The 133861-nt window shown below is 42.1% G+C and overlaps 13 protein-coding genes across 18 annotated transcripts in view; 5 read left to right on the top strand and 8 right to left on the bottom strand.

Moving 5' to 3' along the window:
• Nucleotides 1-615, top strand: part of vps13b (vacuolar protein sorting 13 homolog B) — a 267108-nt gene extending 266493 nt beyond the window's left edge. For all 3 annotated transcript variants that reach the window (XM_076148413.1, XM_076148410.1, XM_076148411.1), the window contains exon 68: nucleotides 272-615. In XM_076148413.1, coding sequence (XP_076004528.1) covers nucleotides 272-547 — 276 coding nt within the window. In that variant the 3' untranslated portion in view covers nucleotides 548-615. The remainder of the gene's footprint in view (nucleotides 1-271) is intronic.
• Nucleotides 616-1894: 1279 nt separating this feature from the next.
• Nucleotides 1895-13763, bottom strand: rgs22 (regulator of G protein signaling 22). The gene is made up of 18 exons (XM_076148440.1): nucleotides 13714-13763; nucleotides 12383-12567; nucleotides 11561-12299; nucleotides 11068-11229; nucleotides 10729-10915; nucleotides 10443-10550; nucleotides 10091-10192; nucleotides 9629-9823; nucleotides 8276-8368; nucleotides 7685-7854; nucleotides 7216-7378; nucleotides 5581-5748; nucleotides 3984-4142; nucleotides 3687-3866; nucleotides 3440-3616; nucleotides 3041-3184; nucleotides 2614-2713; nucleotides 1895-2007 (listed from the first exon to the last, which is right to left on the bottom strand). Exons 1-18 carry the CDS (start codon nucleotides 13761-13763, stop codon nucleotides 1895-1897), a joined length of 3195 nt encoding a protein of 1064 aa, XP_076004555.1.
• Nucleotides 13764-16261: 2498 nt separating this feature from the next.
• Nucleotides 16262-20752, bottom strand: fbxo43 (F-box protein 43). The gene is made up of 6 exons (XM_076148514.1): nucleotides 20626-20752; nucleotides 18619-19472; nucleotides 17782-18495; nucleotides 17476-17578; nucleotides 17058-17237; nucleotides 16262-16908 (listed from the first exon to the last, which is right to left on the bottom strand). The coding sequence occupies exons 2-6, from the start codon at nucleotides 19413-19415 to the stop codon at nucleotides 16657-16659; spliced, it is 2046 nt and encodes a 681-aa protein (XP_076004629.1). The 5' UTR covers nucleotides 19416-19472; nucleotides 20626-20752; the 3' UTR covers nucleotides 16262-16656.
• Nucleotides 20753-22126: 1374 nt separating this feature from the next.
• On the top strand, nucleotides 22127-33401 carry spag1b (sperm associated antigen 1b). The gene is made up of 16 exons (XM_076148439.1): nucleotides 22127-22190; nucleotides 22353-22465; nucleotides 22564-22669; nucleotides 23054-23184; nucleotides 23426-23532; nucleotides 23943-24066; nucleotides 24378-24405; nucleotides 24517-25112; nucleotides 28643-28742; nucleotides 29232-29384; nucleotides 29875-30032; nucleotides 30471-30612; nucleotides 30858-30984; nucleotides 31119-31280; nucleotides 31441-31764; nucleotides 31897-33401. The coding sequence occupies exons 2-16, from the start codon at nucleotides 22381-22383 to the stop codon at nucleotides 32023-32025; spliced, it is 2472 nt and encodes an 823-aa protein (XP_076004554.1). The 5' UTR covers nucleotides 22127-22190; nucleotides 22353-22380; the 3' UTR covers nucleotides 32026-33401.
• Nucleotides 33402-35411: 2010 nt separating this feature from the next.
• enpp2 (ectonucleotide pyrophosphatase/phosphodiesterase 2) lies at nucleotides 35412-57016 on the bottom strand. Its single transcript, XM_076148405.1, has 25 exons — nucleotides 56636-57016; nucleotides 55747-55849; nucleotides 53074-53229; nucleotides 51417-51542; nucleotides 51175-51235; nucleotides 50874-50971; nucleotides 50628-50707; nucleotides 50056-50175; nucleotides 49762-49817; nucleotides 46250-46315; nucleotides 45899-45971; nucleotides 45151-45259; nucleotides 44464-44589; nucleotides 43157-43188; nucleotides 42535-42662; nucleotides 41917-41992; nucleotides 41632-41719; nucleotides 41316-41485; nucleotides 40226-40361; nucleotides 39725-39864; nucleotides 38790-38925; nucleotides 38358-38435; nucleotides 37832-37964; nucleotides 36604-36757; nucleotides 35412-36209 (listed from the first exon to the last, which is right to left on the bottom strand). Exons 1-25 carry the CDS (start codon nucleotides 56657-56659, stop codon nucleotides 36039-36041), a joined length of 2640 nt encoding a protein of 879 aa, XP_076004520.1. The 5' UTR covers nucleotides 56660-57016; the 3' UTR covers nucleotides 35412-36038.
• A 477-nt stretch (nucleotides 57017-57493) lies between these two features.
• Nucleotides 57494-76523, bottom strand: taf2 (TAF2 RNA polymerase II, TATA box binding protein (TBP)-associated factor). Its single transcript, XM_076148535.1, has 27 exons — nucleotides 75948-76523; nucleotides 75681-75735; nucleotides 73066-73226; nucleotides 72491-72609; nucleotides 72185-72326; nucleotides 71627-71858; nucleotides 69537-69721; nucleotides 69162-69275; nucleotides 67613-67712; nucleotides 67285-67370; nucleotides 66626-66761; nucleotides 66179-66333; nucleotides 65303-65417; nucleotides 64852-64961; nucleotides 64225-64290; nucleotides 63898-64024; nucleotides 63645-63770; nucleotides 61710-61850; nucleotides 61447-61557; nucleotides 61153-61346; nucleotides 60671-60810; nucleotides 60276-60345; nucleotides 59698-59807; nucleotides 59128-59360; nucleotides 58732-58896; nucleotides 58475-58577; nucleotides 57494-58391 (listed from the first exon to the last, which is right to left on the bottom strand). The coding sequence occupies exons 1-27, from the start codon at nucleotides 75995-75997 to the stop codon at nucleotides 58084-58086; spliced, it is 3654 nt and encodes a 1217-aa protein (XP_076004650.1). The 5' UTR covers nucleotides 75998-76523; the 3' UTR covers nucleotides 57494-58083.
• Nucleotides 76524-77182: 659 nt separating this feature from the next.
• Nucleotides 77183-84976, top strand: tcaim (T cell activation inhibitor, mitochondrial). The gene is made up of 11 exons (XM_076148493.1): nucleotides 77183-77303; nucleotides 78470-78554; nucleotides 78896-79028; nucleotides 79146-79296; nucleotides 79376-79631; nucleotides 81018-81140; nucleotides 81939-82036; nucleotides 83003-83094; nucleotides 83181-83413; nucleotides 83507-83638; nucleotides 83804-84976. Exons 2-11 carry the CDS (start codon nucleotides 78520-78522, stop codon nucleotides 84027-84029), a joined length of 1479 nt encoding a protein of 492 aa, XP_076004608.1. The 5' UTR covers nucleotides 77183-77303; nucleotides 78470-78519; the 3' UTR covers nucleotides 84030-84976.
• A 102-nt stretch (nucleotides 84977-85078) lies between these two features.
• LOC142999084 (dysbindin-A-like) lies at nucleotides 85079-89923 on the bottom strand. Of its 2 annotated transcripts, none has more exons than XM_076148494.1 (10): nucleotides 89768-89923; nucleotides 89235-89288; nucleotides 89045-89095; nucleotides 88874-88934; nucleotides 88282-88414; nucleotides 87906-88038; nucleotides 87581-87603; nucleotides 86547-86693; nucleotides 86076-86207; nucleotides 85079-85852 (listed from the first exon to the last, which is right to left on the bottom strand). In XM_076148494.1, the coding sequence occupies exons 1-10, from the start codon at nucleotides 89824-89826 to the stop codon at nucleotides 85620-85622; spliced, it is 1026 nt and encodes a 341-aa protein (XP_076004609.1). In that variant the 5' UTR covers nucleotides 89827-89923; the 3' UTR covers nucleotides 85079-85619. The 2 variants fall into 2 exon arrangements, with proteins under 2 accessions (XP_076004609.1, XP_076004610.1); XM_076148495.1 differs by having other exon boundaries at nucleotides 87906-88029.
• A 3758-nt stretch (nucleotides 89924-93681) lies between these two features.
• On the bottom strand, nucleotides 93682-97665 carry LOC142999048 (uncharacterized). Its single transcript, XM_076148438.1, has 3 exons — nucleotides 97659-97665; nucleotides 96643-96830; nucleotides 93682-95677 (listed from the first exon to the last, which is right to left on the bottom strand). The coding sequence occupies exons 1-3, from the start codon at nucleotides 97663-97665 to the stop codon at nucleotides 94511-94513; spliced, it is 1362 nt and encodes a 453-aa protein (XP_076004553.1). The 3' UTR covers nucleotides 93682-94510.
• A 6591-nt stretch (nucleotides 97666-104256) lies between these two features.
• Nucleotides 104257-115344, bottom strand: cnot10 (CCR4-NOT transcription complex, subunit 10). Of its 3 annotated transcripts, none has more exons than XM_076148538.1 (19): nucleotides 115116-115344; nucleotides 113426-113526; nucleotides 112957-113118; nucleotides 112196-112346; nucleotides 111503-111639; nucleotides 111336-111416; nucleotides 111158-111241; nucleotides 110947-111064; nucleotides 110462-110611; nucleotides 109696-109898; nucleotides 108808-108929; nucleotides 108484-108663; nucleotides 108021-108101; nucleotides 107823-107936; nucleotides 106997-107127; nucleotides 106868-106900; nucleotides 105777-105901; nucleotides 105561-105636; nucleotides 104257-105105 (listed from the first exon to the last, which is right to left on the bottom strand). In XM_076148538.1, the coding sequence occupies exons 1-19, from the start codon at nucleotides 115129-115131 to the stop codon at nucleotides 104945-104947; spliced, it is 2226 nt and encodes a 741-aa protein (XP_076004653.1). In that variant the 5' UTR covers nucleotides 115132-115344; the 3' UTR covers nucleotides 104257-104944. The 3 variants fall into 3 exon arrangements, with proteins under 3 accessions (XP_076004653.1, XP_076004652.1, XP_076004654.1); XM_076148537.1 differs by having other exon boundaries at nucleotides 105777-105904; nucleotides 115116-115343; XM_076148539.1 differs by having other exon boundaries at nucleotides 105777-105904; nucleotides 115120-115343.
• An 891-nt stretch (nucleotides 115345-116235) lies between these two features.
• calhm6 (calcium homeostasis modulator family member 6) lies at nucleotides 116236-117731 on the top strand. Its single transcript, XM_076148446.1, has 2 exons — nucleotides 116236-116832; nucleotides 117149-117731. Exons 1-2 carry the CDS (start codon nucleotides 116287-116289, stop codon nucleotides 117578-117580), a joined length of 978 nt encoding a protein of 325 aa, XP_076004561.1. The 5' UTR covers nucleotides 116236-116286; the 3' UTR covers nucleotides 117581-117731.
• Nucleotides 117732-118050: 319 nt separating this feature from the next.
• On the top strand, nucleotides 118051-120799 carry LOC142999059 (calcium homeostasis modulator protein 5-like). Its single transcript, XM_076148447.1, has 2 exons — nucleotides 118051-119475; nucleotides 120208-120799. The coding sequence occupies exons 1-2, from the start codon at nucleotides 118933-118935 to the stop codon at nucleotides 120595-120597; spliced, it is 933 nt and encodes a 310-aa protein (XP_076004562.1). The 5' UTR covers nucleotides 118051-118932; the 3' UTR covers nucleotides 120598-120799.
• A 2005-nt stretch (nucleotides 120800-122804) lies between these two features.
• Nucleotides 122805-132340, bottom strand: cyb5r4 (cytochrome b5 reductase 4). The gene is made up of 15 exons (XM_076148445.1): nucleotides 131921-132340; nucleotides 130895-131048; nucleotides 130539-130639; nucleotides 129739-129817; nucleotides 129288-129366; nucleotides 129129-129186; nucleotides 128533-128626; nucleotides 127750-127782; nucleotides 127549-127671; nucleotides 127044-127184; nucleotides 126712-126858; nucleotides 126159-126309; nucleotides 125188-125274; nucleotides 124562-124723; nucleotides 122805-124416 (listed from the first exon to the last, which is right to left on the bottom strand). Exons 1-15 carry the CDS (start codon nucleotides 132002-132004, stop codon nucleotides 124362-124364), a joined length of 1548 nt encoding a protein of 515 aa, XP_076004560.1. The 5' UTR covers nucleotides 132005-132340; the 3' UTR covers nucleotides 122805-124361.
• Nucleotides 132341-133861: the final 1521 nt, after the last annotated feature.

The following is a 133861-nucleotide window of genomic DNA, read 5'->3' as shown; positions in this document are numbered from 1 at the left end:
TTAACTGCATGCAGAGGACAAAAAATCCTACAAATAATCCAACTCAGACCCACAAAGTGCTCCTTTACACACTGAAACCTAAATGTATCCACTATGGAGAGGAACAAGTCTACGATCAAATAAAGCTCCCCCTTTCAAATTCTAACAACTGAATTTGTGCACTGGCTGCGGAACAATATACAATTGAATCAGACTTCCCAGGTCTCTGCTGTATGGGTGTTGATTCAAAGTGTTCAGTAAGGTGATCTGTGTGTCCCTGCCCTCTCCCCAGGGTGACGGTGTGCGTGAGCGTCTGTCAGAGCAGCAGTATCGGCGGCTGGTAGATTACGTGATGCGATCCTCCCAGTTTCTTTCCCCCTCCACTGCCTCTCTTCAGCTGCAGCCTCCGGTGATGCTGGCAGAGCCGCCGCCCTCTGTCGCCAAGTCTTACCGCTACCTGGTCCAGCCTGCCTACGCCAAGGTGTTTGTCAGCAAGTTCATCATGGTTAAGAACAAAGCCTTGCGCATCGGATTCCACTGGTCCACTTTAACACACAGCTCTGTCTGATTCACACTCAGAATAACCGTCTGTGGTACAATGACTTTAAACGTCTGACCTTTCAACCCTGTCATCACCCCATTTATGCAAAAGACACATTGGGGTAAAAGAACCTAATCATTTATTGCAATAGTCCTTCCTGAACATCCACACTACTGACTAATAAACAACTTTCAGCCACCGAGCAGAGCAACTAGTATGTAAAGATAGAAACACATGTCAATTTAGTTTGTAATTTCATGAGCTGGAGCATTTGAGCTGGACACGATCATGGAACAAACAAAGGTGTGATTGGAGTAAAAAACAAGACATCATTGTGTGAGTCAGAATGCCAAGATTGAGGAAGAGATGAGGCCTAATTGGATCGGAGATTAACAGATTACACACATGTACTTTTGTCCAATATATGTGACATGTCAACAAAATGCTGGAATTGGATTCACTCAGCCCCCACTTGTATGGTTGTTTACACGCTCAGTCAGGTTTAGGCATGAATATGATCTATACTGGATGGACTGAATGGGATTCTGTGGCCTTCTGAATATAAAGCAATGAGATGAGAAATGTGGATGTGGCTGACTTCCTGTGACTGTAGGGTAGATTTTGAGTCAAACTAGGCGTGTTTGGCAAGAGAAACAATGAATTGCTTCATTTGAAGTGTTAATGTGTGTGTAAATGAACGGAGTGATATAAAACACTATTGACTTCATGTGACTATAAGAAGGGCAGGGGTGTGTAATGTTCGGTAGGAAGGAAATTAGTGCTGATTCAGTTCATGTGGAACATGAGCGGTAAGATAGATGTGATGTATTTCTATCTAATCAGCTCTTTTGTTTACATTCTACATGTATTGAGTGTTTGCTTCATGCAAGTGCAATATTGGACTATCAACCAAAATGTTTCATGGATAACACTTATTTAACACTGTGTGATGATGTAGATGCCAATGTGTGATTATTCATGTTGCCTTTTTGAGTGAAGCGTACTGTAAATAAGTCTAAAGCCTTGAGTCAAAACACTTTAATAATAAAATCTATATTATCTGAAGTATTGTTTTTTTGTTTTTTAATGACAAACAGATGATTGGAACACAAGATTTAAGAAGATTTGTACATCCTGTGTAAACTCAGTCAACCTGAGCAGACAGATCAGTAGCAGCTCTCAGTTTTCACGTATGGTCGGAGAGCTGACACCGTCTGTCGGCCTCATTTATCAGTCAGAGTGAAGCATGTTGTTGGTTTTCATTTGATGCTGCAGGTTCTCAGGCCCCCTGCGGTAAAGCCATATTTGGAATGTTAACCAGCTAAGAAATGAGCATTCTTACTAAATGTATTCATCCTGCCATTTGATCCCTGTTCACCTACTGTTGTACTGTTTCCTGTTAACTCTGGAGGAGCGGCGGGGGAGCTGAGGCTGGCTGACTGATGCAGCACTGCCTGTTGATCTGACACTGCAGGTAGAGGAGGAGTCTGGAACAGAAATTGAATGACAAAGTAATGAGCATTTACAAAGGCACCAACATCCACAGCCCTGGAATTCAGGAATGTTGTCGCCAAATAAATTCCGGGAATTTTCCATCGTCAAGTCAAGCGCATTTTATTTGTGTAGCCCAATATCACAAACGATACACATACCATAACTAAATACATGGTGGGGAGGAAGTAAAGTTAGTGAAATGCATTAATGATGTCATGATGTGGACATGCACAGATAGAGAGGGGAGGGGGAGAGAGGAGCTCAGTGGATTTCCCCCAGCAGCCATAAGTCATAAGAAATGATTGCGATGCTGCTGAGATGCTGCTGCCCCAGCAGACCACTCCAAAAGAAATCCCATTGAGGTTTATACTCCCTCACACTTCTCCGTTCAGCAAACGAACGCTGCCTGGAGCTACCTCTACAACAAGGCCCTTAATTCCAAATCAGACACTTCTACAAGTGTCCAAACTGGTAAAATGGTAAAGTGTCCAACTTTACCAGACCTCATGCTACAGGGCTTTTCCTGCATTCAGCCTGACCAAAGGTAACACTGAGCAGCACTGGATATGGTGGTATGGTATGGAGGTGTGTGTGCGTACCTGAGGTCGTAGAGAATGAAGCCTCCAGCTGAGTCTGCCTCCTCAGCAGCACCTCCTCTCTCTTCAAAGCTGCCATGTACTTGGAGTAGGACCACGACATCTGAGCCAACATTCAGAAACAACGTCAGATAGAATGGGATTTAAAAATGATGACACCTGTTCGGATTTGTTGTTGTTATTGAGTTGTAATTGAGTTTCATCATCAACCTCAAACCCTTAAAATGGCTGCTGAGACCGCAGACTTGTTGAGATTCTACAAAATAATTCCACTAAGTCCCCCCCATATTTCATTATTCATTATTATTTAATGTCAATTGTGATGTCTTTGATAGCCAAACTGATCTAAATAACCTGTTGTTCCTAAACTGCAGTCTTCATTATGAAATGTCCTGGTACGGGTTCCTTGGTGTGACAGTGAGCTCCTTACCGACTGCGGTGAACACGGCAGACTGCTGTTTCTGCTGGTCAATTCTTTGTCTCCACTTTCATCTGCTTCTTCTTCCACCTGACTTTCATTGTCCTCTTTCTCTTCCTCCTCTGTAATACACGCATCTATCCTCCTCATCTCTTCCTGTACAAAGGGTTTGGAGTTTTATTTCTCTTTAGTGTGACGTCCCAGGGAGCAGAGATGCAATCACAAATTACTTGTAATTGCACTTTGCTCTCAGTTACATCTAGTTTTTCATCAATTTCTATTGTTTTTCTTTCATAGCAGAAAACCACCCTCCTGTTCTGTATGTACAGTACTTTAGCCAACGTTTGTTGTGATTTGGCACCATATTAATAAAGTTGAATTGAAACACATTTGTCTGTCCCCTTTTTTCACCTGAATCCTCCTCTCTTCCTCCTCCTCCTCTTCCTCTTTCCTTCTCTGCCTCTGTAATCTGGCCCTCTGTTTGAATCGTTTCTGCTCCAGTAGTGGCAAAAATTGCTCCTCTTTGACGGTGCTCCTCAAAGCCTGAAACTCGGGCCACAGCTTCAGCAATGCACTGAACACAGAGAACTACACACACACACACACACTATAGAATTGGAACATCACCGTCTTATTACTGTGAACACACACTCAGTACCTGTGCCTCTCTGAAGATGTAGGGGCCGAGCTCGTGCCGTTTGTCCAGAATGTGCTGGGCCTGTTCAGAGGGGATGTCTATCTGCAGGGCGGGGGGCATGGAGGAGTTGACGAAGCAGCCGATGATGGTAGAGATCTTCTCCTGGATGGTGTCCTCATCACTGTGGGAATGACAGAGGTCCTACATACAGAAAGAGAGAGTAAAGGGTTTAGATCTATTAGTGTTACCATGTTCCTCTTGATTGATTCATATGAGTCAACCTAATGCTATCAGCTGCCACATGTTAATTTCTTGTACCTTGTATCTCTGAACCTCCAGCCAGAAGAGCACATTGTTCTCCAGCAAGTCCCCCTTCAGGGAGACAAAGTGCTGGAACTGCAGGCAAGTGACGGGGTTAAGCAGGATCCGTCGAAACAGCAATATCTCTTTGGAGGAACTCATCCACAACCCGTCAGCCTGCAGCCAGATGAGAGGTGATTGGTTTAGATGTTTAAACTTCCCATGTATAAACAATATAAAGCATACATTTGTACAGTGTTATAATAAAGATGACCTGTGACCTCTGAGCTCACAGAAAATTACACTGTGTTTAGAAAACCTCTTTGTTGCCAAAGATCAGATAAAGATCTGTAAAGTGCATGATCTGTCATGTAGACTAACTGCTTCCTGTAATCATCCTGCCGGAAGTCTGAAATGTTCATGTTTTATATTTACATTCTGCTTTGGTGTCGAGATGGGAACAGTGTGAGATGAACAGAATCCAAAGCCTATTAAGGACGTTTAGTAATGCTGATGCTTTAATGTTATTTATCCTGGATTCAATTGAGGAAAATGGAGCACAGGACCAAAATGGTATTAGACAAAGCCAATGCTGGAAGCCAAGTCGTGAAGTAAATTACACATGCTTTTTGGCCAGGAAATGCCTTAATCATTCTTTCAAAATATCAACAGTCCCCTGTGAATTCCAGCTTACCTTCCAGCTTTCTCTCTTCCTTGACTTCCTCCTATGTTGATGGTGGACTTGCTGCAAGATCCCGACATACACATGCACACATGCAGAAAGGTCAAAAGTCAGAAACCCAGTAAACTAGGATCAGCAGGTAGAGTAGACAGCTCTCAGGTCTTGCTGCCTCACAGTTTCCTACTCTGACTCAGGCAGTAACTGAAGCATTTTCTTCCATTCTTAATTTCCTCTGATCTCTTCCCACCAGTCTCCACTCATAAGTACATACCTCTCTGATGTAATCCGTCTCCCAACTCTAACCTCCACTGTCCTCCTGTTTCCATCCCTCCACTCTTGTCCTACTCCAGTGTGTAATGCTAAACTATGTCTACCTCTCATTACTTAATGAGAGGATCGGTGTGGCCAAACAAGGTAAACTTGATAACATAATGAGGCTGCGCGGTGGAATGTGTGGTTTATGGGTTACCGCAATGAGGCAACCTGAGCAAATGACATGACACCTAAAATTGCTTCATGGGTTCTCACATAGACTAATGACTTCCTCTCTGTCATTTGTTACAGCAAGAATCAGGATAGGTAATGATGTCAACAATCCTGCCTGCAGTAAACTGAGTAGGAATTATCAGATTTCAATATTTTGTGATTTTCAATGGTTTCAATGAGCATTTTGCATTCTGTTTTGAAGCCTTTTCAATAATTACACATTGATCCAATTCTACTCATTGACATTGACATTACATGACATGACATTACGATCATTTGGCAGACGCTTTTATCCAAAGCGACTTACATTACATTACCACCCTTGAAACATTCTATTCAGTTGTTGTGAAATGTGCTTTTTGTGAGCATTATACCAGCTAATAACTGGTATAATGCAGACGTAAAAAATAGAGCAGAAAACAGGAAGTATCATCCTGCAGTACTGACCTTGTTGAGTTGCTTTGTGTGTCTCTCTGAAAACTCTGCTGTGGACAGAAACAGAGGCAACCACGTTTTCTCAATGTGACTCCTGACGACGTTCTGGATCTCCAAACATAACGGGTTGGAGAGAAACCCGACGTTCATCTGCTCCGGTCCACCTGCCATGTGCATTATCTGCACACACACACACACACACACACACACACACACACACACACACACACACACACACACACACACACACACACACACACACACGCACGCACACACGCACACACACACACACACACACACACACACACACACACACACACACGCAGAGAAAGTCTGTGGCAGTAGTTTCAGATGTGGATCAAACTTGTTTGCATGTGTGTTGGTGCTGAGAGATCACGTCTGTAGATTCCCATGAAGCCACATGAAGAACATATGAGATATAACAAAAGTGCCTGGGAAGCCCAGCTGAAAGCCCCTTGAAAGAGCTAAGGGCCAAAGCAGTAAAGCTGTCAGTCTAAGAGCCAATACAGACTCAGAGCAGCCAGAGGGAACCATGCACAGTTACTATCGCCATAACTGGCATTTTCATTTAAACACACAGCTGTAACACACACATCGTTGCCATTTATCAGATGACAAATGACAACGGTCATATGCTAGAATCAAATAACTGAAAGTCTTCCCTTGTCTTCTCTTCTCTTCTCAACAATCCTCTTTACATCTGTGAAGGTTCTCAGTCATCCAGGTCATGGTATCCCAGGAAAGTTGATTCTCAGGCAACTGGACTTGGTAGAAAGGACTTGAAGACATTTTGCCTCTAATCCGAGGGGCAGTTCTGACAGTTCTCAGATTCCCAGGATTTAATGGAGTCATTGTCAGGGTCATTAGTATTCCTGAGTAGTCATAATCAGGATCTTACTGTACAATACAATACTGTTCTATCATTCCTCCCGAGGGGAACAACCATTCAGCTTCTAACAAATCGTTACAGCAGAAAGGAGAACCCCAACGACTGTCTTCACCGTCCACAGCTGGCCACAGGGAACTCCAACGACTCTAACGATGATCATTACAGCAGCTTGGAGGACTAATCAGGAGTATCAACCAACAATGACCCTTACAACCACTCCAGGAAGGGAACCGTCTTCAAGTCTTTACTAAAAAGTCAAGTTGTCTGAGAATTCCTTGAATCATCTATGTCTCTCCTATGTAAACAAGCCACAACAACACCCTGAAATCAGAGCGCTTCAATAACCATTACCTCAGTTTGTCCTACAACACACAACTATGGCCTCTTAGAATCCAGATCCACAGAAATGTGAGGATAGATTTCATGCCAGTGTTACTGTGAGTGGATCCAAACAACACTGCTCTTCCTCTCTAAGCATGTCCTCTCATCCTCCTGACACCCTGCCGTCACAGCTGTGTGCATAATTTCTGCAGGATGCCAGAGATCAACAGCAGCCCAGTCAATTTATCAAATGAGAATTTCGAGTGTCCACTGGAACTCACATCCCATTTTGGTGTTAGGATGTCAGTGTGTTTTTCCCAGTGTCCCACAATACTGAAAACAATTCAAGCTTGTGTGGATTTATAATTTTATTTAATGAATTAATAAAGCTGAACAATCAATCAATCCTTTCTTACCTTACTTTGTTGTTGTGCTGAGGCGGGGCTGTCTGGGCCAAAGAGGTACTCCCCACTGAGGTATTTTGTGGTGATGTGAGATGACCTCTCATGTTTGAGGGCTGCGTCCTTCTTAGGGGTCCTCCTGTACTCCTCCAGATCCAGCCAGCACAACAGGTGGATACTGGACAGAAAGTCATGTCAAGTCCCAAGTATGCTTCCACTTACAGGACAAAAAGGCTGCAAGCTCATTACGCAATGATTAACGCTCTTTCTGTTCTTTGTGCAAGACCCCCCAAGAAGAACATTGGCCTAATTACAGTCAGGAGAAGGTATCAGTTTTAGGTAAGACCATCTACATTACACATCGTTCCAGGATGTGTTTAAAAAAGCTTTAGTGTTGTCTTATCATGTCATTTTGAGTACACTGGTGCTTTCACTGGTGTAAACATGTTTATACTGCTGATATAAAAACTGCTGAATCGTTCACCTGGCACCCCGACTTTGCAGGAATGACTGGAAGTGCTGGACCTCATCACGGTGCCGAAGTATGGAACCTAGACAGTAACCATGGTAACGTGGTGGGACATCAGACCAGGGGTCAGGCTCCTGAAGAGCCTTTAAGAAAGGAGGAAGAGGCGAAGGCAAGGACTGCTCCACCTGTAAGAAAGAAAGATTTTTACACATTGCATCATCTTATCTGAATCTGTTACCTCACCTTTACTACTATAAATAATGAGCATGTGTGTGCAGGGGGTGAAATGTCAGGGGGAGAATGTTATGGGAGGGTCGGCAAGAAAAGGAGGAGTAGGGGAGGCTGGGGTTAAGGGTCATGGGTAGGGGGAGCAAATTATAGGAAAGCACCCTAAGAGCCAGAAGGGTGCTTTGCTCTAGTTCTTTTTAATTCCTCACAATAAGGCAAATAACATTAATAACAACAATATCTGTAATATACATTGCAGATAAATGACATTGTTACTCAGCAAAAGTAGAGACACAGAGGTCATTTTCACATGTATACTTACATCAGCTCTTTTACACTTGTGTGTGTATTTATTGTGTGTTTAATAAATGGGTGAACCTGTTTCAGTTGGTGTTCCGACTCTTCATACAGGTTCTGCAACTCTCTGTATTCCTGACTGTCCACCTGTCGCACCTGCTCCTGCACACACACCTACAAAACAAAAACCAAACACAATCAACCACATTTGGTAAACATTTCATATTTAAGATAAGCTTAAAGGATACTGGTAAATTGCAGCAAATACAACTATTTATGTAAAATTCCAAACTATCAATTCAAGGGATTGACACTTAAAGACACTTCATCAGGGTGGAAGCTTGTTTATGCATTTGTACCTGAGGCCCCATGGACACCATGGACATGCAATCTTTATCCAGATAAATTGTCTTGATAGTGAAAAATGCATATTAATGCAGGTTGTAAATTCTCAATGCAGTTTGCTGCCAAAAAATATTAAAGGGAAATTTGAAGAGTAGTGTGGAGATGTAGGGAGGGTCTTCTTATAAAGTTTAACAACAACAATAGTGTAACGGATCCCCTTAATGCGTGATGGCAATGATCTTTGACTGCTGGTGAAGTTCAATGTTTATTTTCTTTCACAAGATACTACGACCACCGTAAGAGCTTGTGCCTCATTTTCGGGTCCATTCATTGTTCTTATCCTTGCGCATGGGCTCAAGTGCTCTGTCGACCTAATCAGTGCACACAGGTGGGTACCGGAACATAAACCAACTGTGCTTGACCTTTACCAAAATAAAAGCATACCTAACAACATTAATTATTAATTATTGTTAACTGCAAAGAAACCTTCAAGCAAATATCAAAACACTCACATCAGAAATATTTCAACAGAGATACAACAATTAACTAATAAACCTTTTGGGGGTTATTTACAAATAGTAATAATACAACCTTCCTTCTTATCTCTGTCTCTCTCTCTCCTTTTCTCAGTCTTTCTGTATAAAAAACTATCTCCAAAATATCCTACAATTGTAACCGCGATGTCATGTAAAATGTTTGCTTCAATAAAAACAAATGTAAATGAGGAAATGTAGTGAGGATAAAACTATAATGTGCTGTGAGAATTCAAAGGAAATAGTGCAAAGTCCCTTCATAATACCTATAGTTATCTGATGTTAAGTATTACTAAAGTATACTTTTACCACAGCCTCCATCCATATCTTTCATGTTGATACACAGACTGACAGACTACTCCCTCTGGTGAACTCATACACCCGGAATTCACATCCAATTAACGTTTGGACTTGTTCTCTTAACATCTTAACTATATTCTCAAGCTACTACATAACTATATTCCTGTCTTTCCATCAGCGGCCCTAGCACTGTATACATATGGATTTGGGCTGGGCCTAATTGTGATCAAAGCTCTGTCAGGGAACTGATGCTTACCTGCTTAAAGCGCTCTCTATCCCTGCAGAGCAGCAGTGCCCATGGCTCCAGCAGGGTGTTCAGGGTGTGTTCCGCCACCGCATCAAACAGTTCCTCATAGGCGGGCATCAATTGGCTGTACACCTCCCCTCTGATCTCCTCATCTATACCAATGCTCCTTCTGGCAGAGCTGCACAGATAGATGGAGTAAAGGAGCTGTAGAGATGAGAAGACGGTACAAACATTTGTCACCAGAATTCATGCTCTGATTATTATCCAGTTCACACAAAGCCCACTCTATCTCTCTCTCTCTCTCTCTGGTTGTTTTTATACTTTTTTAGATATTCATTCTGTGTAATTTATGATATGTTACCTTCTCCAGGAACTTCACAGTTGTGTTTGCGACAGAATTCTCCAACGGAAAACACTTGTGCAGGCATGCTTACATGTACAGCGTATGTTAAATATGTAAAGTGTGCTGACCTGAGCCTCTCTCTGTATTCTGTAAGGGTCCAGTCCATCCTGATAGAACAGCTCATGGTAATGCTGCAGGTCTGTCCAGAAGTTTATTGTATTTTCCCATAGCTGAGACAGGATAAAAAGCCTTTTTACAAAACCTTTTAGATCACATGTACTTGTACCGAAGTACCACAGCACTACATATTCTCCCTGATTAAATCAGGTGTATTCAGCAAAACAAAATCTGGGAGTGCTGTAGCTCCACTGCATCACATGTTACTGCCCCTCTCACACCAACTTAGTTTTTGATGCCGACCACAACAATAGATGGACTACGCAGAGTAGAGCAAACATTACCTCCTAGTCCTTCCTTTACCTGGTTTCCAGATTGTTCACAGAACTGTGTAAAGTACAAGCCAGCATGGGCGTCAAAATAGAGAGCATGAACCATCTTATCCATTCTGGTGCTGGTGCTGGAGAATAACTGATGAAACACGCACACACGCACACACATGCACACGCACACGCACACACACACACACACACACACACACACACACACACACACACACACACACACACACACACACAGTAGTGTATCAGGGGTCCACATTTGTTTTCTGGCACATTTTTCTGCACACTCCTCCCCATATTCTTCCTACCTGTGTCTGCGCTGTGTGGGGGTCAAGTGGCAGACAAGTGTCGGGATGGATTGGGGCCAAGGTTATAGAGCGAGGGTGGGAGTGTATGCTCGCTGGAGGCCTCAGGAGCTTTTCTGTCCACAACCCCTCGTGAAGGGATTCATCAAAGTCTTCCTGGACATAGGGGGATGTCCTGAACCTTGGAGCCCTGTGGGGGTAGAAGACAGAGAATGACCAATTATTATTATTCTACTGCTAAGAGTTATAAACTGAGACCAATACATAATACAGTCTGTGAAATACAGCTTAAAGTGTAATCATTGCCACTATTATATCAAATTAGCATCCTGTACATCTCACCAGTAAAGGAGCAAAGCCTCTGTGATTGAGGGCTGCACTGAGCGCAGTTTCTCCTCAATCCAGCAGGGAGAGGTGGTCAGGCCCAGCGTGGACAGCAGCTCCACATTCAGACAGCTATGGCTACTGCCCAGTAGGTACCGGCCTCTCATCAGGACCAAATATCTGAGCCACATATGATAAAAGTGCATGACAAGCATGTTTCATTTCTAAATCCATCACAAAAACATCATCATTTTTATTTGAATAACATTAAATAGTTAATGGAAACCAGAATGAGAGAAGAGAAAGCAAACCTACAAACAATTTAAGCATAAACGTTGAAGAGACACCGTCAATAAATTAAAAAGTATGATACCATTGTTTCAAGTTGAAGAAAAGAAGCCATTATGGAGCATTTAGCGTCGCAGCAAGCCAGTTGAAACAATCTGACAGTATCAAATGGGAATTCATGTTCTGTATCATCAAGTCAGGGAAGGTCTTCATACATTTTTACCTGTTCTTCCATTCTCTGCGTTGGGTCGTCTTCAGTCTCTCTATATCCATCCAGAGACTGAGTAGCTTCTCTCCTGCCGTTCCTTGCAAAAACTCTTTAAACTCATCTAAGCCTAGTCTACTGCCGTAGCAACAGGCACCATGGTAACAAATATCAAGGACACTTTCTTGGTCTGTGCCCCTGCTCCCCAACTCTTCATTCTTCTTATACTCATCTGTTTTCCCTTCCTCCTCACTCCCAATCTCGTCTTCTGGAACGTTTTCTTTCTTCTCCTCGATGCTTTCTGTGTTCTCACCAACTGAACCATGGCTAACTTTACTTTCAGGGAAGCTTCTTGTGTGTGTCCAACAATTTGTCTGGTCTCCCAACTCTCTGAAACTGTCACCAGTGTTTGCTTTGTTGAATTCATCCATCAGTTTCACTGCATTTCCAATCGCCAGTTTAACCACCCTGGCAGCCACGTTCTCTAACGGTTGATTGGAAGAATCAAAATTCTGTCTACTGCACTCTTTGAGGACTCTTTGCTCCCCCATTAAATCATGGCTCAATCCTGTTAGTGGGCTCTGTAGTTTGGGGGTTTTCTCACATTTAAGGTTAAAGAAGGAGGTGGGAAAGGAGGAGGAGGACATGGGAAAGGGACATGGGTCCACTCGTGAGTCACAGAAGTTTGTACAGATATGTTTCAAATGTTGTTTCTGGCCAGAGGGGGGACGTGCCAGGACCGGAATCCTCAGTGACCCTGTATGAGGGATGAGACAAGATCAAAGTCTTTCACCCTGCACACATGTACAAAATAGGCTGGCGGTATACACGGGCATCTACCTTGGTCTCCTGAAATGTTCTCTTGCGTGGGTGAGCAGATGAGGGTGTGAAGTGCGTTTTCACTTTCTTTGTCAAACTGAGTGGCAAAACAAAGTGGTGACGCTGAGAGAGCAATTTGACGCCAGCTGCTTTGCCTCCTCTGGACGCTCATGTTTGAGTCCCACTGAGACAGCAACGTGGCTAGTCTGGAAAAAAACAAAAAGAGCTTTTACACCTGACAGTGGGAGTTTATAGATGCAGGTATATCACAAAGTGTACAATACGTGGTAATTGTTATTTCTGTTCCCATGCTTTTTGGTGCAGATGGAATGAGATCTGATCTGACATTCTACACAAGATGCACAAGGCACTGAAGGCATTAAAGGCATTAAAACAAGACATAAAGCTACTTTTTTTCTGTAATGCAATCAAGAAAGCTTCCAAACAAGAATTAAAGATAGTTTTGACAGTGAAACAAGTTCACAACCACTGCAGAATATAAAGGTAGATAGAATGTGTGTATGTAGTAGTAGGATCACCTCATCCAGCCAAGATACCCATACACTTGAAATACCTGTATTCATAGTAGCAATCACTTTGAAGAAAAAGGGGCAATCTTTCTTTCATCATCCATTGCATTCCCTGCTCTCTGTTCAGGTACTGCAAAGTCATGAGACAGATTCCTTAAATCAAGCTTATAAATCAACTGTGCAAAGACTTCCTCTTATCTCCTCATTCTACTGATTCCCAGGTAAAGACCTGACACATTACTTACACAGACAGTGTAATGGTTGTCTACTGGAGGGCTTCTTGCTAGTGCTGTGGGGTCATCATTAAGGAGTTGTGTCTTGCTGTGGCGTAACATTGATCTGATCCTGCTGGAGACGAACTCAGCTGCCTCGCTTACAACCTCAAAGAGCCCAGTCTCCTGGTTGTACAGTAAAGCCGTCGGGAAAGACTGAGGTTGAAAAGAAATGAAAACTTGTTAGCTGAGTATAGGACACATTTTTAAGTTTAGGCCTGTATATGCTGCTTGTATTTTAGGCCTACTTACTGGCAGACTTAAGAAATCATTGAAGTAGTATGCCAGTATGTCATCAGAGGCCAAGTGGTGCTCCTGTATGCACAAACAAAGTCTGATTTGTTTTAGAGTTGTCCACTAAAAGAGGCCAAGTATGAAGGAAGCAAGTATATCAATGTGTCATTAAAACTGCAGTGGATATGAAATTACAAAAATGTGTACTCACAAAATCTCCTGCTGTAAGGTGAGGGAAATCTAAAGTATAGGAAGGAAAACAGTTACAGCATTTTCAATTGGCTTCAGAGTTAGAGGTTATAAGTTCTGATCTTACCTGTTGAAATGACTCCACACATTCTTCACCTCAGGCAGAGTACGGTCCATACAGCAAATCAAACTAAGAGTGTGCCAGGTCAGAGGGAAAGCTGAGCCAAGCGAGCACAGTTGGACACATTCAGCCAGCTACAGCAGCCACCAAACCAAACCCTCTGTATAATTACAGACACACTGCAGGTTGCTATGGAAGTGGACTCATGTTCAAAACACAGGGGGCGGTAAAAGTTTAACTAGAGAGGGTAACAGAAACAAATACAAGGTTCTGTTTCCCCCTGCTAGAGAGACGTGGGGCCTGTGAGATCAGTGGGATAGACTGACAGCTTTTGCTTTCATCGAGGACTACCATGGTGATCTATGCTGTATGCTTAACCTCCTCAGGAGCAGTTTTAGTTAGCAACATTATATTTGCATGTCTTGCTTCCTCTTGTGGGAAACAGCATTTCTCACACGCACAAGTCTAGGTAGCTTACAGTTGAATTCAATAATATGAAATTACAAAGTCGCTGCAATGTGCAGCCAAAAAACTGTGTTGCTTCCAATGTGGCAGTATCAGACCCTAGAGATGCTTAAATAAATGAAAGTGATGCCATCGAACTTGAAGTGATTAAGTGATGTCAGAGTCGTACATTATGTTATACCAATGGCTCAGTTCATCTCTGGCTCTCACAGACACAAGTTAACTAAGGGACACAAGTACTGCATTTCAAACTGGACACTAGAGGGCAAACTTCTACCAATGCAACAGTCCTCCAATTTTTTCTCAATGATGACAGTATAGCAAGGATTTGTTTTGCATTTTTAATAAAAGTGTAAAAAAACAAACACATAAAACCGTTCATGGAGGGGGAATCTCTCTTGGAATTGCCTCTCCTGAGGTTTCGTCCTTTTTCCTTATACATTAAGGTTTTCTCCGGAGTTTTTCCTCATCGTCTTGGAGATCTTTCCCGGTGTCTGGAATTCTCCTGAAGTTGTGGTTCTGCAAAGCGCTTTGAAACATGTGATATTGGGTTATACCAGCTTTCAACTTAAATGTAAATAGGTCAAGTTAGAGAACATTTCTTAAAGCAAAGGTCTGGAAGATCATAATGTCTAACTACTTGTGTGATATATGTTGTATCAACGTCGGCATTTAGTCGATACCTGACTGTCAAATCAAATGAATTCAGTACGATTCAAAAAAGTTTTGACAATATTTATTGTCATGTAACATAGAACATACACTGTATGTTCCAAGTAAAGGTAGGGCTGCATTTCAAAATAAGTGTACATATAAAATAAATAATGTGTGAAAATTGTGCATGTTCAAATAAAGTGCTTAACTTAAATAAACTTAAAATTAAATAAAATAAAGGGAGCCGAAGCTTGAAATTCCCATTTCTTCACATCTTGACTCAACATGAAGCATCTGTCAAGAACAATTCAAAGTTTCAAAAACGGCTCATCAACTGACAACATTGACAGACCTTTTGCTCAGTGCGACATGTCTACTGAGCAATTTGAGCTTAGAAATAGCAGCTATTCAGAACAGGTAATTCAAACATGCACAAGGAATCACATACAAGCACAGTATTCTTTTTTTGGCAACTTTTTTATTTTCATTTGTTGGGTACGAAATCATGGGAAACATCTACGAGTGCATCTTGGGAAAAAAAACAAAATCTCCAGCTGTATTACAACCAAGCAGGAAAATTTCGGCCGCGCATACGCAGTTATACATTTTTCTTCTTCTACTGCGCATGCTCGGGAAACATTGCTAAGCGATTTTCCCAAATTAAAAAATGTAATTAATTTTTTTATCAAATTAATAAGTGCGATCCCAAAATGCACAAACCTGATTGGCTGAGTAGTATCACGCGGGATGGCTTAACTCGCAATTGGTCCCTGCGTTTTCCTCACTAAACCATTACCGTAAAAACTACAAAATCGGCGCCGATCATAATAGATGAGCTCCGTCTTTTTAACCATGGCCTTCTGTTTTGGCTGTAGATCCGGGTCTGTATGGGACGCCTGTTGGTGACCTAGGGGTCATACAAATAAGGTTGACTTTACTTGGAAAGTGGGAATGACAGTTCCACCTTCAGCCAAAAGTTTAACCCAGGATCATTTCCTTTAATAAATAAAACTAAATATTTTTTAAAAAAATTGCAAGATTTATTATTTTTTTAATTATAATTTTAGTTATATATATATATATATATAAACACATATATATATAAACACACACATATATATATACACACACACACACACACACACACACTGGATACAGTAATTTACTTTCGCTTCACCTAACTGGATGGACAATAAAGGTTAATGATAGCTCAGACTCAGGCTTCCCGTACAAGCCACAACAATTAGTATTGACAATTTGATCATTTTCAGTTGGGCTTAACTTCAGCCCAACTGAAAATGATCAAATTGTCAATACTAAAGTCTACTAAAGTCACATTGACAACACACAAAAAGATAACACTAGATGGCGCCAAACACCAGAAAGTCGTTTTCAGTGACGCTCCAGTCCACAAATGACAAAGGCTGATAAGACACATATTAAAATGCAATTTTATTTTAAAACGGTGTAAAAAATACTGTAGTCATGCATAAACAAAATAATTAAGACATTGGTAAAACTCGAGTCACGGAGGAATATCAAAAACATGCTGCACAGTACATCAGAACTGAGGTTCAGTCAATATGATGAACTGTGTTCCTCCCACAATCATGAAAAAACACACAAATTGTTGAAAAATTAAAAAGGGGGGGTAATATACCGTACACAGATAGACACAAAGACGCATTCATCCACACAGAACATCACAAAATATTTGCAACAGGATCAGTAACCTTGTTGCCAAGCCTTACATTCACATTTAGTTGGGGGGGGGGGGGAAGAGGGTAAAAGTGACTTTGGCATAGCGTATAGAATGCAATTCATTCTCATTCAGAGTCGCCTTAGATTCCGTTTGCTTTGAGCACTTCCTGGTAGAAGAATGTCTTTGTTGCTGCGACGGCCTACAGACTGGCTGCCACACTCTCTGGAACCATGGAAAGCACACAAGCAGGCTGTGCAAAACTGGAAAGCACAGTCAGCTCGGCTACACACACCCTCCCCCTTCACTGAGTGGTACCTTGCAGGATGCTGGCACCGTGGACAAGGCTTGAGGCACTCATCATTAAAGAGGGTTTTGGCAACCTGGAAGGAGAGCAAGACATTTTAACATCTCGACCAAAAGACTAAATATACACGCTTTAAGATTCAGTTTCCTTTAATTTGTGAATAAAACAAGCAAGCAACATCTTCAACTTGTATTTAAGGAAATATCTTCCGACATTGAAACTCACTTCAAGGAACTTCTCTCGTTTGCTACTGCTGCTGGGTTTTAATGGGGTAAAATTGCTTCTTCCTAACTGTGGGGTGCAAAAACTGGATGTCCTGGACTGGGCTTGGACTGACTTGAGTGCCGACCTCTTCACCAGAGTCAGTCTCGTCTGTGCATCAGGAACGTGGATCACATCACCAAGCTGTAACATAACAGTATTAAATTGGAAATATCAGCCATTTCTATCTAGACTGTAATGTATTGACAGGGTTGATGCAAAGTTCATTCACACTGAGCCATGTAAGAAAAAAGAATTTCTAGCCAAATCCCAAGCTTTGAGGCAGACAGCAAAAGCATGAGGCGAAACACCCAAATATTGGCAAACTCATTTGACACGTAGCCGCTGCTTTTAGGAACACTGATGAAGGTGGATGCCCTACCTCAGGAGCAGCAACCACTTCCCTTTGGCGAAGTCTTCTCCTACAGCTGGCCTCCTTGTCTTGTAGGATGATTTTATTCCAGCTCTTACAAACTCGACCAAATCTGTCAAATATGAACATGTGCATCAATAAACATCTATAATCATTCTGGCACCTTTAAATCTGCCTCTTTTCTTTAGGACTCTTTGACTCATCAGCCTGAACTATCTGATCTCTGTTGATTAATGATCAGTCTGTACATGACACTTACCTTCCCAGAAGATAAGATCTCATAGGACCTGTTTGGTGAAACCATTAAATCCTCACCTATAGATTTCCTCAGAGGACAGGTGGCTAATAATGAGAGCCAGGATGTGTCTAAGGTTCCTCTTCTTCAATTCAGTGAGTACATCCACATTCCCCAGGCCAATCTTCCTGCCTATCAGCCCTGACAAAGGCATAGTGGTCCTAAACATCACCCGGGTTTTAGACCAAGCTGTTGCTGAATTCAGCCGCTCCTCCGTGCTTGGGCTCTGGTTGGCAAATATCTGAGCCTTCTGCTGGCACATAGCATGAACAAACTGCAAAGCTGGTGTTAGAGACAGATCAGCTGTGGTTGTCCTCAAGGGGGTGATGTCTTGGTCAGCAGGGGCTATGTTAAGTGGCGTTATGTTTTCTGGTTTGGCTTTGGTCGCTCGATGTGGGGTAAAATTGTCTTGAGTGGCAAAGGACAAACTGTCATCAAAAACGTCATCATCCTTAGAGTGGCTGTGACATTGATGAAGATGCTGATGGTTACGGTCCATCAGGCCACTATCTTTACAAGCCTGGTTAAGATTTCTGTTGTCCTCCTCAGACTGAGAGCCACCTTCTTTAAGTGTAGAGAGCCTGTGCTGACACTGCAGACGTGACCGCCTTTTCACCTCACTTCTAGTGGAGGCAGAGAGCAGCAGCTCCTGGAATGAGCCATCGTGGTCCACTGATGAGTCCTGGGATTTGTCTAGGGTGAGGGAACTGAAACCACTGTCTTCACAGACAGACCTGCGTAAAGTTTAGGAGCAAGTGTTAATAGAAGACACTTTTTTTAATCAGTGTATGAAAAGACTATACAGATTGTTTTCTGAGTTTTAAACATTTTACAAAAATTCTTATACCTGCACTCACCTGTTGTGTTTGGGGGTATGTATGGATGATGGTGTGTCCAACACACTTGTGCTCCCAAAGAGATTATTTGTCCCGTTGTTGTGTGTTTTGGAGTTTTCATTAGATTGAGCAGCTGAGACATTACTCAGGAATGGGGCCTCAGTGGTAAGGTCATCAGAGACAGCAGTGATTTCATTGAGGTCTGTGTCTGAGGCAGTAATCTTACTCTCAAAACAAGGCAGGATGCCATGGTTGTGTTTGCCATCTTCAAGAGTAGAGGTTCTGACCTGAGAGAATAAGAAGCGACGTTTCCTTCCGGACAATGGCACATCGTGCTCAAGTTTTAGAGCCCCCAACATTAGAGTGTGTGGAGAGTCAAATGATTGGTTGAGCCAGTGCTCAGACCCAATCCTGGAGGATTCCGTTTTACTGCTGCATGGTGATGTTTTGCTGACAGTTTTGACATCTTCAGTGGATTTACACAAAAGAAGTCTGCGTCGTAATGAAGCTTCTTTTTTGTGTATTTTAGGAGTTTCACACCAACCAACTGTTGTCTTTGGCCCTCTGACATATTTGTCTGAAAGTCTGGCTGATTCTTTGGTCCTCTCATTCTTGGGGGTCACGGATAACCGGAGGTTCTCCTTAGGCGTTTCCTTTAATTCTTCTAAAGACAATGACTCACGTGGCTCACACTTAATGCCACTGGCCTTCTGTGGGCTATGAAATAAACTTGAGTAGCCACTGTCAGACAATACTCCATAGCAGTGCTGAGCTCTGCAGCTCTTTTGATAGGCATCTGAAGTTGGAGTGCACTGCATTGTCGTGCCCCTGTGTATGGCCACTCGTCTCTGCCCAGGTGTTGGTGGATGATAGACCTACAGGACAACAGAAGTAAAAGAGTGTGAAGTTTAGTTTCAGTGTCTAGTAACTACCTCAGTCTATTTAAAAAAAAAAAAAAAAAAAAAAAAAAAAAAGTTCCCCTTACACATTCCTCCAAAATGCAGACACAGTATATACCATTCAAAGCTTTGGGATCTCCAATGGAGTTTTTAAGACATAATTCAGTGGGTTTGTGTGGAGCAGTATGAGCAGGAGGTCTTTCAAAACGATAACAAGTGACGTACTTGATTATATGGTATTAAAAATTGATGAGAAATTCTGGCTGAACTCGGAATTCTTGCTGTCCGCTCAACATTTGACGTTGTAAATGTTGTATTTTTCAAGGACAGCAACAAAAATAAGTTATTGTTACACAGTTGTCATACAGATAAAATACCTGAAAAGCCTCGTGTCAAATGACAAAGTCTTTCACTATTTTCCGGGTTTGCTTGGTGTAACTACGGCCTCCCCTGCTTCCATCGGGGTTGCTATGAGAGCGCGTGCTGTCACTTTTAATCCCCCCGTCGCACGCCCTCTTTGCTGCCGCTTCTAAGTGAGTTCGGGCCGCCAAAACCTGCAAGCTAACCTGGTGTGCAACCGGTCAACAACACTCTTTAAAACTGACATTTCAAGTGGAAACGGCAACTGGAAAGACATTACACACGATTAAGTCACAGTGCTCCAGATTCTGAATATTATAATTAGCTGCATTCAAGGGTGAAAGGTTGAAAGTGTAAATATTCTCTTGGTCACACAGATATCTTTGTTTGCCAAATGTTACAGTTGGCCTTCACACAAACCTCCAGAATAAATAACAATTATAGATAAATGTGACTCTTTATTTAGTTTTGGAGAGTGGCGTCTAGCTGTTTAAAAGCACGTTTGTTAAATCAGTCCGTATATTACCGCCTATCCAAGTCAAGAAAGTAGCGGGCAGCTAGCTAACGCGGTACAAAAGACAAATTCGGTTCAGTTGTATGCTCCGTTTTTCCATTTTCAAAGGGTAATACAGGAGTATAGTACTGAGTGACTTAAACAAAATTATTAAAACAAGTTGTTGTTGTTTTTTAGATTAAGTATAATACAGCCACTGTTTTTTATAAATTGCAAAAAAAATCAAATCGAAAGTCTAACAGTGAAGACACTCACAAATGAGACTGTGGGCGCTGGCAATGCTGTTTCGTCGAGCCAAAACTCTCGGCTTGCAACCCGGGGTACTATTTCTGTTGTAGGTCCATCTTCGCCAACAGAAGCCTCTCAAACCACGTTTTCAAATTTAGAGCCCGCTGTGATTGCAATGACGCCTTTCCGGCTCGTCACGCGGAAACTTCCGTGTCACGTGTAGTTACCATAGTAACAGGCCAAGCTTTGAGGCGAAAAGCAGCACAGCTATCTTCATTTATCTTTTCTAATTTTGTTGCACAATTTCATGTAAGAAAGGGGCTGTCTGATGTGCTAACTATAGTTACTTTTTTGTTTATTTTTCATAAAACGAACAAAGAACCAGAGCTACGACGCAGTTAGCTGAAGTTCGCTAACAAACGTTAACAGTAACATCAAAGCTGTCTGTTGTGCTGAGTCATCTGAGTATCTTCACAGCCATGCCTACAGAATCAGCTTCTGTTCTGAACCAGCCCACCACCATTGACTACACTGGGACGGTTCCTGTGGAACATCTGGACTATGGCTACATTGAAAAATGTCAAGATGTGAAATACCTGGAGAGGCTCTTGAGTGTACTGAGGTAAATGCTGTGTTTGTGCAGGCAGAACTGTACTTTTCCCCTATGTGATGATTAATCCATGCACCATGGGAAAATGTAAGTACAATAATGATTGTTAAATCAATACATAATGCAAGATAAAACAACATATAAAGTCTAGGCAATCAATCAGTAGTGTCATCAAATCAATCATGCCTGGCATTTATCTGATATGTATAAGACTCATTCAGCTATCAAGAAGCCGGTGTTTTTTTGTTTGATGGTGTGTTAGCAAGATTTGTCAAACAATGTTTAGATCAGTATGAATTTAGAAACCAACTACTGTTTCTTATGAAAACTAAAGCAATCAAATCCTAGTATAATTCTAGTCACTTTTTTCTTTTGTCCACTAAATGATTAAATTCAGATAAGTTTTGTCTTGACCTGAGTTCTCTGCTATTTTATTGTATAATAATGGTCATTTATATTGAAGGTCCGGTGAGGAGGGCATTTTTCCTCACCTAATCCAGTGCTGTGAGAGTCACCTAGAAAAGATGGACCCGAGGAGTCGTGCACTCAGAAAGGAAAACCCAGTGGCCACAGCAGCTAGCCTGCCAAAAGATGAGTGGAGCCAAATTGACCATGAGCTTAGGGTATGCCACACACTATGATATCTCTCTTTCTCTCATGGTTCATCTCACTCTCACTCTTAATGTAGTTGTGACTCTTAAACTGCTTTTTCTTTGTAGAGATGGCAAGAAGAATCCAAAAAGACTGAAACTTCAATAAAACACTCATTGTTTGATGATATGATGAATGAAAATATGCCACCTGTAAGAGGCTCAGATGTCTCTGCTTTACTGCATCAGGTAAAGCTTGAAATTAAGCATAATCTTGTTGTAAAAAAAAAGATTGTGACATCAAGTGTTATTTCATCACAGAATTCAGGTCCAAACAAAAAGACAAATCCCTTAAAGCAAGCTCTCCCAAGGGATTATAAAGAATGGACCAAGTGAGTCATTTTGTGTCTTATTTGATTCAAAACAATCACATCATATCACAAGGACATTATTTTGTATACATCCTTAATTAAATTAATCCACAGTGTTGTTGATGCGGTTCTAGAGCACCTAGTTTTAGAGCTACTGTATCTCATTTTTTCCGGAATTTACAGAATTAATGTGGACAAAGAATGTGAAAGAATGGATGGGAATGGAGCTAAAAGGGATTCATCCACTGCTATAAACACTGGACATGCCAAACTCAAGACTAAAGTGGAAGCATCATGTAATGTATATTCTGCATGGTATCTTGTATTTTCTCCATAATGCCAAGCTTTTGAAATATGACATCATAGTGTGTGTGTGCGTCTGTGTTGCATCCAGTGCTGACGCAGCAGGAAAAGCTCCTTCTGGCAAATCGTGAAAAGGACAAAGGCAACGAAGCTTTCAGAGCAAAGGACTATGAGGAGGCAGTTATGTACTTTTCTAGGTCAGACTATTTATTTAACACATTTATTATATTTTACACCACTGGGGGAAACTGCCATCATCCTGTGTTGAAATGTCTTTTAATGTGTTCATTTTCTGTTTTAGTTTGTATTATCACCTGCTCTTGTTTCCTGTGCTTTACTTTCTGCTTTTGCATTTCCTGTCTTGTGTTTGTTTGACTACATTGACCTGTTTGTGTCTGCACCTGTTTCCCCTTGTCATCAGCGCTGTGTGTGTGTGCGTCCGTGAGTCCGTGCGGCGTGTGTGTCATGTCATTGCTGTAATTGCCAAAGGCTATCTTAATAATTTATATGTACCTCAAAGTATTTGCACATTCAATTGGTTGTAAATAATGTCCTGTTTCATTTTTGGCTTTCCATTATAGGAGCATTTCTGTTATACCAACTGTGGCTGCATACAACAACAGAGCCCAAGCACAGATCCATCTCAGGCACTGGCACAAGGCCATGAAAGACTGTCAGACGGTACTTGAGCTGGAACCAGGCAACATGAAAGGTGCTTTGCTTGCTTGTTTCTTAAATGAAATAATAGAATGCTTTTTGATAGAAACGTGATTGTAATATTGGCCTCATTTCAAATTGCTACCTTAACTCTCACTGCTTAACCCACACCCACCATTTGTTTGTGATCAAGTGTTGCTGCCTCCTAGATCTTGATTGCCTATTAACGCATTGATGTGAGCTATAATTAAAATTGCAGCTGGACAATAAAGTATTTTTTAAATTCTCATTATCAGCCCTACTTCGTCATGCCAATGTGCTCAAGAACATGGGGAATTACCAAATGGCTGCTGAGGACCTGAGGATTGTTCTCAGTAAGGAGCAACAGAACTCTGCAGCCCGTGTAAGTGACCCTAGTGCTTAGGCATGACAGGCAACTGCAATTCTATTCAACTTTATTTATATTGTGCCAAATCACAACAAAAGTGATCTCACGGCACTTTTCACATTCCCCCAAGAGAAAGCACTTTCGTTTTACGGGAAGAAATCTCAAGCAGAACTGGGCTCTAGGTGGGCGGCCATCTGCCGGGAGAGTAAGACACATAGAGATGAACGTGGGAACATATTTAGAGGGGAATCTGAGGATGCATTTTATTTTTAATGGCCATTTTCAGCACCATTTTTACTTCAGTGTCATTTTTAATGTAAGTCTGCAACAGGAAGATGTTTCTTTTAACTGCATGACAATAACAATGATAATGGTTTGTGTTCCTAATTATTTAAAATCATTTTGTGATTAACTTTGTGGTTTAGAAACTTCTGGTTGAAATTGAGATGAAGATGAGGGAGTGCCACCCGCAGCAGCAAAGCAAAGGCAAGAAAATCCTGATCCAAGAAGAAGAAGATGATGGTGATGAGCCTAACACAGAACACACTGGTGAGATTATATGAATACATCCACAATTGACACCCATTCCGCACACACTCAAACCTGCATATAATGATAAAACAAGCCTGTGACATTCATTAATCATTGAATCAATCCTATTGATCTATCTTAATGAGACAGGTTCTGTGTGTAGATACTGTGTATATATTTCAGTGCAGTTCCCTCTGTAGCTGTCTGGGGGAAAGGATTTGCTCTCTAATCCACTCAGTGTAGGTTTAAAATATCTGAGAAAGCTTTTAAGTTTTGGAAATGTAGGGAAGTCATTTTCCTCGCAAGCTGTTGCGTCATCCCCACTGTAGACACAGGAAACCCCCTCTATGCTGCCCAGTGACATTCTACAGGAGTGTGTCTGTGTTTGTCATCCGTCCCACCCCCACCCGCAGTGCTTTCGTAATTCACCACTTAAAACGGCTGCTTCCTGGAACTCCCCCTTTTAAGTTGCTGTGTTGTGCATGTTTTCCAACCCTCCCCCACTACAATGTACGACTGGCTGCTTCCTGTTTCTCTCTCTCGCTCTCTCTCTCTCTCGCTCGCTACCTCGCTCTCTGGCTCTCTACCTCGCTCTCTCGCTCTCTCCCTCTCTCTCGCCCTTCTAGCTCATCCGGTTCAACCCAGCCAGCCTGTGGGAGGGGAGGAGAGCTCGACTGCTCCTGTTGAAAGGAGAGACATGGGTAACGCACAAAAAAAGCCCCACAGCAGAGGGGATGGGAGCCCACACAGTGAGACCAGCAGCAACTCCCACCACAGACATTGGATGAGTAAGGGGGATAAGTACAAAGTCACTCAGGAGTCTCAGGATAAGGTGGTCAATGGAACAGGAAAGAGAGACTCAACTGCTTCGGTTCCGGCTGATCAGAGCAGCACCAGTAAGGGAACTCCAGCTGGTGGAAATGTCAACCTTGATGCCCCCTGTGGAGCCCTGCCGCCTCCTCTGGCCCGGCTAAAGAATGAGGGGAACCTGCTCTTTAAAAATGGACAGTTTGCTGATGCAATGGAGAAATACTCACAAGCCATTGAAGGCTTTACAGACTCAGGTAGGGTTGGACAGTCCTCCTGGTTGATGTAGTTTTCTGCTCTGTTTGGCCGATGGTCATTTATCTGTGTACCCAAAACAAATAGCCTGATATTTCACCAACAGATTGAAAATGAGTGTTTACTATCTCTGTTCAATGAAATGGTGCATCAGAGGTCGTGTTGAGGTCACAATCAGTAATAATGTCAGTAGCGCCTTTTCTGAAACACCGTAGAGTTATATTATATCTGCAACAACAGAAAAAAAAACACAGAAAAATCTCCAATCTGCAAAGAAATCTATCCTGCCGGTAAAACGTTTGGGCTTTGATGCATTTGCTAATCTAACCTCTTGTGTAATGCATCAGAGTGTGGCCGTGGTAGCGTGCATGGGCAGTGTTTCTGTTTTAGCCTCAGCCTGGCTCTAAGCCTCTCAGCTCAGATCTGTCCAGGTCACATGGCTGCTAACCACTCACTGTGAAATTAAATCTGTAGGACTAGGGCTATAAATCTCAAAGGGAGAGAGAGAGAGATGGAGGTGAGCCCCTTGCCAGGCTCACCAATACAAACACACACACACACACAGACCCTCGACAGCACTTGAAAGTGTCGTAAATCATCCAATGTCCATCATTTGATTAATGTAATGGAACCATGTATGCAGCTCTGGCCTCGTCTGACCTTCTTAAATATGAAGTAATAATATCATAATAGCAGTAATAATATTATTTAGGTAGTAAATAATAACACAATAGTAATATTATCATTTAAGTAATACAAATATTTCCCAAAGCAGAATGCTCACTTTAAATCCCCATAATATAAATGGACACACTCATTAAACATTTCCCCAAGCCAGAACATCGTTTACTCTAAAGCACTGGTCTAAAGTGTGTGGCTCACTGGGAATAAGACAAACACTTTTGTCACTGTATGTTTGGATCTGATGAGGTGTGTATGAGGTACAGTCAGGTCCATAAATTGAAGTTTAGTTTAAGAAGAAGTAGAAACTTTATTGGGTCAAATCACACATGCTAACATGAAATTTGTCTTGTGTGCCCCTCTTACACACACACGCTTTTGCAGAGGGGTCATGATATGATCTGGCGCCCCTGGAGCAGCTTTGGGGGTTTGGTGTCTTGCTCAAGGGCACCTCGGCAGTGCCCAAGTCGCCAAGCTGAGTTCCTATGCAGTGGCTCAGTCTGGAGGGTCACTTGGCTGGTAGCCGAAGGGTTGCTGGTTCCAAGTAAGCACACTGGTAGCTGGTGAGTTGCCAGTTTGCCTCCAGAGTAACTGCCGAGATGCACATGAGCAAGGCACCGAACGCACAAACTGCTCCCCCCCTCTGTAATGGGGGGTAATGTAATGTCAGGCGCTTTGGATAAAAGCGTCTGCTAAATGACCGTAATGTAATTTCTATGGTCTGAGCTACTGAGCTACTGCCATAGGGTCTGAGCTACTGATGGGACTCGAACCCACAATCCCTGGCCAGTGCCTTATCCATTAGGCCACTGGGGCTTGATATGGACATTGACACAATTTTCAACATTTTGGTCCACCACAATTTTTTGTAATGAAACAGTCTAGACGTGTGTTCAGCCTGATGATGGCTTGCTTCACTGATAGTGACTCCAGGGACCTCCCATTGAGAGTTGACACCAACAGATTCCAAATGCAAATACCACACTTGAAATGAACTGGAACTAGACCTTTTATCTGCTCCTTCTGAATGAAATAATGAGGCAATAACACCAACCTGGCCATGGAACAGCTGAACAGCCAATTGTCCAATTACTTTTGGTCCCTTAAAAAGGGGGAGGCACATATAGAAATGGTTGTAACTCCTACACCGTTCACCTGATTTGGATGTAAATACCCTTAAATTAAAGCTGATGCACTTAAAGTACATCTATCTATTGTTTCATTTCAAGTCCATTGTGGTGGTGCACAAAGCTTAAATCTTGTCAATGTCCAAATATGTATGGACCCGGAGTGTATATCAAACATATACTGTATGTAATACACATAATAACTAAGCCCATAATAACTTAATAGTAATGAAAAGCTGAGTGAAGCTCCTGTTGGACAAGAGGAGAGAATGGCAAATACAACATGCATGTGAGCAAATATTGAAATGTCTTAAATGTGGGTTGACGAGGTTGCCTTTGATCTTAATCTACTTTCAGTTTTCTGTCCTGGAACCAAATAAGTAATGAAGCATCAAAACAAAGCGAGTGACACATCCACATACGTAGATATACTGTGTGTCTTTTTAGAGACAACAAAGTAGAAATTCTGCCCACTTTGGGTCCCAAATGAGAGGCCATAGTCTGCTGGTTGTTATTTCCCTCATTGTATAGGGTTGTATGTATTGGGTAGAGTTATACAGTTTGTAGACTGTTGAACACTGGTTGTGTTGAACAATGTCAGGAGGAGGAGGAGATTGATCAACTCCTTTCCACAATTCTGCCCACTCCACATTCTTACAGGCTGCTGCTTTAAGACTCTTTCACACATTGCATAAGAATTCTGATCTTTATCTGGATCCATTATCTGGGTGTGTCAAAAGAACATCAGTGTTCCCTCAGGGAGCAATCTAAACCTAAATCTAAACTGTTGTGTCCACACTGCCATTTCTAAGTTCAATGAAATATGTTTTGGTCTTTCTTTTGTTGTCCTGCTCTGTGTCAGGTCAGAGTATAAAATGCCAAATGAAGCCAGATGTAGCCAGCGTCATCTACAACATAGAGGACTTTTTGAAGTCCCTCTTCCTGCCAAGTTCCTCAAATCCTGGTGGACATGCCCACATGTGCAGTTATCCTGACAACAGCTACGCAGACCGATAGTTTCCAATGCATAATGTGTCTATTGATGATTTCGACAGAGTGTCCTCTGTGTGTTCGTTGATTTGGCGAGAAATGAGGAAAAGCCGGGCTGGATCTTCAGATGGGTTTTACTGGAATAAGACTTTTGGACAACACTGGTTCTGACTTTCTCATGCGTCAAAGAAGGACAATCAAATATTCCTGTGCATCCCTATTTATCCCGCTAATACAAGACGTTCCATAGTATTCTAATTCACTGATGACAATGCGTTTTAACTGTTATTTATTGGTCAGCCAGCTTCAAGAGAGGCAGCGCTGAGATTTGAATCTGAAGAATGAACAGTTGTCTGGGGGAGAGTGGAATACTCTTTGTGTGTAAATTAAAGAACAACACTACAGTGTGATTAATCCTTCGGTAACCTCCTTTTGATCTGTCGAAGACCCCCAAACCGAGAGGCTCTTTCCTCCCTTCTGCTGGCCCACAAATGCTGAGGCTTTGATTAGGTGATACAGTGACTCTTCACCTAGTGGCAGATATGTGTTATCAAGCCCTCCTGGAGAGAGAAGCTGCGGATCTCTCTGTTTTATTGCTCATAATAAATGAGCAATCAAACTTGCTGGAGCCAGCCATTTGGTCACTGTAACTATATTAATCTCACTGCATTTACCTTTATATGTTTGACATTATTTGTTATATTCCAACATGTCTTTTGTGTCTTTTTGTGCAGGGATTGATAGTCCAGAAGATTTGTGTATTCTGTATTCTAATAGAGCAGCTTGCTACCTCAAAGATGGCAATTGTCAAGAGTGCATTCTGGACTGCACAAGGTAGGCCCAACAACAACAACAACACTCCCTCAACCGTATCATCTTGAACTTGAGACTTTTGCAATCAAAGCTACACACCACAACCTTTGGCTGTTTATATACTGACCTTGAGTGAGGAGGCATATTAGCTATGGGTGTGAAACCAGATTTCCATTTGTCTCCACTGAGTGTTCCCTCTACAACCCTGCAGGGCTTTTTATATGGAACATTTTGTGATTTATCATTCCACAATACCTGATGACCCTCACTTTAGACATACAATGGACCTCAAGAGATTTTTATTTGTCTTGTTTGAGGTTTTGCTTTGCTTGTTAAAAAGACAAATCAGATCAATGCCAATGATCTGGCATTGACTCTTAAACATAAATAAAGAACGAGAGGCACAATTTACATTCAGTGAGTCCCACATACACATACATTGCACTCTATGACAGCAGATTCTGCACTGGATGTGCGCTCATGTCTATTACATTTCCTAATACCTAACAGAGCCCTGGAGCTGCAGCCTTTCTCCCTCAAGCCCCTCCTGCGCAGAGCCATGGCATACGAGTCCCTGGAGCGCTACCACAAGGCCTACGTGGATTACAAGACTGTCCTGCAGATAAACATCAGTGTGCAGACAGCACATGATAGCGTCAACAGGTATAATCTTTAACCTGTCACTTGGACTGAGAGACTGCAGAACTTCAGGGAGCTCTGGACAGTGCCAGAAAGCCAGGATTTGGAGGAACATTTTACTGGGCATGGCCGCAATTCCGTTTAGGTCAATTCTGCTGTAACATTATCACAGTGCCATGGGTGACAGAAACATGTTTAATACTGAGGGACACATGTTGAACCTGCTGTAGTTGTTTTAGGTCAGAAAAATGAATATAAAGTTGATGTAAAAACACATCTCGCCTGGTTAGTGATCAGCAGATGAAGCAGTTTGAGATTGAAGCTGCTGTTACTGAGTACCAGGAGGCCATGGCTTCAGTTATCACTTCATGTCCATGACAGTACAATCCAGTTTTGCTTGTCTGCCTGTGTTTGACTGTATACAGTCAGGAATGTTGGGGCGTGTGTGTCTGTGTGTTTGTGTGTGTATGTCCATTAGCTTGTGTGTCTGTGACGTCTGCCTGTGCTCCTCTAGGATCACCAAGCTGTTGATAGAGCAGGACGGTCCTAAGTGGAGAGAGAAGCTTCCACAGATTCCCATGGTGCCTATATCAGCTCAGCAGCACCAAAGACAGCAGCCACCCAGCACAGAAGTCCTCCATGACAGAGCAGAGAAGGCTGCCAGAGACGCAGGTGGGACTTTTCAGGGTTATCTCCCAAAATAAACCAATTAACATTACTCAACAGACTCTATCATATGACAGTAGTTGGCTGTCACTCATTCCTGAAGTAGGAGAGAGATGATGAACTTGTCCCCTCAGTTCCCGGAGCCTGACCCTGGCTGCAGCATTTATTTAAGAATGGTAGACGGACTTGCTGGCACCTTTCCCTCCCTCTTTCTCTAATCATTCCACTCTGTCCTCCGTCCACACTGTGATTGATTGCTGCCTTGAGTTTCAGTCAATGGCATTTTTCAACGAGAAATAAAGGACGATCAATTCAACTGCATCTAAAATGATAATGTAGCTTTATTACTCGTGCTTGTAACCCACATACTCAGCTCTGCTGCTCATCCCACAAATTCATGTTCCTCACATATCACCCCTGTCTGTTCTGGTCTGTTTGTTTAAGAAAGGAAAGCAGAAGTCTGTTTTACAACTCTGAAGCAAGAAGGGAATGAGTTTGTGAAGAAAGGCCAGTACCAGGATGCTGTGGGGAAGTACAGTGAATGCCTTAAGATAAAGACAGAAGACTGTGCAATCTACACAAACAGGTGAGGGAGCCACTGTCACCTCAGCAGCATCTTACACTTCACCTTTCTGTAGTCACTGGCTTGGGCTCGAGCAGGTTCCTGATCTGTGTGTGTGTGTCTGTGTGTGTCTGTGTGTGTGTGTGTGTGTGTGTGTGTGTGTGTGTGTGTGTGTGTGTGTGTGTGTGTGTGTGTGTGTGTGTGTGTGTGTGTGTGTGTGTGTGTGTGTGTGTGTGTGTGTGTGTGTGTGTGTGTGTGTGTGTAAACAGAGCTCTGTGCTACCTAAAGCTGGAGAGGTTTGCTGAGGCCAAGGAGGAATGTGATATAGCACTAAAGCTGGAACCAAACAACAAGAAGGCCTTCTACAGACGCGCCATGGCCAATAAAGGCCTCAAGGTGAAGAGAGCTGACTCTGAAAGTCTCACATATGTTCACATTCAACAAGAGAGCTACATGGATGGACACAGATTGCAATGCCCTGTCCACATTTGACTGCACACATAAAGGTATGTGTTTTCTCTCTCCATCAGGACTACCTGGGGTGCTGCTCTGATCTCCAGGAGGTGCTGCTGCAGGATCCGAGCGTGCAGGAGGCTGAGCGGGAGCTGGAGGAGGTGACGGCATTGCTCAGACAAAGCTCCGCCGACACCACCTCACCAGCCAAGCCCAGAAAAAATGTACCCATCACAGAGGTAGAACCCATGAACAGATCTTTCAAATCTTCTTTGCCAAAATATACTGTACCTCCACTCAGGCTGTACTTACAGAGCCTTACTGTAAGCTTAGATCCTTTATTCCATAAACTCTGTCCAAACATTTAACACCATCACCTCTATTCATCGTCCTCCTCAGGTTGGAGGAAATGAGCAAACGGCAGCTGTTCCTAATCCAGAGAACTGCGGTGGAAGCCAGGAGTTCACCATCAACCTCCATCCGACCAACGCATATGAGTTTGGCCAGGCTCTGAACGCAGCCCGCTGCAGGGGAGACATGGCAGCCTGTGCTGACCTGTTGTCTTCTACTGACCCAGAGATGCTTCCCCAGTTTCTGAGCACCCAGCTGGATGGACAGACCATCAGCTTCATCGTGAATGCACTGGACACTTACCTTCTGGACAAAGACCCCAATCTGATCTATCAGTTTCTCAGCCACCTGCACACCACTGACAGATTCTCGGTGAGATGACCTGAAAAATGAGCTGAACTGCCTCAATCTCTTTCTCAATTAACACAATGAATATTATTGTTTGGCATATTACCGTTAAAGACTTATCACCACAACCACTCATGACTGTTTCTGTTTGTGCAGGTTGTACTCATGTTACTAGAGAAGGATGAGCGTCAGCAGATGACCCAGCTGTTTGAGCATCTGTCTGCTGTGGAGTGCACAGAGTTTACTAGGAATGATGTTCAGAACCTGGCCAACAAATACATCTAATCATCCTCCCCCTGCTCCCTCCTGCATGAGCTACTATACCAGAACAATTCTAAGATCTATGCAAAACGCTGCTCAGGAACTGAGTTCACAAAGGCAGATGCTGAAGAACATAGCAGTGATATGGACTCGTATTCACTTGAATGGTTTCTGCCGGATATGATCTGACTGCTGTATGTTTGACGGTATACAGAATATATATTTTCTCTCCAAAACATTTTGCTATGCAGATGTAATTTTGTACAACCACTAACTATTTCCATTTGACTACAGGCAGGTAGTGCGATATGAGGCGCTTTTCACTTTCAGCATATTCATTAAGTTGGGTCCAATGTACAATTTTGTGTAATGCTTTCCCCTACAGACAGCTCAATGTGTTCAGGAAAGGCTTGTGTTCCGAGCTTAACTTGGTCCATTCGGTTCTTGAAAAGGATACCAGTCAGCTGAGATCACAAAGGCTCTAGAAAACTTCAGTGGTAAAACTGTGGTAAAACTGTTCAGTCATGAAAAGAGTTTCCTGCTGAGGTATAACCTGTTACAATAACATCTATAATCTTACATGTATGGACAAAAACTATTTTCCACAAAAGACTGTGGTAATTTGAGCACTGCTCTGCTGTACCTTCCTGTTCCTGTTCCACTAGAGTTGAGCCTGTTTGTCTCATGTTGTCTCTATGTATGTATGTCTTAATGTTTTAGAACCAGGGAGAGAAAATACAACTTTCTTTGTGACGTTGATTTGGCAATGTATTTTGTTGTTCAATGTTGGTGTTTGTGTTGTGTCCCATAGGAGTGGCATGACATCATTCACACTATTTCTTTAACAAATGAGCCTGTCAGACATACTGTATCTACATATTCAGCAGCATTCATGTGGACACAATGGCCTTGAAGTTCTGGTTAGTTGGTAAATGGTTAAATTCACTAATATATTAGATTTGATTTCAGTAGTACTACTACAAAATGCTACATGGCTTGAACTCATGTACACTAAACCAACATTATATATTTATTTACTCACTTGCAGGCGGTCTTGTCGTGTTGTCACAGATAGTTCAATGACCAAACCCGCTTCTCTTCTGGCTGTATTTAGACCTACTCGTTTGGAGCAATTATTCTGAAGCCGGGAGTGTTTACCTCCCGAGATCTGTGTCAGTTTTCAAGCATAGCACTTGTTTCAAAATTTTGGACCACTAGTGGTGTGAGCACAAATCCAATCAAGGATTGTTTGGAAACATTATTCCGAATCGGAACAAAGCAAACAAACTCCAGGTTTGAAAACAGCTGGCTGTTTCAGACCTGGCCCGTTTGGAGCACTTGTTCCAAAACCTTAACCATATACTGTATGCTGTAATAAAAGAGCTTGGTGATGATGCCTACACCTGGAAAGATTTACTCAAGCTTACCGGATGTGTCTTAAGAAGAGAAATAGTTGGTGAGCTAAAGACACCCCTTTACCAAAAGGTAAAGGGGTGTCTTTAGCTGATGTGTCCTTTGTTCAGACATATGAAAACATTGTTTTCCAGATGTAGCCTTGACATTTGCTCCTAAACAATGAATTGTTGGTATACTGAACCAATCAAATCATCAATCATAAATCATAAATCAATGAGACGATAGTTTTGTCGAGGCAAAGAAGAAAACTTTCAAGGACAATTCTGACCAATCACAAAATAGTCTGCAAGAGCAAGCAAGTTCTGAGCCACTGATAAATGTTTAAGAATGAATCCAACCTGGGACTGTTTGTAAACATAATTGCCTGAATCAGAACAAAGCAATCTAACTACAGGTCTGAATAAAGCCTAGAATAAACATGAAAGGGAACCAGCTGTTTCTTATTATTATACATAATAAAAGTATTGCTAATAACACCACATGACAGAAGATTGCAGTTATGTTTGTATGGCAAACCTTGAGGCTCTTTAACCACAAATCAAAAGGCCAAACAGACTGGGGCCTCTTTGTTATCAGGAAGAATCTTAATCTTCTAATTACTATTATTATTATTATCATAGCATCTTTTCCTTAACTTGCACATTGGCCTACGGGGAGGCCGACTCTCCAGATGGGGAAGACTATGGAAGTTTCAGTTGGAGCTTCTTACCTTTCTGGACATTTTTCAGGCTCATAGTGATTTCTACTATGGCAGACCAGTGCAGAAATTGTTGGGGAATCTTTCATCGAGCAAATTGTCGGAAAAACTGATAAACAGCACTTAAGATCAAATTCTGTAAGAGACGCTCAATAGCGCCCCCTGTTCATTTTGTGACTGGATAGTCGTAGTAGTATTTAGGATCTTTTTTCCTCAAAATATCCAATAATAGGAGATCAATTCTGTTATGACTTCAGAGGAAATTGTAAAATTACACAATCCGTGAAGCAAAATTTCCCCTTTTTCATATACTGTTCAACATCTGTCAGCGTGACTCTGGATCACTGACATTATAGGCCTTATAATTATTTTCAAATTCATGAAAAAAATTACGTCACAATGACATCATGAAAGGCAACATTAATCCCATCACATAAATAAACACAAAAGCGGATATAAATCAAAAATACAAAGGTAGAATAAATAATAAATAAATAAACTCTAGAATAAATTGAAGTGGAGAAGTAGTCCCTTTTGCAACAAGATGGGTTTTAAATATGGGTGTGGCTGTCAGGGATTGTGTAGATTAACACATACTGATTTAGTTGACCAGTCACAGGAATGGATGATGTGAAGAAGTGGGCCGGAACAATGCAAGCATGAAGCACTGGTGTGGATGAAGTTGAGGATTAACTCAAAATTAACAAACAAAGCTAATGAAGCCCCCCAAATATCAGACATCAGAACATTTCTTGGTCATAATGTGAGATTGGAAATTTTGAATTCTCTAAAATGCTACTGTAAAAGTGTTTGATTTTGTGTCAGTCTGTAGCCAGAGTCGCCCTGAACACAACCATATCAGTTATTGTGAGAAACTATGTAAGAAAATCATTTTATAGCCCCCCAAATATATGACATCAAACCTTTTCTTGGTCAAAATGTGAGATTTTAACTTCTAACATTGTACAGTTAAAGTTAAAAGTGTTCTAAAATATCAGACATCAAGCCATTTCAAGGTATAAAATGTGTGTTACCAGCTTGTTTTGAAAGTCACTTGTGTAACTTGTGCTGACTCTCACAGTTCACCGTAGTTTTGTCTTTTGCCCCTGACTTACCTCCCATCTCCAGTTTGGTGCTTTTACATTCACAAAACTTACCATTTAAACTGGCACCTCACGTCTTTGTTGTTACTTTAGCCTTTACCTGTGTGTTGGAAAAACGTATGGTCTTTTGCTAAGGTCATTTAAACCTTAGCCAATTCAAAGTAGCTGATCCAATCTGCTTCCACATCCACTAGTGAAAAAGACCAAGCATACTATTTATTCATTTAGGTCAAACATTACAAAATCAGTCTATTAATAGTCATCAACAACATCACAAAACATACAATAACACCAATCAATTCTTCAGCACATACTGTACACAGGCACAAACATTGCAGTACTATACCATATATCATGTTATTAGATTTGACTGAGGCTCAGCTCTGAATCAGATGTGCCTTGTCCTCATTTCTGATTCTAGTGCCAGCAGCTCAGCAGCCTTGGACTGCAAGTTAACATTTAAATAGTCCAGTTGTTTGTCTCCAGGGATCGTCCTGGAGACAAACAATGGAACCAAAAACTGAAAAATGCAGGTTTGAACTCTTTGACCCGTGACCTATGACAGTCTGGCACATGTAAGGACTAATGTTCAATATGTGATTGTCGATAAAGGAACAGCTATATGCTCAGTGGTGTAACAGTTTATACATAGATGAAACAAATGACCTGAAATTAAAGGAACAACATGGATGCTCACAGTAGCTACATGGGTATGAGGGTATCCAATAGAGTAGACAATAGGTCAGCATGAAAGAGATCTTCATATCTCTTGTACCACATACAGCCACCACGGTCACAAAGATGTTTCAGAGTTTGCAAGATCATATCTCACTCTCATAGGTGTGCATGTATGTCTTGAGGGAGAGGATCTCAGCATGACTCCGGGGGGTTCTACGATACAAATCCAGGCCTGTCAGAAGCTCCACATCTCTGACCCGAGCTGTGTGCATCTTCATTAAGTCCTCCACCCAGTGAGACTCCTCCTCTGAACTCTGCAGGGAGGCCAACAAGAATGAACCATTATTTCCTTATTTAGCTGGTTAGAGTTAGGCTAAGGGTTAGGTTAGCTTAACGTGATGTTTTGTTTGTTGCATTCATTACCCCCTACATAAAAAAGGAGTAGATAAGTACCAATACACTATATTCAAATCACTATTTACCATGCAAACAACTGTATAAAAGGCTTCCGTGGCTATGTTAGTGGACAGTAAAGCCCTTTGAGACATTGACAGGGATATTAGGCTGCACCCTACAGAAATACATTTGACTTGACTAGACATGTTTAAGAAGTTGTAGTTAACCCTGGCTTCTATGACTATTGCTCAAAAAAGAGTATTAACGTGCATAACACAGGATTGAATTGGATTTTAGAGGCCTCTTCCTTACATTACAGGTCTCGTCGTTGTCAGGCCTGTGTGGCATTATGAAGGCTGTGCTGCTGAGTGGACCATCGCAGGAGTCAGCAGACTGTGTGAAGTCTAAGCAGCTGGTCAGGACTACAAAGTAGTGGGTTGGAATTGGAATAGAAGCGCTTACATACCTACAATGAAGTCAGAAATATCATATATACAACATATTATCAGCTTTTATAGATGGCAGTCTCACAAGATTCAGCTGCAACAAACATTACTAGAAATACCGTCAACTTTCTGCTTTGCCATGCTTTCACAAGTTAATTTCACATAAATACAACATATATACAAGAGAAGATGACAAGACCATTACATCTCCAGGAACCTACAATGTCAGTGGTTTATTGCAACTAATTCATTTGTTGAATTTGAATTTTATTAATATTTAAAAGTTAAATACATTTTCTAAAATGCAATGAGGTTAATTCATGTGTAAAAAGATCAACCCAGCACTACACAAAATAAATGCTGCAATAATTCTATTCAAGTTTCATTAAGCTTTCCTTGCAGTATGTAGTGCCCCAATGTACAATTACCTACATTCTTTTAAGAAATGTACAACCTAAAATCCAATGAAAAACTGTGTGTGTGTGTGTGTGTGTGTGTGTGTGTGTGTGTGTGTGTGTGTGTGTGTGTGTGTGTGTGTGTGTGTGTGTGTGTGTGTGTGTGTGTGTGTGTGTGTGTGTGTGTGTGTGTGTGTGTGTGTGACAGTGAGAGGAAGCTTGAGGAATAGGCACAGGCACTAAAACGTGTGCATGATAAGATCAAAACTTTAAATAAGCTGATTAATCAACTGAGTTGGTTAACAACAGTCCTGCCCTTAACAGCATCTCTCCCTGTGGAATTTGATTTAATAATCATATCATTAATATAAATGTGTGTGGACATTGTCATCTTCTGGATCTATATCAACCGATGGCTTTTGCTTATTTGTTATTGGTTCATATGCACAAATGCCATAAATATGGCATCTATCCATATATACAGTAGATTTTAATCTACGAGATGCAGGTAAATATCTGCACCTATTGATGGCCCATCATAGTTTTAATGGTTCCCTTATTGGTTTCATATAAGCTGGTGTAACTTGTCAAATGCCTTAATCTTGACACAGAACAACAACATAAGCAAATCGACAAATACGTTTCAGGTAACAAATGTGTATCTGTTGTGAAACTGAAGTTTGAGTATCATGTCCTTACAGTTTCATCTTTTCAGCTGAGTCCCTGATTCCGTCACAGTCATAATCGAATATGGGTCCAACGAGTGCGTTCACACTATTTCGCTCAGTGGCATATTTCTTCACCAGTGCTCTTTGAAAGTAACCCCATATCCCTGAGGAGAGACAGAAATGAGGGGGGAGACAAGGCAGATTTAATTGTATAGTACATTTGGGCACAAGAGCAACTCATTACAATAACTTACAATATAATTAAAATCATTAAATTACAATTAATAATAATATTAATATTAATAATGATTAATACCGAATATGACAGGCAAAAGAGAGACAAATAGTTGTTGAATAGTGCAAAAAAAAGCAGCAATTAATAGTCTCTGTAAAAAGCTAAATGAATTCAGTGTAAGGTCGAGGCAAGCAGAAAAGTTTTTAGTTCAGATTTGAAACATTGAGCCCTGAGATGCGGTAGACTTCAAAAACAAAAAGACAAAGACAGAAACAGAAAAGTCTCTCCAATAGAAAAAGTGTTGAATGACTGACTGACTTACTCTTGAATGCAGGATACATGGGGACAGTGTTAGTGATGAGGAAGGCATCATGTTTTGCATCCATGCTGGAGGATAATTCTGTTAACATAAAGAAAAATTGATTGAAATTGATTTCGAGCACATCTAAGACCTCAATATGAAATGCTTCATAAGGCAAATAATTCATGATTAATGCAAAGTGAACCAATGCGGCCCCCCTCACTCGGCATCTCTCCTCCATTGCCGTATACAGACTGTGTTTGCAACTCAGTGAAGAAAAGAATTTCCTTCAGGGGCTCAATAAAACTGTGTTTCTTTCTTTCTTTATATTACACATGCTGACAATAACAGATGATGCTGAGGACCACCAAGAGAACCCGAAGAGTGTGAGCAGCATATACTGTATATGACAAGCAGAACATATTCCTGAAGCAGAGATGTCTGTTCTCTTACGTGGGGGGTACAGGAAGGCATATGTGATCTGTCTGTCCGCTCTGTAATTGGTACATGACTGGCTGAACGCTGGAGAGACTCGAACATCTGGTCTCACACAGTTAGCCAAGGACTCAGGTAGAGGGGACACTTCTGCCTAACCACAAATATACAAAAAAGGTCATAGAATGGTGAACAACTTTTTTTTCCGAGCACATGTAATTTATTTTATATATAGCATATGTATGGCAATCACTTTCAGTCATGTTCATTCTGGTAATGGAATAGTTGTAAAGTCATTTGTATTTATTAATAATGCATGTTTGTAACACACATGGTAGGAGGGATTTATATAAAATGACTACAAATCAGGCCGTTTTCCACTGGTTATTAATATGAATTCACTCATGTTAACATTTGTTGGGCTTCAATCATATAGAGACTGTAACAGAACCAGTTGAATTATAATACACTTACCAAGTTATATAATAATAATAATAATAATAATTATCATTATTATTATTTTTATTATTATTATTATTATCAAATATTATTATTGTAATGTTATTTAAGGATTTTTGTATTCATGTTTTGGAAGCCAATAGATGACATGCAACGTCCTATTGTTTTCAGATTATTTTCCAGAGATAAGGAGATAATTATATTGAGATAAGAAAATGATCATGTTATGACATGGCTAAAAGTACTTGGTTTTGTACCCATTAGTGTGATTTTATCTTAACCTATTATCAAGACTTAACATCCAGATGAAATTCTCATATATGTAAAACAAAAAAACATACTTCAGACATACCACACATGGCAGTTAATCAATCTAATCGTCAGTCTGATGTGTCACAATTTCCATATTATTTATTGGAAATAATCAGCAAATTGACATTGAAATGTATGATGGGAGAATGGAAGAAACGCTTCTGGTTAAAAAAAGGATTTACCTGTCTGCTGATGGTGTATGATGTCCAGAGGGGCATGGAGAGAGCTTCACTGTAGCCACTGATGTAGTCACTGTTGTGGAGGATGGAGTATTTGGTACGAAAGAGAACAGCAGGTCGACCATACGGCAGGTTCCTGCTGTCTGAGAGATAAGATATAGCTGCTGTATGTAACAGGGCACATTCAGTATGCACAACTGCTATAATCTATTACAATAAGTACCTTCACATCATGCACTTTTAAACTTTTTAACAATTATTTTGCGATTAAGACAATACATGGTCTTTCTCAAACTTCATATTTGTAAAGTGTTTGTTACTGTATGTGTAAAAAAAAAGAAGACCAAACTAATTTGCATCATCATTTGTCAATCATGATAACACTGTTCTTTCAATTCTATTGGTGTGTCATGCAGTGGTGTTGCATTTAGTCTTAATTACTAGCTCCTTTATCTGGTCGATGTTTTTTAATCTATCTTTTTAATACTATCTCAAAAGACTAACCATCAAACGCTTGCCTCAGTCGCTTGTTTAGCTCCTCCATTTTGTTCTGTAAGAGACAGAGCCAGAGTGACTCCAGGTTATAGCCTCGTACAAGGGTCACTTTCAAACCTCTCTGGCCCCTACTTTTTACACGCAACTGCAAAAAGATTGGAGATTGAAACAATCTCTTGCCAGAGATCGACATTGTGATCACACATACAGCATGGTTAAAGTGAAACACTGAGGCTGGGTTTAATTCATTTCCAATACAAGCAAATCATGACATGCATTTCCAGAACTAGACTGAAACATCTCTACAGTGAGGTTATCAGATTTGATGAAGAAAGAATAACATTTAATAAGATTTTAAGTTGTTTTACATAAAAATAGAACGCAATGAAGATGAATTAACTCCAGCTCTGCCACAGAAAGCAAAAAGGCATCATATTTGGTTATTTTGGGATGTAAGGGAGTTCAGGAGGCAAAACATCAGACAGTTCATCACATACAGTTTACAGGAGAAACACAAAGTTTAACCACAATGTACATCTCACATCGGCGGAGCTCGTTTCACTCCTGCTCAACGTTGGTGTTGTAAGAGAAAAGACAGCTTTACATTGACAATTACATTAGTGCTCTAAATGGGTCCCAGCTCCCAGCAAGGATGATTCCTGCTAGCGAGTGATGAGGGCAATGATGACAGTTTGAGGTGGATTCTTCACCGCTGACCTGAGGTAAACCCCAGTGGCAGGGTTCCAGTACAGCAGGCAGTGGAGATCTCAGAAGATCTTTGAGGTAGGTCATTTAGGCTTTGAGTTACAGGAAATTAAACTATTTGACGTAATAACTATGAAATATACTCTTGCTGGCCGAAGGAAACTCAACTTCAGGTAACTAAGTGCCAACAAAATGAAAAATAAACTTTACAGTCACCTGAGTTAAAAAGAAGACAAATAAGGGATAATTAATAATAATACTAACTGGTTGACAAGCTTTAGACTTTACCCTTATCTTGTTCATTTGCATGTCACTTAGAGACTGACAATTGCTAAAAGCTTTTCTGTATTTGTTTAAGTTGATCTAGATGGGCCACTGAGTCATTATGACTGACCTTGTCCTCACAGGTGCAGCCCAGGTCATCTGTTCCTGCCATAACAGGGCCAAGGGGCGTTGGCCTGGAAACCTCCTCAGGCATGGTGGGTCTGTAAGGGGGGCTTCTCAGGAGGTGGTTCAGACTGCCATGGGTTCCGTTATTGGCTGCTGGTTTCAGACCCAGCAGGTCTAGCATTAAGAGAGAAGTGAACATGAATTAATTACTGATACATTTGAATTACCACTACACTACAATACACAATACTAGAATTAGAATCAAACACATAGTAACATACTCTATGTTGTAAATGCACATATAAAACGTTATGTCTTACCACACATGACATTATAAAGCTCAATGTTCTCAAAGGCTGGGACTTTAGTCTTGAATTTAAATGTTGGTCCGTATCCCAAGAAAATAGTCTGAAAATTGAAGTTGATACATGAGTTTATTTGTCAGCACATTTTGTTTTTAGCTTGAAATACATTATTGTCTATAACACATGTTACCATTTTTACCACTTGTGATATTATCCCTAGTAGATTGATCGTGATCTATACAGACAATGGTCAAATCAGCGGTATCACAATTTGAATCATGTAATGGCTAAAGAGATTACCTGCATGCTGTTGATTCTATTGTCATATCCATGATCGCCAGCGAATCCGCAATGCCGCTTCCCTTCAGGAACCTTCCTGCAATAACAGTGTGAATGTCAGAAGTTTCAGCTGTGTTGGGTATTCAACAATCCATCATTCAAGGCTCTCCAATAATGAGAAAAATAGAATATTAACAAGTAACACTTAACCTGTCTATTTTGATTCACCACATTGCCAGCAGCAACTGGATTGAGTAATAGTAGTAGTAGTCTTCCTCAATACCCAGTGAGCTACCTTGCTTCCAGCTGTCTACATAGTTAATCTAACTACACAGCTAATTGAGACATCATAGTTAGATAGAAATTACATTTCTGATTGCTCTTATCTCTGACAGGTTGTCTGTTCTTTTAAAGAACAGCAAATGTTTCCCTAACTACTGTACTTCCTTACAGAGGACATTAAAGCAAAAACGTAGGTGTATTCAGGTAATGGTCATTCCCTCAGAAGGGGAAGAGCACATGGTGTACATACTGTACATACCTATGTGTTGGAAAGTATCACTTTACTCTTGTCTGTTTCAGCCTCTAAATGTGTTTCAGTTGTGTACATTTACATGACTTAATGTTTTGACACTGTACCTGGCAACATGCCACTTTCTCTCCACAAGCAGGTGAATGTCCTCGATACGTCTGTTGTTGGCATAGTGCAATCTCTTCGGTAGATGCTGCTTCAGGTACGGCTTGAAGTGCTGGTCCACTTTTTTACACTGGGGGAAAAAAAGTCAGCCCTATAGATATTTTCACCTTTTCATGTTTTTCGTTTGCAAAAGATCTTAGGTCACAAATATAAAATATATCTTGTATATATAATAAATATTGAATGCTCATGCTCCGTGAAATAATAAAAAGCTAACCATCAAACAACCAAACCAAATAATGAAAAGCTAACCATCAAACAAAGAACACAGAGGTAGAATAACAAGCCAATCAAATAAACAAACACATTTTTAGTCTGTGTTTTGCTACTAGATGTCCTGATTTCATGACTTGATGTGGGCATTCATCATTTGATGCCTGTGTGCTTTGCACACATTGAAGTTGATTATATTGATGAGAAAGAATGAGAGAAATAGACTCTTGACAGGAACTAGAGGAGCACAGAGACAGGAAACAACCAGGAGTGAATCAGGACTAAAGTAGGGAACAACCAGGACAAAAGCCGGGCAAGCCGACAAGAGGATATAATTTCTTGCATACTTACTGTTAAATTTGCAACGACAGCCTTGGAATCATCTAGAAAGAGGAAACAAAATGTGTCCGTCAGCTACCTACTTCATCTTAACACACAATGTTGGACTCAATATCAAAATTAATTGATGGGAGGGGGAGGGGGAGAAAAAAAAGGTATTCACTCTAGTCAATACATATTCTGATTCCTCTCTGCATCCTTCTGGTGGTTGACAAAATAATGGTAAGATAATTACTACAGAAATGTTGGACTATCTATCCAACTTACAATTCAACCGTTTTCTCCTTTTTATCTGACTTCTTCTTTATACCCTTCACCCTACATAGTATTAAGACTATCTCTCCACTGAACATGTTCATATGTACAAGGAATGATTCCCTCTGCCACAGTGCCTGATAACTCTTTAAGACACTGGCATGCTGACCATGATTACTTAATTCCATCCTTCCTCGATTGGCATGGTCAGTTGCCACTTACCCTTTAGTCTCTGGACCTTGTGGTGAGATACATTTCTGGTGTGTGTGCACCTGAAGCTTCTCTAAACACCTGCTGTAGCTGCAGTTTAGCTTCAATGATTCTCTCAAATTCACATAGGTTGTGCCCTGGTTGGAGGAGTTGGGTACCACACAGGTATACTTCTACGAGTAGATTGGAGTTCAGGTAATCAGGTCAACAAGCAGATACTACACAAGACTGGCAACACATAAGGAGATCAAATTGCTAGGTTTGGTCCATGTCCAAGGGCACCAGAAAACAAACACATGAAACTACAACAACTACAAACAACAACTGAAAAAACTCACATCAGGAATAAACAGGGATAACATCAGGGACAATCTGGAAGGGAACAAAGGAGAACAGGCTGGTAATATACTGTGGACTCATTGGAGAAAATAGGGAACAGGTGTGGAGGAGGGAACTGGTGTAGTGGAACTGGCAAAGGAGAGCGAACAGGAACAAAGGGGAGACGCACGCCAACACACACAGAGTGACAAGCAGGGAGCAGCAGACAAAATATGGAAAACACAGGGTAAACACAGGCACATGGCAGACTGCACTTTCTCCCTACAGGGTGTCTTGTGGTGTTCCTCGTACATATGAATATGTCTGGCAGAGAGATAGTCTCAAGTGCACCCTGATTATTAGGTAACCAATGTTATATGAGTGAAAGGACAATGTCTCCAACCTGTAGGCCAGTGTGAGATGAGTCAGTACACGCCAGTACATGCGTACATGAAGGGACAATAGGTTTGTCCCTTCAATAAAGACAGTTAGCCAGCTTCACAAAACCTGAACATGATGAGCTTTTCTCCTCTCACATTTGGGATTGTTGGGGTATCTGGAACGTATCCTGCCTAATGACCCAGGGGTTAGTATGATGTCATCAACATTGTTCAGGTAGTTGCTGAGGTATTCGGTCTGGTCACAGTGGGCCTCTTCCATACCTGAGAACACACAAGGGTTGAGTGGCTAACACAGGGCTAACACTCACTTCAGTACCTACTGTGTTTCTAGAGTACACTTTACAAACAAAAATGCTTCAGAGGCTGACAAAGACTCTGACTTTGCCATTCTGCAACTAACTACTTTTGGTGAGGTAAGAAAGGTAGGGCTACATTTCTCTCTCTCCAACATTCTGCCCACTCTCTGTGGAGAGAAATGAACAAAGTCAAAGACAGGACAAGCCCTTGCACTCTACGACACCTCCACCTTCCTGGATGAGCATTCAGAAGAAGTACAAACAAATGTACCTGCGTTGGATGAAGCATGTTGTGGCCTTCATTTTTCCCGGCTGGTCTTGTAGAGCTGGACGCTTCTCAGGTAGTCACAAACATAATACCTTCTAACTCCAGCTCATATCAGTCCAACTTTAAGCTACTTGAGTTGAGTTGAGTATTTTTTACTTCATTTCGATTTTTTACATTTTTTCAGCCACATCAGTTATGAAGGAAGTGTTTTTAATGAATTGATATCAGGATCTGTTTGTGTCAGAGTGTAGCCAGTACCGTGGTCCCCCACCATGATGATGTTGACACAGCGGTGCAGTTTCATCTGCTTCAGGCCATCCATCAGGTGGCCAATCACTCTGTCAATCATCCTCAAAGGATTATTCAACTGGAATACAGAAAAAGAGTCCAGGTCAAGTGACAGCAAGGTTTCTCATGTTGTGTTGTAATGATCATGAAAGCGCCTAGTAAGGCTCTGTATGCTTCCACTGATCTAACCCATACAATCTGAGGTGGCTTCAGAGAGAGGGGGAGGGGTGGTGGTGGGGTGTGTGTGTGTGTGTGTGTGTGTGTGTGTGTGTCTTTGTCTTAATAAGTATGCAATATCAATGTAAATGCTTATATAAGATGGATTGCACAAACCTTCACTTTAGGAGAGGTAAGGGTTGCTAACAGGATTTCTGGGTGTTTGTCTCATTGTTCTCTAAATAATTGTAACTCTCAATAAGAAGGACTCACACTTTGAGTTTCAAATGTCTCTTCGCAGACACAGTTACAGACTTACTTTACCACCTTTCACACACATACACAGGCACACACACAGTTGACTTGCATCACCCTCCACCCCTCTGACATGCATTTCAGATGAAGCATTCTTATGTGTGTAGCAGTTTGTCAGCAGTTTTTAAGAGCAAATACACATACTTTGTGTCCTTGTAGTGTGTTTTGGGTCTGGTTAATGTATTTCACCATGTGTTCTCCTGCACAGCCGCACATGCATGTAAGCATATAGAGGCACAATACCCACCTCCACGCTCATGGGCCCCATTCTGTGTCCATATGAGTCTGGTTGTTCTGAGTGCATTGCATACACATAGGGCCTGAAAAGGACACAAATGAATTGGAGACACATTTGCAATAGTTGTAGTGATGGTTCAGGTTAGAAAAACAAGAGGAGAAATTGCTGTATCCAATAATAATTGTAATAATAGAATCAATAGTAGCAGTATTAGTGCTTGTACAATGTTAATGCAATAATAAGATACGATAAGATAAGATAAGATAAGGTAAGATAAGATAAAAGTTTATTATCCCCGGGGAAATTACTGTGCAACAGTTACAGTACTGAGAGAGATCAACTGTTGCTGTTGCTGTTCACCTCTCCGCTTCAGGCAGGTGAAGCCACTGCAGCATTGTCAGTATCCGCCTCTCCATGGGGATGGCACTGCAAACACACACAACACCTCTTACATGACAGGTATCATATGTAATGACACGTAAATAACCATAGGTGGTGCTCCAGGCTTTTTATCTCTTTACAGGGATTTCAAGGGTGACACTTCATCTAGATCAGGGGTCTTCAACGTTTTTCAGCCCAAGGACCCCCAAACTGATGGAGAGATGGAGCAGGGACCCCCTACTATATATATTGTATAAAATTGTGTTGTATAGCAAACTGGGCCTAGTGCCATGTATAAACATAGCTTCCCTGTTATTGTGCATTCAATTCTAAGCTATTCAAGCCGGTGACGTGCGCTGAGGTTTGTGGCTGAGGAGGCCCTGACTCTTTCAAAGTCAGATTTACAAATATATGAATTCAACAGAGTAGCATAAATTCACACCATTCAACAGGCTGCTTGCACATTGACTACTGGTTATGTTTCATATCCCGTATCAGCATTCTATACACACACATAGGTACATATTTGGCCAAAGAAGGACAAAAATGTATAGCGGCTCAGAGAGCGCATTTGCTCTGCTGCACCCTCTGTGTGTTCTTCATTTGCCATCACAATTCCACAATTCATACTCATTCAATACAAATGAAAGTATATACAGTCCACAGCAAAAAGACAAATGTAGTTTTATTCTTTACATTTTTTTCTTATCTTGTTTAATATAATTTTGTTATTTATAATTAAAAAAGGGGCTGGTCTTTCATTTTTGTCGTGGACTGTACAGCAGTTAGTGTATGCATGTCTTACCTTTACTTGTAAATGAAGTCCATTCACCTATCCTTCTGGACAAACATCTCTATGACTTTGGTGTAAAAGTCCTCTTTATCTTCTTTTAGTTTTAAAAGTCTCTCTGTCGCAATAGAGATTACTGCTAGGGATGAAAGTCGTGATGAGGTGCAATTGACTTTCTTTACTTGACTTTTTTAGCTACCCACAATGCCATTTGTCTGTAACACCTGAAGAAGAACAATGGCAGAACAAGCCTGTGTGCTCACACACACACGCACACACACACCCTCAGTGAAGCAGAGGTACTGGCTGCCTCCCCTCCTGCGTTTTCACTGCAGCATTTTGTCAGATCAGCAAGACTAGTAACAAGTCGGACCCCGACATCATAACGACATAATCCCAAATTTCTAGTTTGTGTCTTTTATGCATTTTTTCACTTTCAAAATTCATCCTGCGGGCCAGATTGAACCCCCTAGCGGTCCGGTTTTGGCCAGTTTGTGAGGGATTGCGTAATTCGAGTGTAGGCTCAACCCGTCGCTGCCTCTTTTCGCGTCCTTCCCCGTATTTGAACAGGAAATTACAAAAATTCAGCGATATTGACTATGAAAATGGTTGTAATGATTGGAATCATAAAATAATGACATTTCTATCACAGATTAGTGGACAACTATTTTCATTTCATGATGACACCTGCCTCCCCTGACCGCACGTCACTCAAGCCTTCAGCCTGTAACATGCGGTCTTGTGCTGCGAGTGAACCGGTGCCCAGCCTGAGAGAGCTCCTGTGTGTCCTCAATGTGTGCATTCCTGACTGAAAGATCCCATCTTCTGCCTCCATTTATCCGTTCACTGCAATATGTTGGATTCATGTCAATATGTATTTAAAGACATTTAAATTTGTGGGGGTGGAAATTGGTTAAAAAAATTTAAAATTCTAAAATAAATTAAATTCTCTAAAACCGCTGTTGAAGACCTCTGGCCTAATCAACCACAAATTTCGCGACCCCTGCAGTACCTCCGCGGACCCCCTGTTGAAGACCTCTGATCTAGGTGATCCATTCCATCACAGTGGTAAATAAAAGTAAATGCAATACATATGTTATACATTCCAATAGAAAATGATCAGTGTGCACAAACAAAAGCGATGTGAAGAAGAGATGTGGGAAGAGAGTGATGGGGGAAGACTCTACTCTGCTGCCCATGTTTGAAACTGCCAAATTGTTCCTTAAACACTTGAAGAGGCCCATTCATTTGCAAGGTAGGGGTAGAAAAAATGTAAAGCCATCTCTCTGTTTGAAGTTTGTGAAGTCAAAGGCTGCCTGTGTAGTGATGAGGCCACCAACCAGGCTCCCAGCTGCCATACAGCCCACAGCTGCCAACCATCAAGCTCACGGTCCAGGCCCTGACTGGGATGTATGAGCCAGTACTGGATCCAGTCCAACAGTGGATTTGGTTACACAGCTTTAGCACTTGACAGAATGCTTCTCTCTCACCCTCCCCACTTCCTCTGTTCTTACTATCTGCACCCTTTGTGGTCACAAATTCAACTCCACTTTTTCCCCCTCCCACTTTCTCTTTTCATACATCCTCAGTGGTTGTGTATGCAGGGGGTAGGGTGTGTGTGTGTGTGTGTGTGTGTGTGTTGGGGGGTCAGCTGGTTCTCATTATGACACTTTTCCTCATGGTGGTACTATAATGATGCATTGTGTAATATATCTTATAAAAAGGCTGTCTCTAACAAATCCTTTCATATCCATCGTGACATAGACATTGCACACACTTCTATTTGTTGTTTGCCTCTTTCTCTTTCTCTTTCCACTTTCCCCCTCTCTCTCTCTCTCTCTCTCTCTCTCTCTCTCTCTCTCTCTCGCAATCGTTTCAGGGCCAAGTGCAAGAAAAGTAGTGGAAACAACACTTTGGAGCACCTTGTCATGGCACATCTGCGACCCCAGTCCACAGAGGAATTCTGCCTAGTGTAAACATGCCCATTTGCACAAATTGCAGTAAAAACAGCCCATCGCCATCCCTCTGCTGTGATGTCCCTCCTCCTCCATCAAAGCCGTCTCTGTGTTGATAAATGTTGTGCTCTGAAGGCTATATGTTTGATGCGATGGCAGCTCCATATGGCCTGAGCAAACAGCAGGGACATGAGCAGAACTGATTCCTTTAAGAGAGACCACAGTAGCTCTTCTGGTTGAATTGTTTCAAGTTAATTTATTGCCATTTCTTCAAATTCTGGAGCGGTAACATTTTATGGTAGGTTTTTGTGCAACACTGAATCATGGGTATAAAGTCTTTTGTTTCCATCTGACATTAAGATATTCTATATGTTTGCAAAGTCTGACTGGTGGATACAATAGCATGTAAATGATGCAGAAACAGCCGTCGTGCTTTTCATCATGTGAAAAGCCCCCCAAGCACAACACGTATGGGGGGGGGCGCGAAAAACTTCTGATCCAAATAAGGGGAGCGCAAAAGAAAAAGTTTGGGAACTAGTATGTAAAGTATATAATATATACTTATACTTATACTATCAATATACTATATAGTATAATAACAAATCTCAAAATAAGAAGAAATGGCATCAACACAAGGTAAGTGTGTGTGTGTGTATATGTGTGTGTGTGTTTGTATGTGTTTGTATGTGTGTGTGTGTGTGTGTGTGCGTGTGTGTGTGTGTGTGTGTGTGTGTGTGCAGACTTACACAGGCCAAAAGAAGGTAGCAGCTTTCACTCCCTGTCTGGCTGCTGTGATCCAGATCTGTGAGAGACACAAACAGTAAGACGAAGATTTAATCACTTCAAATACACTTATCAGTTTAAATTTGTTTTCTTATATTCCTGACAGAATCCTCTGCTCTACAAATGTTATCCATCATCAGCAGTCATCCAGCAAAGAGAAAGAGTCACATTAGCTTACTCCTAACACAGTTACACATCAGCTCAGCTACAGACGGACTCTGAACACTGAGAATGACAGGAGAGGAGCTCATACTTACAGGTTGCCCTCCCCACCAGCGGTGATTCAGTTTCTCTCGGCCTCTCAGGGTGAAGGTGGCATCAAACACTGGGTCATACATGGAGTTGCCGACAATACCATGAGACTCTGGGTAGAGACCCTGACAGAGTCAAACTAATCATTCTTAGCTTATTTGTTACAAAAACACAATCATAAAGAGAGCCAGAAACGGCAATTGGCACATGCAACAATCTGACAAACCCGCTGGGGTGTGGTGAACATGTGGAATGTAACTATGGCTATTATAACCCTGCAATCAGGGCAACTGATGAATCATTTCAAGTCTTTACTGCACAATACAACCAAATGAGTTAAATAGTATTGTTCATAGTTATCATGACTACTTTCACTTTTGTTTACACACATTTGGCAGCCAATTGTAGCCAAATGATGAATATTAAACAAAAGTCCACAATCAATCCACAGTATTAAGGAAAGAAGGACTTTTGATTCCATAGCTTATGGTTCAAAAGTTATTGGCCAAAATGTAGAACCATTTATTACAGCGCCACCATGTGGTTAGTGTTTGGACCATGTGCACTGATGACAAACCGTAGCCAGCGAGTAGAGGTTAGGGAAGGTTTTAGAGGGATAGACAGGCCTCATGTATGGAGCATGGGTCCCACATGTTCCTGTGAGGGAGAACAAACAACAACCAACACCTTGAGTCAAGGTTTCAACTCATGGTGCAGCACTATCTTTTCTTTCTGCTTCTTCAAGACTCCATGTAATAAACCACCAGGGGGAAAAAATCTAAGACACATTTTCAGGCCTTTAACAGCTAAACCAAAGCCGTACTGAGTTTCTCAATGTTGGGTATGACCATGTTTCCTCTCTTCACATAAGAAGCTCGAAATCCATCTACCGACAGCATGATGAGCGGTGGACGCATGAACCTGTGATCACACAGAAAGGAGAGAAATCTAACTCAGAAGGCAGAGAAACCAGGACACAATATCAACTCATACTTCAGAGGCACTGCAGCATGTAGCATGCAGAGGAAACTGAACATATTCTACATAAATGTAATGTTCAGGAAGAAAGACATGGATGAACAACTGCAGCTTTGTTCTCTGGTATTAATTTGATGTTGATGTACCCTGCAGGACATTCAGTGGCCTTAATCTCTTCACACTCATCCTGTAGCCATGAAGTTTCTCCTGTGAGAAAAAGAGACAGAATGAGCCTCACCTTGAACAGAGAGGACACAGCAGTATGCAACACATTTTAACCTTTAGGACATGGATAGCATTGAAGTAACTCTCCAAAGGTTCAGTTATCAAATCACCATGTACAACAGATGATTATCATTTCTCCAGTAGTTTAAAAGACATTACAAACCTTTACACAGTGTCTTATAGTTGGTACAGCAGTCTCCTCTGGACAGACAGTCATCAGTGCAATGGCAGGCATGCTGCTCATGTCGAGTCTCCCCGCAGCGATCCTTACTGCACTCATACCCCCCTTCTGTGTGAGCCAAGAACAAAGCTCTGCTTTACAGAACACATTAAACATACAGCGATGCTATCCTGCTATGTTGACATGCACAGCACTTTTCCAATAGATGATCACTGTTCTCCTGATTCATGAGAAGGGAATTAAATGAAACAGTTTTCAGGCATTCAGGCATTTCAGGCCCGTCAGCAGTGAGCCACCACAGACCACCTAGCTGGAGAGGAAAAACAAAAACAGACCACCAACACTGGAAGTGGCAGGCAAGACTTAAGGACTGAAAGAATGAAGAGGAGAGAGAGAAGAGTGAATACCAAGAAAATGGCCTCAAATCTGTTTATAATACAAACCTACAATAAAGGCCTTTAATAAAGAATCATTATAATGATATCAACTGATTAGTAAGCATTCAATAAGCACAATAACAAATCAATGCCATTCAAATGATCATAAAAGAAAAAGGCTCACTTTTTCTAGAATAACATAAAATAGTCATCAGTTACTTGAAGGTTAAATGACTGTAGGGCAGAACATGTTTGCTCAGTTTCTCTGTCACATCTCCTCCTCACATTATAAGTGGGAGCAATTAAGAGAAGACCAGACGGAAGGAGTGTGAAAAACATGGCAGCAATCAAGGCAACTGGAATGAAACCCCATGACTCCAGTAAATACTCAGCGACTCAGCAGTTACACAGTAGAGTGTACAATTATTAAGCTTTACACATAAATTGCAACGGTGTAACAGCGATGAATCTGGGCTTTACCAGGGAAATGACAATGAAGGCATGTGAATGAGCTGCCACATACTTCATAGTCCCTTTATAATGCTTGCACTAACAGAGGAGGTCTGTCTTTCTGTCTTAGTGCCTGCTGCACTGGGCATGGGGGAGTGTGATGTGATGTGTGTGTCTGTGAGAGAGCACAGAGGTTTGAAGATGCATTGCTCCAGAATAATGTGTGACTAAACTGAACATCAACTGAGTGGGCTTAGATAGCATATGTATTGATCACTAACACAACCAAATACTGAGTTTTATGATTGGCTAACCGCTAGCCGTTAGCCGCTAACCCAACATGCAAATGAGGACATATTGTAGTAACGCCTCTTTCGGGACAAACAAAAATCAAAAAAGGCCCATTCTAAGCTTTTATGGCTGAGGGGAAATGTTTGCATTATACAATCCTTCCTCCTTTTGGTGATGTGCTCTATGAATGATAAACATCCACATACATATTTGGAAATTGCATATAGACTCAATTCAGTTAGGGTCAGAAAATATGCGAATTATTATGAGAATTGAGTAATAACTGATTATGAAATCTAAATATGTGACAATAACATGAGCAGAATCCTCTTTGTAAAAATACTGATGTGAAATCAAACCTAACACACCAAGACATGCTTTCATGATATTGTAAATAAGTGTCTTGCTTCTTGTTCTTCCTCAGCTAAATGGAGTTATTTAAGATGTAATTCCAAAAGAGGGACAGGAAAGACAAACAGGAAGTTAAAGAGAAGAAGAAAGGAGACAGGAGCGTCTCATACCTGTCCTGAGGCACAGCTGGTCAAAGTCAAAGCAGCAGCTGTTGTAGGTCTTACACAGGTTATCACAGCGACAGCTTGGTGGCTCCATCTCCGCCAGCTCAAAACATCTGTTCTGACAGGAGCCAGAGGTGGCCACATACTGAGACACAGAGCGAGCTGGGAAGGAGACAAACAGCATTTCAGTTTGTCTCTCACACATAGAGACACGAGGTAAAGCACCGCTCAGGGCAAGCGCACAGCAAGCCTCATCAGCCAGGCATGAACCCCCTGACCCTGGCAGCCAGCCCCCAACATCAAAGAGAGCACACAGGGCTCAAGCAGGATCACAGCGGACCCAACTCCCCCAAGGGGGGGTCTGCAACAGGGGGGCAGGTGACCAATACCACAACCCCCAGACCTGCATGCACCACAGAGGGGCCCCCCATCAAATACCTCCTGGAACCCACCACCATCAGTCCCAAGTGGCCTGGTCTAAGTTAGCAAGAATCATTTGGAAAGTAGCAAAACCACACAGCAGCCAGCCTCTGCTCCAGTCGCCCTGCAGCTGGCCTCTGCTCCAGTTGCCTCTCAGTCGACTGGTCCTCTTCCTGTTGCCAACCGACATGACTGACTTGCTGCCTGACTCTGAGTCAACGCAGTCAGCGCCCACCTCCAGGTTGACTGACTCGCTGCCTGCCTCCCAGCTGACTGACTGGACTGACCTATTGCCTCCCTCTGTTCATGTTCCGGCACTAGCAGCAGCTGGTTTGTGGTCAGCGCACACTGGGCTCTCTACAATCCTGCTGTTATCCAAACCTGTTACCTGGCAATGTTGGGCCCAAGCTGCGACCTCCTGGGTTATCTCCTAGTTCTCCTTCATCTGCACCACCTGCATATATTGCAACTGCCCCACTTGGTTCCTGGAGTCTGGGCCATCTGCCTAAACCACCTGTCTTCACAGAGCCACAGAGTGCTACACATGAAAGACCACAAACAGGACAGTTTGAGCTGTGCTGTGGACTGTGCTGAGGTTCCAGTACCACTGGACTAAGGGATAACTATCGGAGCAATGTGTGTCATCTGTCCCTACCAGGTCAGTCAAGAGAGTCAAGGAGTACAAGGAGTCATGAAGTTGTAAACATTCACATTCTCTCTGAAAACCTAATCAAAGCTGAAAGCATGAGGAACATTGAGTTTACAAAAGGCTAAACAACCCATATTTCCATTCAAAAAACAATCTCATGCTACGCTCTCACATTGTAGAGATTCCTTGACCTTTGACCGATGTGATGACAGATCAATAGTGAAGGTCCTAACCCTAAAGCTAACGTTAAGTTTGACAGAAATCTGATATTAAATCGTTTGTGTTATCTGTAGGATAGATGTGTGACAAAAGAGTATCAGCATATCAGCGTATCAGGAGGCAGAGTTAGCAGAAATTAAAATGTTGAGGTTCTCTTTGGGAGTGACAAGGATGGATAAGATCAGGAATGAGTACGTAAGAGCTACGGCACATGTTAGATGTTTTGGAGCTAAAGTCAGAGAGGCCAGACTGAGATGGTTTGGACCTGTACAGAGGAGGGATAGTGAATTTATTAGGAAAAGGATGCTAAGGTGGGAACTGCCAGGCAGGAGGCCCAGAGGAAGACCAAAGAGGAGATATATGGATGTAGTGAAGGAGGATATGAGGTTAGTTGGTGTAAGAGAAGAAGATGCAGAGGATAGGGGGGATGGAGACGGATGACTTGCTGTGGCGACCCCTGAAGGGAGCAGCCGAAAGGAAAAGAAGAAGTGTTATCTGAAGGACAGTCAAACAAATGCCAGTGATTATAAAGTACCCATGTGAAGAGGAGGTACAACAACATACAGCTACATTATGAGGACATCATTCAGGACAACCTGCGACAGTCTACATGTTTAAGCAGAAATCTAACCATTTGGTGCCAGCAAAGTTAGTAAACATGGGGCAGAAAATGAGTTCCAAAGCTCTTTTAATATTGACTCAAGGTCCAGCAGCACTAATGCACTTTTTCTCCTCCAAAAACACACACGGGCCGACCAATCGCAACCCTGCAGAGTCACAGTGATCTGTTGTATCATTGCCACACGCTCATTGCTTGCTCATTCAGTATGCACTGGCAGATGCTTCATACAGAAAATTATCCAGCAAATAAATCAAGCTTGAGAAATTCCAGGGGAGCTGCAGTTGCTGGTATGGAAAGTTCTCCTCTACAGTGTTGCATGTAGCTTGTGTTTGGAGGAGACAGCTGGGTGGTTGCTGTCTAGCGGATGTTGAGGGACTGAACGCACAAGCTGACAGCAGAGCTCACACTGGTGTCGTCAGTGCAGCATAGCTTTAAACTATCTAGAGCTCAAAATCAAACGAATACTGACTATGTGTGTGATTTCTTCCCTCATGCTAAACAATTAAAAGCCATTTGCTCTGTTCTCATTTATTTCACAGCAGATGGATGCATAGCACACGATTTCTTGCGTTCTTGCGACTATGAACAAGGAGGTCAGAGGTCAATGTCAGCCACTGAACAGGAAGTCAGAAAACCAGGCCACAGCTTAGCCACCTCAAACATGTTTTCGTCTTTACAGTATTGTAACGCTTCTGGCTCTAATACTTTATCGCAAATGAATGATGGTTCGGAGTAAAAGCAACAGGTCTGAGGTGCAAAGTACACTCACCGTCTGTCCTGTGTGAAGCTCCTTCCTCTCCTGATCGTTTAGGTCGGTCATAGACAAATCCCACACACACTGTCCTACACAGGACACACAGGCTCCACACAAGCTGAAACAACAACAGGTCTGAAATTGTAATCCGGCAACATAACTGACAGGTGGGCAAATCAACTGTCCAACATGAGAGGTATTGATCATGACAGTTTAAAGCATGTGTAGTAAACACAAAGCCTCAGCACCCTAATCATCTCAATCATTCAAGCATTAGGACATCGGTTTCTATACATTTACAAAATAATTAGCAAGGACACTTATGGTCTTGATGTCACAATGTTTATGTGGAAAATATTTCATCTGCTGATATGAAAAATCAAGCGAAACAACATTTGACACGTGATTAAAATAATTATGTCCATATCCTCCAGATGTCCTGCACATTAGAATAATGTGGACAGTTAAGTGTGGCAGTTAAGTTATGATAAACAAAACGCACAGTTGGCATGGTTACACGTGTAAAGTAGGTTTCATCCAGGTCATGTGTGAGTTGTAAAGTGTAAAGGGACCACCCGCATTCCAGTCGCCTTCAGAACTCACACACATAGTTCACCATAAACCACACGGACAAATTCACAATCGTCCTGCAAATACTAAGCGATCGAAAGAAATAAGAGTTGTCCAAGAAAAGTTAACATCTTTGAAATGTAATCCTGTTTCAATGAATCAATCCAGCGCTAAACGTGCACAGAGCAGCGGCGCACAGATGAGACACGCAGCGGGGTTGCAGTTCAAAGTCAGCAAAGCTCTGCTGCGGGCTCCTATGGAGTCAGGGGTATCGGTGCTCCTTCTGCAGCCTCGGCCTGAGAAGGAAAACAAAGTTGCAAACATGGACTCGTACCAGGTTGTGCAGCAGAAGCAGCATGTTCTTCTGTCGGGCTGGGCGAAGAGAACGGCGGAGAGATGCTGGATCCTAAAGTGAAGCCGCTTCAGATGGGAAGGCTGAGATCACATACAAGGGAGAGGAGGGGAGGGGAGGGGAGAGGAGGAGGAAGAGGAGGACACGGGCCGAGTCTGGAGGAGGGCTTTGATCAAGGCTAGGATGTGGAAGAATGCAATGAAAGTGGAGCAGATGGACCTATAGACTACAAGGTGCTGAATGCTCCAACTGTTTCCAATTGTCATCAATTTTAGAAGTGAAACAACAGAGCGAGGACCGAGAGAGGGGACCGTGCGTAAATAGAAGATGTACATTTGGTTGTTGGTTGAGTAACGGTCTATGTGTGTGTGTGTGTGAGGGGGGGGGGGGGTCAACCCAGGATACTGAACCTAAAATGAATCCGTGTCATGGTTCCGTCCTCTCCTGTGGAATGATCCTGAGACGTACACTGTCACATGGAAACACTGTTGGGACCCAAACAATGCCCCTTTATGGAGCTTTCTTAATGTATATATGACATGAAGGCTGACAGCAGCACGATACATGAGATCTGCTCAGGGACTGAAGCTGAAATGTGTTGATATATCTGATGACCTAGAGGAGAATATGAATAGTTTTCAGGACAAAGACAGACTGGATTTACTGCCATCTCACCCCCCCCTCCCATCCCATCTTCCATGGCTGACCCCTCCCCTCCCCTCCGCTCCCCCTCCCCTTCTCCTCATCCCAAACTAACCTCCCACCATCTGCTCTGCCAAGTTTCCCCAAGTTTATGTGATCTCAGGCTTTACAAATCAAACTGACTTTACTTGACATAGGTATGAAAAACAGACATTTTATTTAATTCCTATTGAAAACATTTATATCCAGATAAAAATACGTATATGAATAGATGACAAAAACTAGCAGGGCATGTGAGTTCTACCTGAAGCTTGATGCCTTGTTAAACAATGACATGAAGGCAGAAACTAATCAGAAAGAACAATCCTCCATTCAAACATGAAGAGAGAATGTGAGCTTTAATTCGTTTCCTTGTCCTTTAGACAAAAATACGACCAAATGTCCACGGGGTTCCTGTCTGTCTCAATTGTCTTTCTGAAACAAGTCAGTTATAAAAAACAGAATTATTTCAATTAACAGCTCAATTCATTCCTGTTATAAAAAACAGTGAAATGTCAATGTACAATGAACTTGTAAAATAGTAGAACAGTCAAACGGAAATGCTTCATTCCACGGCGCCATCAGTCAGGTTTACTCCCACAAGACACAGAACGAATGTTGGGATTCAACTGAGGAAAGGGGAAGAAAGCCACATTCTACCTGAAACACTGATGCAAAGTGGTCACAGAAGCTCCGTACACTGGATGTATTCATGTTTGACAGCACCTGTAGCAACATAAGCTCTCTCCTCAGTCGGACATAGAGGGCGAGCGCAGGGACCTGCCGCTGGCCGAGCTGTTGCTGTAGGCGTGGGAGTTGTCCCTGTCTCTGTCCTTCTCCTTGTCTTTGTCTTTGCTGTCGTGTTTGTGCTTGTGCTTGTGCTTGTGTTTGTGCTTCTTCTTCTTCTTCTTGTGCTCGTGATGGTGGTGGTGATGGTGGTGGCCGTGCTCTCCTCCTCCGTGCCTGGAGGAGGAGGAAGTGCTCTCCTTGGCAAAGGAAGGTACGGGCGTGGCAGGCATCGAGAGCATGGACTGCTCTACTAATGGAGGCTCTTTTCCTGAGAAGAAGCATGACCGTTACATTACCAGGGTGTTTGTATAACATTTAACACTGACACTGATGCATGTGTGTATGTGTTACCTGGTGTAGACGGTCTCTCTAAAAGGTTGAGGTGATGGTGAATGAAGGCTTGACTGTCATGAACAGTCTCCATATCAATATCCTCCTCTTCCATTGTGTTGAACTACAACAAGCCAGAGCTCCGTATTAGTATCATAATCAAATCCAATGTCACCAATTACAATGATAGATGCTACAGGACTTCAACAGGAAAGGATCAGACTAGAGAAGAAGAGGAGCGACGTCAGTGCTGGAGTTCACCAGCATATTCTTCTCACCCTGATCTTGAAGCGTCCTCCTCTAACATCTTCCTCCTGTTGCTGCAGCACCTGCCCCGGCTCCGGAGGGGAGCCCAGAGGGGTTTCAGCCTTCCTCTTCATGCCCTGAGGGGGCTGGCCCACCCCACACACCCCTAATGAAATTGGGTCTGGTTCCTCATCGACCTGGAGGGCAAACAAGACGAAAGTGGCTTATGCACTGAAACATTAAGACTTACTTCATTGGATGATGCAACAGCTGCAGAGTGTCGTCCATCACAACCAGAACAATAACACCTAGAAGGATGCTGAGTGACAGCGAGGCCATGGAAAACAAAGACCACCAAACAGCTCTCTGCTTACATCCCCATTGACATCGAAAGCAATGAAACTGGACTTGTACTGCACTCCACTTACGGCCGAGTAGCTCATGCCAACGCCATGGATGCCGATACTGGCAGGCGTGTCTATAACAGCGCCGACGCCCAGCTCAGGCTTGATGGTTGATGGATTGAGCACAGCTTTCTTTTCCTTGAGGTTGAGCACAAGGCCCAGTTCTGGCAAGGGCAGGCAGGAAGGCCGGGTCAGGCCAAACAGCGTATAATACAGGTTGACAGTTTCACAGCGGAGCCGCCAGTCAAGGGAGGTGCCTGAGAAAAAGAATGACAAAGTGGGACAGATGAGTGAATGAACCATGAGGGCAGAGGGATGGAGATGATGTGGAGAGGTTCAGACCTAACAAAGAGGATCATTGTGCGTTTGCATAAACATTAAGGACGCTCAGACCTACACCTGAACTTTATTAGTATGTTGGCAGGTATGAACATGGAATTCAATATAAATGAACTTTCAATTCTTTAATTCATACAGCGCCAAATCACAACAAACATTGACTCAATAGCGATGTGATAAAAGAGTATTTCATATATTTTCTTCATACTTTATAGTGAGACAGCGGTTAGGTCTGTGTGTGTGTGTGTCTGTCACCTGAATTCATCAGCTTCCACAGGTGGTCGACCAGAGCTTCGTTACACAGAGGCGAGTCTGCTGCCTTGGTGAAAGGTGGATTCTTACACAGCATACCCAGGATCTTGTGTCTGATTGGATGATAAACAAAAAGAATAAGGATGAAAAAAACGAGCATACAGAGAAAGAGATGAGGGTGGGGATTAAATCAAACACATACTGATACAGTCATGTAGTCAACCAGAGAGTGTAATTCAATTCAATTCAGGCATACGTGTGTGTGTGTAAATGGACTGGACTTACATAGCGCCTTTACCCAAAGCAGTTTACAATTCCTCATATTTACTTATTATATTTACACATAATCATTCACTCATGCCGTGCAAGGTGCCTACCTGCTCATCAGGAGCAGCTAGAGGTTCAGTATTGTTGAAGTGGTCAACAAAACTTGTGGGTGTCGTGAAACCAATGAAAAGAATGAGCTGGCTTGTATTCTGATTGGTGATCACTTTGGGGAGCATTTGATATTAACAAGTTGGGTTTTAGTGTGTAATGTGTGTACGTGAGTGCAAATGTGTGTGCTGTGGGTGACAACTGACCTGACATAATGAGTGGGGTCATTCTGGACCATGTTAAGCAGCCACTGCAGCTCTGCCGAACTCCTTTCAACTTAAGAGGAAATGGAGGCCATTAATACACAAAAGCAATCACACAGGCACAATATCCATGGACACATTTCTTTACCATCTAAAGTGCTCATTTTAGTGTGATAACCGGCTGAGTGGCAGCTTTGACAATAATCAGGACAGGAAATTAACCACTAACCATGAACCATTTGTTTTGAAATGTGATCTAATACAATGATATTCACTGCCACTGTAGCTCTACCCTCTTGACTTAAAAACAAGGGGCCAGTGATGTTGAGTTCAAGGACCTCTAAGATAGATGATGAGCTTCAGAAGAACATTACGGTAATGTGTGTTAAATACTGCACCTCTAGTGAAGTCCACTATAGCCTCCAGAGCAGCGATGCGAACGTCAACAAAGTGTCCATACTCAGCGTAAGACTTGAAGAGTGAGGGATCACTCGGAATGTGACCGTTCTTTTGAAGTTCACGTATTGCACTTAGACAGCTGAAGATTGGAAGAAAATAGGTTCAAAGTGAGAAGAAGACACATATTATAAGTCAGTGACATTGTATATAAGTTCGGCTTTAAATAAAGTTAAAATACAACAATTACAAATGTGTGACATATTTGGTTTCTCATGCCTGCTGACTTCACCAACAGGACTTTCTGCATTAGATAAGACTTCAATCAACACAATGTTGCACAATTAGACAATTCATTCCTTAATGCAGTTGTTCCCAAGCTTTTTCTTTCGAGCCCCAGTTTGGGAACTACTGCCTAAATGTGTTTCCTAGCTCAAATAGGACAACAAGTACAAGTAGACAGCAAACCCACTCCATTCTCTACCTGACAGTGATTGTGTTTCTGTAGCTTGGCAGGAGTTTCTCCATGTTAAGGAATCTTGTGATCTCCTCCAAGATGAGACGGACGTCAGCATTTAAATTATCCAATGTTCGCACCTCATTGTTGATGCTGATGGCTGGTGTCAAAGAGTTGGTCAATGCAGCAATCAGATCTGCACGGTAGTAATTATCTGCAAACTGGAGAGGAAATAGTGGTAAGGAGGGGGATCAAAAAACATTTGGAGTAATAAACACACTGGGTGAAGTTTAAGTAGGAAGTTTGAATCTGTGTCATTACTTTGTTTTTTCTGTTGTCATTGTACTTGATGAGGTCGAGGATAAAGTTGAGAACATCTCTGGGACAGAGGTTTTGAACATCTCTGAGTAATGCCATGGCAACTGGCATTGTCTGATGAGGAACACAAAGGCAAATCAGTGTTGACAGGTGGAATGTTAAGTGATCACATGTCACACTGAGAAAAGAGACAGAAAAACCAAGAAGAAAAAAGTAGAAGCTGTTGTCCTGATACGACTGAGAACACTGTACACCGTTGGAAGTACCTTCTGCAGGAAGTAGCTCTGGAAGCTGATGAAGTTGTTGGTCTTGACGATGTTGGGGCAGCTTTTACAGCAGAACATGCGTGTGAATAGTGACTTCATAGCTGGTGGGCCCTGCCACGTGCTCATCATGTCGTTGGCTATCTACAACCACATACAAAAGCAAAGAAATTGAACTGCATTTCATCAATTAGTGCGGTTTTATTAATTCAGCGTGATAAGCTTACAAAATAAACATATATGGCAATATCATATTCTGTATAAGCCATAATGGCTCCAGTGGTCTTATTGGAGAATCTATGTTCTAATGTTCTTTTGGTCTAGGGGTCACTAACACCGGGTTGTTGTCATGGTGAGATAAACAAAGGGGATCAAAGCCACCGGTCCACAGGGCGATGTCATGTGTGTGATTGTGTGTATTCATGCATTAATCAACATATCTTTATTTACTTTATTCATAAGTTATTCTACATGCATGTGCACACGTCAGCGTTTTTTTTACGTGATGCATTTTCCCGACCCAGCCTGCACATTCTTCCTTCCTACATTTCCTACAAATAACAGCACGTGACATACATCTGCATCTATCATACTGCAGCCAACTCTGAGGTTTACTGTGAATTTGTGGTCTGTGTGTGCATGTGTTACTCCCGGAGTACATTCTGTTATGTGCCTGTATCTGTGTACAACTGTATTGTATGTCTGTCAGTGTGTGTGTGTGTGTGTGTGTGTGTGTGTGTGTGTGTGTGTGTGTGTGTGTGTGTGTGTGTGTGTGTGTGTGTGTGAGTATGCCTGTGCCCATTGCCCATTACATTATAGTGAATTGGGGTGCGGGGGGGGTTGTGGCCAAAAACGGCAACTTCTTTGGTACTGTCTTCAACCTTCACCCAATTTATCATGTTGTGAAAATATTGGTTCAGGTGGAACTAAAATGGAGGAAATCCAAAGGGGCTAGGGTTGGCAATGAAACAAATCCACAGCATAGGCTTTGCTGTAGTCAATGAATAGGATTATTCAGTCAACTGAGCTTGAGTGCCGTGAGGGTTAAAGTGGTGGGTGGTCTTATTGCCTGTCAGGTCATATGTCAACTAGGTTCTCACACCATACTCATAACCATTTACATAATATTGTTCAAATTAAAGATTTGGGAGAGGGGAGAGAAATGCAGTAGATTTGAGTAGGTTAACACAGTGGTTCCCAAAGCGGGCGGCCCAGAGCTACTGCAGGGGGGGCGCGGAGCGGGATGGAAAGAGGAGCGTTATGAATAAGTACGGCCTCAGGTAAATGAATGAGGCGATACTTCTTCGTCTCGCTGCAGGAGAATAAGCGTCCAGAGCATATATATAACGGGGACATGTATTGGGGGGCGCGAAAAACTTTTGATCTATATGAGGGGGGCGCGATAGAAAAAGTTTGGGAACCACTGGGTTAACAACCTCATCTCCCATTTCAAAATTGAAACCTGTTGATAGTTTATCCTAGAATCTTAAAATACATGATCATGCAGCTTGACTTATTTGATGCACTTATATCTCAGGCACTGCTGTGTTTGGATGGAAAGATGTCCTACATTTCTGTGTGTGCTGTAGTATTGTTCAACAATAAACCAACAACTAACATATGTAAGTTTCTTTCTAGTTTGAGATAAAGGCAAGACTCTTGAACATGAGCAGACTTCTAAAAACACTGTTTTGCTGGATTAAGGGCACATTTAAAGTTCAGCTGTTTTTACTGTTGTACCCAGAGGTAAGCAGAATATTGTTTATATAAACCAATATACTTTATAAACTGGGTCAAAATTATAATTTCATATTGGCTACTAGATACAGTACATTGGTTTGCACTGCACAATCCATTTATTTTAGCTTTGTTTGGATTTAATACTGTAGTTATAACATTTGATCATTTATGAGTGAATTTCCAGACAGCAATGCATACCTTGGACAAACAGAAGCAGGCCTGCATGCGAACTTTGTAGAAACACTGATCTTGTTCCAGGATGTCAGTCAGAGCCAGTCTGGAGGCCGGAGTAGGGAACTTCTCCAGTGCTGAGATGGCCTCCTCCTTCAACAGAGAAAAGTCAAACATATCATCTGAAAAACAAGAAACTAGCAGTGTGTTTCAAATCATTTCAACATGCCCAAACCAAAGCTGCTGTGAGCGGCTGCAGTCGTGCCCTCAGTTGGCTCACCTGTGCTACTACATCCCTCTCAAAGCGCAGCTGGTACTGCCACATAAAGTCAGCCTGCTCAAACTCCACCTTCCTCAGTATGGACATGTCAGGGTCAATGCGGATCCAAAGGAGAGGAGAGTCAGCGCTGCATTGGCAAGAGGAGAGACAGGCATATTCAAATACAACATAATACTTAGGATAGGGAAGGTCAAACAACTTCATTTAGCTATAAAATAATTTTCCAATCAATGCAATAACAGACAATGGCGATACTGATACAGCTCTTAGTAGGGAGAGTGAGGGAAGATAGAGCTGATGGACAGAGAGGGGGCAGTGATGACTTACTCCATGGCTGACAAGTCCATGTCAACCTCTTCTCCGTTCATCAGAGGAATTTTCTTTTTCTTGTTCCTGGGAATAAAACCAAGAACAAAATCAACGATTAGTTAACCCCAAACCTTTTAAAGGTAAACATAGGACACATTCATTTCTTTAAAGTTTTTTATGGTTAGCACCGACAGTGTAGGTGATATTTAACACACTGGGTGAAAATAGCAGAACTACTGACAATGCCAACTAGCCGATGGAATCCAGTTTTGTTAAAAATACGAAGATGCGGTGCTGCACGTAGATTTTGACATCATTTCTTTGGAACTAGGCTGCAGCCACAGTTCAGTTACCACAAGCACATGTGGAGTGAGGCCGTGAAAGAACAAGGCAGCTGGAAACTTTCCTCAAGGACAAACCAAAGCAACCAATGCCAACAAGAACAGTAAGAGAGTAGCAGACTTTGTTTTATCTAAGCTTTAGTTTTTTAAGTAAATGCTGTGTGTACTGTATATGGCCGATAACATAAGCTTCAGTAGTTCAGTGTTTTGAATGGCTGTGGAACATTGCAGAATTGTACAGTTTGATTTTCTTTCATGTTGGAATGTGGGTGGAATAACCAATATGTCTCACTCTATCACCTACCGCCTGCTCTTGGAGTGACAGGGGATGTCATGTTTAAGGCTGTTTTCCTCTATCTGAAGTGAATGGTTGAAAGAGCCATCCAGTTCCTGCACTGTGACCTTGATTGGACCCTGCATGGAAGAACAGTGTTATTCAGACTTATTTGCTGATTAAATTACAACCTTATCCAAATTTGTCTCTGTTGTAATCAATGAAGCAACACTTACTGCTACTATGGCCTTGTAAACTACACTCAAAATAGAAATACAAACTAGAGCTTTCTTGAAATGTATCTAAAATGCATCGGTTGGTTGACAATGTATCAAGGTATGGATTGTAACAGTCTCAGAGAGAGATGCAAACTCTCTCTTCTACTGTACCTGCAAGGCTTTGAAGAACTAGCCAGTATGCGGTTACAATGAATCCAAACGACACAGGTGCAAAAGACACACATCTTCTCTTAAATGCTCACCACATATTTTTGAGTTCCAGAGGAGGTGTAGTCCTGACGGATCTCTAGCTCCAGCACATTCCTCTTTCTGTTGAAGGCAAAACTTCCAAAGAATTTCACCACAGCACTCTGGTCTCTGGGCAAAATGGGGTTAAGGCTGAAACATCTACAACCTGCTTGATCAAAGATTGTGTGTCCATGTGTATGAAACATGTTAATGGAATGCTTTCAGTGTTTAGCACATGCCAACCAGTAGACTGAGGTTGGTTCGCTGTTTTTGTCAAAAGTCTGCTCCGAAAATATAAAGTAAAGCCTTCAAGATGGCCAGTCAGCATTTCTTGCTAGGGTCTGAGGGAAGGGAGGCAGAATATTCCCAATATCAAACATTTTGTAAAAGTAGCACCACTACAATGCTTTGTGATGTCAGTAGATCGATTCTCTCTCAGACACCAATGTGAGGCTTCAATCAAGAGCATGGAGGAAAGAAGCACTTGAAAACCTATTTACAGATTTCAAAGCCAGCTTAGATGGACTAACTTGTAAATGTGTCTAGAACTGCAGATAGTATGACATCTTTGAAATACAGGCCTGGCTGAAAGAATTGCAATAAAAAAAAAGTTTTCTCAGCCGGTTGTCAGCCGGCAAAGAGCCGCATGCGTGTTTAACAATGTCAGCTCAGAACTGTCTGCGAGCTAGTGATGTGTCCTTTCGTGTCGAGGCTTGGAAGCGTGTGTCGAGTAATCTAGGAAGATTGTTGCGAAGCGCGTATCGAGGCGTGTGTTGGTGACGCATGTGGTGACGTTCGCAGTGCGAGCCATATGCGGTCATCTAAAGAGCCATATATGACTCGAGGTTCCCCACCCCTGTGTTAGACTAACAAAGCAGATGAAAGGATACACCCATTGTTTGATGAGCGGGCCGATGTCTTTTCCAGAGACATTGGAGATGGATTTGAGGAAGGCGTGAGTAGACAGAAGCATCTGGCTCCACATGTGACTCTGGTACTTCTGGGATGAGGCTGTGCTGGCCAGACTGAGCAGCTTATTAAAAACCTGAAAGAAGTAAGCACAGGAGGTCACAAGGCAATAGACCAATGTGCAGTATTTTTATTCTACAGTACAGGTGCATCTCTATAAATAAGAATATTGTGGAACAAGATTTATTTCAGTAATTCAATTCACCTGCAAAGGTTTCCTGAAGGTTTCTCAGTCTGGTTCAAGCTACACAATCACGTATTCTAACTTATTGAGATGCACCTGTACATGATATAAAGAGCACAGGTAGGTTGTATTCTACACACACACACAAGCAAATCTGTACTGAGTTCTATGAGAAGGTCCTGACCTGCAGCATGAACTCCATGCTGATTCGGTTTTCAATCAGCCTCATCACCAGGTGGGCTTTACACTGGAACATCTTGTAGTATTCCCATGACAATGTGTGGGGGTGCTTGACAGAGAAGTGGAGGTGCGGAGTTGGACTGAAGAGACAAAAAACATTGGTTGGCATGTGTGAGTGAACAATTACAGATCACACTGGGAAATGTTTAGTACACTTAAGTGTTTACAAACAATACTTTATGCCCATCAACTAATAATTATTGCCTGGAATTGGTCAACTGTGTCAAGAAATCAGCATAATGCCATAATAGATACCCACATTATGTACATATCATGTGTTAGTGTAGCACATTAGAATAGCAGTGGTGTCATACAGGGGAAAGATGAGGTAATGGGCCCCTGAGCACAAATGCGTTCCAAACCAATGTCACTATCCTTCTCATGTTGCATTTGTGAAGTTACTGACAGCGTCGTCATGCATTCCATCTGGCCATAACATTTGACAGCATACAAAGTTGGTTTAAGTGCATAGATTAAATGTCAATATAATGACATACTGTCTGACTTACTACATGTCATACTCCTGTTGTTAAAAAAAGAAGTGTTAAATAACTTCATTGAACAATCCTTCTGTTGTTTCATAAAGTCAAAGCCTTGTCTTACTTGTCCTTCTCTTTGCCAGCGCTGAAGGTTGGGTGTAACAGAACCCCTCCCATCTTTAATTCATATTCCACAATCTTGTCTAGCTCCTGGGTAAGTACAATGGATTTAACATTCAAAGAACATATACAAAGTTTAATTCAAAAACATTTAAATTCATTATCGTCGTATCATTATTATTGGATGCACATCTTTTTACTTACACTTTATTTGCATGTAATTCATTTAAAAAATAATAAACCATCTTATTAAGTGATCTAATGTGTTCCCATCCACTTTTCTAACAACATTCTGTCTGAAACCCTACAGCAAAAGAGCAAAGGATGTTTACCTCTTTGATCCAGTGCCGGTACTCGTTTACCCCAAAGGTTTTCTTCAGGTAAAGCCCATAGATGTAGCCTGAGATTCCCTTCAGTACCCACTCATCCGCCCTGTAGATGACATCATTGTTATTCTACTGCAGCATAACCGTACAAAATAAAACAGGATTTCTTTTCACCAGTCAATTTGACCTCCAGTCCTAAAATAATGACCCAAACCATGCTCAGTTTGTGATGACGCAACAGAGTGTTAAGCCATTTCACCACTTGATTAGAATGAACAATGCTACCAGCTTGATATTCGGAGCCTTGGGGTTGGGAACAGATATTTTCCCATACAGTTTGGTGGACATGTACAATAAAACCCCTTATACCTACAATTGTCTCCAGTGCTTATTTTTCTTACAATGTTGGAAACCTCAAGGCCTAAACCCTGGATGTGTGCTGGTTCATCACTCTGTAATTCAGAGATTTGTTCCCTGTATTTCTTGGAAGGAACACGACAAAAGCAACTATGAGAAAAAACCATTATGGCTGGCCTGAAGCAGACATGATAATGATACGCCTATGGTTGCTGTGTGCAGCTAGGATAGACGGAGCAAAACTAGTTCTATCCAGTTTTATGGGAAATTGTGCCAATGGGCTACACCCATGTGTTTGACTTTTCCCTTTTCTTGGTTCAGTATTTTTCCACTGCATAACAATTAAATATGGATAATGCAAGTCCCTGTAAGGCAGTATAACAATTTCTATGAAAATGTGTCTGTGTAAGTCAGAAACAGGACCTAGAATAGCTTTTTATTATTGCAGCATGCTTATCTGAGAATTCCCAATTCATTTAAAGGAAAGATCAAATCTTAACACCTTCAAGTGTTGCTTATTTCTGCATCAGCTGAACCAACTGTGGGGATTTCAAAAAATAAATAAATATAACAAAGTCCTGCCTTCCCCTTTGTAGCAACATTGGCGCTGATCATTTGTCAAGAGGGAATGACAGCATGTGCCAGAATATACTGCATAAACCGTGTAATCTGTTTTATTAACAGACATTTCAAATGTATGCTCTTTGAAAGCAAATCATTAAGAAAAGAAAGGTGAGTGGAGAGATGAAAGCAGTTCTCTTTACAGTAGTAGAAGTGGTTAACGCTGCTGAAGTCCTGCCAAAGGGTCTGTTATCACAAGCAGAAACAGATTCCTGGATCACTCTGACTCGCATCACACTGAACCAACTGCCACACAACGATCCATCATGTTGGCTCATACAGTAACTCTAACCACTGGCCCTGTTTCGGACTTGTAGTACTGCCAGAATAGGTTAGATCTGTTGTAAATCTCTCATCACAGGCCATCTATCTATCTATCAATACTTCTCAAGAAACCAGATGACATTGGAAAGAATTGCTGACTGCCTGGAATTCCCTAAAAGTTGTTTTTATACACATATGCAGAAGAATAATAAGAGTGCTTCTGTCTTTCCTACATGCACAGCACCCCTATTTGAAATATGCCAGTGTTTATGAGCAGTGTTGCATTGGAAAGAAAAACTTCCTCCACTCCTACCAGGACATTCTGGAGATGAAGCACCCAAAGAACTGCTGGGCCAGGGCCTGGGCTAGACAGCGCCGTGTCACTGGGGTCTGGTCTATGATCAAAGGACTGTGGAGCAAATTGGTACTGAAAAGCAGGCACAAAGAGAGAATGAAGTCAATTTAATGAACACTCATCAGTTGTGATCACTTGTGAAAGCTTAATTATGAGAGCCAAGTGCACACACACATTCAAATTGAGCAGTAACTTCTTCTGTATGAAAGCATCACACAAAACAGGAATACAAATGAGTGAATCTGCTGAAGCATATAAGTGTTACTGACAGGAAACTAAAGTAAATGCATTTGATCTTGAGCTAACAGCACTAGTATCTTCTACCGTACCAACCTGAAGATGCTCATTGAGGCAAAAGATGACACCTGCACATAGGCCTCATCCACAAACACAGTTTTGAAGCAGGCATAAGGGTAGCGGCAAGTCAGGATCTCCTCGTAGAATTCAAAAATCTCATGCAAGTATGACATGGTGTGTTTGAGCAGGGGCAGCAGCTGGGGCAGGCAGAAGTGGGTCACCTGGGAGGGGACAGAAACAAGAAGCAGAGCTCAGTATATTACCTTTGTACACACTCAAAAGTATGAATCACAGAGACATTGTTTATGCCATGTTCACAACTGGGACCATCGGAAATCTTGTGATCCAGGTGCACAAGAAGTTCAGCCTCTTCAATTCAAAGCACAAGACCCTACGACTCTCACTATGATCACAACATAAACATTACACCTCAACTAACATTCTTCCATCTTTTCTGAAAACATAAATGGCTATAGAAGTTAGGATGTTAAGCACAGCAGAATATCAGTCTTATATGACAATAGTTCAACACAAACTAGAAATGCACTCCAGGGTTTTCCCTTCCATTATATGACTTAGGCACAGGCCAAAGGAAGAGGAAAAACAATGAATGTTTAAAATATGTTTTTTCGGTAGACCCAAGCCAAAATGAATCAAAATAAAACAAAAACAACAACAAAAAGCACCGAGGGAAACAGATAGGGCACTTTACTGCATGCTGCTGGATTCATTGAGATGGGTATGTCAACAGTCAAAACCATGATAAGTTTGTCTGATTGGCTGGAGCATCCTCATCCAGGACTATGAAGAATTTAAAAGCATTATACGCACTAAAAGCAAAAATGCAAGAAGGTTGGCAAAACAAGAAGGTTGGCAGACAAATGCAATATATACAGTAAGTACCTGATGCAATTGTGCACAGTCTATTAAGTTTGAGTATTTAGTCAGTTGAGTAATTATGCTCAACTGACAGTGACACATGTACAACTGTGTTCATTGTATTTATCCATTTGAAAGACATGCTGTTATTGGAAACCTGATGTGAAAATGGGCACATCTTGTGTTTGTGGACATCTAGTGGGCATTAGCAGCAAGTAGCATTCAATTGAGTCATTTTGGGTGCGCTAGATTCATAAAATCTGACATTAAGTGTAAAGAAAACTACATCCTTATCCAAATTTCAATGTGAGAGAAAATATCTGCTTTGAGGCTCCACATCATCTTTGAAACAGATATATTTCCAAATGAAATATATATTGCAATTTCCCCCCAAATAATTGGTCTTTGGTCACTTCCTTCAATTACAATTATAATATAAGCCTTGGTGTATATTTGATTGATTTGATCATTCGATTGCAAAAAGAGCAGGCAGGCTAAATTGTATCAAATCAAATTGCATTGTTATGGAAATACTTTCTGATTTCTATCCATTGCAATAAAACAATATCATGTTCATTGTTCAGATCATCTAATTACTACATACAGGAAAGAACAACATCTACAACTACTAATCATTAATGATAACGTTGAAAGTCATAGTTCCTATTTCGACCTCCTAGACCACAGGTGTCAAACTCAAGGCCTGCAGGCTGAATCTGGCCCACCATGTCATTTTATGTGGCCCGCAAGTGCAAAGAGCTTTTAAGCGTAAATTGTCCATAAACTACATTTCCCACAACACATGTCGATTTTGTGACACGCGAAGTGAGGGCATCCCGCCACTAAAATGCAGCTTTTCTTTATCAGCGTCAGATCAGCGCTTTAACAAAGGTGATTTTCTTTTTAGAAAATATTCTTATCTACAGGGATGCAGGGGGGCCCTTCAGAAAAAGTTTGGGAACCACTGAGTTAAGAAATTTCAGGTTGTTCATCACGTTTGGTAGAAAAAGATAGTACAATAAAAGTAAACATTTGCAATATGAACCTGTAGATCTTTGCACTAAAACAAAGATAAAACTTGGAGTTGTCCATTTACATCCATCTATAGGTTATTATGCTGTGATTTTACTAATCCGGCCCACTTGAATCTAAATTGGGGTGAATGTGGCCCCAAACTAAAATAAGTTTGACACCCCTGTCCTAGACATATAATCTGACCAAGCAGCTCGCCCATCATTTAAACCCACCTCATGCATGTAGGGGTCAACAAGGATTTCAAAAGGCCCCACAGCCAGGGAGATGTTGGGGGCAGCAGTGGGGATAGGGAGGACGTAATGGAATGTCTTCTTCCTCATATCATGGGTGTAGATGGTCTCCACCAGATCCCCACAGGACACTGCTACCATGGACGCATCCACAGTGAACTCCAGCTTCCATGTGCACAGCTCCGAGTAGGAGTCAACACAGGGGAACCAGAATCTGGAAGATGAGAACATGAGAAGCTTAAAGTGACATAGGCATAAAAAATGTAAAGTGTCTCATTTTAACCATGTCGTTAAGGAGATATAGGAACTAAAAGTCAGGAACTACCTAATCATCAGTGTTTAGCCCTGCCAATTCTACCCTGACAGCTAATGCACAAAAAAGTTAGGCATAGGTTCTTGTAAAAATAACTTGAAATGGTTCCTAAATAAAATACAGAGGTTACACATGTGCAGCCCAATCTGTGGTATGACAGGGTGGGTGAACATCAGGATAGGGAGGATAAGCATACATGAAGATTCATATAAGAAATGTTTTCAGACCTTGTGGAGTTTTGGTAACCAAATGAGAACACATGAGCGCCTCTCTCAGCCATGCTGCCCTCCACATCAGGGACAACGAAGTGGAGACCCCCTTTGGGTTGGTCCAGGGAAAACTCGATGTACACATTGAAAACCTTCAAATCTCGAGACACAAAACAAACAACAGATCAGATAAATGTAGTAACCCACCTCAAGAGGTCATATCAGACTTATCAGCTGAGCAATATTTGATGGCAATCCACATTATATCATCAAAAATGCAAGCCAAAGCTCTTGTTTTTTATCAGCAGCCTTTATGCTTCCTACCATCTCCTTGCTTCCACAGTTCAGATGGAACTTTGATGACCAGCTCCCCGTGTCCTGCATCAGGGTCCACAGCACTCACTGCTGCCGTGTAGGCACTAGAGAAATAGTTCAGGTTCCTCCTACACAGACAACACACACACCACACATGCACAGAAATAGAAGTGTGTCTTAGCAGCACTAAGACAAGCAGGTCAGGTCATCACACAACCTATCAGTCATTTAATTCTCAAATGTTCATGATATACTTCCTTGTTACTTTTATACTATACTGCAATACATTTACTATCCTGGTAAAATAAAGATTGAAAATGTGGGGTGTGATGTCAGGATATGGTTACTTTGCCTGTTTTTTCAGAGATTGACTCCAAAAACTGGAGTGGTACATCATGTAGTGTCTTTGGCAGGTTTATTATACCACATATGCCCCATAGACTTGTGGTCATATCACCCAGCCCTTTTCTATACACACATTTATTCAAGCAAGGCCACTTCTATGTCTATGTTTCACAGTGGGGCTTACTTTATGAAATTGCAATCACTAGTCGGAGAGCAGAGGGGTGCACTGATTTACTCACTGTTTGGACTCATGGTGGCACACTTCCAGTGTTGGATCATTGTAAATGAACGGGGCCTCAAGATCATTGACTCGGACTCTGTAGATGCGGCACTGTTTACTGTTGAGTTTGATCCGGTTCAGGTTGACCACCGTTGGGAAAATGGTCAGCTCAACAAAGCCCTATGAAGGCACACAGAGAGGAAGGAACTCAATGCAAAGTCAAGTTTGTCTCATCATTTGGACATCATGGGCTGAAATCAGAGTTGAGATGTGCACAGGGAAGTTGGAGTTAATACCTAAGATGCACTATTTCATGTTAAAATTTCATATTTACATGACGGATGACATTGAAATTTCCCAAAACATTGTTTATGTCCAGGTTCACACAAATGTCGCAGGCTTCTGGGCCGCACTGTATGTAAATATAAACAGTACACACAATACATACAATAGATCCACACTCACTGGCCACTTTAATAGGTAAACCTTGTTAGTACCGAGTGGGACCCCCTTTTGCCTAAACTGCAGAACTGCCTAAAATCTTTGTGGCATAGATTCAACAGGTACTGGACACATTCCTCAGAGATTTTGGTCCATATTGACATGATAGCATCACGCAGTTGTTGCAAATTTGTTCCCCCACATCCCAAAGGCGCTCTATTGGATTAAGACCTGGTGACTGTGGGCCATGTGAGTACAGTGAACTCATTGTCATGTTCCAGAAACCACTTTGAGATGATTTGAGCTTTGTGACATGGCGTATTATCCTGCTGAAAGTAGCCATCTGAAGATGGGTACACTGTGCTCATAGAGGGATGGACATAGCCATGGTCCCCCACACCATAACATCACCAGCAGCCTGAACCCCGAATTGGAGACTCTGTTTCCTGTGTGTGGTTTCCAGTGTGGTCTTCTGCTGCTATAGCCTGCTATCTGCTTCAAGGTTTGACGTGTTGAAGGTTCTACTCTGAACGTTGTGCGTTCAGAGAGGGTCTTCTGCATACCTTGGTTGTAACAAGTGGTTATTTGATTTAATTCTATCATCTCGAACCAGTCTGGCCATTCTCCTCTGAAATGTGGTATCAACGAGGCATTTTCGCCCAGAGAACTGCAGCTCACTGATATTTTCTCTTTTTCTGACCATTCTGTGTGAAACCTAGAGATGGTTGTGCTTGCAAATCCCAGTAGATCAGCAATTTCTACTCAGACAAGCCCGTCTGGCACCAACAGCCATGCCACGTTCAAAGTCACTTTGACCACCTGTCTTTCCTACTCTGATGCTCAGTTTGAACTTCAGCAGGTCATCTTTTAGATACTTGCGTTAACCAGCAGTTGAACAGGTGTACCTGATGAAGTGGCCGGTGAGTGTATATACAGTGCGGTGAAAAAGTATTTGCCAATTTATGCTAAAAGAAAGACTTATATTTATTTGTAATAGTTACGAGAATAGAATTTTGGCAAAGTCAGTCACAAAAGACAATCACTTTAAATATATAAATATACAATATGTAATTTTGGCAAGTGTTGAATTGGTAAAAAAAATCCCTCTTGATAAAGTTGTCATTTTCAGGACAAAATGATCATTACAATATACACACACACGACCGGATATCACCATAATAAAGCTTCCTGTTCAGGTAGTGCTAGGGAGTGTCCAAACTAATGAAGGCACACATTGTGAAACCCTTGTTTTTAAAAAAATGTATAAAATGGATTCACATGCTACATATAAGGATACATTTATCAATAACCAAATAAACACAATTACCCAGACTGCAGGGGAATTGATTGTTTATTGTGACTGACACTGCCAAAATTGTATTCCCCATGTTGCATCTCTCAACTATGCCTGTGAAAGAATACTCAGCCAATAACCACAAAAAGCTATTCTGATTTAAAGTCAAGATAAGAAGAGTAGCAGAAGTGATGATGATGACGATAATGAATAACACATTTATACGACTGCTTCAGTGTCTTAGACACTGAAGAAGTATGCAGGCCATGGAAAAACTACGACATTTGCAGTCTTTGAACTGAACTAGAACAAATAAATGTTATACAGGTGCATCTCATCCCAATCAATTAGAATATCGTGGAAAAGTTAATTTATTTCAGTAATCCAAACCTCTCATATATTATAGATTCATTACACACAAAGTGACATTTTTCAAGCGTTTATTTGTTTTAATGTTGATGATTATGGCTTACAGCTCATGAAAACCCCAAATTCAGTATCTCTGAAAATTTTTATGTTATCATATTATATTATTATCAAATCACCTGCAAAGGTTTCCTGAGCCTTTATTGTTGCTCAGTCTGGTTCAGTAGGCTACACAATCACGGGGAAGACAACCATATTCTAATTTATTAAGATGCACCTGTATATATACACACAGCATATTGATTACTCATAGAACTTATTTGTCATTCTAGAGTTCTGTGACCAAATTATCAGAGGAGGATGCTGGTGGGTCATTATTGCCCAACACCTCACTGAGAAACTTTGTATTGTGCTTTCCTTCAATTTGTCATCTTTCACATGCTAGAATCTCCTGTGTTGAACTACAGCAGCTTGTAGGCCGACCTAACGTATTACACTTCATTTGTATATGTATTGACTATAGTTGTACTCACAATAACAGATTTCCTCTGGAAGTTGATGTTGTTGATGCACACCACCTGATGGGTCGTAAAAGCAGAAGTAAAATATGTTATAATCTATGTATATATAAATTCCCCCTCCCCTCATTCAACTACACATGAACTAAAATGACAGGGATTCTATATGTTGGAGTGTACACTAGGGGAATAAATGTATACTAACGTGATATGTTACTAAACGTGAATGCAGCTCAATTCCTCCGTCAAATACAAGGCAAAAGTAAATTTAAAAATACTTATAATTTAAAGGGGCGTGGGCTTTCGAATCCTTTATCCTTTTTCCTGTTCATCTTTGAAGAGCAAACATGCCAACAGTCCGCATCAAAATATCCAACTGCCGTGTGCCTTCACAGCTTCTCTCTCCGGTCGCTCAGAGAATAGTGACTGCTGCTGCAATGTACTCGGCCATTTTGTTAGTCACCTTTGACCTCCCGCGTAAAATGACGGGAATAATAAATCGATGTATTTAGAAGAAGACAATAAAGTATATGCTATTTGTTACTAAGGTGATGAATGACACCGTATCCTTACAAATGCAAAGTAATCATTTCTTAAAAAATAGAAATGTGATGTAGTTTGAGGACGGGGTCTTTCTACTTAAGAAAGAAACGGAAGCAAAAAGCACCGGGTTTTGGTGCAAAAGTACGATTTTGTTTGTTTTATGTCATGCAACTCCGGAAATCGCTTAACGGTGGTTGGGCCATCCCATCCGAGTACGCTGTGGTCTAATCCAAATATGCTGAGTTGCAGAATCGGCTGCCAACATTACGAGTCCCGGTCTAGTTCATGAAATGTGCTTTGTCGCCGTCGCTACCCGATTTGGTCCAAGAAACCTAATTTGGACTACGCATGCGCAAAATGGCGCCCATGTTTACGTCTTTCAACGTTTCGATATACGGCAGCACCTGATTTGGACCGCGCATGCGCAAACTCGCGTCAGACCACGCAAGTGTAAACTCGCGTCTACGTCCAGACGTTTTAATATACGCAACTATACTTACGGTTTACATTTCATCTACGTTGTTTTTGAAGTTCATAAGTTGAATAAAGGCATAACAATGTTTGAAAGGAGACATGTATGCAATAATACGGAGGTATTTCCACAAATCAGCGCACTGTTACTTTGCACCCTGCACAGTGCTGTTATACCACATCAGAAGACAAGATTACAATTTTAATCAGTTACAACTTTTCATCATCCTACATGCTGTCGGAACCAGGAATAACGTGTTATCAGTGTTGTCATTCTGTTACAACATTGCTTAACTAAAACACGTACCAAACTTTTGGAATAAAGAAAAAAAAAGGGAGGGGGGGAAGCAGGCAAAACATGTTCTTGGGTTATTAAATTCTACAAAGAAATTAGTGTAGATAAAATAATCAAGAGTAGTAGAGTTTTTATTTTCTGCAGCAAAAGTCCTGTTTCACACTCCAGTCCAGTAAGTGGCGGTACGGCGCCTTTAAGGTGGTTTGCTAACCGCCAATAAATCGACAGCAGTAGAGAGGAACCACAACAAGCTGAAGCGGACAACACGAAGAAAACATGAAGCTTAGTACAGCGGTCCTAGTTGGAAGGACACACAGAATGAGGACAAGGTAATCTCAGTCATTCACGTCATCTTACATTTACATTTGTATTTTGGCTGTGGAATCATATTTGTAGACAGAATCTGACCTGTCAGTTGTTATCTCATGTAGTGTTTAATGTGGGATTTACCCAACACACGCATGCGCATGCACACACACACACACACACACACACACACACACACACACGCACACACACAGTATTATTTGTGCATTTATCTAAATAACGTTGTATTTTAAGCAGAAGTGTGCAAAAATAGTAACATACTATGTATTAACTGGATATAGATTTGCCTGAGATGATGAAAAGATGATTGAACAATTAAATATGAGTTACATAAGTGTATGTTGTTATGCAAAGTTTAATTAAAGACACATGTTTAAGATAACAGTTGTTGGAGCATGGGATGGGACTGTTGTCTCTAGGACTCCCAGCAGAGGACAACTTTCCTGTAGCCATGCAGAGGATTACTGCCCTTACTTACTACAGTTCTGGCCATTGCATCAAACTAGAGAAGATTGGCAGATTTACCCTACAGTTGCTGCCATGGGAGTGTGGTGCATCAATCAAACCTGTGTGTTGTCTTCAATGCTCTGGCATCAAAGTTTTGTTTTTTAGTTTTCTTACAACACACAACATTATATTTTGGTTCTTAAGTGAAATGTTCCCAATAAAGGAAGGGCTTTGGCCTTATTGTATTCAAACCCTCCACCATAATGCCTTCTGCTATTCTGCCCAATAAATTATTGTGCTTTTGTAATAAATGCTTTATTATTATTATTATTATTAATTATTTCTCACTTACGTCACTGCTTCTGTTGAAACATCAGCCAGGTGAAGTGAAGCTGCTCCTAAGCACGACCCAGAATGAATTCCTTTTAAAGAGTCACCGATTGTCCTCTCGTCATCTTTATGAAAAATCAATGTCAAGTCAAGTCAACATTATTTCCATAGCCCAACATCACATACAATGCCTCAAATGGCTTTACAGGCCCACAACATCAGGAATGTCTTGACCCTGCTCAAAGCTCTCTGGGAAGAAGAGAAAAAACTCTTGAAAATATCTTAATGTAGAAGGAAGAAACACTTTATCAGCTTCATTACATCACACGGTACTTCTTGTCAGTTTGGAAGCATGTCTTCTAGCTGAATTGTGTGATGTATTTCCCTACAGGACAGCTGACTGTTCAATTTGATGTTCATCTGTTGAAGAGCAGCAACAGAATGTCTCTCTCCTCCCTGCTGCGTTTCAGTATCAGGTAAGGTGGTGGGGTCAGTCTCTATAGAGGCTTGGATTAACTCATAACGGGTAATATCTCAGAGTTACAAGTCCATGTATGGGTGAACATAGTTCAGAGGAGTTTGTCAGAGAGGCCCTCTGAATTGGGTTATGAGCCAGGGAGGAGCCAGAATATGCCAGCATCATCATGGGTTTGTTCCAGCATGAGGTCATGTGTGAATGGCTGCATCACTGCTATGCTGGGATGTTTTGACACCAGCTTTATCCCAGATCAAGACTAAGTAACAATGATGTGTGTTCAGTGCTGTGGAAGATGAGACATTAAGAAGAGGTAACTGTATTTTTATTTTATCTTTCTAGATTGAAGAGCAAATACATGATCACACATCTTGCCCAGCAGAGGGCGCTCTCAGGTGCAGATGCCATCAATGCACTCAGACCATTTTACTTTGCAGTCCATCCTGACTTCTTTGGTCAATACCCCAAGGAACGGGTATGTCTGTTGTGAATTCACAATATCAAAAATACAAATATACTCTGCGCAACCACTCTACACTACACCACAACACAGAAACATGCTGGATCTGCTAAATTGTCTTTTGTTTTTCAGGAAGTCAATGAAAATTCTTTGAAGAGGCTAAATGGCTATTTGGAAAACCTCCAGAAGCCGAACTCACACTCACTTCAGCCAATGAAGCTCACCTTTTATGTGAGGGACACAAAGGAGAGGAGTGACTTACAGCCTCACGTCCTCACTACAGGTACAAATCCTTTTTGATAACAACTTTCATCTCCTTGACTCCCATTTAAAGAATCTCAAAGTCACTGCCTGTTTCCCAGGGTTCCGCTCAGTGACTTTCACCCTGCATACAAAGGATGTCCTGAGCACAGTAACAGATATCTTGAAGTCCTGCAGCCTGCCAATGGGGCATATGAAGGGACTGAAAGGATGCACAGTGGCATCTAAGAGTGTGTCTGAGGATGGAATGTCTTTCTATAGACCCATCAAATGGGATAAGAGCTACTACACCTTTACCGGCTTCAGAGACCCTGAGCAGGAGCTTGAACAGTCCAAGAGAGTAGAGCCCAGACTCAGGTTAGTGACACTGATGGTTAGGTGTGGATGGGGTTCACTGAGGGTGGATGCAGGGTCCCGCTAAAGTGGAGCAATGTCGTTGGCTCCTTGGAGTGATTAGGGAGGAGGAGGATGCTGGACATGCAGCAGGCAGGACAGGGGACAGGACAGGAAGGACAGGGACCAATCACAAAAACATCCAGACCATTAAATGATGTTAGTAGAAAAGATACTCTATTTTGTCAGATCACATGCAATTCCTCAATGTTACCACACGTAATTTGAAATTCTTCTTGCACCCCCTCTTACATATCACACACACAAAATCATGGTTATAGCAACGGTTGTACAGTTGGGGGTTCGGTGCCTTGCTCATGGGTACCTCGGCAGTGCCCTGGTGGCAAACTTGCCAAACTCTCCAGCTGCCTGTCCACTTTCTTGGTCCATACGGGGACTCGAACTGGCGACCCTCCGGTACCCAGCTGAGTCCCCTATGGCTTGAGCTACTGAGATGAAATTTGTTGAAGCTTTGCCTGTTTCTCTATGTGAAGATTATTTGTTCCCTGTCCATAAAAACAAGGTGTCAATGAAGTGAAGGGTCGATATTGGGAATAATGTTGAAGTGCAAAATGTGTCGCCAAAGTTTGTGCATCAGCAGAATCTGAGCTCTGTTCTTAAGTACAGAATTCTTTTTCCAAGAGAAAGTTAGAATCATTGTTTTGTTTAATATATATATTTACTTTTTTTAAAATCTTAGAGAAAAATGTGACAGTGACAAATGTATCCAGGTAAAAGCAACAATTTGATGTAATTTCTTCTTCTTCTAATGTTTTGACCCCAGATCAGAACAGACTTGCTCTCTGATATGTCTGTTCATGGAGAAAAACAAACAAAGCAACATGTCAGAACGTCTAAGGAGAGATTTGTCTTCATTATGGGCATTACATAAAGCCAGGCCCGCTCAGAGGAAGCTTCTTTTTCATTCTGCTTTACTCTCATCACACCTTTGTTGTACATGTCACTTCATAAAAGGCTTGAAGTTTTCTCCTCCTAAGGTTTAAAGTGATTTCTTTGCAATTATAAGCCACGCGACTAAGAAGACTGGTCAGTTAAGAAGACTTGTGATCCTAGAAGTCCAGTGTGTGGATATATATATATATATATATATATATATAAAGCTCTGGGTCTGTTTATGTCTACCGAGGAATTCTTTATATATAAGCATGAAACTGGTCAATCTGACAAAGGGACACATATTATGGTGTGTTCCCCTAAAGGTGTAGATGGAAATATTGTTGGAAGTTTTCTGTCCATAAAGTTCAGTGAATAATGTTTGTTTAGAATGGAGTTACACAATCACAGATCATCTTACATCCTTCACATTCTTCTTCTTCTTTTCATAACCAGCTCGTGGCTGAGAAACAATGAGCCAGAAGCTGCAAAAAAGCACACTGCTAGTCTTCCTCGCCGAGAAGAGATGAGGAGGCTGAAGAGGGAACTGTGCTTGAAGTTTGCCCTGGCAGATGTCAGGTAAACAGGACAAGACAAACATGCACAACCCGGTCTTCCTCTGAGTCACCTCTGTAACTGTTCAAAGATCAGAGGAAGGCTCTGCATATCACTCAGATCTTCACTCAACACACACATAGTCCTGAACCTGGGATGGGAGACACCTGAGTTATTATTTGTCACTTATTTGATGAAACTTGTGCTGTTATTGTGGTGTCAGTGCAGCTTGCTGTATCCTATCTGCCAGTCAGACAGGATTATCTCATGTTTCCTCCACAAAGCCACATTGATCTTCAGAACAGAAATAGGTGTGACAGGATGGACAGAGAAGCAGATATGTGAGCAGAGGGCACCGGAGTGCTGAGAAGGATTTACTCCATATTTTCCAGTTTCATTCTATATTTTCAGAATTTCAGTGGACATTTCAGAGATCCATTCTATATTGTCCTTCAGCACATGTCAAGTTGCATGTCTCAAGTGATCAATTCTCAGTTTCATCCCATATTCAAGAAGGTTCATTCATTATTCTCAAAACTATTTCTTGCATTGTATAGATATCATAGTTAACTGATGAAGTTAACAGAGGCCATTTCACATTTTTGTATCATTTTATCACATTTTTCACAGTACAATGTACCATGATATATTTAAGATACATCATCTAATAAATACTAAATAAGTTTTGAGACTTTGAAACTCATAGTCGATAGATTTGTTCAGAGTTAGCTTGTAGGAGCCTTGTCTGCAGGACCTGATGAATGAAGTGCCATATGTGATGCTCTAAAGTTAACCCCGTCTCTACCTGGCTGTGCCATGCAGGTGGCAGCGGAGCTGGGGAGTCGCTCATCGATGCTGCCAGCTTCAGAGTCTGAGCCGACTGTCTCAGCAGAACCCCGAGGTCTTAATCAACCTTCAAGGTAAAACCTTTGCACAGCATCAAAACAGTAGAAAGACTTTTGGAAACCTTATGAGTAACAGTTGATCCAAATGACATAACACAGCAGCTGTACTCATTTACATAATCACCACTTCAATGGAACCATTGCAGTTACACATTTTAGCACATGTGGCAGCAGCTTTAATAAATACAACCCACAATTTCAGTCTTACAAGATTAATGAAGGTTGTGTCCAAATACCAGTAACAATGACAAAGTGTTACTAGATCAAATGTGCGCTAAATAAACACAACAAGATGTGTATTGTTGTTGTACTCAGTTGTTGTTGGCCCAACAACTGAGGCCTCTTCAGCTGGTGATGACTATGGCAAGTTCAGTTCAATTCAATTTGATTTATGTAGTGCCAAATCACAACAAAAGTGAACTCAAGGCACTTTTCATAGATCATTTAAATAGACCCAACTTTCCCCCACAACAAGCACTTGGCAACAGCGGCAAGGAAAATTTGGAAAACGGGAAGAAACCTCAGACAGAACTGGGCTCTAGGTGGGCGGCCATCCGCCTTGTGGTTGAGAGAGAGAGCAAGAGGGAGAGAGAGAGGGAGAGGGAGGGAGAGAGAGAGAGAGAGAGAGAGAGAAAGAGAGAGATTGCGTGTGAGAGAGGGAGACGGTTCAGAATACGGATTTTTGCACGTTTACACAATTGTTTTGGGCAATGTCTGTTCCACAAGAACAAGACTAGAAACACCACCAGGACCAGCAGCACCTGTACAACAGGGTATAATTCAGATGTGTGGAAGCAATCAGATCCTTTTCTGTCTTCTTAAGCATGCAGACATCTGTGCTCCTCTGGTTCTGGTCTGCTCACTCTTCAGTCCTGTCCTGTACTCCTAGTTTGAGTCCTTGCTTAGCTTCAAGCTCAATTATAAAATGGAACCATTGAATTGTAGCTCTTACTTTACTTACTTAACTGCTGAACTTTCCAGGACACGTTGTTGTCTTTGCTGACGAGTCAGGAATGAATGCATCGGGACATGTGATGCTGGGTACCATGGATGTTCATCATCAGTGGACAGAAGTAAAGTATTCTAGTTTTATCATCCAGTTTTCTTGTGTTGCCTTGGTGTTTGGGAGTTGAATCCTCTAAATGTGACGTATTTTCAGCTGTTTGAAAGCCTGCCCAGCTTCCACACCCTGCAGCTGCAGGCAGAGTGGCTAAAGCAAAGAATCAGCCTCCTTCTGGGTGGAATCCAAGTCATGCATGTGGAGACATCGGCCCTAGTCCAACCCATCACTGAACACTACAACACCCTCAACACCTTCCACAAAAACATCATGTCGCAAATGCTCCGCGTGCATCCCAGGAGCCTGCAGGGGCTCAGAATGATGCTGGAGAAGTATGAAGGACATTTTCCTTTCTTCTGTAAGTGTGCATGTTTAATGTTTTCCTGTGAGGGTGAAACTCCTTGAATTTGTTGTGTCAATCACAGTGACCAGTCCGCCCTCAGTCTTCACGAGATGGGCCACTTCATTATTCCTGTGAACTGTGACCCTCCTAAGCTGCAGTTCTTCCTGCAGAGCCATGCACTTGAGGCAAGGCAACTTATCCAATCTAAAAACCAGTAAGTACCAACTTAACTCTGCCACAACGGATTTCCTCATGTTCTTCTTTCTCATGTATTATTTCACAACAGGTTATTGCAAAGTTACCATACACTTGAAAAAAAATCCTTATACTTATGTATTCATACTGTTCTCCTGACTTTGTGATCTGTGTGATTGGCTAGGCTGCAAGCAGAAGAGGAGGAGTCGATCAAAGCTTGCATGCAGAGTCTGTCCCTGAGAAAACTCTCCAAGGATCCCAGCATCAGCTCCAGCCAGATGATCCTCTGCTGTAAAAGGCTGTTGGAGCAGCGCTCAACCCTCCTGCAGGGCCTCCACATTCGCATTTCTCACTTCTACTCAGTCATGCAGGATGGAGACCTCTGCATCCCTTGGGACTGGAAGACCTGAACTACGACGGGACTGCCACCTGGCATGAGCACCTGTTAGTCAAGTCTCAGTCGTGCCAAGATCCAAGAGATCTTATCTGAGAACTTTATGGAGCCCAAAGTAGAACTTCAGTGAAAGGAAGTAAGATGTCTCTGTTACGTCACATGACCTGTGTTTGTGTGTGTGTTCCAGCAGTGAGCTCATGATCATTTCACTGTATTCAGCATTTGTCTGTTTCCATGTTTGGACGAGGGTGATTATAAGGTTATTATACTCACACTGTTAGTATGACTTCCTGTTTGTAAAGGTAGTAAAAGTGGTGGGACAACAAGCAAGAGAAGGGACTTCTGCAGGCCAAAATGTGTTGTCAAGTTGTGGTGCATTTGACTGGTTTATATGTGATCAGTTGTAACAGCAGTCACAGTCGGCTTTTGGCATTCTTCTTTCTGAATTTAGTCAAAGGCTCACAAGCGCACTAACCTGACAATCGGTGGACCTATCTCATACCGGGACCTTAAACCACACTTTTCTGAAAATTCTGTATTATATCTCAAATCTCTCACAATTGTCAACTTTTGTCTGCAGGTGTAACTGCACACTGGGAGTTGTATCACATTAAAGTGCTGTTTGATAATAAATTGACTGCAAATTGCTGATTCAAGTTAAATGATCTCACCTGCATCCACTTCTTTGTTTGTTGGTTATCAGGATTAGTTTGGTTTTGGTTAAGAAGGTAGTCTGTGCTCACCCAACCCAAAAAACACACAGCTGTGGAGTCAAGTTAAGATATTTACTTAAAAGATATTTGTTTATTGAGCATTTTCTCACAAACAGCAACTAATAGTGAAAAAAGATGATTGCTATCTAAATGGGATCTGTGGGCTCTAAATATAATGAGAACTAAACAGTTAGAAGTTCCCCATCCCATCTTCCATGGTTGATCTAATGAAGTTGTGTGCACACTCCTCCAATAAGTGCAGACAAGGCTCACAATGAACAAAACCTGGGCCTGACCGGTGCCGGTTTGAGTCACGTGTTTTTAAATCTATTTCATCTTCTTCATGTAGAAGTAATAAAGGTAAGAATACACAACAGATAATAAGACACATTCAGAGGACAAAATGGACAGATTTCTGACAGCAGGCCGACTTCTCTCAGAAAACACACTTCTTCATCTGGAGCTTTGCAGTTTGAAGATTATTTATTTGTCCAAGAAATCATTGTTTCTTTTCAATCCAGATCCCTAGTTATGTGTCCGTCGCGTTTACAATCTGGGATGACACCAAGTATAGAGAGATTTAAATTGCACATTTTTGTCTAAGATACATCTGTTTTGCACATGTATCCAGCTCCAGATGAGAGAGTGTGTGATCCCTCAGTAAGAGAGATAAAACGTTTTTCAGTAACTCTTCCTTTCATCTTCCTTTCGCTTCTTCTGTGTCATTATTTACATGATTTAAACCAGTCATCATCTGGAAATAGAGCACACTTCCCCTGTATTTTATGGTGCCCTGCCACAGACTAGCTTTTTGATTTCCCAAGGAAGGAATGTGAGGAATGGGCACTGTGCCAGTCGATGTGTTGAACACCTTTCTGGGGCCGGATGCCAGGCTAACTGGAGGGCAGGTCCCCCACAGAGTCACTCTCATCCGAGTCTCTCACTGAGCCCACCTCTTGCATGGCAGCCAATGACATGTCAAACTGGACATCTTCCTCATCTAACTGCACCACAGGCTCGTCTCTGGCCTTGCTTGCCGCTTCCTCGTCTTGCTCAGTTGCAGTGACCTGGTCATAGTTCAGTTGGCTACTCAGAGAATCAGGAGAGCAGGACTCAATATCTGGACCTGTTTGGAGAGGACACAAAGAGTTAAAGCCTGGGACGCACTCGGACACTTTTCCACAACTCAGCTGATCTGTGGCTGGTTTGCTGAGATAGGACGAGGGCAGATTCCCGGGAAATATCTTTAAGCAATCTATGCGTGGCACCAGAGGGCAGTTCAGCTAGGAGGATTGGTTTTGCCACTTTTGCAGTTGATCTCTTCTTCAGTGGAAACACTCCCAGCTTACCTGAGGTCAGTGATGAGCCCATGCTGATGCTGTCGTCACCAGCCGAGTTGAGGAAGTCATCCAAAGCCTCCTGGTCTGATACGTTCATAACGGGCACCTGATCTAAAACACACACCTCAGCTCCTGTTTGCTCTACAACACACAATCAAACACACAAAATCAGACCAAGGCTTACAAAAACAAAAGGCATAAGTTACGGTTAGGCAATTGTATTCATTTCATAGCCTGTACGTCAAGACGTCTGGAAGAAAAGGACGAGTACAGGTATAACTTCTGCCTAGAGGTGCGAGGAAATCATAGGTGCAAGTCACAGGCAAGTCTTAACGTCAAGTCTCAAGCAAATCAAGTATATCTGCTTTAAATCGAGCAAGACACAAGTCATCCAAAAGTCCAACTAAAATCCACGTTTCATAATCTGTAGATTAATCATTAAGGTTGCAGCATGTCAGAGCAGTTGTGTGAGTGGCTGACCTCTGTGCTGCAGGTATCCAGTGGAGAGGTACTGCTCCATGTCTTGGTTGAACGCCTCTTCATAGACTTTCTGACGCTCCCTCAGTTTCTGCTGTATGGCGTGCTCCACCTCAGTGACCTTCTGAGAATGCTCACAGTCCAGTTCCACTGCAAACAGAGGGAGAGATCAGTGGACTGTACAGTCAACACCTGCTGATGATTTTTTTTCTTAAACTCGAGAAAATCAAGTACACTATGAGGGATCACACGTTCTATCAGAGATGGCAACCATTTCTCTCTTACTTCACAGATCTATAGGCTATCCCAGACCAATGACTCCTCCCATCTCTCTATCTCTCTCTCTCCTCTTTCCCCCCTTTCTATATAGAAAAATGATCTCCAAAATATCCTACACCTGTATGCACAATGTCATGAACAATGTCGGCTTCAATAAAAACAAATTGCAAAAAAAAAGAAAAAAGAAAACCTGAACACCAAACAGTTTTTTTTTTTTGAATTTTTTTTCTGTTATTTTTTTCTCTCTTCTCTTCTTTTCTCCACCACAACCTATGATGTCAAACAGTGCCTACACTGCTGTTTGACATCATCCTGTTAAAACTGTACCTATGAGATCATAGCATGAACTGATGCCATCCTGAACTCTGCCTCCACACTACCGGGCCATGTTCTCACAACTTTCAGCAGCCGTGGCTTCCTGCTGTTTCTGCTTCAATTCACTTGTTCTCATATTGCCTCAGGGTCTCAGTTCTCCCTTCGGCTCTCTGCGAAAAAGTTAAACAACAACAATAACAATAATTATACAACCTTCTCTCCTTTTCTCTCTCTCCTTTTTGCCCCTCTTTCTGTATAAAAAAACATTATGTCCCAGGATAAGCAGGTAAAAGGTGGATGGATGGACGACTATGTACCAAACCAATAGATCAACTCAGTGGAAACTGGGAGTCCACAGAACAGAAGGACAACATAGTGGAAACAGCTGTGAAGTGTGTGTTTGTGTTATTGGTATTTGTGTGTGCGAAGACAGTACTGCTCACCTTTAAGAGCCTCTAGCTCCTTCCTGTTAAAACAAGAACAAGGGTTACACTTCTGTCCAATAGTGTTTCCACATTAAGCCGTCACCCTGTCAATTGGTCTCCATGGAAACACCCGTTTGGTTGAGTAGGAGAGTTCATTTTCATTGCTGTGGCAAATATGATGGTGATAACACAGTAGTAGAGCTTAGTTACCACTCAGAGCAGTCATTTCTAAACTGAAGCCTTACATATCAACAGCATTGACAGTATTATCCGACACAGAACAGCAAGAACCCTTAAAGGAACACACAGCCCTGTAGATTTGGACCTGTACATGGTGTCTTACCTTTTCTGTTTCTTAAATAGCTCCAGCTGTTTGAGATGATGTTGTTGGAATCTTTGCTGCTCACACTGACTGCACAACGTTTCCAGGTAAACCAGTTTGCTCTCCATTTCCTCAAAGTCTCCCTCTAAATGGGCTTCACACACACACACACACACACACACACACACACACACACACACACACACACACACACACACACGGAGAAAGAGACATAAACGAAAAGATTAGAAGGTGTCTGAGCTAAATTTTGTTGTGTTTGACTTCACTTTCTTGTGTGATTGACATAATAGGTGATCCATAAGTAATGAAGCAGTCATTGTAACCATATTACTCCTTGTTGCTGCAGACTGGCGTTATAAGAATGAACGTTCCATACCTATACTCGTGGTGATAGCATCAAGTTCAGCGATAAACCCCGGCAGGGCCTGCAGATGTTCCTGTAGCTGTGTGAGCGCTGATCTCCTCTTCTCCCAATGAAGAGAGAACATCACCATGTCTCCATCCACTGCCTGCAAAACAGACAACACCCTTCATGTAGAAACTATGTGGGCTAATAAAGTGGGAATAAAGTAGGGCTAGGATTTGTATTGATGCAGCTTTTGTAAACTGCATTGGTCTGCACATGTGGCCTGAGGTGACCTCTGGGTCCATCAAAATGAGATGAAAGGCCGTCAATATCAAAATGACACAGTAGAGTTCAAACAGAACTCTGTTTTGCTTCACTGTGACCATGGCGATGCATCCTGTTCCACTGTGGTACTTCCCAAACAGGAGCGGTAGGGCACAGGGCTTTGTCTGAAGGCTTTATTTGTATGGTTAGCTCAATAAAATCGATCTGTATGCACTGAATTGTTGATTGCGTATGGATCAGTATCAGAGAGACGTGATGTAACTAATCCTACTGACAAATATATACCCAGTGTCAGTGAGAGGTGAGAGGTTAGAGGTTAGAGGGTCACTGGTCCTACCTCTGCTGCCAGAGCGCACTCTTTAGTTCTTTTATGGAGCAGAAACCAACTCTCCTCATATCTACACACACACAGGAGATAAATAAACATCAGCATGCATCCTCTGGACATCTCATAGGTGTAAACATTCAGTCATTGTGTGATATAGTGAGTATGTGTACGGTTGGTTACCTGCTGAGAAGCTGCAATCCACCGCTGAAGTGAGGGAGACTGTCTTGAAGCCTAAACGACAAAGGGAACATGATGTCATGGGTCACAACTGTTTTCGTTGTTGGTGAAGCACAAGCAAAGCACAACAGTAGGTCTGACTTCATCTCCCTGCAGAGCTCTTAACAAAAAGGCTGTTTCTTCAATAATTCACCTGGGTCTCCTCTTGATTTTGGGGTCTTTTGATTTGTCCCCTAAAGTCTTGAAACTGAAAGAAAGAGAGAAAGAAAAAGACGATAATTCTTCCGCCTGTAGTTTTCCCCACGGAGCAGACATTTGATCAGGCGGATGCACCACTTTACATTTTCAAACTGGCATTCCTTTACATATGAATTCCAATTATAATGTCTTTATCCACCGCTAGGAGCCAAAGTCCTCATTTTCTTTGATTGTCTTGTCGAGTACAAACATGTTCTGCTTTTGTGGGACCCGTGGTTGAGCACATACAGGTACCCAAGACAAAAACACAATATATCAATATAACAGTGTAGCATCAGTTCACAGTATAACAGTCATATATACACACACACACAAAGCTTTGCTCGCGTAACTATCAGGTGACAGAGAGCACTGTGTGAACATTGTGACATCACATGACCGTCAGCTGATAGCAATAACAAAGAGAGCGAGAGAGAGACAGAGCTGCTTTGCTAGTAGCAGCTAGCATAACTGAATAAAACAACAAACCCCGCAGTGAAGTCCTGCTGCACCGTCTGAAGTCTCTCTCTCAGCTGCTCAAACATCATCCTGCCCGCCCGGCCGGAACAAGAACAAGAACAACCTCCGCTCTGCCGTCGACGCTCCGCACTTGGTGACAGTCTGTCAAATGTTTCCGTCTTCTTCTTCTTCCTCTTCTTGGTGATGTGCGGCGGGTGACAAATAACGAAATTCTTGCATTACCGCCACCACCTGGTAAAAGCGTGTATCGGAATTTTATTTGAATACTGCGCAGCATCAAGGACGCAAATAAAGCACAAAAAAAAAAAAGGCGAATAGCGGCTGAAGTGAAGAGCTGATCCAGAATACCAGGAGATGAACTCTAGTTAGGCAAACATATAAGTGTCCTATATAAATGGATGTGGATAGATAGGTAGGTAGGTATAGGTATTGCCTGGATTATCACCAACCTGGCCACCAGGTTTCAGGAAAGTTTGTTCATAACTTCTTGATGAATCCGGCAAACAAAGAAGAATGCATGACCTTTTGATGTACAAAAAATGATTTCCCACGGCACACTTGACGATCTCTCACGCACACCGGTTGAAAAACACTGCTGTAGGCTATCAAAAACAGGTGAATGGGAATGTAACTGAGTTCTCTGTCTGTGTGTGTGTTTACAAATCTGTTTGAGGCCTAAGAAGAATCCATGCATCCATCCATCCATCCATCCATCCATCCATCCATTCATTCTCAATAGTCTCTTATCCTTTCAGGGTGGTGGGGATGCTGGAGCCTATCCCATTTCACTGATTTGACTCAGGGTATACTCAGCAATGTTGTATATTGTGTAAATATATATACATCCTGTACATACATATAAGAATGTATGTCTGTATGCAGAATGTATTGTATATAGAATAACAATTCTATATACATTCTCACTTATTAAGCAAAATGTCATTCAAACTTTATCTGATCTGATCTGATTTGTTATAGTCCTGTTAGTACTCATGTACACATATCACACCTGGGACACAAACACTTGCATTATACACCAACACTTTGAGTTTGTATTACACAAATGCATTAAAATTAAAAAAAGGGTTCAATGAATTTGATTTGTGAACAATGAAGTGTTAATGCTGAAGTATTGCTTATCTCTAGCACAAATGGACCCATTGAGACTGTTCTCAGCATGTCATGCTCATTTTATGGCAGCGTATGCACACTTAACACAGCACAGAAACAGTCACGGAATGAAGCCTCATATCATGTAACATGTTTTATGATTTAACACTGAAGGAAATTCAGCCAACACAACCACCTCATGAAGTGATCTAGAGGATAAGACAAGCTTGGAAAGGAGGGATGTGGGATCAATGCCAGAAAAACAATGAACAGCAAAGAAAAAAGTTCAGTGTTTCCACATTTTTCTTTAGCACAAAGCTGTTTGGTACATGCTGTTGTCTCTGTTTACACATCACACACTGCTACTGAGCAGACTGTGAAGCTAATACAAAAATGCACATCCATAACATCGTCACCATGTTATGAAAGTTGATTTATGTTCACTTTTAAGAGGGCCATCTTTGTTCAATGGAGGGCAGAAGACACAGAACAAAGAATGAGCTTTCATTTAACATTAAGCATAATTAAACAGATTCATCAATATTTCAATAAGTGAGCATGAGTAAATGCAGGCTTAACAGCAATAAAGGCTCCTGTGAGCAGTAATGAATGTGATGTAAGCATGCTTTGTTAATGGAAATCAATGGTTTCAGAAAGAAACTCAAAGCCATTATGTTGACCTGTTTACATGAATCCATGAGCTCATTTTGATTCATGCAACTGTTATCACTCCACCACAGGATAATAGCACCAATGTCTGCTGACAAAGTTTCCTGCCATCTAACTTCTGTCTACTATATATTCTCCTAATGTCCATAGTAAGTGTGGGCATTTTACATGCAAAGATGATTAAATGGGAGTAACAATTACATCATAAGAAACCCTTTCAAATTGACAACGGCTTCCTGTGAGTCAGGTCGCAGAATTCAATGCATATTTTTAAGAAATACGTGCATTTACCTGCGATGCTGCATCATTTCCCATTTTACCAAAATTGTGTGAATCGGAGAAACTCATTCCTCACAAGCAGACAGCTACGTTTGCGGCTGCTGGTGAGGCTCAGTCACCCTGAGCCCCTTACAGCTGTAGAAATTCAAATCTAAATAACGCAGAAGTGGTGATGTATTGTTTACAATGTAAAACAGGTGAAGAAATCATGTTTGTTTAGTTGTTGTCGATGTTGTTAAATGTTGTAATTTCCAGATCCAGTTAAATGTGTTCGTCTACACTAGACGTAAGCTGATGATTGGAATGTTGGGTGTCAGTAATTGTAATGCCTAGTGACACAAAAGATTAAGGTGGTTCTGTTTATTAATTGTTTGTTTGTCATGTAGATCTATTTAAACTGTGAATATAACAAAAAAATTCAGCAACACACTGCAAATTCCGGAAATTGCTGTAGCAGATTCCATGATTTTGATCCCAAACATCACCAAAACAAATGGCATGGAACCATCTGATGAAAGCTTCTTCTAAAAAGGAGATTCTAAATATGACCCAGCTAAACTGGCATCAAACAAAAAAAATTTGCTTTGATAATACAAACTCTGCAGATGTCTGAAAATAAATCAAAGATATCCAACTGCTACAACTGAACATCCCGACATCATGTTTAACATCGACGATGACAGCTACAGCAACACGCACCCAAAGCCACTGACTAAACAGCATCATGTATCCATGCTTCATCATCTTCAACACTGGGGAAGGCCTGTTTGATTCTTTGTGTTTGTGTGGCTGTTAGTTGATTGGTTGAAAAATCGACTAGGGCTAGAAGTGCTGATTCATTTATTCATTCATTCATTCTCTAAATAGTTTCCACAGGTTCACTGAGATGCCATCTTATTTGCCCTCTGGCATTACAACCAGCTGATGCTTAAGGCAGCAGCTGTATGAACATCTGTACTGTACATGTCTGCTCAGTAATACAGCACCAACAGAGCAAGTAGACAAAGCTGAGTTCCAATGTTGAGGCACCACCAACTAAATACTCTACATCAGTTCCAATGGCTATCAGTAAGGTTAGATCTATTATTACACCTTACACCTGCATTCTGGATTCTGAGAGGGGGCTGAAAAACCAACTGGCTGCCAAGTCACTGTCAGAATCTGTCCCAAAGAAATGTGTATCCAATAGTCTCTGATTGGCCAAACAGAGCATCTGATCACAACAATCTGACTGTGCCCATTTAATTAAATGAATCATGGCAAACGTGGCAAGCAGGAGATTTGGAAGCGACACGCTGTCCAGGTCACTGTCTTAAATCAGACACAGGCTTTACTTCCTCCGACAGCAGCGGAAATTCAAGGTCCTGTCTCTCATTCTAAAGACATCCTGTGGCAGTGGATTGTCCCGACAGGCAGCATCACCGTACAGAACTGCTCCACCAGTGACGCAGCGGCCAGCAGAGTGGTACGTTTCAGCTGATCACACCGCCAGAAAAACCTCTTCCCATCCTGCAGGACACCGACACCAGGTGGGGGAGGATGAGAGCCCATAATATCATGAAAGACACTTCACAAGCCAACAATGGACTGCTAAGACAGGCAGGTGCATCTGAAGAGGAGTTTCTATCCTCTGGCCATCCGAATCCTCAACACACACACACACACAAAACTTCCCCACACACGAAACACTGCACTTTCTCCTCTGTCCTCCTCTGCCTCTGTCACTTGTACACCATGTCACTTTAGCTGCACATACTGGTCACACTGGGAAACTCTGGGAGCTGGTAAGATTCATATGTATATATAGTTTTTAATCTAACTTTAAGATTTGTGGATACATAGACGGTTTCATCTTTTGTGCTATCAATTTTATTTTCATTTAATCTCTCTGTACTTGTTATTGATCAGTGCATCTCCTTCATTTCACTGCACATTTTCCTTTGTATCTCTTTGCTTGTGACAAACAAAGAACCTTGATCCTCTAACCAACACTTGTAATGAAAATGTGTTTACACCAGAAGAAGCACAATACACCATCTCGTCATAGTAACATGATACGGGTGTAACTTTAGTGCAGGTGGTGGTAAAAATGTATGCTGAACCATGGCTCACTTAGGGAGTAGACCTAACTAACCAAACTACTGAAGATGTTTGGTTCAAAGACCTGGTCTTAACTCTTCTCATGTACATTTCAGCAGAATGAAACCTGGGAGATGCTTTAAACTAGATTTGGCTCACATGTATCAATATCAATAAATGCGATAGATAAGCCCACTCTGCTCCGCCTCTCATCACCCGACTGTCCACACACACCCACAAACACAGACACGCGCACACAGTGCACTGGGACTCCTTCTAGTTTTTAAATAGACTTGCAGCATTGTTTACATCCTCTCTTGAAATGTGGAATTCTAAAGCAGAATACAGGTTTCCTTTGCTAATTTAAGTTCATTCAGCTTTGACATCAGAGGAAGCAGTAAACTACATAAGCTCATCATGATTCTGAATTACTGGGTGTTGCGTGGGCCAGCGCTCACTAGGACCTATTGTAGGGATCCAGATGTGTTCTCAGGGAAGCTTTGGGATGGAGCTTCAGGTACCGACTGTGGTGCTTCTTCATGTTGTGTTCATGAAGCCCAATATCAACCTTTAATGAATGTCTGTATAATAGAGTCAATGCATGAATGGTGTCTTCTAGTGCTTATGAAGGTTTCTGGGGCTGCTCCTGGTCTTAATGGCAGAGGTAATAGGCTTCATCTGGGTAAGGGCCTTTGCTGATCCTTTGGAAGTGTGGAAATAGTGTATGACAGGTGCATTGTTCTTAGTTTTGTCCACAGGAATGCCCTTGAAAGAGTCCTTGGCAGCAACATTTGATTTATGGACTGAGTAACTGCTGGCTGGAGAATCTTTATGAACACCCTTAGCAGTGTGCTTGGCAGAGATCCTGGCTGGCAGCTCAGTGTCTATGTACAGGGATGCAATGGAGTTGATAGCAGCTTTAGTTGTGGTCCTTGCAGTCATTACTCTGGGAACAGCATGATCAACCATAGGCCTGTTCACCATTTTGGAGATTCTAGATGATGTTGGCTGAGTTCTCTTCACCATTTTTCCTCTCACAGGTCTGAATATGACTTCACCAACACGACTAATGCTGTTACTGTAGCTGAGCCTTCCATCTGAAAGCTCGACCACATTCTTTACCTCGTCATGTATCGCCTCACTGACGGGACTGTCCCTCTCCCCTCTCATCTTTGAAACTTGGCTGCCTCTCCCCTGTCTATGTTCTCTTTCATGATTCATTTTGTCTCCAGTGATTTGACTCATATTGCTTACGTAGGATCTCACTTCTTCCTCACAGTTAGCCTCTTTTTGCGACACTTCACATTTGCTCCCCAGTGGGACATCTCCATCATAGCATTGCAGCGTCCTATAGTTTTTGGATGTACCGTCTACAGGAACCTGGTTGGTTGAGACAGGGCTTGTGTCGGGTGGGAGGCCTCTCCTCCTTCTGGACAGCCTCAGGACACCAGGCTGCCCACTCAGCTGCCTGATGATGGAGCCAGTATTCAATGGGATTTGAGATGGGGTCCTGCTTGAATGTCTTCCTGATTTCTGGAGAGTACTGAGGGTGCTAGGGTTGCTATGCTTGTTAGAGACTGCTTGGTGGTTACGAGGTAGGTGATGATTGCAAGGCAGCTGGTGGTTGCTCTGTCGAGGGAGATGTTGGTTGCTGGTTCCCTGGGTTTTACTTTGGGGACCTTTTCTAGGTTGGCGGCTATTGCTCAGTCTTGAGCAGGGTTTGGAGGATTGTCTGGGGCTAACCTTTAACCGAGGGACTGATCTGACAGAGGACTTCCCAACCTGCAAGACAAAGGCTTCAGTATAACTCATAGTGTACATGATGAGACATCTACATGTGTAATTCTGCCTCGTATCTTTTGATCTGTAAGGTACAGACTAATGGGACATAAGGAGGAAACAAGTACGGTTTACAAATCACAATTAGTTCACCCTTTTTATTAAATCTGTGTGCATGAGCTAGACTAATCAAAACATTCTCTCAAGGTGTTCAACTCTTGTGCCAAAGATCACCTCTTCACTAGTTAGTGATGTTTGCTTTCTACAGGCCTGTGAGATTCATTCATTGGTTTCAGTTATGAGGGCATTGTAGCTACTCCTGCATTAGGGGCACCCTTATAGGTAAAAGACTCTGATTCTGTGGTTGACTGAACTACACCGGTATTGAATATATGGTTACATTGAAGAAGCAATTGACTCTGCAAATGATCGATTGCAAAGTTAAGGATGATGTCATGGTTAGATTGACAGAATGTTTAATTCATCTCTTCCCCACAAAGTATACAAATTGTCTAAATTGTGGGCCGAAGACTAATTTCCTCCTTATGTCTGTTGCCAGGTTACATCATGATCAATTACCTTCACAAAGTGAATGCCAGGGAACAATTGCAACAGAGACATGGGCTTTTATATTGGGTCTAAATTCTAACAAACCAAAACTCACTCCAAGATGAATCAGTCCAGAAAAGACTTCATGGCCCTGGAATGATGGCCACTTGATATCACATTATTCAACACTAGCTTCCCAGGTGCCCAGTTTCAGCCCATAGTAAGACTTTGACATTCTATAGAACACCTGTGCGTGTGTGTTCTTGTCTGGATTTGTAACTATCAGAAAGCTGTAACTACTTCTTTCACTATCAATAAAAGTGAGCTTGTCTTGTAGCCATAAAGGCCAGAATCACTGCACTCATTATGTGTCCTCTGGTACATGAAGTGATCTCAACCCTTCCATAAAAGGTTCTGACCTGTATGGAGAGTTGGCAAGGCCTCACCCGGCGTCTCTCAGCTTCCTCTCTCCTCCCAACCTCCAACACGTGTTTCTGTTGTGCTGCTCTCATCTCCTGCTGCTTTCTCCTCTGTGCCCTGGGGGACAGGGGACAGAAGGAGCTGACCGATCCAGATGCAGACCCTCCAGTCCTGGACAAACCTGCTGCTTCAGGAGAGCAAGACAGACAGACAGAAGTAATATTGGTTAAAGTAAGACTTTTGTAAAGACACACACACACTAGAAGCCGAGTACAAAACAATTAATATAAAACCCTTTGAACTGAGCAGTGTTAGGACGCAGCCCGCACGGACAGAGAAGACCAGGAAACAGAGCTGGAAGTCGGCTCTACTCTTCACAAGGCTCAAATCACTGTCTGTCACCGAAACTCAAAACTTTCTTTGGTTTAAAGCTCCATATTATGCCTAAGATTAGCAAAGTAATATAGTATAGCACAGTGCAGTTTAGTATAGTAACGTACAGTATAGTCTAGTATTGTATAGTATAGCATCATATAGTATAGTACAATATAGTGAAATACAGTATAGTACACTAGTATAGTATAGGACAGTACAGTTTAATATAGTATAGTACAGTACAATATAGTATAGCACAGAACAGTATAGTACACTATAGTATAGTATAGGACAGAACAATGCAGTACAGTATAATATAGTACAGTACAGTTTGTACAGTATAGTATAGTTATATGTAAAAACAAAGGAAACAGGAGTCACAGGAGACTCACTGATACACAATGAGGATCCCACTGCTTAAACCAAATCCAGTCCCAGTGTGTACTACTGTGTGTCTACCTACTGTACACACAATACACCAACTCCGTGTGTGTATGTCTGTGCTGTCACAATCTCTGTCTGTTGTGTTTGTGTTTAATAGAATGGAGTTCCTTAGAGCCCTGGCACAAGGCGAATTAGTCCTTAATTCATGCAGAAAGAGACAGAAAGCAGGCAGGCAGATTGACAGGTTGGTGATTACCTGTCATTCTGCTGGCTTTGGACTTTCTGTTCCCCTCAGCTGTAGTCCTGTGTAAGGTGGAAAGGCAGGAAGTGAGACGCTGGGTGCCAGCTGGCTCCTGCTCTTGGCCACCCTCTAAGAAGGTCATGTTGCTAGGCAATGCTGCTGAACCTAAGAAAAAATTGGAAATTAATATATGACATGGCATGTATGTGTTTGTATGTATGTGTGTGCAGCTACATTGAGCTCTTCAGTGAAATAAGTGAACTAGTGCACCCATGACCTTGCTCGTGACCTTTGGGCCGCCGCGAATGTAATGTGTCGACTCTGACAAGTACGGACATTTTGAATTGGAGGAGATGCAAAATTTATGCAGTTACATATGACAGGCAGTAGAAGTCAGTCAAATACACCCAACAAAAACATCAACGCTTGTCAATTCCAAAGATGTGATTGACTTCAAAGGTAATAAATGTTAATCAGTCAACGGAAAGTGATCCATTAAGAACTGATCATGTGATGCCATGAAACTATCCACCAATTTGCTTCATGCATCTCCTTTGCATTGAATTGATCAGATTGTTGATTGCAGCACGTGGAATTACCTCCCACTTCTCTTCAGTAGCTGTACCCAGTTGTTAGATATCGGTGGAACTGGAACACTGTGGTACGAGCCGGTCCGCAGCATCCCCGACATGTTTAATGGGTCACATGTCTGGGGAGTATGTAGGCCATGGAAGGAGACATTTTCAGCTTTGAGGAATTGTGTGCAGATCCTTGAACATGGAGCTGTGGATTATCATGCTGAAATGTGAGGTGACAGCAAAGGGCCTCAGGATGGTATCACCATATCTCTGTGTATTCAAATGCACTCGAGTTCACTCCCCATAGGATACGCCTGCACACACCCTAACCCCACCACCACGGCTGCTTTGTTCACCACTTTGTCATCTGCAAACTGCTCAATCGCAAACAGCACACATTGGGGGTTATGAGCATTTCATCTCTTGGCGATTTAGTAAGTTTGCCCACTGACAAAAACAAATGAACGGCCTACCATTTGTTTTATTTAGGTCTATTTTAACACTGTAACACTGACAGAATACCAAAAACAATCCAGAAAATTGATTTGCATTGGATTGAGGGAAACGAGTCTTTGATCCCCTACCATCAGTAAAACCTCTGGCTCCCACAGACCGGATATGTAGGTTACACCCGTCCACAGCAATAGTCAATCAGATTCCAACCATGGGAAAGACCAAAGAGCTGTCTAAGGAAGTCAGGGACAAGATTGTAGACCTGCACGAGGCTGGAAGACCTTTGGCAAGCAGCTTGGTGAGAAGGAGACAACTTTTGGTGCAATTATTTGAAAATGGAAGAAGCACAACATAACCATCAATGGCCCTCGGTCTGAGGGGGTCCATGCAAGTTCTCGCCTCACCAAACACTGATGATGAGGAGAAAGGTGAGGGATCGGCCCAGAACTACACGGCAGGAGCTTGTTGATGATGTCAAGGCAGCTGGGACCACAGTCACCAAGGAGACCATTGTGAAAGGACACGCAGACAGTCTCCACTCATTCTCATTTCAAAGCAGGTCTAAGTACATTTTCTTCATATTGAAATGTGCAGCTGGACTCTGCACGTGTAGCTTACCTCTTAAACACAGGAAAGAGAGGAAATCTTCAGTCTTGGGTCGCCGCCTGCTCAGACAGGTGACCATGGCCAAGTTGTGGGTGTGGTTAAATTGCTCTGATGCCATCAACAATGATGATGGAGAGTTGAGCGGTGACTGGGCGAACTTCCTCTGTGCTTGCACCCTTGGCCTGCAAATGCATGAAGTAGATATGTTTTGCAATCGTTTGCATAATTTGCAATATTATTTCATGACTGTGATAAAAACACAGTCACACAATAATCAACACATCAACACATCAACTCTCCATTCCTCTCTCTCACCTCTTACAGGCAGGATCGTCCTTCTCATGGCGAGTGTTCACCAGGCAGCGTGATGGGCGTGGCTGTAGGGAGCGGCTCCACCTCCGGCTGGCTGACAGGAGAGACGTGCGGCGGTTGATGCCATTCAGCAGGGCTCCTTTAGAGATGAGTCATGTTACTGACATTGAAAACTCATATCCTCATCTATACATTGATATTAAATTTGGAATACTACATTTAAAGATCTGGTCATCACATGCAGTGAGCACACACTGATCAGAAGAGTGAAGTGATGCACTGACCGTCGAGGCTGCTGGGCGCCTGTGACCTCAGGGTCCTGGTGGGGCCGGCTGTGGGAGCTGCGTGTGTGTGTGGACACAGGGAGCCATGTTGTGCTGTCTCTGTTGTACTTTCAGTGTATTTGGAGTTTTGAAGTAAAAGTGTGTTGTGCGTTTTGTGTGAGCGAAGTGTTCTACACGACACAGACATGTTCTGGAATGTGTTTGCGTGTTCTCGTATGTGTACATGCTCTAACCTGTGTGTAATTCTTCTGCATATATGTGATTGTGTTTGCATCGTGTGAGTACATTTCTGTCTGGGTGTTGGTGAGTGTGTGTCCTGAGACTTCTGTTTATGATTGCGCAGTTGTCTGGAGATGTGTTGTGCACCGTGTGTGTTTTTCTGTGTGTGCGTGCTTGGTAGCCTGCGGATTTGACTCAGTTGAGGTGTGTGCACGTTCTGTGCTGTGTTCTTGATCTTCTGTGTAGACGTATTAGATGGTGTTCGTATGTTACGGCCAACTGAAACAGAGTTCTTTGCTGTGCGTGGGTGTGTGTGCGCTCGTGTGTGCATGTGTGAGTGTTTGTGTGCAGCACGGTGCGCATCTCTGAATTCTTTGAGAGACAGGAAGAGGACTTTGCGGACTACACGTTCTTCGCACCAAGGCATCCCATCACTAATGTCCTGCAGACACACACACACACACACAGACATGGATCCTTTTAATGCCAAAACAATGCTGTCATTCAAACATTACAATCAATCAATCAGAACACAAAATTATCTTCCACAGCCCATAGAAATTATCACGCTGCAACTAAAGTGAAAAGGCCGGTGTGGCACGCTTTAATGGAGCAGCACCTCCAGCAGGGGGAGGGACTTGTTGAGTTTGGACAGTAACTACTCCCCTTATTAAGTAAAAAGGTTTTTTTGCTGAATAAAAGCAGCCTGGAATAGAAATTCAGTTCACTTACATATTTCTTCTTGATGATATTGCGTTTGGGTCGGTCCATACTCATCTTGGCCACGTTCCAATCAGAAGCATGTTAATGAAGAAGCCTGTTCTTCTTTGTTTCAGGTATGGAAACAACGCCTCCACCCTCTGACCTGAAACACACCAGGCAGAAAGGAAACATGTCATGTTAATATGAAGGACATGTCTCTGTCTAAATCAGATTCTTAAAGGTGAATAAAGAAGGTGAATATTTCTTAAAGCTGGGTGTCAGATAGGACGGGTCAGGCATCAGTGCAGTGTAGCAGAGGGATGGAACCATCTGTGTCCACTCTGATGGAGAGGGGAGGGGGGGGGGCAGTAGGGGGCGCTTCCATTACCAGTTTACTTATTTTATAAATAAACTGGATTCAACCATAAATTGCTTAATATAGGCCGTGTGCACCTCAATACCAGAGTAATCCTCAGTATGAATCACACACACATGAAGGTTACATCATCCAGATTATGAGAGGCAAAGATCACCTTTGTTGCGTTTGTTGTGAATGACATTTAAATATATAGACATCATTTCAAAACATCCAGTTTGAATCAATTGACATGTTTTACAAACTGCAAGCAGAGAAGGGCAGGCAGGCAGACAGACAGATAGACAGGCAGAGACAGAGACAGACAGGCAGGAACACAGACAACAAATACAAACGTACAGGAGAGGCACACACACGTTGCCACTTAACAGTAGTGTGTCACAGTCTAAGGCATATTCCAACTGCACTCTTATCCATGTGGCCTCCATTCAACAAAGCTTTCCCCCGGCATGTGTTGTGCCTGAGTGTGATGAGGAGGAGGCCGCTGCTCTGAATCATCAGATCATCACCTTCATCATCACGACGTGACGACCTAAGTTTGCTCCGTTAATTCATCTTTCTAATCACTTCCAGGCGTAGGACACACTCATGCAGGACTAACAGCCCGTCACACCGGAGCAGCAGAACAATAAGAGGTGATGTCACTATTCTCTCTCTCTGGTAACGGTTCCGTTCACTCTGCACCACCAGCATCAGCGCGTCAGCCAGGATGTTCTGCACATACATAGCGTACCGAACATCACACACACACACACACACATCATGAAGCCAATCCAACACAATGAGCGTCTCACAACACTGACCAACGAGCCCCATGCAGCACGGTTACCGGCCTGCAGCCACAGCACGCACGCACACACACACACACGCACACTCGCATCAAGGCACACGCCAGCACTCCAGCAGAACGGCACTCGCTAGTAATATCAACACTTACACCCTGATCGGTCCCGGTCTGCCGTTCTTCCCGCTGTTAACCCGCTCGACGCTTGTCGGCGCGCTGCTGACACCGCAGACTGGTCAGAGCAGGAGGACCGCGGTCACGTGAGCTGCGTCTGGATTCACTGGCACGCTTAATACGGTCATTACGGTCATTACGGTCACTACGGTCACTACGGCCAGAGCTCCCAGCGGACAGAGCGAGGGCAGCGTCCTCAGGTACGACTGACTCAAGTGCGCCGCGAGAAAGACTCCGTGGGTTCCTTCATACTCCTGAATGGTGCCGCGACGGCGACACGCCTCCCACAGCCTGCACAGCACCAAACCCCCACAATGCATTTGGAGAATCATTAACCCTTTCCGCGGTTCATTAGGCGCCTCAGTCCCTTGGTATTACGTAACCGCAGCACATGGTGCACGGAGGCCACTTGGAGCTGGACCTCCAGGTGTCTTAAGAGTTCTACTGCTCTTTATAAAGCATCTCTTCAGACCTTACACGAACATGTAGATAATATAGAAATATACATATGTGTGTGTTTGTGTAGACACCTACCTTGCTCAACTTCTTCACCTTCTTCTTCAGTGGTAAGCGGCTGGTTTGACCTGTATTTCTGCCACCTAACCATGGATGTGTTTCCTTGTACCAAACGCATAACTGCAATGCATTGTGGGCCATATACACCTCTGGAGTGACTGCTCTGGACTCGTTCCCTCAGACCTCAGAGGGTCGACCTCACCAAGTTCAACCCATTTCAGACAAATGGAATGACACTTACTGTGTAATAGCAAGTCAACAAGGTTGTGTTGAATGAGGAATGGAACGCAGCAGCCTCTTAGTCCCAAAGGAAGTTGAGGGACGAGGAATATGGAGACCAATCCCATTACATCATCCCACCTTTAGTGTCACAGATCAGTGTGTGGACTGATGCCCTTTGATTTGGTGCCAGGACAAATGTTTATTTTGTGCCATTTTTCCAGATTGATTGAATATTATTGTTAAATATAGTTTCTCTCTGATGTGATGACAACACAGAGTATTGAATTCATGTCACAAATGTTTGTTGTTGTGATCAGTCACATGGATATATCTGCATGTTGACAATAAAAAGATCATGTTGGATTCCTACATACAGTATCGGCTTCAAAAAATCCATTTCTTACAGCATGATGTCAATAAAGGACAATCAAACCAGCTAAACATCAACACATGGGACTTATTGTGTTTGATACACACATTCTGCTGCATGTTTTCAGTTGAGTGTGGTATTCATGTAGATGACCAGAGCTACAGCAAGCTCATTCAAGTACACATCTGCAATTTTGGAAATGCCTGTCAGGAAAGTAAAACAAAACAAACACAAAATGGCCTCTTGGTTTGGAAATATGACATAGCATTGCATTTAACAGAGCAGAGCTTTCAGGACCAAGGACAGCGCACCCTGAGCACCCTGAGCAGCCGAGCGCTGGAAGGAGCCAGCAGCCAGGGGAGAAGTTCAGTCGTTGGAATACGTTTTGCAGGGATGGCAAGGATTTGCTTCTTGTTGGCTCCACATCATCTGCAAGTTTATCCACTAACTGGAGTATGATGGCATGACTCGGGAGCCTGTTGGTTGAGCTCACTTTCTCCTCCAACATGCCAAAATGTGATATTCTTACATCGTCTACCACACTGACTATGTCTCTTCCGCACAACAGCATGCACTTTGCCTACAATCTAGGGCTGCAAAGAAGCAAGCTGCTTTTCAAAGACAGTAAATCATAGACGCCATTACCTTTGCCGTAGCAGTGACCAGGCATGATAGATCTGAAACATTCTTCTTTTTTTTTGCAATTTGTTTTTATTGATCTGTAACATTCTATGTGATATTGAGCTCTACAGTAGAAATAAAGTTGGCTTGAGTTGACATAAACCCAAACAGGCAGATTTTAGAGACGCCACTCTGCTCCCTGGTGCCTCATGTTAGTAAATATGGACAACCAGCATTGGTCTGGTTACGGTCTAACATCTGACCCCACCTGAGTTAAACTCAACTCATGCCAATGCCCATGTGGATGTTTCTGTTCTTAAACCCCAGGAGAACTTAATAAGAAACGCTGGATTCAATGATCCAGGATGATTGGGAGCTCCTATTTTCAGTGAAAGCAAGAGAAGAAAGGTTGGTTCTATCACTATTACTTTATTCTCAAACATTTTTCTTCAAAATACAACTTTATTCTTAAAATGTTTTAGCAGTGGCCCTAATAGTTGTAGGAGGACAATCTACATGTCCACACAAACTAAACTGTAACTGCACAACCCAGTATCTGATCCATGCATTTCACTGGAGAAGGGAATGAAACAATGATCCTCAGTCACACGCATCATGAGTGATGGACTTTAAGAGACATCAACTTCAAGTGGAGCAGATTTCCATGGGGAGATTTGAGCAAGATTTTTAAATAAATGTTTGCTTTTGTGAGGCAAATAATATCACAGTTACTTTTTTTAAATACTTAGGACATAACACTAACAGTATACTAGAAAGATGAGTACATAATAGACTTGAAACCATTAGCATGTATGGATTTGGAACAGTATTAAAAAGCCATGGGCTGAGGGTCAGGCTTTGAGACGCCTACACACCCATGATCTGAAACTCAGACCCAGGCCTCTACCAGAGAACTGCGATGAAGATTTCCTGCCAATGGCCCCCGCACATAAAATACTTTAGCTTTATGCTTTTCCTAAGGCCAAATAGTTACAGATCAGGAACCACAAAGGACAAAATGTAAACATATAATCAGCCTTCAAGAACGAAGGCCTCAAAACAACAAAAGGGGGGGTGTACAGGCTCATTTGCGTTGTACTTGTGTGAAGGAGGAGGGCAGCTGGATGGGTGGGACAGACGGGAAGGTTGGGAGAGATTTCTTGCGGGGATCTGGTGAAACCCTGGGGGCGGAGCTAGGGAGCAGCTGGTTGCGTTTGATGATCTGCAGGGCGAGCTGGGTGTTTCCTGCGGGGAAGACAAAATGTTTTAGCGGTGTGAACCTGGAACTTAAATCAGGCGAATTCATTCAGAGGCACCATTGGGTTTTGGGGTTTTGAGACCGGGAGGAGGGTTTCAGTACTGATTTAAAACACGTAGGCACTGTTCACATTTACATTTGGCCTTATGTTACACTGTGTCATCTAAAGTTCTCCCTTTGCTCTTTTAAATATTCTTCACCATTTTACGATAATGGGCTGCCAAAGTTGAGTGGGAGTGGCTCATTCTATCTCCCATGATGAGATGAGGTAACTGTAACCAACTGTAACTGGTGCTGATGTGCAGTAAAAGGATTCTGCACAAGATGAATCAACTGACAACCACAGCCATATTGAGTCCCTTATTTCTGAACGGTGCAGAGTAAAATCAACATTATTTTTTGGATTATCAATACACATTTCTGTTAGTGTGGGCGCTCTCACCATTCTGCAGCTCCAAGTACACTCCCAGCAGAATGGCCTCAGGGGGAATCTCCTTTGTGTTCACCATGGACGCAGCCTGACAAGGATCACAGAAACAGGATATGAGCTGATTATTCTAACATGACAACTCTTTTCCCATGTAAAATGTATTGCAAATGGAAATGCATTATGAAGGGACATGAGGCAGGAGCTTCCAGTGTGCATGGCGGTGCTCACCTGTTGCAGGCACTTGCGGGCCTTGTCGTATTCGCTCCTCAGGCAGTAAGCACTGCCCAGGTTGAAGAGCATCATTGCCCGTGCTGATGTCACACTGCTGGGGTAACAAAGGGGGGTCTGCTTCCCTGCTGCACACACACACACACACACACACACACACCCAAACACACATAAGAAATTGGGTGTCCAATGCCGTTTTTTCTCTTGTTCTTGTCAGTGCAAATGTCATTTTTCTTGCTGTGGTCGTTTCCCTCCCTCTCCATGGTTGGGCTCACCAGGCACTGTCTTCAATGCTCCAGAATGGAAAATGATTTCATCTAGCAAACTTACACTAATGATATCATCTAACACTGTTGCCTGCTGGGGGAGCAGTGTTGGAGCCAGGGACACCAGCACACTTAATTAACTAATTAAGAAGGCTGGCTCTGTAATGGGCAGCAAACCAGATACTTTCGGGACTGTGATGGAGAAGAGGTCACTAAACAAACTCTTATCCATCATGGATAACCCAGATCATCCTCTCCATCACCTGCTGGACAGACAACGGAGCTCCTTTTCTAAGAGACCGATACAGGAGATCCTTCCTGCCTGCTGCTATGTCCCTTTACAACTCCTCACCACTGTCTGATAGAGAACACTCTGTCATAGTCTTTGTTTTGGTCCCATTGACCCTTTCTGCCCTTTAATCAATATTTTGCATTTTTACTAGTTTATTTTATTTATTATGACTGTGCTTTTATGTACTACTGTGTGTGTTAGGTTTTCATTTATTCTTGCGTGTTTTACTGTAATGCTGCTGTGACAGAACAATTTCCCAGTTTGGGATCAAAAGTCTATGCCAAATTGATCGATCAAGTAATTCATCACATTATTACAGAATACTATGGGTAATGATCAGCTTTCATGAGATCTGGATGTGTTTCCAAGCATCGTAAATTTCTCCTGGCACAGATAATAAAGATAGATAGATCCATCCATCCATCCATCCATCCATCTATCTATCTATAGTGATGCCACCAGAACTGCCAATGCTTTTTCTTCCCTCTTGATGAGTAAGACTATTTATTACTTAGCATTATTCTATAACTCACAGGACTCCACAGGCTCGTCTCCTTTGTCAGAACCTGTTGAGAAACAAACACAGTCAACATTACAATCATACTGAGCCACAAACAGAATGAGAGCAGAAAGCCTCTGGTCTGCTCTTTATGACTACAAACCTTGGTCTTGCTCACTGGTTAACACTCCCACTGAAACATCTGTGACATTCTCTGGGTTGAGGTGTGTGATGGCATCAGAGATCCTGTCCAGAGAGATAAGAGCTTCTGCTGCATAAAGGTAGCCCAGGAACCTAGCACACACACAATGAACAGAGCGGGGGGGAAGGTTAAACACAGGGTGATAAGTAGGAAAGAGAACTAGACTGATTCCTTACATGTGGACAAGGCCAGACCAGCTTCCCTCACTCAGAAGCATTTTGTTTCCATCCTCTTTTAATGAGTCACCTTACTGTCAATGACCGTTATGATGATGATAAACAATAACATATGTTTCACCAGATAACCCCGGTTCTTTAAATGCCCTTTTTTACCTGCGGTGATAACAATTGGATGAGCAATTAAGGCGGAAAACCGAAGTTCTATTCTTCTGTCCTAAAGCACAGAGACTAGAGTGTTTCCTCACCTGCCCAAGCAGATTAAAACACGTTATACAACATTCCACTTTCATAACTACAATCATCAGTGTTGTTCCACAGTGATGAACAATCCTCCGTCCAAACTTTACTATAATATGTTGCCGGCATCAAATTTAGAACAATTTAGAATTTTATTTTTTTGAAACGATACACTTGATAAGCGAAAACATGAATTTCTTGTTTATTGTCCTGTTTTCAGTCGTATACTTATAGGTAAACATAGAGGAATTTGAATTTTCAAATCACTCCTTTCTGTTGTGCTTTGCATTTGAAACACCATCAGCTTGTTTGGCATTAGGGTGTGTATAGAGCACGTATCATGATGTAGGTCCAGGGTAGGGAACACTTACTTGAGGGAACCAGAGACTTTGGTTTGAAGGAGGAGTTTTTCAGCGTGGTTTAACGCCATTAGATTGTCCCCCAGTGCAAGTGCTACATAGGCACTACAGGCCAAGATGGAGCACCTGCACATCAAACACACATGGAACAGGTAAGAGATAAGACAAAAGGAAAGGGGTCCATGAGGAGAAAGAAAGGGAATCCATTACCTGAGATTCTCTACCTCTTGTTTCCTGAGAGGAGATGATGGAGCTGCAGATAGAAACTTATCAGCCTCCTGACCTTTCCCACTACAAAACATAGATAAGCAACCTTGATCAGAACAGTGTCCAACTCTGAGCCACATGATCATTACAGTCTGCATGACAGTGATGCCAAACAAACGTCCCCTGTAAGAACAGCTGCAGTAGTTAAGTATTACAGAAATAGAAATCACCAACAAATTTCTCCCAGGTCAACTTATTCTTGTCAGCAGACTACAGGACAGTGACCTCAGATATGACACAGTATTATTCCTGCATCAAATAAGCTACTGTGTGTAATTCATTGAGCATAGATGTGTGGGCCACAACTTTAGACAGAAAACAGAAATTGATTCCCCACCCACACCTCCCTCTGACAAGTGGCATTTATTTATACAAAAGTAAGCGTGTGTGTGTGTGTGTGTCTGACCTGCAGGCGTCGCTGTTCTCACTGCTGCTCTCTGTGCTTCCCGATTGGCTGGAGTTCTTGGGGGCGTGCTCCGTCTTGCTCTCCTGCTGCTGGTGTTCAGGCAGGAGCAGCAAGGCATTCCTCAGGCAGATGGCGGCAAACTCCATGCTGGCTACTGGGATAGCTGCTGACTGGCCCTCACTAAAAAGCCACACAAATCATTCATGCATCGTTTAGGATTCAGGTTACGTTTTCAGCGACTGTGGTATTTTCAACGATACAAGCAAATGTCTCATCTCGTCTCATCTCATGGTTGATAATGGGCTTTATCAAACCCACACTGACCTGTACATGGTGTTCTGAGTAGACTGTGATACCAAGACGATCTTGCGATGGTAGCCCTGGCCAACAATAGACTGAACTATACCCTTTTTACAAGGTAACCCCTTGCTCTCTTGCTCCGAACCCTGGGAACATAAAAACAAAGACTAAGCAAGAATTGTGTAATGGTTTTACAATCTAAAGCCCTATTCTGACGTGAAGATAGCCTAAGGCAGTGGTTCCCAAACTTTTTCTGTCGCGCCCCCCACTTTGGGAACCACTGGCCTAAGGTTATAGCAATCAAATGCAAATGGGGATAACTATTAATATCCCATCATGCCTTGTATTTCAGTAAAATAGTTTTTACTGAAAGAGGCACTTTTAGAAGCTCTTCACTTCATTGGACTTGTATGTCATGTTGGTCTGGTTTTAGAAGGACACCGCAGAGAGATCAATTCTAGAAAACACTTGTCATAGGACTCCTGCTTATAAGCGATTTTTTAGCTGACCTACATTGTGTGGGTTTTGAGGCTGTTTTGATGACAAATGTGCATAAATAGAGTAGACACTCCCATCTTTGTTGTATACACTGCAAACTCTAAAACTATTCAAACATCAACAGACATTCACAACATTACAGACATTCTGTGAAAATAATTACTTTACAAACATGAGTCCCGGCCAAATAGGGCTTAAGTGCTCCTCAATAAAAACTGTTCCTGGATCCACAACTGAACACAGTGTTGGGAGTTGTAGGCAAGTCATGATGTGGAAGGAATTGGTTTTTTTTAAAGGGCAAAACAGTTGAGAAACTTAGCATAAATACAAACACAGTATAAACCTACTCATGAAACAGTAGGGTTAAACCAAAAATACAGCCTAAACACCACACGGATGTCAGAGCAGTCATACCTTCTTGTTAGCAGAGATGCAGCACTCTGCTAATCGCAGCCACAGCCGAGGGTTTGAGTGGTAAACCTGCACCGCCTCCATTAGACACTCAAAGGCTGCTAGAGGCCGACCGATGTGTAGCAGCTGGATACCACAGTTATACAGCAGCTCATAGTGTTTGTTGGCTTGTAGAGCACACATTGGGATTCCTGTAAAAGTTTTAGCTGAAAAAAAAAGAAGAAAACACAAGACAGTTCATTCTGTGTAACTGCACATGGACAGACACAAGTCGTTTCTGTTTACTCAATTCAAGTTTAAAGGTCATTTAATAGGGATAGATGCATTACATACACAGAATTGCACAACAATTCTCCTATGCAGTGCATCACAGCATTTATAGCTACTGCTCATTTCCAATATCCGTCATTAGGGAGGGCCTATAATATAATAGGTATTGTTACCTAATGCGGTCAATAGAAGAACACGTTGACGCAACTATACATTTATTTATCCTGGCAGGTAAATGTCTTAATCCGACCCCCTTCTAGAGGACATTCAGCTTTTAGTAACCCATGTACAGATGGTGAATCCAACTGATTCCTTACATGTAAACAGTATTGAGTGCAATGGACTGTGAATGTTCTGACTGAAGTAATACCAGTGGGTTTTTTGGGGGGGAATTAACATTGTGTGTGCCTGTGACAGGGGCGCAGTGGGATAGGTCTATACTGTTGATACTGGACTATCGTTTCTAATGTTTTGTTCATTTCGTTGGAGTGCCACTTACATTGCCCGTTGCTGCCGTCTCCCAGCTGTGCACAGGTGTGATCGTTCTCTTGCAGTGCCTTCTTGAAGTAGAAAATGCCAAGGTTATGTTTCCCCATTGCAAAGTGAATGCAGCCCAGATTGTTCCAGAACATACAGCGAACACATTCACCTGAATGATGAGAAGAATCAGGAGGGGTACAATGCATCAAAGAGAATTTATGACAATGGTGAGTAACTGTTAACATTTATACAGTAAAGTTTGAGATGGAAATACTGATCTGCAAAATTCAGGAAAAATATGCAGCAAAAACTGGGATTCTGATAAAAAAAAACCCAAGCAAAACATGAAATCCTGGGAGGAGAGATTAATTATTAATTATTTCTTAAATGTCCATCAACAGTTCTAGTGAGAGAGAGTGAGAGTGAGAGTGAGAGTGAGAAAGAGAAAGAGAAAGAGAAAGAGAAAGAGAAAGAGAAAGAGAAAGAGAGAGAGAGAGATCTTACCAGTCTTGATGGGCCCAGGATGTTCCGCTATGTTGGAGCTGTTGAGCAGCTTCACCGCTTTCCGATAGTTTCCTCTCAGGTACTCAAAGTTGCTCTTTAGAAAGAGTGAGGGTGAAGACTAAAGGGAGGAATAAATACAAAAACCACAGGTCAGTTTATTGCTGACCTACAACCATCAACTCTGGTGAGAGACAGAGAACATCAGACTCACATTCCCTGCTGTGTTCATCACTGATTTGATCTCCCTTTTACACGCCTTGGATGATTTCATTTGAATATAGGCTCGGACTTTGTACTGTAAAGGGAAATGGTTTGGGTTAGTGAGCGGAAGGAAGAGTAAGTGAACAGATATGAACAGATAGTATGAGAGAGAGAGAGAGAACTCTTGCCTGGTGCATCTTTGATTTGGCTGCTTCAATCATGGCTGTTAGCTCTGCCTTCTGGTTTGCTCCATCTTTATTTGAACAGTTCTGTAAGCAAACAGCAGTTTCAGCTAGAACAATCAGTTTCAGTTAGTTTGTGTCATGTCTCTGTTATGCAGTAGTTTTTTTTCTACCTCCACTTTGCCGTTCTTGTTGCTTCCTTGTACAGAGAGTTTGTCCAGCACAGCCAGCAGATGGAGGGCCTTCTCTGGCTGGAAGGTGAGCAGGTAGAGGTCCACCAGGAGGAAGCACACGCCCTGAGCAAACTTCTCTGCTCAGACAAAGCACACAATCAGGGCCAGGCCAAAGTATTTGTTAGCAATTCACAAGGCATTCACACATCTCAACTATGTACAGCCGCTAGATTGCCATTTGATGTTTTGATTCGTGTAAACAAGTATCAGCTTTGGTGGAAGTCGTCCTGGGAATGTTTTACTGCATAAAGTATTGATCAGATGGTATAATGTGATTTGGATTGTACACACATGTGTCAGAAGGAGGAAACTACAGCTAGATTCCTGTCCAACTATTTAAAGGGAACTTTGAGGCACTGAATAGAATCGCTTTGTAATCTCCTGTTAGGAGTCCTACCAAGAGTATCCTGGTAGGAGTGCTAATGCCAACCATTCTCAAAATGAAGACCACAATTCAGATAAATCCTGTTTTCTTCAGCCCTGGTTTCAGTCAAAGACACTGTAAAATTGATTCAACCAAATGTCTATCGGACCATGGACATTAAGACATTGCAAAAAAAGACTAAAAACTTTTTTCTGTTAAATTTCCACAAGAAATTGCTGGGCCTCCATATGTAATGCGATACAACGTACCAAAGGGTTCCAGAAACTGGTAGAGTTTCTCTCCTATGGAAATGGCTTCTGAGTATTGCCTCATATGATAGTGGATGATAGCTTGATTGTAGTACAACAAACTATTTTCAACGTCATCCAATCCATCCACATCCTCTCCTGTGGTGTGAACCTTCAAAGGATAAGAAAACAAACGGATATGAATCATGTCTTAGGCTCAAACAGGTAATACAGCACTAAAGCATCAACAAACAAAGGTGATAGCGGCTTAGATGTGAGGTGTTGATGTGTAAAGAGTTGTATAGCTGCACATGAGGGAGAGTCAATAGCAGAGACAGTTGGTCAAATATGATCTCAGTTGCTTGCTTTAACAGAACACAGCTACCTAACCTTGCTGTCATGTCTCCGTAAGGGGCGAGGTCCATCTTAGAGAAACACTCGGATGCTGTCTCCATATTGCAAATTCTTTCACCACGATCAAGAGCTTCAACTAAGACGTTCCAGACTCAATCAGTGGTGGCATTGGGATAGACTGCTATCAGCCTATATTTAGACTGGGTTTGTACATTCAAAACTAAAGGGAAGGTGAAAGCCAATCACAAACAATGAGGGGGAGAATGTGCTCCTTTTAATTGTGACATTTGTGAATTCAAGGATGTGTGTACAGAACTGCTAACTAGTGACCAAATGTAGGGGGGGGGGGAGCAATATCTACACCCCTTTGTCTACAACATGCATAAGCATAAGCGACAGTACCAAAACTTCAAAAGGCATTTTATTACCTGGTTCTTCATTGCCATTAGGGTCTGCATCAGAGTCCCTGTGGTAGCCTGACCACTTCTGTAAAACTCTACAATCGCTTTATTCATGGAGATCTTGTAGTCTTCTTTATTCGCCTCTTGCAGAGCCTCGAGCTGTTTGAGAGACTCATTGTACTTCCCAGCCTGGAAGGAACACAAATCATGATCATCCAGTGTAACAAATGCATCAGACATTTCAGTCAGCTGTCCATCCTGTGACAGCACGCAGGTACGCTGCTACGTCAGGCATGGCCTTCATCTACGTGTGGTGTTGGAGGACTTCAGTACTACATCTCACACCATTTATCTATGTGTGACTATGCCAAGGACTCCATTGTGTTTGGCGACCAGACAGACACATTTGCGATTGCTGGGAGGTCAATGATGTTGTCATTTATGAATCTCATCGCTTTGACAGTCATGTTTACATGTGAAGGGACGAGATGCTTACAGAAAATGCTTCATATGCACACGCTGCCATCTCCTTCTCTTGGTCCGTCATTCCAGGGGACGAGGAGTTGTCATGCTTTGTCTCATTTTGTTCTGGCAAAACTACAAAGGGAATAAAAGCAGTTAAAGATAGAGAATCAGAGTTCCCAGAGGCACCGACTGCTCTGTTGACAGGCGGAATTATGTGACAGTCATCAGCAGTGACCCGAAATGAGATCTGCACTCTTATCGGCATGCATTAACAAGCCTGTAGATCAAATCCATGAAACCTGTGTTGTTTCTGCACTAGATCTACAGATTATGGGGTCAAACCAATTTTACAGAACTATTTCTATTATCAGAACTGATGCAATAACAATATGTGATGTGATGAGTCACATTAAGAATGACATTATTTACTATTATACTTAGTATTTAAAAGTGCAAAATGAGAAACATTTTCATTCACAACAGGCTTCCTGCTGCTGCTTATTCTCCTTATGGAAGAGGCTTTTTCTCCCTCTGCTCAGTGTTGTTTTCACAGTCCCTGGTTATGCTAATTACAATTACAGGCAACCATCGTCAGTCTTTGTTGACCTATTTTGCAAGTGCTCACTGGTATATTTTTTAATTGTTTAACAGAATGACTCTCCAACTCTTCTTCAACAAATCCCCTGAACAGATTTTGATAAACCTTGGTGCGGAATGGACAATAAAAGAATACATGTTTTAATTCAGGTGTCAATTGGAATCAACACCATTGGCAAAATGTGAGAAAGGGCATCAATGTCTGCAAAAGTAACACAAATTAACCCATCAATTAAATCATAATAATAATAATAATTCATATTAATACATTTTCATCTCTGAACCAGAAGTGTGGGGCTGTTTCTTCACAGCCTCAAGGTCAAACCCTGACTTGACCCTTTGCAATTCAGTGTGACCTTTCCCAAGTAGTTAGAATGGTCAAAGGCAGAGAAGGAATTTATCTGATCAAAACAAGACAGGTCGAGACTGGTTCAGCTCTAATGAGCACCCCTCTAGGTTCAGGTCTGTTTACCAAAAGAACGTCTTTCACAAACTTGACAGACTACAACTTCAGCAAAAGGCACCAAACTGTAGTCTAAAGTCTGAAAACATCACCGATCGGAACATCACCACTGCTCAGCCGTTCCGCCTAATAGTCACGGCTAAAACAAGAAGCAGGACTTCATTATAAGCCATTTATGATTAGTTTAAGTTTGAAAACAGGGTTCCTTCAGTTCGCTAGACTGCAGGTTATCGCCTACTGAATGACAAACTAGTGCGGGGTTACTCATTATATCTGCTCGGTAAACCACATGCATATCCCGGATTAAACAGAATACCTCCGCGACCTCTCGCCTGTGAAGTCGCGGCTTAATCGCTTCTGTATTTGGCAGAATGCAAGTAAACTAGTAAACAAGGAGATTTGTGAATGAGAGTCTGTGCGACAGTGTCTCCAAACGAGCCGCGTCTCGGATAGGCTAAGCTTTGATTCAGGCGCCCAGATTAGTTTAAAAGAGGTGGCCAGCTCTGCGTAATCTCCAGACCGAGTGAACGTCATTTACAGCAGTGGTTCATCGCCTGATTCCTTGTTTTGAGACGTCTTGGAAACTGTCAGAAAGCCCAAAAGTGTAGCTCCTAAAGGAGTTGATGTTAGCTAGGCAGCTAACGTTAGCTAGAGCACTCACCTACATTTTCAGCCATTTCTGGGACTCTTTAGAGGCAACCGGAAATTCAGTGCTTGCGGGTGATTGTAGATGACTTCGTAAATCCCGATGACTACCGAAGCAAAAACAATAATATAGACAAACAATTAAACTCGAGCATTTGAGATAAAATATAGCTAACTGCAAACAGTCCCGTACGCGCTCTAAACAGATTCTTCTTCACATTTTAGTAACAGCTTGTAAGCAACGCATTAGAACACAGCGCCACCCCCACGTGGACAGGACTGTAACATGCGCCACCAGCCTGACAATATCGAAACAAAAACCTTGAATTAAGCAAATCTATATGAAAAAACTTCGATATTAATGGTTAAATGATGTAGTTTTATTCTTGACCTTTGTTTATGATATATCAAACGTATATTACTGTATGAAGCGGCACGTCTCGCTTCCTCCTCGGTACAGATGTGTCAGTCACTTCTCTGGCAAACAGCGTTGTCGTCATGCACACGGGCAGACTAGGTACATTGTATTGAATTCGAAAACACAAAAATTTCAAATGTACTTCAAACTGATTATGTTTCTTAAAATGATGTCATCCAATAAAAGTTACAACAGTGATGTCATCCAAATAGACAGAGTTATCACACACATTCCAGCAAACATCAATTAATAAGTTCAAATATTTGGTCATTACAGTATAAAAGCAAATGTTTTTTTATATATATATAAAAGATACGATAAGATAAGATAATCCTTCATTTGTCCCAGAACGGGGAAATTCACATTGTTACAGCAGCAAAGTGGATAGTGCAAAGCAATAAAGGGCATTAAGATAAAATAAGAGATATTTATATTTCTTTGGCTCTTACACTCATAAATCTATCTGACAATATGCTTGCTCCAATTACAAATATTTAACAACATTGTTTTATTATTTAATTTATTTTTTATTCAATTCTTATGACAAATGTCACAAACAACTAATGACAAAGTAACAGTAGTTTTCGATTTAACCAACTGCTGGATCTTAATCACAGTAATACTTAAGCTTTCAACCTGCCTGTAACTGTGCACGTCATGGTATAAATACACTCTGGTGGATTGGGGGTTGGTGGATCAGTAAGTGGAAATGAAACTCCCTTACGGAAATAACATCCTGTTTGTCAGATCGCAGTCAGTGTGCAGAGAGATGGATAAGTTTAAAGCTGTTCTCAGTATTGCAGACAAACAGCATGCTCAGTTCGGTTTTGGTTTGGTGGTGCTGCTGACAGCAGGAGGTGAGCAGATCTTCTCATCGGTGGTCTTCAAGTGTCCCTGCAATAGCTGGAACTTTGTCTATGGCTTGGTGTTTCTGCTGGTGCCCGCTCTGATGCTGCTGGTGTTGGGCTACATCTTAAGCAAAAAGACGTGGAAACTGTTCACAGGCATCTGTCATCGCAAAGCTATGTGCCGCTGGAGAAACCTGGCTGCTAGTGGGATGATCCTGTTCCATATCAGCACTGCAGCACTGGTGGCCCCATCCAGCTGGATTGCTGTAGCACTGCTTAATGGGAACTACTTCGAATGCGCAATGACGGGGCTAAATATTACTGCCCACGTAAAGCATCTGTGTAGAGCGGTGACCCTGCAAGACGAGTGCATGAAAGAGCTGATGAAGTTCCCCTGCGAGAGAGCCGTAAAGGTCTCCCAGGTAGACAGCAAGAGTGTCCTGCTGAGCCTGCGAGCTGAATCCCAGGTCAGTGTGAACGACTCTGCATGATACTTTAAGTGTTTCACTCTCATACTAAAAATAATTCCACTTTATCATGCATAAGGGTAACATAACATACAGATGTGAACGTTATTTTGTTCTGCAGTATCAGTAGAGACACTTGAATAAATAAACTAAATATGTTTTGTGTTGTGCTATGATCCAACATAGTTTTTGGCAGTAAAATGCACTGATCAGACAGTTGCTGAAGTGTGATGGCTACACACAATGAAAATGGAATGTCTGACTAGCACATATCTGCAAACACCAACCAAGTGATTCAACATATATGCCATCACAGATTCTGGGTTGGCTGCTGATTTCCTGCATGCTGGTGAGCAACCTGCTGCTTACCTGTGTGGCTCGGTGCAACTCACCTATCAGCTACCTACAGCTGAAATTTTGGAAGACGTACGCTCAGGAGGAGAACAACCTGATGGATTCATACTCTGAAAAACACTGCAAGGTGCTCGCTGAGAGGAACCTGAAAAGCTTCTTTCAACAGTTGCCCCCTGAGCCCATCATCACCCCTTCCAACCATGCCTGGCAGAGTATCTCTGCCCTCTACCGCTTTAATACCAAAGATCACTACTACAGCACCTTGCATCAGTGTGTGGAGAAGCACCAAGGGGCCATCAATGATATGAGAATGGATTCAGTCAAGTCAGGTGACACCAGTTCTCAACCCCTTGCTGTGCTTAATTTTGTGGATGAAGGTAGGATGATGCTGTGAGGAGTGTGAGAATAAACAGAGGATTCTTCCCCAGATGGATCTAAGAATTCATATTCTCTATATTGATATTGCCTACATGAGAATCCTGTTTTGCTTGTCTTGGAGTTAGAATGAATAAATCACAGGGTGCAGGCGTGTCTGTGATGTTTAACATTTGTTTTAAAAAGAAGGTGATAGATTTGTACTTTTGTGACACACTGCAAGATTCATTTTCAGAAATGTCCTGTACAAAACAACAGTTACATGAAGGAACAGCATGTTGACCTATTGTGGTAGCTGCTGTCCTGCACTGTGATCCTGGCCTCAAGCAGAAGCAATAATAAAAGAATGACAAAAAAGTGGGATAGTCTTTTGGTACTGCAAAGCACAAAGTGAGCAGGATTACAGACAGCAAAGTAATGAAGCCTGACATACAACAGTTAGTGGTAGTGTATGTCACCACAAAGATGAATGTTGAAATAGACAAACCTTATACACGCTAAGAGCTGTTTGCAGACCACATGACCTGTTTACCAGCGTGTGGTTATCAACAGGAAATATGAGAGTTTCCCTCAAAGGTTGAGTAATGATGAGTACCACTTCCTGTAGCATGCTTACACACAATATATGGAAACATAGTGCACTTTTCAATTATTAATATGTACATTTTGCTGCGTCAGTCAAGCCTGTGCAAGTCAAAAACACAAGTGCTAATGCTCACTGTCTCTCATGATCTACAGGCCACTTGGGATGATGTCATTATTGTCTGAGCGCAATCGCTGTTGCTTCTTGACTTGGCATGATAAAGTAACAGTTTACTTCATGGTGTATATGTACATGTGCATGTATAGGGACACAAACAAATCCAATTGTCATCTCTGACTTCAAATGGGTGAGTTGATTTTTTTCATGCTAAGAATGGATCAGCCAGAGCATGGCGCCCTTCCCGTCGCTTTGCAGTCTCCAGCTTGATAGGCTACCAGTGCTGTGTTTCCATCATTGTCAGAGGAGGAGGAGCAGAACAGGGAGTTGTCAGTGAAACCTGATCTGCAGGAGTTTTGTGAATGAGGAAGGCGCTGCTTCCTTATAGTTGAAACTGGAGAGTAGACGGTTGGAAGAGGGATGAACAGAGTGGATCCTGTGCTACTGTAGTTTCCCTCTGTGTGGAGGTGCTTTGGAGAAGCGTTTTGAGGAACCATAGACAATGGTAAGAAGCAGTGTTTTGGAAAGAGCAGCTTAACTGGGGGAGGAACTTGGAGGAGGAGAGCAGATGCCACAGGGGAACCAAGAGGCTTTGCAGATGTCAGCTCAGTGAAAGATATCTTTGTTCACATTGTTTTTCTGACGCGATTTGAAATATTCCTGGTGGCACCATGGATAACTTCCAGACCGTCCTGCATTTCTTCATGAACCAGAAAGCAACTATTGGTTATAGTTTCATGGCACTGCTGACCATAGGTGGGGAGCGTGTCTTTTCCATGGTCTCTTTTCAATGCCCCTGCAACCACGACCAGAACTTTCCTTATGGGCTGATTTTCCTGCTGGGCCCAGCTGCAGTGCTGCTGGTTTTGGGTCTGTTCTTCAGCACCAGGTTGTGGAGGCTCTACACAGGCTGGTGCTTAAACCCAATGAAACTGTGTCCGAGAGGGAACTGCTTCAACTGCCTTAGGGTGTTCATGAATATCTTCAGCGGTGCCTGTGTAGCCCCGATCATGTGGCTCTGTGTGGCCCTGCTCAATGGGACCTTTTATGAATGTGCTGTCAGTGGCCTCGACGATAATGTGGTGGTAGATATGTTTTGTAAAAACAAAACCATAAAGTGTCGGGAGGAACTGGCCCGAGTTCCCTGTGGTAGGTCCAAACTGTCAAAAGATGAGAACATGGAGCTGCTGTTGATGTTCAGGGCACAGTCACAGGTAAGAGATGCTGCACCATATTACCACCCTAATACCACCATAAGATAGATAGATAGATAGATAGATAGATAGATAGATAGATAGATAGATAGATAGATAGATAGATAGATAGATAGATAGATAGATAGATAGATAGATAGATAGATAGATAGATAGATAGATAGATAGATAGATAGATAGATAGATAGATAGATAGATAGATAGATAGATAGATAGATAGATAGATAGATAGATAGATAGATAGATCGATCGATCGATAGATAGATAGATAGATCAGAACAATAACAAAGTGTTCTTTCACCCAGAACTGTTCAAATATGAAATTAGTAGATTCTCTGTATTACTACTAATGTCATAAATATGCTGAGATGCCCATGGTTTATGTAGGCCTACCCAGGATGGCTCTTTAATGACATAATGCAGAACAGAATGCAGCTATATGGCATCAGAAAGAAGACAGCTTTTGCTCATAATTACCTGAAAGTAAATCATAAGTCAGCAGCTACATTAAGATTTCCTGCTGTTGTTCCCATGAGGATGAGATACTAGTGCTAAACTGAATCATAGAGAAGCGTATTGGATGTAAACATTAGATACTATAGAACAGAAAGGTTTGATTTGTAATGTTCCTTTCAGTATTTGTAGAGATCAGAAAAGTTTAAAGCCTTTATGAATGCCTTAAAGCCTTAATAAGAGGGATATGTCGGTAATGTCATGGCTGTATATCTGCAGATTTTGGGCTGGTTTATCATCATCACATCCGCCGTCCTGGGCCTCCTGGGTACCTGCTACAGAAACTCCTGCTCCAAAGTGAGCTACCTGCAGCTCATGTTTTGGAAACAGTATGTAGAGAAGGAGAAAGCTGGCTTTGATTCCTTTGCTGTGAACTACGCCAACAAGCTGGCTGAGAGGAACCTCCAGAGCTTCTTTGAGAACAAGAACCCTGAACCTTTCCCGTTCCCTAACCACAAATCATGGGAGGAGATCTCTGCCCTCTATTCCTTCTCCAGGAGCGAGCAGTGTTACAGCACGCTGCAGCGGTATGTGGAGGGCGCAGACAGAGATTTCACGCCTGAGAGGAGACCTGTCTTGGACTTGGAGTATGGCATGGAGATGAGCTAGAGGAGGAAGGACATTTGGAAAGAATAGCACAAATATTTTGAACAAACACAAATGAAAATGTAACTTTGTCTCAGGCTAAACTGTAGTAAACATGAAACACTAACCATTATTACTTAATATGCACCTCTCTGACAATAAGCTTTAGAACAGAACAAGTTATCTCTTTAAAACAAGACACTTTTGTTGTAAGAACATGACCACAGTTGGTGTTCAAAAAGATTTTCAGGATTTGTAACTAACAAAATCCCACATGTAGCGCACAATAATAGCTCATCATTTTGTTATGACTTGTCTCAAGCATTAAATAAAACCTAAATCATACGAAGAAATAATTTCTCTGATGTACAGTCTTTGGCTTTAGACCAGTATATTGAGCTGTGGACAAAACAAGATAACCAACACAAGTTTCATGTTTTAATGAGATGCAGATGGAATTGATTAAAATCATCCTGGCAGGCCTAAATCCCTAACTCTGCTCTTGGAAGAGATTTTTGCATTTGCAAAAGCAACAAACGTGACAGGTTGCTTCTACAGAACAAACTGAACACAAATAAAAATGCACAACGCAAAAACATGGCATATCACGACACTGGCAAGACGGGAATTAATAATGATGAGTTTTCCTGATGTGGGTCTGTAAAGGCCTTAAAGACATGACTTGAATCCAAACTTAACATTTAATTGAAAATTGTATCAAAAGGTAATAGTAAGTTGCTTTATTGCAGTTGCATGTTAGTGGGTCACTGCTGTGCTGCCGTCTCTTGTTAGACCTGTGTGAGCAGTACTGTGGTCCAAACTTACTCTGCTGATGTGCTTAGCATTCCACACTGGCAACAAACACGTGAAGCGCTGCCCAAAAATGCAATTCATTGTCCTTAAAGTGCGTTTCTATGAATGCTGCAGCTTGTCTCAACTTGTGTATACTAGGTCTGAGTTACACAAGTGACTCCATCTTATTCCATCAGGTTAAACAGTGCCTGTGTTCTGCTGCCTGTAATGCTTTGAAGGTTCAGGTTTTTCCTGTTCAACATTGTTTCAAAGTGATAACAACTTGACGACAGCTGTGATGAGTAAACAAAGTCAGAGCACACTGTCTACACCGGGCCAGCCACCTTCTCCTGCTGCAGGCATGAAGATTGGTCATTCTTATACACAAAATAGTTCAATGAAGGCATTATTGACATTGTTTAAGGTTATCGTTGTATATTTTCATTGCGCATACAGTTTGAGCATTGCAGCTTATCAGGCTCAAGAGTGAGTGCACGCAGTTATTTAAAGCTAATTGATAGTTTTATGTTTGAAAGGTTGGTTTCTACAGTTTTATATTCATGCCAATGTAGTTAAGCTATGCTGTCTTGAAGTCAGTTTCATGTTAGTAGTGTTTGAGGAAAGCTAACCAGAGTGCGTGTGTGTGTGAGTGAGTGAGTGGGTGTGTGAGTGAGTGAGTGAGTGTGTGTGTCTGTGAGTGAGTTCTATACTGTATACAAGGAGTTTGTGTTCCACTGAATTCAGGGTTAATGGTGTAAATAGTAACATTAAGCTACTTTACCATAATTACTTGAGTAATAATTATTTGAGTTATTTCAAGATTGAACATTGTAACGTAATAGAGTAATTACCTGATTTAGTGATTTACTTCCTTGTCTGTCTTAGTAATATGTGATATGATTCATAATATTTATTTGTTTATATGTATAGAGAAGACCATCCATATCCATCCATCCATTTTCTCCCACTTATCTGGAGTCAGGATACGGTGGCAGCATGCCAGCAAGGCTTTCCGAGGTGGTCCTAGGCTAGATGTGCTATTAAATCCCTCCAGTGGGTTCTGGGTCTACTTTTGGGTCTCCTCCCAGTAGGCCGGCCCAGAAACCATCGAAAGGGAGGAGGAATCCCAACAGCACTGGGATCCTCATGTTTAAATGCTCAGATGTTCAATCCTTGTATAAACAAATAGCATTTTACCCTTCTAATTAAATTAACACTCCTCCTTCCCTAAGCACTATGTCGAATTCAAAGTCATTGTGAATGTCTATATTGCCCTTTTCCATAAAGGTCCAAGTACACCTTTAATCACTGCGCTGTGGTCTTCATTGTTTTTATTGCCCCACAGAATTGCACATATAACTCAATGATCAAGTGCTGCGATCAATGTTAGAATATACATAAGGTAATGTCATAATATCCAAAAGGTCACACATAATAAATATCAACTAAGTTCTGATTTAATGGATATGTTAATGTTGGTGTCAAATTTTTTCATTGAGAATAAAAAATGGGAAATGATTTGTTTCTTCAAAATAGTCCAGGGACACAAAAGAGATCATAGTTAAACACTGACTGAAAGAGTGAGAGAGTGTTTTCTTTCCATTTCTTTCATGAACCTCAATGAATCAGCATCACCCTGGCTACATAATGGTGGAAGTTGTAAGTGTCTATCCCACTGTGATTCTATACATGTGACCCCTGTCTGAGAGCACAATTCAGGACCCAGACCCTGATCCTTACCCAGATCTGTACCACATCACACCTATTAGACCATCATCTTAAGCATGCCTCAGTTTTTCTGTCGAGATCTTTTTCCTATTCACTTCTTCACTGATTTAACCTCGGACACTTTTTCATAATCACAATGTGACAAAATAACTGGGGGAAACTGTGAGAGCACATTTTGAATGGAATGCTCATAAAAATAACCGCCAAATTTCAGACAGCAATTGAAGGGGACATTGTTGCCAAGAGTGAAATGCAACACTGTCTGAACATCATGGGCCGTTACAAAACTTCCCCCTCACAACGGAGCTTTCATCTGATGGGGAAAAACCGGCAGTGTGAAGAAACTAGACAAGAACGTCTTTTCTTCCTTTATTTCTCGGCAGTCATTACATCTGTCAACTACTAAATGCATTCACGACACAATGGAGTGCTGCAAAGCTCATTATTTCCCTTTCATACTGCATATATGCCATCATTTACTGTGGTTTAAATAAACTGTGCTTGTCTCAAAACAAGCTTTTCCATAACGCTGTTGTTGGAGGCTACTGTAGGTGCCAGATCACAGATCACACATCTCCACAGCCTGCCTCTTGGCCGGTAGAAACGGTTCAATTTGTCTAATTCTGTTTGTCAGGGAACGCCATTTTAAATCAAAACATTCCACTGTAATATTTTCTCTGAATTCATTAAAATGCTCTGAAAGCCATAAATATGCACACACATGACTCTCAGGTGCTGGTCCAGCTTCTATTTCCTGTAAAATAATGTAACATCCTGTTTAACAACCGTTCAACTGTACAAACCGTGAACACATTGGCCAAGCTCTGGTGTGTGTAAAACCATTTAGGATGTATTATCCTCCTGTTAGTTTGTAAACTTTTAGAACACAGCAGTCACATGTCCTTAAATCCTATTTACCATTGAATTCATTCAGACACAAACCAAATTGTCCAGGAAGTAAAAATGTACCTTTCTTCTTCCTTTGTTTGACAGGTCTGCCTCAGTGCATAGAAACAACAACAACTCTCACAAACAACAAATGTCATAACTTCACATTTGATTCTTGTCTTTGTCCCCCCACACACACACACACACACACACACACACACACACACACACACACACACACACACACACACACACACACACACACACACACACACACACACACACACACACACACACACACACACACACACACACACACACACACACACACACACACACACACACACACACACACACAAGGTGGGGTTGGTAGAGCTGATTCAGCCCAGGAAGGTGTGGAGCTCCTCTTCTCTGAAACCTAGCTGCTGCACCATCCTAGAAGAGGAAGAGGAAGGTGAAGGCCATACATATTTGAGTAAAATTGAAAAACCTTACTCATGCTTTGTGTCTTTCCTCCTATCAGGGCATTTGATGTGTTCCTCTGCATTAAAGAATGATAAGATTGTTCCGTGTCACATACCCTGTTGTTAGCTCTGAAAAGGCAGTGGGACCACACACACACACATAGCATTTGGAGCCAGGTGGCCTGTCGAAGAATTCCTTCAGCACAGACAAATTCACTCGGCCTTTCCCACCACTCCAATTTTCACAGGGTTCGGAGAGCACAAAGTCCACCTGGAACCTGCAACACATCACAGAGACAAACACACTGAGCTCCATGTGTCAATGGAGTCAAAAGCAACAGATCATTGTGTGTTTGGATGGAAACGACACATGAGGTTCACATTCACTGCATCATTTGGGATGGGACTGTACTGTTTTCACTTATTCGTGAAGTCATAGGTAGGATAAAATGACTTTAAAGTTTGCTTCATCTGACACACCGGTCAAGGAGATGGAAGGAGAGGTGAAACAATTAGTGACCGTCTGACTGAACCACTTCAGCAGGCCCGTTTCACCCCTTTGGTAATTTGCTGTGTGTGACGAGGTGTGAAGATGAGGTGTGCCCACATTTCTCTGTCAAGCTCTTTGTTTTCTTTCCATCCACTGTTACACAATTTGTAGCCCTGCTTATAACTATGTACAGAGGAGACGTAATCACTACCAACAGCAGAACAAAGTGACAACAACATTGACACACTGAACCTTTCATCATTAGCAGCAAGTTCCTCCAGCTCACAGCGCCACAGGATGTCCTTCTCCTGTCTGTTAAAGAACAGCAGCTTGGTGTTTCTAAGGATACAAAAACAGATTTATGGATCGTCACGTTCAAGCTTTGGAGTGGAAGTCAGTGATAGCAAATTTAGATTTTTTTTGTCTGAGAGTTTTGAGAGTTCAGGCCGTAAGGGCTGGGATTCAGATTCAGGTAAGTGTAACTGTAAGAGACCCAAGTACTGAGGTTGTGATGATTCTTATTGATCACTGCCACTGATCCCTGATCCCCCTCGTACGTTTTGGTTTTGGTCGGCCACCCCAAGACTTTCAGTGGCCTCTATCCGGCCCCCCCTATGAAAAATTTCTGGAGGCGCGACTGATCAAGAAGACGGATTTGAGACTCACTGCTCTCATGAAAGCTTTTAGTAAGCACTAGCTAGCTGGCCAGTGCAGCGGTCAATACACTGCAGCTCTCCACCTCATCAGCCCCACTTGCTGTTCACAGTGCTCTCCCAGTAGCTGAGCCTCGTGTTGATAGTAGCAATAATTGATAGAGTACTTTCCTTATGCACTTAGAGTTCATACACTTGCATAGCAGCGCTATCCACTCAGTATGGTTCACATCCTCATCACAGGCATGTGAGTATACTGGTGCTGAATTGATGTCTTTGATTTGCTGACTGGTGACATCTGGTGGTTGTCTGCAACCCCAGGTCTGTAGTTCCAATCCAGAAGGCAGCTATGGTAGCGCAAACACACTTTTATACTTTATATACATGAGAGAGTGTAAGTTTTTGTCATTATTTGAACTAACTGAACGTTAACACCATCCTCATGATATTAGATTCGATTCAATTGAACTTTATTGTCATTGCGTCATACGTCTCTATAGGGGATTATATAGGATTTATTACACATGTTGATAAAGAGCCGCAGATGTTAAAAGTGAAGGAAGTTCCCACCTTATTGTGTCACTGTCCTGTAAGGCCAGCTGGATGAGGCGAGCCATGGGTGTGAACCCTGTGCCTGCTGCTATTAGGTAGAGATGTGTGACATCACGGAGGGGGCGAAGACTGAAAGGACCCTCTGGACCACTGACTGATATATGGTCACCTAGACAACAAAAGCGAACAGAAACATTAAGCAAATGACTAAAACACTGAAAAATAAAACTATAGACCACAAATCTAAATATGTTGAAGTGGTGCCATATTTGTGACATAATAAAAAAAATTAAATAGACCATTTTCATATTAAAATGATAATAATACATGAGAAAAGCAAGCAAGCTGGCACAGCAAGCTGGCACTCCTTGTTCCTGCGGTCTGTGCTGCACTGTTTCCAAGTAATGGCTTACAACTCTGCTAAACGCTTTCATGCCTGTGGGAAGGTACTTCCTCTGAAAAAGGACAGTAACTATCCCCCTTACTTTACGTAATCTTAAATCATGTTCATGCTTTCTGTTATCTAACCCAGCCATTGTTAAACCCATTCAATGACCTGGATGCAGCTTACCTGTGTGAAGGCTGTTGAGATGAGGGGTGAACGCTCCATCAGGATACACTTTGATCATGAGGTAGAGGTCGGATTCCTGTGAGGAGTCATTGGAGGCTGGTGCTAGATTCTGGCCCACTGGTGTGTACGGGCTCACTACTTCAGTGTCTAGATATGGGCAACACAAATGCACATGACACAGGAGCGTAACATCCAAATGCTAAACGCTTACACAGACTGCTGATAGAGATGGACCATTACAGAAGACAGGGGTTATTTGATTAGTTGAGTTGAGTAGTTATGTGCCTCAAGCTCCTAATGCGTATTTGTACAACATCTGTTTGGTTTCTTACTTTGAATGAGGGCTTTGAGGTAGACATGTTTTCCAACAGGCACCTGCATGACCGTCCCACGTGGGAGTTGCAATCTGAACAACTGGGTATTATGGTTCACATCCGTCTTGGACAGCAACACACAATCCCGATAGTGAGGGACTGCAAAAAGGAGAATGAAGGAATGATGTAGACACATTATTTACTCAGCTTCCTGATATTTCATAAGCAAGAAAACACTCATGGTAAGTTCAGTGGAATTCCATCTTGATGAAAGGTCATCAGAATAACTTTTAATAAGGTAAGGAGGGGGGTGATGGGGTTGAAACTAAGGAAAACACCCCATATTCATACAATTCACTACAGCTCTCTTACCAATCAAATCAATCTGGTTTATTATTGTTGTTTTGGGGTATTTAGGAGAAGTTTTTCATGTGGCAGAAATACAGATCATATACTTGCTGTAATCACATCATGGTCATTCTTACTAGGTCAATCAAAAAGTGCCAAACATCAAGAATCCTACCTTGATCTTTTTTATGTAGAAACTTATTGTGGAATTCTAGAGGCTGACCCAGAGTTGTCCATTTTCCTTTGACCAGCTTACGCATGGTGACCTGGATCTTTCCCACTGCACAAGCTGTCTGAACTGTCAAACAAGAGCAACATACATTTAACCCCGGGAAAGACGGGGGGGAATCTCTGCGTGACGATCGGCATCGCATACCTGAAAGACTTTCCTTGACGTCGGCAGTTAGACCTGGAGAAGTATGACATTTACAGTTAAAAGCAGGTTTAACACTGTAAAATACCATCATTGTGAGGGAAAATCACATTTTGTAATTTAAGATTTTTAAGATTTAAGATTTTAGAAGACTTTATTTTTCATTAAATACATTTAAAGAACTGAAACATCTGTAGGTCTTCTTTTCCAGTCAGGGTTTCTCCTGGTACCTCTGCCTTGTAATCTCTAGCTGTGTCTTTCCTTTGGTGTTCATGTGTGTCCTAGACTGTATACATATGAACAAACACTAAATGCCTCTTTGGACACTTTCAGATGTGCAAACATTGCAGCTATTCTGAAATGCTCATCAAAGCCATACAGAGCCATTTAACTTGTACTATACATTAAGAAGGTTTCCCGTTTTACTTTACTTTACTGTTCTCCCCTCTGTTGTCAGTTTTGTTAACTTCCCTTCCTGCACTTCTGCTTCTTCCTTCTTCTGCATCACCTGATTGTCTGCCCCTCCCTTATTGGTTTCCCCTGTTCTTGATTAGTTCCCCTTTGTTCATGTTTCCCTCACCTCCTGTCATAGGCCTCTGTCTTCCAATCACTCGTCTTTTCTCCTCAGGCTCCTGATCCATCATCCCTTTTTTTGTGTATTTAAACTCCTTGTTATATGTTGTTCTTTGCCAATTTGTCATGTTTTCTTGTCATCCTTGGGCATCTTGTTTCCTTCTATATAAGTCCTCACATTTTTCAAGAAAACAATATGAATACATGACTCACGTAAATGCATGATGTAGGACATTTTCCCCAGCAGAACCTCGAGGCGAAAAACACCTGCCTCAAAGTCTACAATGGTACAGCCCGAGCTGGGAATCTATGAGAAGAAGAGAAGGTTAGATAAATGATTCTCATCCACAGCTTTGGCCAATAAAAAACAAGGAAAACCATCAGATCAATTGTTGAAACTTTGAAATCTGAATGAATGATCTCTATCAGCCCAAGTAGTATAATTAAGCTGTAAAATAAATGTTAATACAGGGGATCACTGGGGTGCAAACAGTTTCAATTCTGATCTTGATGTTTAACGAGAACACATAATGTAGTTTGATTAAATCTCATCCACAAGGAAACATGTTGTTGCACCCAAATCCTGCGTTGAAGCAGAAACTCCTTCATTCCCTAACTCTCAATTCCCCTCCCTCTCCCACCAACCCCTGATCCCAAAGTCAAACCTGGCTGTAATGCAAACAAACTCATTTCTGTATGAAGTGCATTCTATGATGGTGCAGTTGCAACCATTTGTTGACTGAATGTGATGAAAGCTCTTTTTGTAAAGCTTGTCAGACTGTATGTGTGCATGCTAGAGTAGTGCTTACCTTTCTTTTTGTATAAATGACAACATTAACTGTGACGTCAGTTTGGAACCAGTCGTACCTACACCAAGAACCAACAGACAGCACAACATGATGTCACTGGTGGTGCACTTATTGTTGAAGGTTTGACTTGTGTGTATCATATTGGGAGTACTTGCATACCGAGGCAAAGTGTCTCTGTCCGTGAGTGGAGCCACTGGGGAGGTAAAGGTGGGGCTGAGCGCTGGTGGAGGAATTATAGCTGAGCAGAAAAACAGCATGAACAAGATCAAAACCACCAATGATAAAGTTCAACCGGGTTTTTATATATACGTACGTACAATATATGAAGCTTTTGTTAATATGCTATACCAGTAGATTTTGTACTCATCTATACAGATACAGATAGAGATGCAGTCTCTCTCTCTCTCTCTCTCTCTCTCTCTCTCTCTCTCTCTCTCTCTCTCTCTCTCTCTCTCTCTCTCTCTCTCTCTCTCTCTCTCTCTCTCTCTCTCTCTCTCTCTCTCTCTCTCTCTCTCTCTCTCTCTCTCTCTCTCTCTCTCTCTCTCTCTCTCTCTCTCTCTCTCTCTCTCTCTCTCTCTCTCTGTGTGTGTGTGTGTGTGTGGATGTGTACCTTTAGTAGCTGTCTTTGTAGCCATCCTGCCTACCAGGCACTCTTTCAGCATGGACTCATAATTTACCCAGCGATGGACCTGTGCAAAAACACATGCATGCTTCCATAGTACATTTAACTCCATCCAGTCACACACATTCACAGTGTACGTACACAACGGCACCAAACTACACTCGGGTGGTATCAATGGAATAATTGATACAACCAGTAAAGACCTATAAGTGGGATGGCTTCTTCTATGCAGCAAAACAAATCCACCTCTGCATGTGTTGGTCTCCTGCATTTGCAAATGTAATATTGATTTTCATTCATCTGTTCATAATTCCCAATTTTCACCTTTTTGTTGAAGAACCTGTGTGAAATCTGGGGCCAACAGTAGCCAGACAGTAGGAAACAAGTAGCCAGCTATGCAGCACTTGCAGTGGACTCGCATTGTTGATCAAATTGATCCGTTTCATTTTGGTCTAAAATTCAGAGCTTCCCATAGTTTAACCTGCTTAGAATGACTCCACAACTTTCAGGAGGAAAGTACTGTATGGGTTCAGTAAGCCTCGTGATCAGAACACATATGGTGATCTGTGTCAAAATCCAAGAAGTTCCATAGGCAAATACACAAACCTACTCAGGTTATGGGTGCTGGGAAGAATTATAGACCATGTTGAAATATAATTGCTATTGACCAAACTGTGACATTGTGCAGTCTGTGCAAACCATTAAGATATTATCCAAATACAGGGGAGGAATTTTGTACTTTAATTAACAATTCTAAGACTGGTATATTTAGTTTGCTTCTCCCATACCTGGTCAAATAGGTCAGTGCCATCTTTTCCAGCTGCCTTCATCAGTTCCTCCTCCCCACCGGGATGGTAGTCCATGTAAGGAGTGATATTGTAAACCATGCCTGAAAATATGCAGAGAGAGAGTTCAATAAGGCTAAACCTCAAATAGCGTTATTCAAAGCACCGGAACACACTGGATGTGTTCATATTTACAATGATGTCGATGTTTCCTGTGGAGAGGGGGAGGCAAGAAGAGGGGTGTGTATGCGTGTGGAACCTAATGATGACAAACTGCTTAGACATATTGAAGTACAGTGCACTGGAGGAGTGAGTTGCCTGACAGAGAGGAAGTTTCATCCTGCTGCACCTGTGCTCACCGCGTATGCAGGTCCAGCAGTCACTTCTTGTGTTGTGTTTCTGGAGTTCTTCCTGTGTCACCTCAATCAGGCGTCCTCTCAGCCCAGTCAGATCTTGACCACTCTTTGAAAAACGGATCCAGTCCATTAGACTGTGGCCCGGCTTCAAGGCCACCTAATGATGTGGGACAGAATAATACATTTGTGAGTGAGAGTCATAGTAAGATGTGAAGACTAGTTCAAACTCATCTTGGGCACGTTTTCCAAGGTCAGATGAGCATGATTCAAACTTGGGTTATGTTTCATTAAGCATGGGCCTCTCCAGATGAGAGCTGTTATTCGAGGGGCGTCCAGTAGCCGAGGACCACCGCTGCCCAGGTTCAGTCTGAGGAAGACCACCATGAGTGAGAATAGACTAAGAGCGAATGAACAAACTGTCTGAATTGCGGACAGCTGAGGAAAGAAGAAGAAACTTTATTGGTTCAAATCACACGCAAACACATCATCTGAAATTTGTCCTGTGTGCTCCTTTTACATATCTCAACACACACATGCATGCATTGCAGAGGGCTCAGGCAGGGCAGCCATGATACGGTGTCCCTGAAGCAGTTTGGGGGGTTTGGTGCCTTGCTCAAGGGCACCTCAGCAGTGCCCTGGAGACGAACTGGCAACTCTCCAACTGCCAGTCCAAACTTTCTTGGTTCATAGGGGGACTTGAACCTGGCCAGGCTCAACTCTTTAATGCAGGCTCAACTCTTTGATGGCATGCGTGTGTTTCAACTCCAACTCTACTACTACTAGTGGTTAACATGTTTAACTTTTAAGTAGTGATTATAATAATATCTATAATAACAGATAGTATCATCGCTGCTGTTTTTTTAATATAAATATCAAGGACCCCAATGGAAGTAATATGTTTGAGAAATAAGTTGCGATGTATCTTGATTTTTACGTCAACTCAACTTCAAATTGAAACATGTTATGAAGTGAAACGGGCTACTTCTTAGATTGTGTGACGCAAAAGACGGACAGACAGGGTGGTGTTACCTTGTTCCTCGCGGAGTTCCCGGATGCAGCGACCCGCTGCTGGGAGCCCGGCGCAGGGAACGCCTGGGTTGGGATGTTCAGCATTGTGTGGACGCTTCGGAAGCAACTCCACTTTGGACAGAGATCTATTTGTCCAGTGTTAGTTAACCACAGCAATACATGAACAACTGGTTATTACCTGGTGTGGAAGCTGGCTCATGTCTAGTGTATGGTGCTAAGCTAGGCTAACACTGCGTACTAGCTTGCGATCTAATAGAAAGAAACATCACGTCACCACACTAAACCTGATTTACAGTTACACCTGCCTTTATAAAGTGATTACTCAGCCAGTAAGGTGTCGGTTGCTGACTACCTCTCTGGTCCAACACTGAAGTAACTCCGCCGCCACACAAAGACTACAGTAAATGTCGCACACTATGTCATAACAGGTAAACATAAAACGTCATCAAGATACGACGCTTCTTCAATGACATGTGCTGACCTCTAGTGCCGATATCAGATATTAGAATTGAAACAAGAATGAAACAATTGAAATCCGTGTAAACGTTTTTTTTTGGGAGCAAATAGTTCACACATAAAATTAAACTCTTTTAATGAAGAATATGATTTAGTATTGTCTTTGCTCATACTGTACATCTTCATTGTAAGGTGCTGTGTAAACTTGCGGTTTGGTGCTACTTTAATTGTAACTTAGATCTTGATAACCACTGCATTAGAATAATGTAACAAAACAACCTACCTGATATAAAACGAGTGAAAGATGAGCCAAGTTTGCGTACTTCCTCTTCCTCTTCATCATCATTATCATCATCATCATCATCATCATCATCATCATCATCATCATCATCGTTGTCGACATCTTCATGTGAATAGTTTTTCTTTTTTATCTGGCATTGTAAAAGCATGACCATTATCATACTAACTTTGCTGCAGTAATCCAAGTGTAACAAACTGTGACTTCCAGCATGAGCTTCAAACAGTGAGACACCCAAAGGCTTTACACCTAAGGACTAATCTGCTAAGACTATTTATGTGAGTGAGACAGAGAGAGCGCAAGAGGGAGTGAATGTGTGTGTGTGTGTGAGAGAGAGAGAGACAGAGACAGAGAGATAGATAGATAGATAGATAGATAAAGAGAGAGAGAGTGAGTGAGTTAGAGAGAGAGAGAGAGAGAGAGAGAGAGAGAGAGAGGGAGGGAGTGAGCTTGTGTGTGTGTGTGTGAGAGAGAGAGAGAGAGAGAGAGAGTCAGAGAGAGGGGGAGAGACAGAGAGAAAGAGAGTGAGTGTGTGTGTGTCTGTGTGTGTGTGTGGGAGGCAGTAGCTCAGTGGGTAGAGCTTCCGCTTGGGAACTGGAGGGTCGCCGGTTCGAGTCCCTGCCAAGGTGCCCCAGAGCAAGGCACCGAACCCTCAATTGCTCCCCCCTCTGCGTAGGGTGGTAATGTAATGTAAGTCGCTTTGGATAAAAGCATCTGCCAAATGCTTGTAATGTAATGTAATGTAATGTGTGTGTGTGTGAGAGAGAGAGAGAGACACACACACACACACACCCACACACACACACAGAGTGTCCTCTTCAAGGATCCATGTTCTGAAATACAATCTGCAAACACACACTTTAATAACACTGTCATGGAAATCATTCATGCCAGATTTTAGTCCCAGGACAATGGAGTTGACGGCCCTTGTGCCCGTGAGGACACACACACACACACACACACACACACAGACAGAGTCAGACAGAAACTGGGCAATCCCTCACTTCACACAGTGTTTTTCACTCAGAAAGAAAGAAAAAAACCTAAATGGCGTGCATGCAAGGTCTAAACTAACAATTACATTTATAGGCTCAGAACCAAAGCTTATAGGAAACGTATGGAACACAGTAAAGACCAAACTAAACACAGAATCACAAAGTGCCCTTACACAGTGGCCCCCCCTCAAA

Source organism: Genypterus blacodes, unplaced genomic scaffold, assembly GCF_046128005.1.
Source record: "Genypterus blacodes isolate CSIRO-AG114 ecotype Tasmania unplaced genomic scaffold, CSIRO-AGI_Gbla_v1 ptg000040l_1, whole genome shotgun sequence".
Classification (NCBI taxonomy): domain Eukaryota; kingdom Metazoa; phylum Chordata; class Actinopteri; order Ophidiiformes; family Ophidiidae; genus Genypterus; species Genypterus blacodes.
Note: the sequence above shows the minus strand (reverse complement) of the source record. Positions and strands in the feature narration are given on the sequence as shown.

What these genes read in the sequence shown, in the direction of transcription:
- rgs22 (XM_076148440.1), bottom strand. Translation starts at nt 13,763, where the DNA reads ATGGACCGTACTCTGCCTGAGGTGAAGAATGTGTGGAGTCATTTCAAC. An exon ending in GTGTGGAGTCATTTCAACAG is followed by an intron (nt 12,568 to 13,713) that starts GTAAGATCAGAA and finishes GTTTTTTTCCAG; the next exon opens with ACTAGCCACGTTGCTGTCTC. An exon ending in AGGAAGAGAGGAGGATTCAG is followed by an intron (nt 3,185 to 3,439) that starts GTGAAAAAAGGG and finishes CCCTTTGTACAG; the next exon opens with GAAGAGATGAGGAGGATAGA.
- fbxo43 (XM_076148514.1), bottom strand. Translation starts at nt 19,415, where the DNA reads ATGCAGTGCACTCCAACTTCAGATGCCTATCAAAAGAGCTGCAGAGCT. An exon ending in CATACCCCCAAACACAACAG is followed by an intron (nt 18,496 to 18,618) that starts GTGAGTGCAGGT and finishes AACTTTACGCAG; the next exon opens with GTCTGTCTGTGAAGACAGTG. An exon ending in AACGAGAGAAGTTCCTTGAA is followed by an intron (nt 16,909 to 17,057) that starts GTGAGTTTCAAT and finishes CTCTCCTTCCAG; the next exon opens with GTTGCCAAAACCCTCTTTAA.
- spag1b (XM_076148439.1), top strand. Translation starts at nt 22,381, where the DNA reads ATGGATGGGAATGGAGCTAAAAGGGATTCATCCACTGCTATAAACACT. An exon ending in TGAAGGCTTTACAGACTCAG is followed by an intron (nt 25,113 to 28,642) that starts GTAGGGTTGGAC and finishes CTTTTTGTGCAG; the next exon opens with GGATTGATAGTCCAGAAGAT. An exon ending in TGTGCAATCTACACAAACAG is followed by an intron (nt 30,613 to 30,857) that starts GTGAGGGAGCCA and finishes GTGTGTAAACAG; the next exon opens with AGCTCTGTGCTACCTAAAGC.
- enpp2 (XM_076148405.1), bottom strand. Translation starts at nt 56,659, where the DNA reads ATGCTGCTTCTGCTGCACAACCTG. An exon ending in CTATAAGACACTGTGTAAAG is followed by an intron (nt 51,236 to 51,416) that starts GTTTGTAATGTC and finishes TTTTTCTCACAG; the next exon opens with GAGAAACTTCATGGCTACAG. An exon ending in CATGTATCCTGCATTCAAGA is followed by an intron (nt 37,965 to 38,357) that starts GTAAGTCAGTCA and finishes GTCTCTCCTCAG; the next exon opens with GGATATGGGGTTACTTTCAA.
- taf2 (XM_076148535.1), bottom strand. Translation starts at nt 75,997, where the DNA reads ATGAACAGGAAAAAGGATAAAGGATTCGAAAGCCCACGCCCCTTTAAA. An exon ending in GCTGGCAAAGAGAAGGACAA is followed by an intron (nt 66,762 to 67,284) that starts GTAAGACAAGGC and finishes TTGTCTCTTCAG; the next exon opens with TCCAACTCCGCACCTCCACT. An exon ending in GTGGAAGCTGATGAATTCAG is followed by an intron (nt 59,361 to 59,697) that starts GTGACAGACACA and finishes TCTTTTTCTCAG; the next exon opens with GCACCTCCCTTGACTGGCGG.
- tcaim (XM_076148493.1), top strand. Translation starts at nt 78,520, where the DNA reads ATGTCTCTCTCCTCCCTGCTGCGTTTCAGTATCAG. An exon ending in GTCAATACCCCAAGGAACGG is followed by an intron (nt 79,029 to 79,145) that starts GTATGTCTGTTG and finishes TTTGTTTTTCAG; the next exon opens with GAAGTCAATGAAAATTCTTT. An exon ending in GCCTCACGTCCTCACTACAG is followed by an intron (nt 79,297 to 79,375) that starts GTACAAATCCTT and finishes CCTGTTTCCCAG; the next exon opens with GGTTCCGCTCAGTGACTTTC.
- LOC142999084 (XM_076148494.1), bottom strand. Translation starts at nt 89,826, where the DNA reads ATGATGTTTGAGCAGCTGAGAGAGAGACTTCAGACGGTGCAGCAGGAC. An exon ending in AGTGCGCTCTGGCAGCAGAG is followed by an intron (nt 88,415 to 88,873) that starts GTAGGACCAGTG and finishes TCTGTTTTGCAG; the next exon opens with GCAGTGGATGGAGACATGGT. An exon ending in CTATTTAAGAAACAGAAAAG is followed by an intron (nt 87,604 to 87,905) that starts GTAAGACACCAT and finishes TTGTTTTAACAG; the next exon opens with GAAGGAGCTAGAGGCTCTTA.
- LOC142999048 (XM_076148438.1), bottom strand. An exon ending in CTTGCCAACTCTCCATACAG is followed by an intron (nt 95,678 to 96,642) that starts GTCAGAACCTTT and finishes TTTGTCTTGCAG; the next exon opens with GTTGGGAAGTCCTCTGTCAG.
- cnot10 (XM_076148537.1), bottom strand. An exon ending in GTGCATATGAAGCATTTTCT is followed by an intron (nt 113,119 to 113,425) that starts GTAAGCATCTCG and finishes TGTTCCTTCCAG; the next exon opens with GCTGGGAAGTACAATGAGTC. An exon ending in CAAGAGGTAGAGAATCTCAG is followed by an intron (nt 107,937 to 108,020) that starts GTAATGGATTCC and finishes TTTGATGTGCAG; the next exon opens with GTGCTCCATCTTGGCCTGTA.
- calhm6 (XM_076148446.1), top strand. Translation starts at nt 116,287, where the DNA reads ATGGATAAGTTTAAAGCTGTTCTCAGTATTGCAGACAAACAGCATGCT. An exon ending in GCCTGCGAGCTGAATCCCAG is followed by an intron (nt 116,833 to 117,148) that starts GTCAGTGTGAAC and finishes ATGCCATCACAG; the next exon opens with ATTCTGGGTTGGCTGCTGAT.
- LOC142999059 (XM_076148447.1), top strand. Translation starts at nt 118,933, where the DNA reads ATGGATAACTTCCAGACCGTCCTGCATTTCTTCATGAACCAGAAAGCA. An exon ending in TGTTCAGGGCACAGTCACAG is followed by an intron (nt 119,476 to 120,207) that starts GTAAGAGATGCT and finishes GTATATCTGCAG; the next exon opens with ATTTTGGGCTGGTTTATCAT.
- cyb5r4 (XM_076148445.1), bottom strand. Translation starts at nt 132,004, where the DNA reads ATGCTGAACATCCCAACCCAGGCGTTCCCTGCGCCGGGCTCCCAGCAG. An exon ending in GGAACTCCGCGAGGAACAAG is followed by an intron (nt 131,049 to 131,920) that starts GTAACACCACCC and finishes CCACATCATTAG; the next exon opens with GTGGCCTTGAAGCCGGGCCA. An exon ending in TCATTTATACAAAAAGAAAG is followed by an intron (nt 128,627 to 129,128) that starts GTAAGCACTACT and finishes TTCTTCTCATAG; the next exon opens with ATTCCCAGCTCGGGCTGTAC.